Genomic DNA, 144179 nt, shown 5'->3' with positions numbered 1-144179 from the left:
GTATTATAGGAAGTCTACCTTTGAATTTTCCTTTGCCTCTAGGAAGTCTTTTAGTTATTAATGCTTTGATCTTACCAAAATCATCATCAAGGATATCACTGTCAATATTCACACATTTTTCTTTTCATTTCTTACTAAGAACCAATTAAGATTTGAAAGCCAATTAAATAGTAATAGTAATAAAATTATCAAAGTTTGATAATTCAAAAGAAGTAAACCTACCAACTAATTCTTCCAAAGTCAAATTGTTACCAGGGGTACATCTCAATTCTTGTATTGCAAAAACTCTAATAGCATAAATAGGAAGTAGGGTTCTCAGTATCTTACTGATCATAGTTTCTTCATCAATATTTCCATTAGATCATATTATAACATTCACCACTTCTTTGACTCATCCACAATATTGAACAATGTTTTTACCTTCTATCATTCTCATTTAATCAAACTTGCCTCTCAAGATTTCTAATTCTTCTCTCGAAACATTTGTGTCTCCTCTATAGATTGTCTACAGTTTATCCCACATTTTCTTAGCAATAGTGCACTCCTTTATGTCATCAAATTTAGTATAGCCTAGGGATGAAGCAATCTCCATCATTGTCTAATTGTGTTATTGCTTCTCTTCCATCTATTGACTTGTCAGAGATCTTGGTATCTTTGCATATGCATGTTCCACATAGTGTATTCACCTTATCCAATTCCTACAAGATGCAACTTCATCAGACTCTACCATGTAGGGAATTTCTCATTGTTTACTCTTGGTGCCTCTTTCTTGTACATCTTGACCTTTAGATTCAAGTACCTTCAAAAAAAAGTGTTCAAACATCAATGCTTTCATACCAATTGTTAGAATGATTTAGAACAACTAAGAGGGGGAGTAAATCAGTTATCCTCAAGTCCAAATGTACCAATTCAACTTTTAATTACTTCTATTACTTTAGATCTAAACATTTAGTAGTTCAGTATCTATAGAAAATATTCAGCAACATAAAAATTATAGTCCATTGTCATAATAGTAACAAACTTTTGTAGAATGTAAAACATTAACAATAAAACATTTCAAATAACATCCACACAAGTATGAAACTAGGATTTAATGTGGAAACCCAATTTGGGAAAACTACCAGTAACATGCTACCAATTTTCACTCTTCTGAAGTGAGCTCTGTGAGGAGCCAACCCTATTAAAGGTTACAAAAATACACTATTAAATGTGGCCTTGTTGAAGGATCTAATCACCCTATTAGGAGTGGCTTTGTTAGAGGGATTTAGAACATTCCATTAGAATGCTACCTTGATTAAAGGATTTACAAATGACTATTAGGTCAACCTTGATTAAAGGATTTCAATACTGATTTAATGGTTAGGAAATAACAATAGGTTGATTTGATAAATGCAACTCACTTTGCAAATATAGACCATAGTTTAGTCCAAAAACTCACTCATTGACTATCTTCTATTAATATCTCCATCACTGAGTCCCTTGGCAACCCTTCCAGCAATCACACTTCTCCTCAATGCTTCACTATTCATCCTTTAGCTCAAGTTTGCCAATCAACAGAACTAATAATTACTTCAACCTCTGTAAGGTTAGACCTTGTGCTTCCTTAAATAGGTGGTTTTGATCTTTTTCCACTTAAACATCACCATAGATCTTAATTTTTGGTTAGATTCATCGAATCCTTCCATCTTTTTGTTTCATCCTTTCTCTTCTATAGACTTCTCAAAACTTCTCTTTGAATTCATGCATAGAAATGCTTTAAAATGGTTTTTTATGTATTAAATGCTCCAGGCCATCCATCCTTATCTTCAACATGTTTCACATATTCCAAGAATTCAATTGTTTCAGTTGTAAATCAAGATTTCCTCATAATCTATCATATGTTGCCCCTCGGCCAATACGGTGTTTTGACACTCGATCATACTTTCGAATACTTAGTCGATACTGATGCTCAGTCAAAATTGTATTTTTATTGGCTTATGTAATGTTTTGAAGCCAATATCTATCTAGAGGTGTTTTTATCTGGAGGTGATTCTGTCTAGAAGTGTTTATTATTCCAAGGTGATTCTTGTCTAGAGTTGATTTTTGTCTAGAGGTAATTTATGTCTGGAGATGTCTACTATCAGGAGGTAAATTTTTTCATGCGATGTATCATGTGGTGTTTGTGTGGTGTTTTTTTGTTAGGTGTGCGATGTATGGTGTTCACGCATTATGTTTTGTGTGGTGTGCATTGTACAGCATGTGGTGAGAGACATACAGTGTGCAGTGTGGTGGTCATGTGTTGTATTATTGTTAGGTGTGCAATGTGTGGCATGGTGTTCATGTTGTGTGTGGTGTGCAGTGTGCAACGAGGGATGTAGGGTGTGTGGTGAGGGACATACAACATGCAATGTGGTGTTTGTGAGGTATGTTGTTGTCAAGTGTTTGATGTGTAGTGTGCGATGTGTGGCATGCGATGAGTTTCGAGTATAGAAGGAGATGGTACGGTGGATAGAGGGGGGTGTTGCTCAAAGGTTGGAAAAAAAATACAAACTTAAATGCAAACAAATTTTGAACATAAAATCCATCAAATAAATGCCAAACATGAATATATATTGAATATAGATAACCTCCAATTAATACTCACATACAAACATGGTGCTCTGATTTGCCATATCCAAGAAAAGTATTACAAGTGACAGAATAGGGTGAGGGTTGAATCCCAACAAAACTAAAATAGCCAAGTAGGGAAGATATTCCACTTCCAAAATGGTGAACAATCTAAAACTCCAATAGGAATTCACAAATATAAAGAAATAATCCAAATCACATACTAACAACTTCCTACATGTTGCACATAAATAAACCTTTGGAGAAAACTCTTGATGGTTTACAAAGAATACCAGCATGACAAACACCTATAGATAATTAATACATTTTGGGACCCTTTATTAATTTAATTAATTAATTAAATAATTCCTTTTGATGTTATTTAATTTTTAGAACCTTTTAATTAATTAACCTAATTAAAATATTTTATTAAAATTTGGGGATATTACAAATCCTTTCTACCCAAAGATTACTTGTCCTCAAGCAATCTATAAACTCCAGGATCCCAAACCATGTGTGTACACATATTGCTATATCTAGTAAAAAATGCATGCTTCTTCAAGATCACATGTGTATAATTGAATTCAATTGGGATGAGTAGGCCACCACTTAGCCTCCGCAGTGCCACTCTAATATAAACATTTCTATATCCAAAACCACTAGGATCCCATGGAAGCCAATGATAAAATACATAGATGCTCTGATCCAAAACCTTCATGGGATCAAACACACTAATCTCCTCATGAACCTCATGAGTCATGTAGATCCTATTATTTGTATGAGGAAGTTCTTCACATGGAAAAATTGCATTCATGCATGCCTTGTGCACAACTGAAGGAAAAAAATCATACTCAACCAACTATGGTTGCTCTTGAAAGGAATCATTGATAACATCTACGTGAAGTTGAACAACCATCGGTAGAGCTTGCTCATTTGGAGGGAAACTGATAGAACCCAAATTTCCATTGGGTGTTGGTTTGAAGATATTTGTACAGATATCTTCCTCCATAACTCATTCCTTCATCTTCAACTCATGAACCAACTAGGTTATGACTTTCTAGTAGATGATGTCATCCACTACCTTGTATCTACCATCCTGAATGTTTTCATTCATCAATTTGCATGCAAAAGTGTTATTAGAGTATTTCGACCAATAGATGTGCCTTCCAATCTATTAGAGACCATATGCCATAATTGGGTTTCATAGTGTGAACCCAAAATAAACTCTCAATTCTCCCAATAGGCTAGTAGAATCATCATCTCTGATATCACTATAATATTCTGAAGCCAGTTTCTATCTGGAGGTGATCTCTGTCTGGAGGTGATTCTATCTAGGGGTGTTTTCTCTTCGCAAGTGATTTCTATCTAGAGGTGTCTTCTATCCATAGGTGACTTTTGTCATGTAGTGTATGGTGTGGTGTTCATGCAGTGAGTTATTTTCAAGTGTATAGTGTCTGGTGTTCATGTAGTGTGCGACATGCAATGTGCAGTGTGCAACATGTGGTGAGGGACGTATGACATGCGATGTGTTATCAGCATGTGTGTGGTTTACGGTATGCAATGTGTGATGAGGGGCATACAATGTGTGGTGAGGGATGTACAAAATGTAGTCTATTGTTTCTCGGTGTGTGGTGTGTAATGTGCAGCGTGCAATGAGGGTGGAGTACAGAGGGAGGTAATATGGTGGATGGAGGGGGGTGTTGCACAAGAGTTGGAAAGAGAATACAAACTTCAATGCAAATAATATTACAACATCAAATCCATCAAATAAATTCCAAACATGAATAGATATTGAATATAGATAACCTCTAATTAATACTCACATAAAACTATTGTGCTCTAATTTTCCATATTCGGGAAAAATATTATAGGCGATGGAATTCGGTGAGGGTTGATTCCCAACAAAACTGAACTATCCAAGTAGGGAAGATCTTCCACTTCAAAAATGACAAACAATCCAAAATCCAACAACAATTCACAAATACAAAGAAATAATCCAAAACACATACTAACAACTTCCTACATGTACAAAAATACACCTTCAAAGAAAAATCTCAAGGGTTTAGAAAGAATGTTGACATTACAAACGCCTATGGATAATTAATAAATTTTGGGCCCCTTTATTAATTAAATCAATTAATTAGATAATTCCTTGTGATATTATATAATTTTTAGGACCTTTTAATTAATTAACATAATTAAAATATTTTATAAAAAATTTAGGACATTACAACTTATACCTTTGCTCTGTCAACTCTAGCATCGCTCGACATATACTTCTAGTTCCTTAATCTTCTATGCTTTTCACGGTCACACCTATACATTTGGTCTCGCTCTGATCACTTCTTCTAGGCTTTAATGAAACTATCTTCTCCACTTAAGTTATGATCAAAAAATCACATTATCTTGTCAAGGTCTAACTAATCAAGTGCCTATTGTAGTTTCTCATAACTCAACCTTTCCTATAGGTCCTTTTTTTATGTCTCCTTCTAAAATCCTCTTCATCAATTGTCTTGATATGAAATTCTACTTAGATACAAAATGTCTTACCAATAGGTTTTGACATTGATGACAATATAATAGTTTTTCCAATAGTGGTTGCTAAAACATGGCTATGAACATACATGCTTAGAAATAATGGAATTTCAACATTTAAAGACTATGAGAAGCACAAAACAATTATCATATATTCACACCTTATTATAGTAGAAAATGTAAAGTTGTTAAAGCATCAAGAAAGACCAAAAGTAAAAGAAATTTTTACTATTAGTAATGTTGATCACGAAACCCTATTGGAGAGCCTCAAGCAAAGAGATGACCCTATAGGAACACTCCACTAGGTATATTTATTTCTTATGTTCTTTTGTTCATAATGATTTGGTGAATCAATTAATATCTTGTTTGAATACAATTAACTTATGATAGATTCTTGGTTATTCCTAGATAATATTGATATTTTGTATGATATTGTAGGTACATCATCAAGAGTAGCAGTACATGAAGATAGAAACCCAATAAGGAGTAGAACAAAGAAAAATCCTATTTTATTTTTGTCATTGATATTTTTGGTAGTTTTTTTATTGATGTAATGACAATGAAACACTTGAGATATTGTAAAAATGAATTCGTTAATTTAACATATTTTGTCATAACATTATCTATTGGTCATCTATGTAACCATTTTGCCTGTTAATCCCTATTGTGGGTCAAAGTGGTCTAAGAAATCAAAGTCAAAAAATAACATGGAGGGAACTAAAAAAATGATGTTTTACTTCATCTAATTAATATTGGTAATGTTTACAAATTTGAAAGTGTGATTGATGCAATACTAACACAATTTGTAATTATTGTAAAAAATTATCAATTGAGGAGTATCGTCAAATCATTGATCATGGCATCGATTTGTTAGTTTTGTTAGCTCCAGAAGGGTGGGTGAATCCTTGTGACACCCCTATTTTGATCATGAAGCCCCTAGAACATTCTCAACAACCACGTATCAAAGCATCCCCAAGATGCACTAAGTGTGATTAGACATCAATCTTTTGAGGGTCATAACTCAGAGCTTGTGAGGGATATAACTGAATTGTCAAATGCTATAGGATGGTTATTGATGTCTAAAATAATCTGTCTTGATTTGGAGAGATCCAATTCCATTTTTATTTGGCACAACAATCTTGCCTGATGCCAAAACTTGTAGTATACCTCAGTTCATTGGTGCATCACTCTTTCAAATCATTGACTATGACATTAGTTTGTCAATGTTGTTAGCTTTATATGGGTGGGTGTACCCTAGTGACACCCCTATTTTGATCATAGAGGCCCTATAATATTTGTGGCAACCATGTACTAAAGTGTCCCCAAGGTTCACTAAGTGCAATTGGATATATATCTTTTGAGGATCGTAACTCATACCTTGTGAGGGGTATAATAAGAATGTCAAATTCCATAGGATGGTGATATCATTATCTACAATAATATATACTGGTTTGGAGAGATCAAATTATGCTTGAATTTGGCATAGTAATCTTGTCTAATACAAAAACTTGCAGTGTACGTCAATTCATTGGTGTGTCATTATGTAACTTACAAACCATTGATCATGGCATCAATTTATTAATGTTGTTAGCTCTAGATGGGTGGTTGAACCATAGTGACACTCATGTTTTCATTACGGAACCCCTAGAATGTTTGTGACCACCACATACCAAAGCATCCCCAAGGTGTAGTAGGTACAATTAGACATCGATCTTATGAGGATTGTAATTTAGAGCTTATGAGTGGTATAAGAAAATTGTAAAATTATATAGGATGGTGATAATGATGTCTACAATAACCTCTTGATTTGGCACAAAGATCTTTCCCAATTCTAGAACTTACAGTGTACCTTAGTTCATTGGTGCATCACTATGTAACTTTTAAATTGTTGATTGTGACATCGATTTGTTAGCATCATTAGCTCTAGATGGGTGGGTGAACCCTAGTAACACCCTTATTTTGATCACAGATCCCCTAGAACATTCATTACCACTACATACTGAAGCATCCCCAAGGTACACTAAGTGCAATTAGACATCAATCTTCTAAGGGTTATAACTCAAAGCTTGTGAGGGGTATAAGAAAAATATTGAATATTGTAGGATGGTGATATCAATTTCTAAAATAATCTCTCTCAATTTGGATAGATCAATTTCATTTGAATTTTTCACATTGATCTCGTCTAATGTCAAAACTTGTAGTGTACCTCAATTCATTGGTGCATCACTACATAACTTTGAAACCATTCATGGTGTCATCAATTTTTCAATTATGTTAGCTCAAAATGGGAAGGTGAACCCTAGTAGTAGTCCTATCTTGGTCACAAATCCCCCAAAATTTGTGACCACCACATACCAAAGTGTCCCCAAGGTGCACTAAGTGTGATTGGACATTGATCTTCCAAGGGTTGTAACCTAGAGCTCATGATGGGTATTAGAAAACCATTTATTTCTATAAGACAATGATATCAATGTCTACAATAGCATCTCTCAGTTTGGATAGATCCAATTCCCTTTAAATTTGGCACAATGGTCTCGCTTGATTCCAAAACGTGCAGTATACCTTGGTTAATTATCGTATCATTGCATAACTTTTAAACCATTGGTTGTGACATCAATTCATTAATGTCATTATCTCTAGATGGGTGGGTTAACCCTAGTGACACCTCTATTTTGACCACAGAGACCCTATAACATTCATGACCACCACATATCAAAGCATCTCCCAAGGTGTACTAAGCATAATCAGAGGGGTATGTTATAGTAGCAGGAGATCTCCTTGGAAGACCTATTTAATATTTGGAAAATTTAATTCATTCCTAATAGATTTTATTTGATTTTTTTAGAGTTCTAGAAATGTTTGTAATGAGTAGATTGAAGAGACCCTAGTTTTGCTATAGTTTAGTGGGGGTTGTAAGCAAAATTTGGGTCTTTCACAATATATGAGTGCCTAGGACCGAATTGGATGTAAACTTGGATAATTGGAGACATCTTAAGAAATTTTTTAATGTTTCAAGATTTGGGAGTCAATATTTTTTATGCTTCCTTTGAAAAATAGCTCATTTTCCTTGGCCTACAACAAGGGTCGTAGTGTGGACAACAAGTATTTTACAAAACACTCGCATCTGAATTTTTGATATGTTTTAGGGGATCCAAAAGGATACTAGACTATGTAATTTATTTTTCTAGTTTTTTTGGAAAATTGTGGAGCAAAATGGTTGCAAACAACATTAGAGGTCTAATTAAGTTTTTAGGCCTAGTAGGCAGGGTTGATAGGTTTAGCTTGATAGATGAATAATTGGGATATGGAGTACTAATCATTTGGATTTATTTGAGGCTATTAAGACCTTTTTCATAACCCTTGGATATCATAGTAGACAATTTATTCAAAACTTGGCTATTTGAACCTAGTGAAAGCATTAAGAAGGTCATTGGGAATAGGCTCAAGTTCATGTAGTTTCCTAAGTTTGTTACCATCAACCTTTAGATATAATTCCACCACCCTATCCTCTACATCATTTCAAATTAAACATAAGATAAAATTTTGATACTAAATTTTGATAAAATGTTCTTCACAAATTAGTACATTTGAATCAAATATACTAAACATGATCAAAATAAATGATATTCCAAAAACATGAAAAATACACATGCACAATAAACTGAACAATACTATAATATATTAAAATGTATATCCATGTGCAGAGAAATGGTACAGATATATATCAAAATTCATACATCCATAGATAAAGGACGTGAATGTATATCAAAATACATATATCCATATACAAAATGTGGTTGAGTGTGTCATCAAAATATGTCTATAATATGAAAGTTTATATGTACAATGTGCAATATGCCATCTCAAAATATCGCATGATGAATCTTTAAACAAATATATTATCCTATGTTATCGATGGATCATCAAAATGTGACCTCTTTGATGTACTATGTGGATTTGATGCCTCCTACATGAACAAAAAAGGAAAACCCAAAGCTAGACTACTAAGTTTATATGATTGTACATATCTAACATTAATTTGATCACATGCATAATGATCAATTTTTTATATGAATATTTATAGTTTCAAACTCTCATCATGTACCTCACTCGTCAAGCTCCTACATTAGTTAGCAATCCTCTCATATGTCCTCGACAATGCACGAACCTTGTTAGCTCTGGTCTATATATGTTTGTATGGTTGTGAGATGAATCTATGACTTAAACTGTAAAATATAATTGATAGCATACTAAATTTATAACATAATCAAGAATTAAAACTAAAATTTACGTGTGTTGATCCCTCCCTTGAAATCATCGACAGAGATACATAACTATGATGTCTAACCTCTTGGGCACTAGGTATTTCCTACAACATTCAAAACCATAGTTGTTACTATCATGGAAATTAGTTTTGTAAAAAATTATTTTAAAAAAGGAAAATAAAAAATAAATGATAAATATACATACAATGGGGCTCTTACTACAAATGGATATGTCAGAGGGTCTAGGATGTCGAATCTACCTAGAGTCATCACCAGTGGCCACGCCCTGTACAATAAATAATGTTATAAAATTTTGTTGGTACACATAAGCTACATGTTTCCATCTATATATAATCACTTTTTAAAAAAAACATGATTTCCTTTTCCTTTTCAATTTGTGTTGACTCACCCCCCACACTTTGCCCCCCCCCCCCCCCCCCCCTGCCAACTAACGGTCTAAAATAGAAAAGAAAGATGAGAAACCATGTATGTTCTAGTATCAAATAAAAAAGAAATGAGAACACAACACAATGTATTGTAGATGTCTGAAGGACAAATGAAATAGCCCACAAGAGCATGGCATCATTGACCTATTTGAGCTCCTCCTCAATCATCAATTGAACATGAATGAAGATCACATACATGTATAAGTGCGTAGTTGTTAAAAAATTTCTACTATAAAGATTTATTTCAAATCAACTGTATCATAAAAAAAAAATTGTATACACTTACCAACATGTAAGGAGTCCATGGCTCTGCATGCCCCTCCTCCTCTCTTATGTCAGGGTCTACAATCATTTTAGCCACATGTGATGCATCCTCCTCCCTAAATATAAATTGATATTTACAATCACCAATGGGACCTAGACATAAATGCTTGCACATAATGCAAGTCTGGGGTACAAAAAGATGTGATGTACTTGCCAACAATGAACTTTCACTAGCATCATCAACATGGGGAAGCAGCATTGACCTGGTTTAGGAGATCAATATTCTACTTAATTTATGGATGACTATAATAGTCTAAGAGATAGCCTTTGTAATGATATATGGATTCTTCACTAGAGGAGGAGGGAGACATTGGTAGGAGGGACATAAGTGCTAGCTTTCTTCCTTTAGGAAAATGGTCTATGTTGGGGAGCTCCTCCTCCTACACCCATGTCAAGCCTCATGCTCCAGTAGTTCACTTCAAGTCCTGACACAAATTCAGCATACAATTTTTTAATGAAATAAAATAGAACCTCCAAATTGTTGTGCAGTGGTTTGTCAAAAACCATCCACTAGTGATCCCCAAAATTTCACATGCATAGCCTCATTTGTAAACCATTTAATTGATAATTTGGGTTTTTTGTGATTGACTTTTTTAGTAGTCTCTAAATTCACAAAATAGGTCAACTATATCATCTTTGGTTCTGTTAAGGGAAGCAACCTCATCATAGTCCAACCAATCATCAAATAGGGAATGCATCTCCTCATGCCAGTGAAGAGTAACATTTTTCTATTAGCAAAATGTCTAAATATTATCCACAATGATATTTAACGTGGATAGTATGGGAGCCAATGTCGGTATATTGTTATATGTTCTTTTTAAACCCCTCAGCTTGGTAACATTATTTTGAATCAAATCTTCAATTCAAGGAGGGTTTTTGTTAGAATCTGAAAAGATTAATAACTCAAAAAACTAGTGTAAAGAATAAATGTCTAAACTATGAATGCAAATGATACAAAATCAAAATAGCAACACAAAGTTAGTCTTCAAGAGAGTAATGCAAATTCTAGAAGAAAAATAGCATTAAGAGGATGCAAAAAAAAGAGATACAAATACAATCCAAGTAGCATGCTTATATAGGCTAGGAAGAGGGAGGAGGTGGCAACATTGACCAATGAGGAGCAACCATCTATCGGACTAAAGATAGCAAAGTATCTTCCCAAGATAGCTAATGAATGCTCACTTGTAGGAAGGTGACATCTCGCAACAATTCACCTAATAAGACATGCTTTATTAACCTAAGAAAGATTATTAAAAGTGTAGGAAAAACCTAGCAATATAGGGAAAAATAAATAACCTACTAGGAAATAAAAAACTACACTAACACCCCCTTCCCCCATAAGCAAAGCTTAGGTAGATGTAGAAATGGGTCTTGGCAAGTCAAGCCCGATGAGGTACCCATATACATAAGATTCCCTCAAAAGAGAGAGAAAAAAGACCCCACAAAAAAGGTCAAGACTCTGAGTGAGACGAAGAGGCCCCCCCCAAAAGATGAAGCATCCCGCACCCCCAACAAAGCTCGCAAATGAAGGAACTTGCTCTTAGTGAAGGGTTTGGTGAAGATATCAGCAACCTGCTCAAAAGTTGGAAAATGGTGAAGGTCAATGATGTGACCATGGATGAGCTCCCAGATGTAGTGCATGTGGACCTCTATGTGTTTGGTCCACTAATGATGAATTGAATTCCGTCAGATCTAAATGGCACTCTAGTTGTCACAAAATATGACTGATGGTCATCTAATCTAGATACCAAACTCAATGAGAAGATGCTGAAGCCAAACGGCCTTAGTGGTGGCATTTACAGCCCCCTGATACTCAGCCTCAATAGAAGATAGAGCAATAGAAAATTGCTTTTTGTTCGACCAACAAACAGGACCTGAACCAAGTGAGAAGTTGTACCCTGAAGTAGACTTGCGATCCTGAGAATCACCTGCCCAATCTAAATCTATGTAGCCCACCAAATCAAGCTCAATACCTATTGCATAATGAATCCCACAACTATGAGAACCCTAAATGTAGTGAAGGATCCACTTGGTTGCTTTCCAATGCAGCTCATGGGGCTCCTGCATGAATCGAGAGACCATGCCTACAGCATATGAGATTTTAGGTCTTGTATGAGTCAAATAAATGAGACTCCCAACAATTTGGTGATACAAAGTGCCATCAACAAGTGGAGAAGAACACTGAGCCTCAAGTTTGACTCCAGAAAGGAAGGGAGTCAGAGCATGCTTATAGTCAACCGTATGAAACCTCAAGAGTAAATCTAGAGCATACTTGGACTGTGTAATGGTGATCTCAGAAGGAGACTGAAAGATCTCAATCTCGAGAAAGTAATGCAACAAGCCCAAGTCAGTCATCAAAAAATTTTCTTGAGGGCCACTTTGATAGCCTTAATGGTGGATGAAGAACTTCCCATGATTAGCAAGTCATCAACATACAAAACCAAAAATAGAATTGAATCACCTTGTTGCAAAATGTAGACATTAGGATTAGAATGGCACTGAGTGAACTGAACTAATAGAAGGAAGGAGTCCATCTTGGCATACCAGGCCTAAGGAGCCTATTTGAGGCCATAGAGAGACTTTCGAATATGGCACACAAGTGAAGAATCTTGAGGAAGCCCTGTGGTTACTCCATGTAGATCTCCTCATGAAGGTCACCATGAAGAAAAACACTCTTCACATCCATCTGATGTACTTCCCAACGATTAGCTGCAGCAATGGCAAGAACAATTCGAATGGAATTCATTCAGGAAACTAGTGCAAAAGTCTCAAAGTAGTCAATCCCAGGAACTTGGGAGAATCATTTGGCAACCAAGTGAGCCTTGTGTTTGTCTACTGACCCATCTGTTGCAAATTTTGTCTGATAGATCCACTTACATCGAACAAGTTTTCTTCCCTTAGGAAGAGGGACAAGATCCCATGTGTGGTTCCTTATCAAGGAACTATACTCTTCCTACATAGTTGTATCCCACTCAGGAATACTAGAAGCCTCATGAAAGGACTATGGATCTGAGGCAGTAGCATTGAAGACATGTGGAGCATCCTAGAATTGTGAATGAGTCTGCCTAGTGTCTAATGGATCCCCAACCCAATCACCTACGAACTACAAGGTTTGTCTAGCCCAAAGTGGACCAAAAGATGGAGAATTTGGAGGGGAATCATTAACCTTTGAATGATAACTAGGAGAGGAAGGAGGTGAGTTCTTTGAATCACTCTCTACATTGGAAGTGGAGGTAGAAGACTATTCAGGTGAATCTCACTCATTAGAGGATCCATCATGTATTCCAAGTGATTCCAGTGTCAAAGTAGAAGGAGTTGGAGAAGTGATAGAAATTGAGCTTGAAGATCCCTCCTCAAACTAAACACTCCTCTCAATGAATAACTCATGTGTAGTAGGGTGGAGCAATCGATAACCCTTCACACCATTAGGATAACCTACAAATATTCAAGGTCTGATTTGTGGATCTAAGGCCTTACATTTCTCTGCAGGAATGTGGGCCCATGCAAGAGAGCCAAAAACTCAAAAGTGCTTAACTAATGGTTTTTTACCACTCCAAGCTTCAAAAGGAGTAACTCCCTTCAAGGCTCGATGAGGAAAATGGTTCTGGATATAACAAGCACAGCTAATGGCCTCTGCCCAATACTGTGGTGCAAGAGATCTAGAGTGAATCATACAGTATGTCATTTCTTTTAAGGATCTATTCTTCCATTCTGCAACATTGTTCTATTGAGGATTGTATGGAACTGAATGCTGCAAATCAATCCCCTCTGAAGTACAAAATCTTTCAAACCGATGGTTGACATACTCACCACCATTGTCTATGCACAAAACTTTGATGGCTTTCCCAGATTGCTTTTCTACAAAAAAATTGAAGTCTTGAAAATGATCAAATACCTTTGACTTCTATTTGAGAAAGTACACCCAAGTATATCGAGAAAGTTCATCAATGAATGTGAGGACATATCAGGCCCTATTAAAAGAAGGATGTTGAAATGGACCAGCCAAATCATTGTGAACTAACTCTAGTATCTGTAAAGCTCTCCATGTCTTACTTTTGTCAAAATTTTCCTTAGGATGCTTACCAAGAATGCAACCTTGGCAAACCCCGCCTGAGAACTGAACCAAAGGCAACCCTATGACCATGCTCTACTGTTTGAGCTAATGCAAATAGCACAAGTTAACATGGCCAAAATTCCCATGCCATAATTTACTCACATTATTAGAGTGAGTGATAAAAACAAACAAAGGAGGATTAGGAACAAAGTGAGAAAATAAATAGAGTTATGACTGATGATCTGCTCTCCCAACTGCAACTATAGAATCATTGTGCAACTCATGTATCTCAACTAAATCAGGAGTGAACTCAATCCACTTGCTTGAACCTGTGTGAGTGATCTGGTATACTAATAGGAGATTAGTTGATAATGAGGGTACACAAAGAACATCATAGAATGTGCCATCCCCCACATCAATAGACCCTCTCCCACATACCTCAATAGGAGTGTCACACCCATCAAAATAGAAGGCATAGTAAACAGCTCCAAGGATGCAAGTTCTTCCTTAGATGAAGCCATGTGGTGCAAAGCACTCGAATCAAGAACTCAAGTGGATGGTGAGGAAGCAACTGTAACAAGAGCCTTTCCCTTTCCTTTCCCCTTGTTGTTTTCTTTTTCCTTGTTAGACCCTTCATTAGAACTTTGTTTGATAGACTCAAGAACACTAATATTATTCTTCTCAAGAATGTATGTCAAGTGATCAATTTTTTTCTTCAAAAATTTATGTTCATCATGACCGGGTATTTTACAATAGGCACATTTGACCTTTTCTTTCTTAGGCTTATTTCCTTTGGAAGATGGGGTATCAATAGTTTCTTTTGAAGCAACCGGTATTTGATCCTTCTTTTCCTTGTTATTATTTTGTTTCTCATCCTTACTATTGTTGTTACTACTTTGTCCTTTTTGTTCTTTTGTGCCTTGGTTGGTAGCCAAGGCATGTGACTTAGAGGACTTAAGAGTGCCCATCTGGATTAGCTTGTCCTGTTCTCGAGTGAGATTGATAGATAAATCATCTAAAGATGGCATGGTGAATTGAGTACCAAGTGCACCCTTAGTAGCATAGAAGGTAGAGACAAACACATAATATTCTGAACTTAGATTAGAGAGAATACCAAGAATCAGTTGTTCATCTTTCTTTTTCAATTTCACATTGTTTTAACTATAGCCTTAGTGATTTCAATTTGGTGAAGAAATCTTGGATTGTGTTGAAATTTCCTAGACTAAAACTAATTAGTTCATTTTCCAACATATGACCCCTCATTGAATCTTGTGTGCCAAATAGTGTTTCTAGCTTTGTCCATATTTTATTTGGTGTATCCAAAGACTCAATGTGAAATAGCAAGTCAGGAGAAATAGACAAACACAATGTTCCATATGCCTCATCACATTTGTTAAACCACTTAGGCTTATCTTCATCTTTATTAGGTTCAATGTCAAGTCCCGTAATTATCCTATTTAATCTAGCTTTCCTTAAGTGAATTATCATGCATGATTTCCATTCAAAGTAATTGTATGGAGTTAGGATGGGCATATTTGTTTGATCCATGATGAAGAAATGCAAAGAAGAAATGCTAAAAAGAAGAGAACCCAACCAAGACAATGCCCTCCCCCATTTTTACTCAATTAAAGAAACCCCCCAAAAGAAATATGATTTGGAACTTTATTTTAGTTCATTTACAACTACCACTAGCAAGAAATACTAAGTGGTCTTGATTTTAATGCATTAAAAAAACTCTCATGAAGAGCATATGTTGAAAGTGAAACTTGGGCATAATACTCAAAGAATAAAATAGTACCATTGCAATTTGCTCAAAAAATCATGCACTTTCAAAAAAAGAATCGCCTCGACACAAGGTCATATGAGAAAATTATGATCCTCCGAAGTTTCCAAAATGAGAACTGTGCAAAGTCACTGCCGAGAATCTACAATTTATGAAAAAATTATGCATGAAAATCAAAAAATGATTGCACTAGTGGATAGAGCACCAAAAAATAGCCAAGATCATAACAAGAATTGTTAAAATCAAAGTATGTATGAGCAAGAATGAGGCATCTGAAAACTGCATTCAAAACTGCGACTACCAATGAAGAGGGGTACGGTTGTAGCTTTCCCCACTTGATTCTTCAAAATATATAGATTGCATACAAAAACTAAAAGATACCCAGATGGTTTTTTGGGGCTACGAACAAAACCAAGAAAGAATTTTTCTTGTTGATGTATAGCAGATGTAGCTGTAGTGTAAATCAGATGCCTTTAACAATAAAAAATGGCCCCAACAATCAAAAAATGACCCCAGCAACCAAAAGACATCATGAAAATATTGAATCAGCTACCTAAGTCAATAAATGGCATGCTAGAACTTGCAATATTGATTGAAAACGCAAATATGCAAGTTGGTTGTCAGATTTGAGATTGAAACCCCAGTTTTGTAACTTGTATGATGATCTCTGATCTCAGTGAAATGAAAGCCAAATTTGACTTTCTCGAGCCTATTGGATGCATTGGAACAATAAAAAATGTTGCCAGTATAACTAGAAATGATGTAACCACTCAGAGATTAAAAAAAAAAATTTTTGTCAAACTTTTATGATTCTCAAGATCTTCAAAAGATGTGAGAGAAGAGCATACTAAGTTTTTTAAAAACTTACAATAAGATTTATTAGCCTCCCCTGAATCTCTCAAATAAGGAAACTAAAATCTACTCTTGCACGTAGAAAAGCTTTGATACCATGTTAGAATCTGAAAAGATTAATAACCCATAAAACTAGTGCAAAGAATAAATATCTAAACTATGAATGCAAATGATACAAAATCAAAATAGCAACACAGAGTTAGTCTCCAAGAGAGTAATGCAAATGCTAGAAACAAAATAGAATTAAGAGGATGCAAAAACAAGAGATACAAATACAAGCTAGGTAGCATGCTTATATAGGCTAGGAAGAGGAAGGAGGTGGCAACACCAACCAATGAGGAGCAACCATCTATCGGACTAAAGATAGCAAATGGATGCTCACATGTAGGAAGGTGACACCTCGTAACCATTCACCTAATAAGACATGCTTTATTAACCTAAGTGAGATTATTAAAAGTGTAGGAAAAACCTAGCAATATAGGGAAAAATAAATAACCTACTAGGAAATAAAAAACTACACTAACAGTTTTGAGGGGGTAGTGGGTCATTTGGCAGAGGTTGAGGATTTTGATGAGGTTGTGGAACATTTGGAGGAGGGTTTTGAGGAACATTATTTCATAGATTAGTGTTATCAACTTTGTTAGTGTTAGTCATGTCTATTAAATTGCAAAGAACTCAAGAATTCCTAATTTTATTCATATTTTATGATTAAAATGAAAAAAAAAAAAAAAAAAAATCTATTAAAAATCTTGATTTTAAATTAAAATCAATGAAAACAATCAAAAACCCCAAAAAATGAACTTTCCTTTGATGTAAATGATGGATTGAAGGTAAATATGGATTTGATGCCCGGAATCATATTTTATTCATGAAAGGGGACTTTTTCACATGCAAATAAACAATGAAAAATGGTGTTCGAGTTTTTGGGTTTTTATTTTCTACACATATTTCGGGTACCTAATATCATATTGGGTACCCAATATGGCATTGAGTACCCAATAAGGTAAGGTATTACTTTTTTTATTTGTTATTAGGATGGGTGGGAAAAAAATTAGAATGAATTTTCAAACACTTTTAGATGTTTTAAAACTACAAACTTTCCTTTTTGGCACACCATGATCCTACACATACCCATTTAATCATATTTAATAGGATCAAATTTTGCAAAGCTTTATTTTTACCCCTGTGATAACTTGTATGGGAAATGGTTCACAACATAAAATTTTAAGAGCTTTATATATTCGACACCCAATATTTTCTCAAGATATTGGATTCCAAATCAACGTTCAAATGTATCCAATGTTGTTATATATTTAGAACTTTTGATCACATACAATACTACTACGATGGATTAGAGATGCAAATTTTGGCATTAGGTAAGCATAATCCCAACATCTACCAGTATCATTAGGATGGCATTTCATATATGTGCATCATTTGATTAAAAACTAGTATCGATCTCCAATATATTAACTTTTATATTTTAGTACAAGCACTAAGGGCACACAAATTGTCCATGGTTTTTGATAATAAGTAGGTAACTTCTAGTGTACTCAAAGCAGTTTCAGTATGTTTAAATATTGGTTGACTTGGAAAAAATAATTAACAATATTGGGCATAGTTTAGGTTTAGAAAATGCAACCATATTAATCTCCAATTTCTTCTTACTTATGGAGCTTAACGATGAGTTATCTTAGGGTCTCTACATAATTTCAATGGAACGTTGTAATGTCCCCTTTTTGCAATAGATTTTGAGAATAAATAATAAATAAATAAAATAGATAAATAAGTATGATATAATTATAAGTTAGTTAAGGTTAATGAAAAGTTAAGATGTATGCATGAAGAGTTGTGATTCTCTAGAAATATAAAATATAAAAAGGAGATTTCATTTAAAAGTGAATATAATAGAAGGAAGAATGGACCATAGGAATTAATGAAATATTAATTGAAGAAGAAATGAATAGGAAGAAAATAAATGACTTTAAAGAGAAGAAATTGATTTTCAAGTGTAGAATTGATGGAGGGTTGCACCCTTTCAAATGGTAATTATTGTAAAAGCTTGTGTCTCTTTTGAATGACACAAGTTATAAAGGGTTGGGCTTTTTCAAGGGTGGTAATTGTGAATTTTGTGACCCTTGCAATGGTAGACATTGGAAGATAAACAGAAAATGAAGGGTACTCCCCTTCTCAACACAAACACACACAACAAAATAGAGAAATGATAGTAAATTGCTAGAACTAAATAATTGCAAGTAGGGGAAACTTTCTTTCTGTTATCTCCAATGAAATCAAATTGCAATATTTATAAATATAATATGTATAACCACATGATAATTTTCATTATAATCTTCTGCAAACCAGATCCACCATATACATCCTCCAAACTACCCTAGATAATCCTATGAGCCTTCATTTTATACTAGAAATTTAACCTCCTAGAAGGCTCTACAAATGTTTACCCTAAAATTTAAGCTCAGTCATTCTTAAAATATTTGTATTTATCTTTTTTTACATTGGAATAAAGCCCTAAGACCATAACTCTTTGCATGTTAACCTTGTGGGCTATTGTAACCCTATTTTATAAATGACTCAAAGTACTCTATAGAATTTATTTGTGAAGCACTAGTTAGATGAGTTTTGGTCCTCTTTCAGAGTCTCTAGACCCCTCAAAACTAAGTTCAAAGTTTTTTTTACTCATCTGTCAAAATAAAAAAATAATAATATATTCAAATCTAGACTTGATTTTGTAATTAAAATTTACTAGTAGACAATATAACCAAAGTGAACCTCCAAGAAATAAATTAGAACATTATAAACTCTAATAAATTACTTACTAAAAATAGTAACTCTACAATGAGATATCCCTTACTCATGACAATCTAGACAATATTCTTGGGTGATGCAAGATTTCCCTTAGACCTAGGAGCATACCTAAGATGCTCATACATCAAATGCTCAATGTAATTTTATAAGTGACCTCGTCACATCTTAGATACTTAGATGAAAACCAAGACAACTAACCTCCTTCTTTGACAACCACAATTATTCTTTAATATTCCTTTATTTCCATTTGACTAGATATTATTCATATGCCATTTTTTTTTTTTACTTCTGCCAACGTGACTATCCAAGAGGTCTTCAATCTTATTTATAACTAGTAGTTAGTAGAATATTCCAATGTGCTTCTGTTACCCCATCTTCACTAATTTCATAATGATACTCTATCAATTCTAAAATAGTATACACTAATGAAATATTGAGTTCACTGGGAAACTCTACTTCATAAGCATTTCCTGAATTATGCTTTTGTACTATACTTTGTGTTGTCCAAAGTTCTCCATCTTCAATTTATTATATGATCCTATTAGAAATATCTCCTTCCTCAAATGAACCATAACTTCAAGTCTAATATAAAATTTCATTGGCCTCTTGATAAAGGGCCACACCACCCTTACCCACTCACAATCAAGAAAGCAACAATATGGAGACCAAGAGAAATAAAAAAAATACTCCACAAGCAATTTTATTATACTTGAAAATCCTTACAACACCCACAAGATGATATGATAGATATGACTTCTTCAAAAAGAAGTTTACAAATTCTTCAACATAAGAGAAATCCCAAATAAGAGTCTTCACACCAAGAGCTTCACCAAGAATTTCTACTTTAAGAGCTACACCTTTAGAGCTTTCACACCTTGAAGTTTTCACGCCTTCTAGCTTCTACTTCTCAAGCTTCCACTTCTCAAGCTTCTCCTTGAGCTTGATTAGAAATGCTCATATGCCTTGCTTAAATAGGCACTTACCACCCCATGCATGACTTATCCACAACCTTCTAGAATTCCTCCACAACCTTCTACAACTTCCACAACCTTCTACAACTTCCACAACTTTCTACAATATTCATAACTTTCGAGAATTCTACCCACACACCTCAATAAATGGAATGACAACCATTTATTTTTTTATTTTTTCTATTATGCCACCTATGTACCTCGAAAATAGAAATCCTCTTTTTCTTTCTTTTCTCCTTTTTCCCCTTTTTTTTATTTTTTAATTATTTCTCCTCTAATTTTCGTCACTTTCTCTCTCCTCCACAAATTTTTTTTTTTTTTTTCAATTTTTTTCAATTTTACATTCAACATGTCTCTCCTTTATTTTGGATGCAAGATGCTCCTGCATCACCTCTTTTTCTCATTTTCCTTAGCCTTACTATTCATTCATTTTGTTAATGTGCTTCCTTATCTCCTGTGTAAGTCCTTTTAGTGTTATGCAAAGTCTTCAACTTTGGGACTACTTGTCTATTATTGTCTTCCTTCCTTAATAATAAAGAATTTCTTAGAATACTTCCATATACAAACTAGAATGGTGATTTACAAGTAACATTATCATTGTATGCAAATTCTACCTATGGTAAAATCAAATCACATCACTTTGTCTTATCTCCATCGAAGCAGCAAAATATAATCCCCAAACTCTTATTCATCAATTATGTATGTTCATTAGTTTATGGATGACGTGTTGAGCTGAACTTCAAATATGTATTTAACTTCTTCCATCATGTTATCTAAAAGTACCCAACAAATTTGGCATCTCGATATGAAACTATGCTCTTTGGTAGACCTTGTAGTCTCACCACCTCCCTAAATAATAATTCTATCATATGAACAACATCATTAATCTTCTTGAAAGGAATAAAATGTGTCATATTTGAAGACTTTTCTACCACCACAATAATGGTATCATGCCCTCTCCAAGTCCTTTTAAAACCAAAAAAAAATAGTTCATACTAATATGCTCCCATGGTTTCTCTAGTACAAGTAACAACTTATATAACCCTTTATTGTGCTTGGCACCTTTTTTCATCTAACATATTCTACAACTCTATACAAACAAATTTAACATTTTGATACAACTATGGCCAATATTAGTTCTCACTAACCAAAGAGGTTTTATTTTGACCAAATTGTATAGCCAACCCTCTACTATGCTTCTCTAAATAATGATCTCCATCATGGGACTCCTTAGAATGCACAACTATCTTCTTTTAAATAACATAACATCCTATATTATAAAGTCCAACCATCTCATCTCGTATGAAGTACAATTTCTAGACAAGTTTTCAAAGCTTCGCCAAAATTAGGATCCTTAGGGTAGAGAATTTTCAGCTCCTTGACTAAAATAACTTTGATTTGGATTTATGTTAATAAATTGTGTCTTTTTTGGAGAAGATCTACAACCCTATTAGACTTCCCACTCCTGAGTTTCAAATTAAATGAGTAACTCTGCAAAAACTTAACCCATTTTAAACACCTTTGATTCAACTTTCCCTGATTATTTAAATATTGTAAATTTGATGCTCGATAAATAAAATGAACTCTTTAATTTAGAAAAATCATGTCTTCACTTCCTCAATGCTTGAACTCTAGCAACAAAATGTTGATCATAAATAAATAAATAAAATTTGGCATCATTCAACTTCTTAATGAAATAAGCAATGGGTTTATCTTCTTGACTCAAAATAGCTTCAATGGTATTACTACTGGTGTCATGGTTTATTTGAAAATCCTTATAAAAAATTAGAAGTGCCAAAATAGGTTGTTTTGTAATTTTTCTTTTCAACAAATCAAACTCTTTGCTACTCATGCAATCCACTTAAACTCTTTCCTCTCCCTTTTCATTGTTTCAATCAAGGGACTAGAGATACTATTAAAACTTATGATAGACTTTATGTAAAAGCTATTCAAACCATGAAAAGATCTTAACTCAATAAAAATCCTTGGAGCAGGTCATTCGACAATAGCCTTCACCTTCTATGGGTCCATTTTAAGGTTATTTATTGAATCTAGAAATCCCAAATGCATTATCTCCTTCACAAAACTGCACTTCTTCAAATTAATCAATTCACTTCGTCAAATTAATCAATGCATTATATTCTCTTCCAATATCTTACTAAAAATCAAAATATCATCCAAATAAACAATGACAATTTTACCAAGAAATCATTTTCAATACCTCATTTATGAGTCTCATGAATGCTCTCATTGCATTGATTAACCTTGAAGACAGGAGTATCCACTCATACAAGCCCTCCTTTGTCTTGAAGGTTGTCTTCCAATCGTCTCCTTCTCTAATCCCGATTTGTTGATATTTACTCTTGAAATCTATCTTTGTCACATACACAACTCTATTTAAACAATTGATAACATCATCCATCCACAGAAGGAAAACCTATACTTGATAGTAATCTTGTTGATAGCCCAAGAATTCATGTATATCCTCCATTATCCATTTTTCATTGGTTCTAGTACCACTGGTGCAACACATGGGCTCAAAATTTCTTGGATAGATCCTTTCAATAATAACTCTTGCACTTGTTTGTTCAATTCATCACTCTCTGCTAGAGTCATTTTATGGGCTATCTAATTTTGGTAACTGGCTACTAGAATCAAGTTCATCTAGTAATTGATATTTCTCACTAGTGGAAATCCATCATGTACATTATCAGATACAATATCTTGAAACTCATCCAAAAAATCTACAAATTTTGTAGGTACATGTACTTACTCTTTACTAAATTTTGAAATTAAATTAAAACACATATTCATGCCTCATACCTTCTAGCAACTTCCTCCCATTAACTAAACATACTGTGGTGCTACCTACATACATTTTATTTTATTTCCTTCAATAGATTCATCTTGTGTCAGACTCCATCCTTTTTACAGAAAGGGTATTTCCATACCCATCATGAAAAGAATGACAATCAAATTGTCAAGGTTTCCCTAGAAACAAATGACAAACATTCATAGGCATAATATCACACAACACCTCATCATGATAGTCCCCAATATTAAACTTTATCGAACATTTTGTATTGCCCAAAGACTTATGATATCTTTGCAACAAAGCAATTCAGTGAGGATTCAAATGCTTATTTCTCTCTAACTTTAATTTATTAACCATTTCTTTTAAACAAGATTAGTAGAGCTACCGCTACCAAAAATGGCATTGCATACTTTACCATTACACCTATGCCTTGTGCAGAACAAATTCTTTTGTTTCCTAGATTCATTCTCATCATTTATAAAGAGTCCCCTAGTGACAAGGACCTCATATCTTTTAACATCTTTAGAATGTGAGGGCTTGACATCTTTGTCTACATGTCCAACACATGCATTATCATGCGGTCCTCTATTTTTTCTCCCTTTATGTTGAGGACACTCATAAGTGCTATGTCGTTGTCCACAATGGAAACACGTCCCATGAAAACCTCTATCACCTGGTCCTTGCCCTCTTCCTCTTCCTCTTCCTCTCTAATCTTTATTATTTTGATCACAAGAACAAGTGAAATCCTCATTCCTTGAATTTTCCCACATCTTTCATTTTCCTCTGGCCCTCATTTCAATTCCCAAAGGATATTCCACAACCCCTCCCTCATTGACTTTTTGATCTTTGTTTTCCTTTAAATCTCTTTCTCGTCTTCTTTTCTACTCTTGAATCAAACCGATATGCCTCTTCAATACTAATTATTCTAATTGACTCGGCTCCTTCTAAATACTTGGCCTTAACCCCCTTAAGATAATGATTTTTCATTATCATTTTTTACAGACTTGATTTGATGAGGACTCGATAAAACTCTTTTGTATATTCCTATATAGACCTTCCCACTTGCTTCAACACTTGCATTTTCTTGAGTAGGTCAAGCTCAAAGTCAATAGGAATGAATTTGTTTTCAATTTCTCCACCATCTTGTCCCATCTTTTGATTTTCTCCTTTCACCTTTTATTCCTATCCAACTAAATCTCTTGCCACCAAATTTTTGCATGACCTTTCAATCTAGCCTTTGTAAACTTGACCCTCTCAAGAGCTTCCATGTCTTTATACTCAAAATATTCTTCCCGAATATTTTTATGTTTATTTAGGCAAAAATGGTGAACCACTAATATTTAGTTATTATCATTGGTTCAAGGGCTCATCAAGGAAAGTACCAAGAAGGAAACCTTGAATCATATCCAAACAAGTTCCTCTAGGTTAAGATTTCCCACAAATGTAGAGACTTCAATCTTGGTTTCTTTCTAATCTTGAAAGTAACTCTAAAAACCCTATCCTCCTCAGGATCTCTAACTACTTCAGGTGCTTCTTGTTCAACTTTACCTTCTTCAAATTCCTCATCACTTTTATCTCTTACCTCAATATTCACTCCCTTACATCTACTCTTTGTTTAAAATTATCTTTGGAGGGCTCTAAAACCCTCTTTTATCACACTTGCAACTCTTTCATCATGGTTCCTTCCTAGAGGCATTTTTTGTTCTTGCCACTCAAACCCACAACCACATTCCTAGTGCAAACTACCTCATGTTCAACGATTTGTTTACTCAAAAAAATTTCTCTAATGCCACTTAATGAAGGGTACTATGCTTATCAACACAAACACAAACAAAAAAAATAGAGAAATAATAGTAAATTGAAAGACCCAAACAATTACAAGAACAAGAAGTGTGTTTTCTATTATCTCCATTCAAAGGAAATTACAATATTCATAAATTTAACATGCAGAACCACATGGGCATTTTCATTACAATAATTTGCAAGTCAGGGCCTCCATATACATCCACCTTACCTTAGATACCCCTACAAACCTTCATTATATAGGGGTAAATTTAACCGTCCTAGAAGGTTCTAGAAATTTTAACCCTAAAATTTGAGGTCAACCATCCTTAAAATATTATTATTTATCTTTTCTTACATTAGAGTTAGTTGCAAACAACTCTGAAAACTCAAGTGAGTTTTTGAGTTTTTTTTTTCTATTTTTAGTACAACTTTCGAAGATCATAACTCTTCACACATTGGTTTGATGGGATATTATAACTTCATTTTGAAAATGGTGCAAAATTTTCTACAACAATATTTTGCAAAGTATTGATTAGTTGAGGTTTGACCCCCTTCCATAGCATCTAAAACATTCAAAACTGAGTTCAAGATTATTTTTACTATTCTACCAAGACCAAAAAGAAATCATTATCTTCAAAACTATACTTTATCTTGCAATGAAACTTTAATTACATGATGACATAACCAAAGTGGACCACAAACAACCTTCAAAACTCAAGTGAGTTTTTGAGGAAATTTTATTTTTCTATTTTTAGTACAACTTTTGGAGACCATAACTTTTTACACATTGACCTGGTGGGATATTATAACTTCATTTTTAAAATGGTGCAAAATTCTCTACAACAATTTTTTGTGAAGCGTCGATTAGCCAAAGTTTGACCCCCTTCCAAAGCCTTTAAACATTCAAAACTGAGATCAACATTTTTTACCGTTCTACCAAAACCAAAAAGAAATCAGTATCTTCAAACTAGACTTTATCTTGCAATGAAATTTCAATTACATGATGATATAACCAAAGTGGACCACAAGGGAATAAAGTATAATATTCTAACTCCAACAAACAACTTTCTAAAAATAGTAAGTTTCCAAAAATATGAACTATGCATTGAGATAGCCCTGATTAACAAGTTAGATAATATTTTTGGGTGATGCAAGATTTCCCTTACTCCCAGGATGTTCTTACATCAAAAGGGGAGAAGATTTTATTTGAGAATGACATCCAAGAAAAATCAATTTGGAAACTTTTTATTCTCGAAAGTTAGCAATGGAGAGACTCGATTCTTATGAAAGGTAGTGATCTTTTCACTAATGAAGTCTAAAGGATAAATCATTCTAAGCATCAAGGATCATGGTTTCACAAACAATCATCAATTATCTTATAGAGAAAATAGTCAATTAGAAAATCATGCTATCAAAGCATCATTCCTTTAATCATCATTCACCAATATATCAAACTAACATTCACTACGTCATTGCTCACCAATCATTTGATCAACAATCATCACTCACCAATATCTCGAATCATACAAGCAAAGAAATTTGTTCAATCTATTGATCATTAATATAAATATCAATCATTGAACAATGATCCATGAAAGACCAAAATCGAAAGTTCTATAAAAATAAGCAAAAACAAATTTAACTCGAAACTAAACTAATACTAGTAGCAATACTAATTGAGATTAAAACTAATAAACAAGGAGAAATATAGATCTATGCATATGCTCCTATGCAAATAGAAATACTTCACAAAAATTATTGAGTAATCTTAATGCTCTTTCTACTATGAACATGGAATGAAATAAATTAAAAATAGAAAGTTGTTTTAAGCCTTTTGAGTAACAAGCCATGAGAGATTTGTCCCACTCTATAGCAATCATGCCACCCCAAGTCATATGCTTGTGGGCCAAGAGGCAAATGAGAGCTCTTGAGAGTTATCAAGTATAGTGTAATATCTCAAGGAAACTTGAGGGATGGAGTCATATGATGATGCTACCATACACTATGGGCCAAAGAACAAATGAGTGCCCCAAAGCTTGGGTAATTCCCCATGTACTCTAATTTGTAGTGGATATGAACAATCAAGGGGTGAATGAGGATCCTTGGGCTTCAAGGTTCCCCTCAAGAATGCTAACCCACAATGGATGGACTATTTACCCTACCCATTCTCTTGAGGTACAAGGGAATCTCCCCTTGAGACACAGGTTTGCATACAAGAGTATCTCTTCTTGAGACGATGGTTGCATACATTCCCCATGAATTCCTAAGATGGCCATCAAAGGAAAATTGTTTAATATATGCATTTATGTTAAACAATAATGAATAAGTTTGCAACTAAATAATGTTCTTGAGACTTGAATTGGAATCATACTTTTTATTTGGAAACATTGTAGGTCCTCCTCTATGAGAAACATGACAAACTTAAAAGAATTATCCTTTTCAAATCTTACATTGTCCTTGGACTTGAGGGTTTCCCTCAAGTATGCCAAACCATAATGGATGGACTAAACTGTACTTCCCTTGAGACAAGGTATTGTCCCCTTGAAACTAATTTGTATGCATTCCCTATGAATTTCTAAAATTACTACAAAGGAAAATTACTTGATAAATAGATTCATGACTAACAAACAATATTGTATATATAAAGTTTACAATTAATTAAGTCGATAGGCTTATTTATTGTGGCACACAATGGCCGAAAAATTGTCATAAGTCGGAATAGTGTCTGATGTTGGATGCCACCAAATTGAGAATTTCTGGAAAAAGTTTGGATGCCACCAATATTTTAAGTACAATTATGTCTATTTGATCATTGGTTGATATGGATTCAATTCCATTATGTTGAACACAAAATTGGGTTAGTTACATTCTTGAAGGTTGTCTATAATTTTAAAGAAGTCATTATGAAAGAGGGTTGGGGAAGAACGGTCAGGAAGGAATTCAGTCAATATTGATTGCACCAAGGGTGCGCAATTTGGGAAGTTGAAAACTTGGAGTTGCCTCCATGGAAACATAAAAGAAAATTCTTTGGGGGTTGGGGTTGAATATACAATCCAAAACACATGGGAAAAGCATGAAAACCTAGAGGCAACAGATGGATTATAGAAGGGTTTTGGAGAAGTGAGTTCAACAGGAGTTTGGATAACAACGATTCTTTTCCAGGTTCCTCTTTTAATGCATTGGTAGGTTATCCCATGAACTACTAAGCTTTGTGAATGTTGTTGCAAAATTTTGCATAATGAAGGCTCTTGTTTTCCGTTGAAACATTGTTGTGTTGCATTGAAACTAGACTAATACATATAGATTCTTGTTTAGAAAGAAGCTGATAGATATGTTAGACAATTTATTCTTCTTGTGAGAAGTCTTTGTATCCATTAAGTTGTTTTTTTTCTATTATTACTATTGCTTCCAGAATAGGAAGTTGACTTTCAGCTTAAGAGCGACATTGAATCATTTTTCCTTTACCAACTTAATGAGTTTGTCAGAAGTCTTGCATCAAATTTCTTTAAAAAATAACTTCCTTCAAGATATGGTTATGTTGTATAACTTGGATTCGTGCATAGAATCATTTCATTGGTTCTGAAAATATGTTGAAATAGAATACGACTATAACATCCAATTGACAATGAATATGAGACATCGATGGTGAATGACAAGTCAAGTCTATACACCCCCATATGTTTGAACAATAAGTCTTGTGCACAATGGAAAACTTGTAACTATCATTTGGTAAATTGCAATGTATTGGATAATGAGTTGAAGGATCAAAAAAATTCCTTACATCTTAGTAAAGTACAACCCAACTAAACCCTAGAACGTGTAGCAATTCGCAAATCTAAATAAATAAATAATAAAATAAAACATTCTACTCAAGCCACCACTATATCAGACAAATGATAATGTGTTTGTACTAATAAAACATTGATGCGAAAGATCCCTTTAACAACTCCTTTATGATTGTAGTAGTTGAACTTTCAAACTCGAGCATTGGGAGTTATTGCTTGTATATATTACCTGGCTTGAAGTCGCATGTGGCATCGATAACTAAAACACAAAACCCTATCAATAAAACATAGATGTATGTCAATAATTGTGGATAAGTCTTTGCTATATGTGGTGTTCAATCCGATTGGGGTGCTCAGATGGTCTATAATCGAGTAGTTATCTAATGGACTTGACCATGTTTTAAAGGAACCTTTGGACTCATTAGAACCATATGCACAAAACTTGCATTAGGAAATCGTGTGTTCTTTAATTGAGCAATGCGAACAGTTTAGTAGGAGTGAATATCATTAGAGCTTGAGTCGACTAAATCCTTCACAAGTCGAAAAATCATTCTTTCACCTCAAATTCAATGAGCTATATATATTAAATCTTGTGTGAACTTTAGAGATGCCTCCTTGTTCTTAGGAGAAGTGAGCCCTGGCGGTTTTGTTGCATTCTTTTTGAAGTGACAATTTTGTAATATAGAAGTAAATTTTACAATCCAAGTGGAGATTTTTTTTTCCCAAGATCGATGTTCATTTTCAAATGCCTACAGGGCTTCAAATGCATTAAGTTCTTAATTATAACTATTGTGTTCTATTTGAATTGATCACTTCTCAACTATTTCCAAAATTATATTTGATGGATTGATACAGTAGAGAATCAACTATATTTCATTGAGGAGAATGAATACTCTACCACGGCTTAGATATGAATATAGACTTCTCAAAGCTAGGCGTTCAAATCTAAATCTAGCTATGTTTGTGTTGGCTTCCAAGAAGCGTGTGTTCTTTGAAAAGCAACAATTTCTTATATCATAGTTGCTGATAAGTATTCACATGAGCTGCAACAATATTCTCATTTAGTTTATATAGATGCAATGAATGTACCATCTATTTTTACAATACATATGATTGGATGGTGCATAATGAGGCTTCGTTTATTCTAAAGTCATTACTCAACATGGAATTCTTCTTCCTTGAATGAGTGCTTTCTTTTAATTACATTGATCTGTTGAATGTAGATAAGTACATTCTCTAAATTTTATTGTAATCTTTGAGTAGAGGTTTTGTTGTCATGAGTGCATTTTAGACTCCTTAATGGGATGAGTGTAATATGACCTATCAATGAGGAGTAGAAATGGATACAATGTGCTTTGTTTATTTTTGCGTAGCTCATATGCACTTACAAACTTGCAACATTGTGTGGACTTCGACCATCGTTTGTCAACAAGTCAAACTATAGCTAATTTGTTTTGAATTCAACATTTAAAAAATAATATTACAACTTGAAACCTAATAGCTACATAATAAATTTTAATATTTTAAAAGTGAAAACCTTAAACCTAAATATGTAACCTAAAAATATATGACAAATACCAATACATCAAGCCCCACGTACAACCAATTTATTGAAAAACTTTGTTGGAAAACTTTAAGGAAGGACATGCTTATATGAAAATTCATGGTACCAAAGAATCCAAAAGTAAGTTGCTGCACACAAATGTCTCGTATTTTTATAGATTTATGATGAACAACATTCATACAATCATCACAACAATTAATAATGACCAAAAATGATTTTCCTCCTCCTATCACATTGAAGAAATTGTACAGAATATGCTACTATCAGCATACACATTGTAACTTCTGGTGCGAGTGCCAGTTATGTTCTTAAGACTTGGTTGAAATTGTAACTTCTATTTTATAATATTACAAGTTGAACAAAATTTACATTACATTATTAGTCCCGCCTTTAAAGGCGGAGACTATTGTTTTCACGTGAACTTTTGCACATTAGTTTGCATCGAAATGTGTGTCTAAGAAATATTAACCAAAGTATCTGAAGTGTATGGTGTATTTATTTATTTTTTCAAATTTTGAAAATATTATCTTTTTTCTAATTGGTCCTTCATAATGTTACTGGGGTTTTATTTATTTTTTCATTTCAGAAATTAATAATTTTTTTAGAACCTCTCCATCTAGTTTTGAATATGGCTCCTACACTTATCGCATCTTCAAGATATTTCTACGACTGACATGGTCCTGGCAATGTCCACTGCCATAACCCTTGTACTGTCAGTCACCACAGCCATAGCTTTTACCTCTGCCATGTAGCTATCGCCTCCGCCACCATCACTACTTTCTGTTCCATACAGCAAACCCTTTGCAAAGATTAGAAACTAACAAATTAACAACATACAAATAAAATAAAATAGAGAGCCTAAATTTGAAACCCTTCCTACCAGTATCTTCTGAAACATGTTAAGAAAGAGGCCTTATCCAGCATTTTGAAGTTTGAACCATGCTTTGTTTGTGCCTCTTTGAGGTGCTTTTGAAAATCAGTTTTAGTGGATCACTCACACTATGCTCAGGCCAATGTCGCAGTATCCAGAAAAGCAATTGTAGGGAAGACCTTAGATTCTAATTGCTCCAAATTTCCAATACCTTGTGTATATCTTCAAGGTTAATCTCAAGCTTAACTTTCTTCGAATTCAACCACTTTGCTCGCCGAAACAGATTTCATACCTACAATCATATTAGCATTCCATTATTTATCTCACTTCTAATTAAGATTTTTTTTTAAATCTCAGAATTAGAAAATCTCAGGTTACTTTTAACCATAATTTTAACAAGAAAAAAGCTAGTATTAAGTATTAATTATAAACAATGCAGAGATTGTTATATCAATTTGCTTAGCTACATATCTAATATTTTCCCAACAAGGATTTGTCAACACATTTGTCAACACCTTTGTCGATATCCTTGAATATACCTGTAATAGCAATGCTAATTGTTGCGTGCAATTAAACATTTTCATATCCCCTGCACTCAGCAAAGAGGGGCCTCAGACTTTGAAATATTGCCTTTTAGTGTGGTTTTATTTCATGTTTTTAGCTTTGAGCCTTTGAGCGAATGTGGTTGTTCTGCAGAGCACTATATTTTGATGAGAATTCTTTTGATCCTATGCTTACCTCTAGATTAGGTTCATAAAGTGTAAGCTAGTGCTTCACTTTGCCCTCAAATAAGTTGAAACAAACCTCTGCATAATTTACAAAATCATGATTGTTGAGTGATTTGCTAGCCTCCATATTCATCCTGTAGTGCTAGTGAAATGCTAAAAGTGGCTAATAGTGGATGCCAGTAACAAATTTCAACAAAGAAATTGAAAATAGTATTAGTATCAAAATCCAATCATGATAGTTGGCTAGCAGTTGCAAGACCATTGATTCTCACTGGGCTTAAAATAAATTATATCACCTTAAGAAAACATGGTAGATTGAAAAATTAAAAAGCAATGCCCAAAAAAATTAATGCCACTTATGCAAAACTACCCATCAATCCTTTTAATAAACCATGCCATAACCCCAATACAAGGATATAAGGTCCATATGTCCATCCCTAAACAAAGTGCATGCATGTCTCCTACGTTTTTTTACTTGCTCAATATAATCACCTTTCCACTACAAAGCCACGCGGTCAATTAAAAATTGATCATTTTCATACTGTGTGATGCGTTCTGCAATAATGCCTCTCAATTTTTATAAATCCCACTTGCATATGTTGGAACCACCTTCTGCAAGTCGCCACACGAAGGATGGAAAAAGAAAAGAAAAACATGTTCCCCCAAAAATGCCATGTATATAAAGAGAACATGGAGTATATATTTATGAAACCATTCATAAATTTGCCATAACATACCTGATTCATGATTTTTCCATAACATACTTGACTGGGGAATGAAGGAGGAAGCAATGTGAGTGAGTAGTGTAGTTCTAACTATGGACTCTTACAAATTATATCACAGAATCCACCCCTACAACTGCCTTGAAGACCCTTCTTTTGCTTTTCTCGTCCACAAGTTTAACATAAATTTCTGCACAACTGGCATTTAACATTTGCAATTCACTGATGTTGCCAAATGTCAAATGGGTTGGTGCAATAAAAAAACGTGGAAGACATGCATGCACTCTATTTGGGGATGGGCATATGGACCTTATATCTTTGCATTATTTAATTTTATTATAATTATAATATCTGAGATAGATAGTCCTGGCTCAGGTGCATTCTCCGTTGGGATGAAGCGGGTGTGAATCATCATGAACCCATCTCTCCTCTAAAACCTTGTGTGCTTTGATCGTAATGGATGTTGAGGGTATTTAATCTGGAAAAATTAGATCTTGGGCCTCTAAAATGGCCAATCATGGCCTTATTTTCTCTAGTGAAGCACATAAAAGAGTAAAATAATCTAATATAATAAACTAATTCTCTTGTACATTTGGATTAAATATTTATTTACTTTATATTATAAATTCTATTTAATTAATATTATATATATATATATATATATATCATAATTATAAAGTTATGTTATATTTTATTTGATATTTAGATTTATATATTTTAAATTAAATTAACTAATAAATAATATTTTTTATTTTTTAATTTAAATTTAAGTTATAACTTATTAGTATTTGTCATGATCTATACTACTTTATTTTTTACATAATAGTTTCATTAGATATTATCTTTACATTTTAACTAGTTATTAAAAAAATTTATTGTAGATAAACATTTTCATATTTTAATTTCTTTCTTTCTTCGTATGGTGATATTTTTTTTTTCGAAAGTGTAGTATATAATTAATATTATGGAATGTACAACAATCTTATACATAATAATTATGATAATTTATTTTAAAACATAAAAATAAGGAGTATCAAAAATAAAAATAACTCCTCCATTATTACAAAGATTAAAAAAGAATCATTAAAATTTGAAATGTATTTTATGCTCATTGATTAGGGATAACATAAGCAATTTGTTCACTATTTCAATCTTTTATTCCAATCAATTTAGTATAATTTGAAAAAGGAAAATAAATTTATGTATATTTTTGTTAATTTAAAAATTAGTTTTTTTTAAAAAAATAGTGAAGTAATTACGTATATTTACATTATCTAAAAAATAATTCTTAATTGACTTTCTCCATTGCTAGTTTTATAATATTGTGCGAATCAAGCATTGGCTCTTATTATTGACACTCACACTTTTTTTAAAGTAAATATGATATATAAAATTGTCACTAAACAATTTAAAGATAATATATTTACACTAAAAAATTTATTGAATATTTATATTATATTAAATATTCAAAGAAAAGTATTATTGTGATACACATTATACATAATTTATTTTTTTCCTTCACAATTAATAGTTTTTTTTAATGGCGAAATATTATATTTATATTAATAATAACTGGTTACCATTTATGTAATAATTTATTTTTTTGTTACATTATCACCCTTGCAAGTGATTGCATAAAAAAATTATTTAAGATTTGAAATATTAATTATGTTATGAATTCTAATTTAATTATTAAATGTACTAAAATATCATGTCATGCACCATTTTGATGCCTCCATAAACATTCCCCTCCATAGTCAAATTATAACATTGACAATTAGCACTCATTTTGCATATATATGACTCTAGGAGAGGTGTAGCATTGGGCCTTCTTCAAAGGTCACAATTGTAGTGCTACTCCAACTCAAGAAAATTTCTCAATGGTAAGCCCACTTGGCTTGTTATCCCATTCACAAAAAAATTAACTATATTATACTTCATCAAACATGGTTTAATGAGTTTGAGTCAAAAACTAAACTTTGATAGTAATATTCATTATTTATGAACATGATTAACATTTTTACCACTATTTTAGTTGAGAAGTGAGACCCACCATACTTCCAATATTTGTAAATTATAGTTTTTGCATAAGGTGGGACTCATGCTATAACATAGCTCTTGTTTGAGTATTTGATTCTCTCTCTCAAATCTTTATATACAATAGATTAAATAGTACGCGGCTCGCCATTATGATTTATATGTTCTTATATCCTCCCGCTTCCAGCAAAACATTCACTTCACAATATGCAAACTTTCGGGTTCACGCCCAAGATATATAATATACATGTTATTTCCCAGCGAAAGGTGATTTAAAATAGAGGATTAAAATTCCAAACAGAGCATTAGACACGAAGTATAGAGTGTCGCTGTTAAGCAAGAAGGATCAAGAATCAAGACCATCAAGGCCAGAAACCAATAGTTTAGAGGGAGTGCTTACACGCATTCTGCGACCCCACGACCACTGTGTATTTCCAAATGAAGTAATTTCATTGTCGGTGTCAACACCATCTTTACATCTCTAGCAACATATTACCCACAGGCTCTTTTAGCAATGCATTTCAATGGTTACATTCACTACAACTAAGTGACAAATCCTAGGTTTCCATAAAGATGTAAAGCTGCACCAGAAAAATCGGATTTTGGTCCTGCACTACTTCAATATTTTGCGTACCCCGAATTTGAAAATGGAAGACAGTATAAAGCACGTTCCACATATAATTTTTGAACTGCCAAAGTAAGAAGTTAAAACTTTCAATGTACTCAACTATTTGGAGAAAACAAAAAACAAGCAAATCAATGACTTGTAAAGCTACCATATGTCAAACTTATAATGGAGGGAAAGAAGGCAACACGTAAACAGATTTTGATTCAAAGAAACCCAGCTACTGGATTCTCACTTAGTATCTGGCTGATTTGGGAATTCTTCTGACTTGATGAAAAATGCTGTAATAGGATGCCCTTCTGAGGATGGATATGATAGCCTTGACATATTTTGTCAGTAACACAACTTGTAGCATTATGACAAATTTCTAGTCAGCTTATTGTAAAATTAGGTGGCATTAAGAGCCATTCTGAGTATCTTAAAAATCAACTTTCATTCATTTCATTCCCAAAAAGCATTTGTTTGCATCCTTAATTGGATGCAACCAAGAAGAACCAGGACATCAAAGAAAAAATATAGTCATTCCCTGCCAATGCAATTAAAAGGCAAGAGTTTGAACCATGGGACGAGAATTAAAAGAGCACCAAATAACCTGTAAATGTAGAAAAGAAAATAATAAAGTATTCAAGTAAAAATAGTAATCATTGGTCCATTATAGATCTAGATATTTTAAATATTACAGAAACTCTTAACACAATGATAATTAATCAGGAATTAAGAAAATGTATCAACACCTGAAATGGTATATGCCATAATCCTATTCGTGTAGACAACCACCCAAGCTTGAAAGTAAAGAGTAAATTTGCAGAATGTATTTGATTGGCCAACTGAAAAGTACAAACTTAACAGGCACATCTGATGCTTGATAGAATGACCATGTTCACATGTGAGATAGCCATTCCAAAAAAAGCTAGGGATAAATAATTCGTTCACTAGCAAAAAGATGAAATTTAGAACTTCTCTATGTGTGTGGATGATTCTCCTTAACATTCATTTGCAATCCAACAGGTTCTGGAGGATCAGCAATTGGCTGATGTGGCTGAGACGTAGTTTCAGCAGGAGGGAGGATTGGCTTCGGCGGATGAGAGGACAAGTCGGCAGGAAGAGATGTTGCCTTTGTCTGGTGAGAGACGGGAGCAACAGGGGTCTGGAATGAATGCTGTGGGTGAGAAGCAGGTTCGGAACGGCAGGAGACTGGCTGCTGTAAGTAAGTTACAGATTTAGTCGGACAGGAGATATACTGCTGCGGTTGAGAGACGGGCTCGGATAATTTTGGAGCGGAATCCTTGTTGGGATGGCTCTGAAGTAGAGAATCTGGCGGGCTTCCATTTGGTTGAAGTGAAAAAACACCTAGCTGCTCTGAGCCAACTACTACAGGAGTTCTAGTTGGCTCTGGTATGGGAACTGATGTTGTTCCTGGCGAATTCAGGAGAGGTGCGAGGGCCTTCAAGAAAGGAGCGGAAATGGATGAAATCGCCAAAGTAGTCTCATCTCTCCTTGTCATCCTAACATTTGGGGCAATGTCATTTGCTTGAGATACAGGAACTGACAATCCTGGCTCAAACACAACACCTCGCAAGAAAGTATCCGTCTCTCCCACTCGAACTGTAAGTAAGTAGCCAGCATCAAATGAACCATCCAACATGCCATGAACTTCTTGGCCCACAAAAGTATTGTCAGAAAAAGATGACATTGAAGCATCTAATTTCTTTCGTTTTGCCTTTTTCTTCATCTCCAGCTGTTGCTGTACAGAAGTCTCCCCTCCGTGACCCAGAAGGTGTGTTTTACGAGGCCGGCCACGCTTTCGTTTGGCTGGTATAAGAACTGTTGAACCAATATGAGCTTCCTGACTTGGCTCGTTCATGATCTGCAATGGAAACATCTCCCAGTTGATTCAATACCGTGATAATGAAAACTTGACTGGGATAACAAACAATTCTGTATATTTATATAAGAGCATATAAAACACTGCAATTTCTCTCTGAACATACAAATTTCTTCAAGTTCCCAACAGGATCAAAAGATGACACTAAAAGCATGCCTACGTGTCAAAACAATTAATAAGATATCATTGCAAAAAATTAGAAATCCACCGTATAGCTCAAACGAGCAATTACTGCAGCCATTAGCAAACAATTATTGTTACTGTGACCTACATCATGAAAACTGGGAGCGTTTTTTAATCAGTGATGCACTTTCTAAGGTTGCCAAATTAAATTACACCATAAACAGAAATGAAAACCCTGGTACATATATGATGCCAAGCGGATTTATAATAAACTCTCTGAATATTTTAACAAATGCAAAAATAGTAATCATTTAAGCCACTGTCACTTATGTCCAGGGCAAGCATCTCCACTGCAGGGAGGAACGGATCACTCCACGTTGGTCAACCGTTCCTGGCAGAACCACATTGCTAACTTCATAAAAGAGAATAGCTACACATTGACTTAATCATACCTGCCGTTAGACCGTTGGGTCGAGAAGTGAGCAATATTAGACTCTATTACTTAATTGAATCGCACACTCTGTTAAGTGCCGTTGTCAGCCAAAGAGCAAATGGAGAATATAACCCATGCTGGATCACATCCACCTTAAATACACAATAACGACGAGAGTAACAACGGAAGAAACTCGCGTCCTTTCTGCTAGGTTATAGCTGTCTTTGGTTCTGATCTTTTTCTTTTCTATGCTAAGTTTCGAATTTCACCTAAAATTGCCTTCTATTTTCCAGAAAATGTATTTTACTTTTTCATAGTTTTAAGCAGGACCGCGCCTTTGACAAGGTGATTGTAATCTGCCCTTAAAAGCACTTGCTTGGAAAGAGTCTTTGTACTTCATTAAAATTTGTATGTAAATATATTTCTCTTTCTCAAAATATAAAAGAGAACTTTAGACCACGCAAAACAAGCCCCAACTCCACATACTAAATCAACCAACCTACAGAATGCAATAGGCCAATTAACTATAGCTGATTAAAATGCATACCCATTGGACCCCTATATTTTTCTTAAAGTAGCATGCAGCAAAAGACGAAACTGATTTTTATATACATCTCCCTTATTGGAACATGATCTCATATCATTACAATGCGTAGCAATAAGTTCAAGCAGATAAAATTATCGTCCATAAATCCATTCGACTGCTTCATTGTAGGCATAAAAGAGCTTTTTTTCTTTTCAAATCACTACGAACATAATTGATCCTTCACATGATTCTCAAAAGGGCTTTATTTGGATGATTTGCAGCAAAAGTGGCCAGCACTACCATATACACAAACTCTCGTAAGTGCCATCTGGATCTTGAGTACCACACCAAAGATACTTCAATGTAATAACAAGAACAGATCCCAACATAAATACTCAACACATTAGCATAATGAAGGTAAAATAACCAATAATTGCCAAACTGTGCGGATAACAAGTAAACAGGAGATCTTTGGACAAAGCACTGTGGACAAGTCTAGTCTATTTGTAGGAGACCCAGGGCTAGGCAATCAACCAACCACATTTTAAGATGTGAATTGTATGAGACTATAAGTATTATTGCCCTAATATTGTTTGCTGCTATACAGAAGACGACCAGATTTAAATAATGAAGTGACTAAAGACATCGGAATTGACAGCCTAGAACATTATTTTGTTTTCCAAGAATTTGCAGTTGCCGGAAAACCGTGCATGCAAAATCAGCTAGCAGTCAATCGTTCATTTCATTCAACTAAGGGCTTATCATGTTTGCAATGGAGAATTGGATTCCTTCACACGAAGTGAGAATATTGTTAAGTCCAAATGTGTATACCCGAGGCTACAATACTACTTCAGATTCTTCCAAACCTATGAAAAATCAGGCTAACGAATAACAATATCTGATTTGGTGTAGCTTGTTGGCTTTTGTTTATATTGATAGATCAAATAATTTTAACACTGGGAAGTTGTTCAACTTGACATAAATTCAAATATTGGTTTGGTTGGAAATTAGTGCCCCTTTAAGTGTTATTCCAAATATGTACTGTATTTTAGTGGGAGACTTTAATGTTATGTTGAACAGCTATGAGACAAGAGGGGGCTCTTTTGTGCAATCCCAAGCCCAAAAAGGCATCAAAGATTGGGTTCACAGTTCTGACCTTATGAAAATCGTAGCCAATAATGGATATTATACATGGAATAATAGTAGATCTGGTTTTAGCAATATAGCAGAGAAGCTCGATAGATTCTTCTTCAAAGGTAATTTAGGATCATTCCAAAGAAACCTTAAAGCATTAAAACTACCTAATGGCGGTTCTGATCATTTCCCTATTGTTTTGGAAATTGAGGAAACAAAACCAAGGAAGCAACCTTTTAAGTTTGAAAGAAAGTAGTTGCAAGATCCAGGTTTCTTAGACTTAGTGGAAAAATGGTGGAAGGAAGAGCAGATTGTTGGCTCTAAGATGTGTTGCTTCAATACAAAACTGAAGAGAGTCGGGCAAAAAATTCTTCAATGGAATTAGAATCAATTAAAAGAAATCTTCAAGGAAAAAGAATTTGTGGAAGAAGAGACCAATGTCTTAAATCAAGAAGTAATGAGACATGGTATGGATCAGGGAGAATATATCAGGGAGAAAGAATTGTTAAACAAATATAATGACCTACTCTCAAAAGAGGAGAGACATATTGGAAGCAAAAATCCAAATATAATAACCTACTCTCAAAAGAGGAGAGACATATTGGAAGCAAAAATCCACAGAATTATGGCTGATTGATGGGGATATGAACACAAAATTCTTCCACAACAGCACCCAACACAGAAGAATGATCAACAATATTAGTAGCATCAAAATATCCGTAGGTGATGTGCCGATGGATGCACAAATAATCTCCTCGGAAATAGTTGATTATTTTGAAAATTTGTTCAATGACTTTGGAGGTTCAGATTTATTATCCCAACAAAACTGACAGGTAGTATACCCAAGGTCATAACTAAAGAGCATAACAAGATTTTGAACAAGAAATTCACACTTTCAGAAGTTCAGACAGCATTAACCAACTAACTACACCTGGACCAACCAGACAAAGCACTTGCTCCAGATGGTTCTCTGCCTATTTTTACCTAAAGTGTTGGCATACCATTGGCCCAGAGATGACAGATGCATTAGAAAGTATAAGGAATTCAGACAATATATTGAGTGAACAATAATACCTTCATCACTATGATTCCCAAGAAAGAGAACTATAGACCCATGTCACTTTCTAACACTATACATAAAGTTCTAACCAAAATATTAGCTAATAGCATTAAATCACTTTACCCTTGCTTATATCTGAATAACTAGCAGGGTTTGTTCCTGGTAGATCAATTTTTGATGGTATGATAATCTTTCAAGAAGCTATTCATTCCATTCAAAACAACTTGGAACGGAGTATGTTGATGAAACTAGACATCAAAAAGCCCTATGACAAGGTTATATAGATATTTTTGTGCAAATGTTTGGAGACATTTGACATTTCCAAGCAATGAATAAATTTGAGATTTAGTTGCACTTCCAGTCCAAATTTTCAGTTTTGATCAATGGGACTCCTGAAGGTTGTCTTAGTTCATCCATGGGTCTCAGACAAGGGGAACCCTTATCCACTTTTCTTTACATAACTATGGCAGAACTGTTATGAAGCGCTATTACAAATGCCCTAAATTAGTGGGGTTAAGATCATGGAGGGCATTCCTAATACTACCTATCAATAATTTGTTGATGATACCATATTGGTAGGTAAAGGCACAAAGCAAGAAACTAGAAAATTCAATGATTAGGATGTTAAAATTAAACCACGGACAGAAATAACAATTACATGCAAATATAACCAATATCAGAAAATGATATATCACACACAAAAAGGAACACAAGACACCAAGATGTAATGTGGTTCACCCAATCCCTGAGCTACGTCCACCAAACAACAAGTTCGATATTATTACGATCCAGTGATTACAACCTGATTACAATCCGTAATCCTTTACAGCTCAATACCGCCACAAGAACCAATTTTCACATCACTACACTGAAACAATCCTTAACCCTAAGCTCTTTTATACAAGTATTTTTACCGCTTTAGGGTTATAATTAATAATTACATGCCGGCCCAAAATCCCAATAAAATAGGGCCAAAAAAAAAATTTGGGGGCTCTGCCCCCAAACCCGGGCAAGGAATTATAGAGTATGTACAGTACTTCCCTGATCAGTAACCACAATCTAACAAAGGACTGATGCATTGCCTTGGCAAACTTAAGTGATCAAATTTATGCCAACTGATGACATGTTGCAAGTTGTCACTGGTGACCTGATCCCAAGCGAGACTATTGACAAGAACATTTATCTTGCCTGCAGAATTATATACAAAATCTAAAGTTGGATAACAAGAATCTGTACATTCCTCTTTAGCAATAAATATCTTTCGTATCTATTTACAAAATTCCTGGCAGTCTTCTGCTGGTAGGTTTGAAAATCACATAGCTCTGGCTGGGACCGCCTGGGATGATCTTTGGTAAATGCTGCTAGCTCATGAGTCAAAGCCTCCAGTGGTGAGTTATCTTTTCCTGGAATGTATTCAACTGTAAAACTATACTGCATCAAAAGTGTTTGCTTCCATGCATATCCGCCTCTGCATAATTGAGCTAAGATGTGTTTACTCATACACCACTTAAATTTTTTACTATTTGTTCTAATAGTAAATTCTTTTGGGAGTAAATAGGCTCTAAATTTTTCTACTCCCTTTATAATAGAGAGGATTTCTTTTTAAGTTGGCCAATAATTTAATTCATGATTTTGAAATTGTCCACTAGCATATTGGGAGGTTTCAACATGGTTATCCCTTTTCACTAACAAAACTGATACGCAAGTATCCTTTGAAGCATCCATTTTGCAAAATGTAAGTTCCTCTGAAAGCAGGAAGGTATTCACATTTGGATTTCAATTTTTTCACTTCCACTGTAGCTTGTGGTGCCCAGGAGAAAGGTTTCTTCCACAAAACTTGCCTGAGAGCTTTAGTTTGAGTAGATACTTGTAGAACAAACTTGTGTATGTTAAGTTTGACGATCAGATGTAATATATATTATTTTCTATATAAGGTTGACATACTTTTGTGAATCTAATGTAATGCTCTTGATTATGAATTTGATTGCAGACTATATTCTCAACATATATCACACAGTGGTAAGGTACACTGAGACTAAATATATTAAATATCAATGCAAATGAGGTACCGTTGAAGACATATTTATTGTTGTGTTCACCATTTTTATCTCTTACTGCATGTCTTTGTATTTATATTGCAGGGTGGAGTCACGTCCACGAAGGATCGTGACTCCATCATGGGGTCACAATCCATCATGGGTATGACTCCACCATATGCTAATACATATCTATGCCAAAAACAAAATAGTCAATCAGTCAACCTGTTTTATATGAGAACGGAATTATTATATGATTAAAATTTAAAATAATAACCATTATATATATATATTTTTTTTTTTTTATTTTTTTTTTTTTTTCTTTTTTTTTTGTTGAATCACCATTATTAATTTTTCCAAAATTACATAATAATAATATATTTTTATTTTTATATACATCTTATATGGAACTATCTGTGTGTGTGTCTGTGTTTCTCTGTGTGTGTGTATAGAACTTCTTTTTTTTATAGCTATATATATATATATATATATATATATATATATATATATATATATATATATATATATATATATATATATTTTTATAGTTTTGTCTCAAGGTTTTATCCGACCAAAGCTACAAAATATCAACACTCCCTCTTAGCTAGGGAGGATAAACACATGATCTGATATTACCTCAATATAATGTCAAGATGGCATGATTAAGAATATCTTTAATCAGAAGATACTCACAATTTAGATATCATCTCATGATATCAAGAGTAATGGCCTCAGAATATCAAGTCACATGATATTCACTAAGTACTCAAAATTATGTCTTCTCATGATATTAGGAGTCATGAACTTAGAATATCAAGTCGCGTGATATTCACCAAATACTCAAAATGTCTATAAAGTATGTGCACACGTATCTTGAATGATACTTACCATAGGAACATTATATTCATGGTTTGTTTAAGGATGCTAATCCACCATGACACATTTATACAATATAACTTAAATAGCCTCAGAATATCAAGTCGCATGATATTCACCAAGTACTCAAAATTATATTTTCTTATGATATTAGGAGTCATGACCTTAGAATATGAAGTCGCATGATATTCATCAAGTACTCAAAATGTCCATAAGGTATATGCACATGTATCCTCAATGATACTTACCATAGGAACATTATATTCATGATATTTTGAAGGATGTTAATGCACCATGACACATTTATACAACTTATAGAAATCTCTATAGCGATATCTATCTCCTGTTGATTGATTTACAAGATAAAATCTATCATGATTTGCTTATACATCATAAGATGCCCATCATAATAGAAGATTAAGTTATTGTAAGATCGTCACCTTCCAAAAACTTTTAAATACAAGTGATAATCATTTGGAAGTCATCAATTCCTCATGTTGTACGTAGGGCCCAAATAGTCACAAAATAACATAAATAGTTTCATTAGTACAATAATCAAATATATTGAGACTCTTTCTCAGTAACTACAATCATACCAAGTTTACCTCGGATGTGTACCACCTTTATTTTGCAAGAGGTTTGGTGAGGATGGTAAAGAATAGTTAACTCCCTCTCAATCCAATATTTCACAAAAATTTGAGATATTTTGAAGTTCTTTAGAATACAAGTTTCTTTGAATCCAAGTTTGAATTATTGACTTCAACGAAGGAGGCTTGATGTTTGAGTCTGTCAAGACATCTTGCTGTAGTGTGCTCATAGTTGTCACATCTATAACATTGTATTTTAGAATAGTCTCTCTATTTCTTGAACGACTTTTTACCATTTGAGTCCTTGCCCTTTTTCCTTTCCAAATTAGTGATGAGAATCTGAATGTCTTCATTTGTGGGTTCCACACCAATTCCTCTAGATATTAGATTACACTCTTCTTGGATGCAGTAAGTTTTTAGTTGATCAAATTTGGGGAGTTTAGAACAAGCACTTATTCTTTATCTAAAGTTTTCCTATGAGATAGGGAGTCCATTTAAAGTAATCATAGTTAACTCCAGTTATCGGATTCGTGCATTTACCCTCGGATCTGGATTTGGGTCCGATTTGGATCCGGATCCACGTATGGATCCTTGAGGATCTGGGCAGGATACATAATCCTGCTTGTGGATCCGTAAGGATCCGCGTATGGATCCTTGAGGATCCGGGCAGGATCCGTAATCCTGCTTGTGGATCCGTAAGGATCTGCGGCACGCGGATCTTTACGGATCCATAGGCAGGATTACGGATCCTCGAGGATCCACACGCGGATCTGCGTGAATCCACGGCAGGGTCCAAAAAAAATTGCAAAAAAATGGGCCCAGCCTCATTTTTTATTTTTTTTTGTTTTTTCTGAAGGCCCTAAACCTTAAAAATGACCCTCTAAATCACAATGCAAGTTCATTTACTATCTATAATCATGAATGTGTTGATTTTCTTTATAATCATGAAAATAGATTAATTATCAATGGCATTGATCAAGTATACTAGATTCATAGATGCATACTATGAAATGATTTAGTTTTATAATTATGTATATTTCTCTTATTTTTTAGTATATGTATATATATATATATATATATATATATATGCACGAATCCATCACTAATCATAATTGAGAAAATAAAAAATCCCTGAATCCACGGATCCGATTCCGTACCCGAATCGGATTCTTGTCACGAATCGGCAACTAAGTAGTTAACTCTTTACTATCATAGACCAATTGTTGAGAGTTGGTTTCTTTATTCTGTTATCCTCATGAAATATGAGGTGATGGTCTCTCCTTTATTCATTTTAATATTGGAGAGTTGATTTTTAAGAGTAAGAATCTTGCTAGCATTGTTGATCTCAAATATGTTTTCCAGGGCTTTGAACATATCATATGCAGAGTCTAACTTTGTGATAATAGGTAGTAGATGATCTTTTACTCCGTCTATTAATAATTCCATTGCTCTGGTATTTGTCTTTTTCCCATTGATTCTTCTCGTCATTCTCATTAGATTTAGCAGTATTTTCTATGATTGTTTTTAACTCATGCTTTTTTAGTAGTAGCATCATTCGTAGTTTCCAAGCTTCAAAATTTGAAGCACCTTCAAGTCTGATTCCATTTTCCATTTGTAGGTACAAGATTTCCAACGGAACATATAGATTTAAAATCTGATCTTGTTCATTTCTCAAACCTGCTCTGATACGATGTTTAATATATATTATTTTCTATATAAGGTTGATATACTTTTGTGAATCTTAAACGTAATGCTCTTGATTATGAGTCCTGATTGCAGACTATAATTTCAACATATATCACAGTGGTAAGGTACATTGATAGACTAAATATATTGAATATCAATGCAGATCAGGTACCATTGAAGACAGATGTGTTTTGCTGTGTTCGTCATTTTTATTTCTTACTGTATGTCTTTGTATTTATATCGCACTGTGGAGTCACGTCCACGAAGGATCGTGACTGCATCATGGGGTCACGACCCATCGTGGACATGACTCAACGATATGCAAATACACATCTCTGCTGAAAATGTTGGTCAACTCTGCCGAAAACAAAATAATCAGTCAGTCAACCTGTTTTATATGAGAACGGAATTATTATGTGATTAAAATAATAACCATTGTTTATATATATATATATATATATATATATGTGTGTGTGCGCGCGCGCGCACGCGTGCGCTTGTGTGTATATATAGATAGATAGATAGATAGAATATCTTTGAATCATTATTATTTTAATTTCTCCACAATTACATTATGTATGTGTGTGTGTCTCTCAAGGTTTTATCCGAATGAAGCTACAAAATATCAACAGATTATATAATTAAGACATCCCAGAAACCTTAGCAATTGCTCAACCAAAGAAAATTTATCTGAAAATTGTCAAAAAAAAAAATTGAAAACATGGGTTTGTACGATAATTTTACCTTTCTTAAGAATAACTCCCAAAAATTCTACTTTTGTTACTGTTATTTGAAATTACTATAATTATGGAACCTTTAGCTGATTTTGAGAAAAAATAAAAATATTCCTTCCAAGCAGTAAAAAAAGAGATAAAAAAGGTGGATCTATACGGCTTTAGAGCCTCTCATATTCTAAAAAAAAATACTTAGCTAAGATTAACAAAGAAGTTTGCAAATACAAACAGTTGAAATGGAGAGATGCAAAAGGATCGAAATGTATACCAGATAAACCTACTTAATGTACCAAGAAACAGATTTGGTTACAAAATTGAAGGGTTGGAATTCAGTTTGCTTGCTACCAAGGTTTCACTAGAATGATCTTATGGACTTATTTAGAAATGTTGGATCGTACGAGGATGGATTTCCTCAATTCCTGGTAATGCAAATCGAGATCACTGTAAAATGATCACTATTCACTATAACTCTTTTTCTAACTTTTTTGCTGACAAGACCGGAGTTCTCTCCATTCAGCTCTTTCCTAGTAGTGCCCCTAATAACTAGTGCCCCTAATAAGCTGAGTTGTAAATCAGTTTATAATTAATAAAATAATTTGGCTATTTCCGTTTACCTATCAAAAAAATTAAGAAATCATTTTAATGAAGTTAAAGAAGGCAATGACCTTACTAGGAGCCACCTTATTACCCTACATTGAATTAGAAAAATGAAAAAGGGGGAACTTACATTGTCACGACCCACCTTATGCGACTCCTACTTTGTAGGTTTGATGGTCACACTTTTGACTTAGTCGACTTGGTTGGTTGACCTCGACTGGAGACTTATTTATTATTGATCTATGTGCACTGTGAACTATACATTAAATCGATAAGTGTTCGACTTGGACCTCTAGTTGATATGTATTTAGTTGATACGTGTTTCGACTATATGACTTTTGATTTTGATTTCACGATTATATGATGTTTTCATTTTAAGTATTAACCATGATATTATGTTATATTAGATGGATATGTTTTTGGCATGATTGTGATGATGTGCATGTATCCTTTGGTATAATTATGGTATTTGGCCTATGTGGCATTTGATAAGGAATTGTAATCTTTACATACACTTCCATGGCTAACGTGTTAATATAACCTTGGGTAAGGATGTCAAATTGATTTGTTTTTAGCTCTTCTTCATTAGAAAGGAACTACTGGGCAATTTGAATTAAAGGTTCAAGAAGAAAGATAGAGGAAGAGAGAAGGCCACTGAATCTTTCAAGAAAATTAAACTCACTAAAAATATTGTCTTCTTTTCATGTCTGAATCACTAAAAATATTCTCTTATTTTTATGCACATGTTCACATTATGTGTTTACGCCATTGGAAAGTTGTGATTTTTTTTTAGCAATAAGTTTTCTCATCTTGTTTTGCAACATGTGTACGGTATTATATTTAAATCTTAAACTACTAATCAGATATATCCGTCATAAAAAATCGTGCATGTTAACAGTTTCTTGAATTGACTGCGAATGTCTGTTCCCATATGCACCTTGTATGCCTTCTTCCCTGTTTAGACAAGCTACAGAATATTGGTACCCAGCAAAAACCGAAAAAACAATAGCAATTAAAAACAAATACAAAGTATTACTTTCTACCATATAATATTGATTAAAAAATAAGAAGAAGTTCAGGACATGAAAGTGAATGATACAAGAAGAAGTTCAGGACATGAAAGTGAATGATAATGTGTTCAAGTCTAAATTAATTATTATTTTTAATTGTTAAGATTAATTATTATTGTGTTAATTTTCAGTCGACACACAGTGGTGTTATAGACTCTTGTTTCAGATTGAGTGCTCATTTGTTGTTTTATTTTCATTATAAATAAAATATTTATGTTTAAATATAACAATTAATTATATTGTTCATAAATCTTCTTTAAATAAATTTATTGTTACTAAAAGGTGTTACCAAATCTATTCATGAGATTGCGTAAGTGCATTTAGGGATTGAAATTAGCAACAGCTCAATATTGAAAACATAATATTGGCTCTACAAATTTCTTCCCCTATTAATGTGGAGCACCTATAGTTTAGTAATTGATATTAAGGGCATGTTCTAACTTATTTTTGCGTAAGCTTAATTTATTTTGACTAATTAATATTAAATTTTGAAGGGTTAATAAAAGAGAGGGAAACAATTAGTGGAATCGGTGTCATTTCTTTCAATAAAAAGTTGCTGTTTATTTTCAGTTCCTTTATTTTAGCCCCCCTTTTTTCCCTCAATTTTTTTTTTTTTTATTGTTTTTTCTACCTTTAAATATTATATTTTATATCTATTTTTATTGTCTTTTCTTCCTTGAAAATTTATATGTAATAATAAATGCTAGAAGACAATATAGTGGCAAAATTAAATATTCAAAAGCCATTGGCTTCACAAATTAGTCTTTTTAAAAATTAAGATTGGCTGTCTGCCAAAATAAGTCAAACAGCTGTAGAGAAACCTGTCCTAAGTGAAAGTATTAATATCAAGATTTTAGCTATATGCATATAAATATTTAAGAAATATGTAATAAACTGTCTTTTAGAATTTATAAGCATTATTGTTTTTTAATTTTAAATATATAATAATCTCCATTATTGATATTAGAATTTATAAACATGATTGCTTGTTTTACTCATCTTACGATTGCCTAAGGTAGAAATTATATATATATATATATATAAGACCCGCAGGTCAATCAGACGCAATTTTTCTTTTTGTTCAATTACCAATAAAACAATCTTCCTGAAATTTCTTATTTATTGTTAAGTATAGCCTGAAGTCATTATTGTTTAAAATCTTATTATTGTTGTTATTCTAATAATTTTAAGTCCATAATTGATAACTTATTACGTACAACCTGGGGCTACTATTAATGCTGAATTTTATAAGTGAATGTTATTATTATTAGCTAAAATCTAAGCACCGTTATGTTAAGACTATTCATTACGTACAACCTGGGGCTACTATTAATCCTGAATTTTATAAGTGAAAGTTATTATTATTAGCTAAAATCTAAGCACAGTTATGTTAAGACTATTCATTATGTACAACCTGGGGCTACCATTAATGCTGAATTTTAAAAGTGAATGTTATTATTATTAGCTAAAATCTAAGCACCCTTATGTTAAGACTATTCCAGATGTGAGTTTTATTTGTAATAGTTTTGCATGGGAAAGATTGAAAGTGCAGACGTTACGATATCATGGCAGTATAGAATTAAAATTAGTTTGGATCATATGATGAATGTGGAAAATTTAGAGATATATCTTATAAATAAAATTCATTTTAGAGTTCAGAAAAATATTTTATAGATGAAATTCATTTGAGAGTTGATAAAAAAATCCTTATAGACGAGATTTATTTGGTAGTTAAAAAAAATTCTTATGTGTGTAAATTTCTAATAACTGTCATTCCATATTTTAGTTCAAAGTTTAGAAAACATCTTATACATGTCAAGTTCTAGTAAGCTGTTGTTCTAGTTCAGTTGGTAATTGACAAAATTCAAAATTCTAGTTCTAGTAAGCTGTTGTTCTAGTTCAATTGGTAATTGACAAAATCCAAAATTCTAGCAAATGCAATTTAGTATAAATAGCAGTTCAAAATGTCTTTTAGGATTTAACTGTTAACGTTAAGTTTGTTATTAAGTCAAGAGCCTTTCTACAGTGGCATCATGCATCATTCTTCAATGTAAACTTTTGTTAATTTTAAACTAATTTGACAGTTGTTTGAAAGTCAGTACATGTTAAATTTTAATTTAAAAATATTTTGAACACTGTTAATGAAAGATTATAATGTTTGAGACGGCTGCCAGTTAAGGTATGATGTTTGAAACGGCTTCCAGTTAAGGTTTGTAGAGTTTGAGATGGCTGCCAGATTGATTGATGAAGATTCCAGAAAATGTTGGCAGTTTGTATTGAATTGAAAGGTATTTTGTAAATATCTGCTGTAGAATAAACCATGGACCTGCTCTGGTCCCGTTCGTACAATTATAGTCGTAGAGTTTCATTAAGTATTTTAAAGATTTCTAAACTTTTGAAAGTGTATTTTTTCGAAGATAATTCAAAATGGCTACCGTTAAGATCTCAATATTGGTGTACATTCTTTATACAGGAGGTGAGTAATCTGTTCATTTTTTATGTCATAACATATTCTAATACTCGGAAACTGTAGAAATATTCAGTAATTAAGAGGAAATCATATGACATGTTGAAAATATTTTGTAACATTTTGTTCGTCTAGCTATTATGATGCTTGCAACTCATGTTCAGGTTCTATACTTTATCATTCACGCAGTCCTCAAGTTCTATTTTCATGGTAAATGGCATTAAAAGTTATATTTTTTCTATTGGTCGGCTCATTTTAGCCATAATTTGTAAGTGGCAAAAAGCTTGTATAAAATGGCTTAGGGTTGAGGAATGTATGATGGGATTGTAACTTCTTGCGGTGGTATTGAGTTGTAAGGGATTAGAGATTGTAATCACTAGATAATAAAAATATTGGACTCACTGTTGGTGGACATAGTCCAGGGATTGGGTGAATCACATTTAATCTTTGTGTCTTGTGTTCTCTTCTGGACAATTTATTATTTTTTGATATTGGTTATATTTGCATGTAATTGTTATTTCTGTCTTGTTAATCCTAACAAAGGGCAAAGAAGTCAGAGGTTTTACTATCATTCAAGTAGCCTGTGAAGCTGATAATCTTCTTTGGATACTTGACTTTCTATTGAGAGACCGATGGGAGATGATTTTGTTCGAATACAGGCTAATCAAGCTGATCTTGCAGCACTACATTCCAAAATACTTATTATGTATCAGTCTGTAGTCAGTTACAAGATGAATCTGCACAGCATAAGGAAATGATCGCATTTTATTTCCCAAGTATAGTCATTTCACGCTATTGTACAGGCCTGGAGACAGCCACTGTGATTTTGGTTGGATGTCGTGGGCATGTAAATCATCGGATAGGAAAGTGGAAATGCATATAAATCATTCGCAGCATTTACACTAGGGTCATAATACAGTACCTTCTTCGAGCAACTCATCATTTAATGCAGTAATTTTGGGACTTTGGCTGGTCCTTTGGTTTTTATGGATGTATTTTGTTTGACATCATGCACATTATATCAGTTGGTGCTGAGAATTGAGCATCAGGGTCTTGATTGATTCTAACGAAATCAGCAGAAGGAAATGATTGTATTTTATTTCCCAAGGATAGTCGTTTCACGCTACTGTACAGGCCTGGAAATTGAGCATAAGGAAATGATCGTATTTTATTTCTCAAGGATAGTTGATTCACACTACTGTACAGGCCTGGAAACAGCCACTGTGATTTTGGTTGGTTGTCGTGGGCATGTAAATCATTGGATAGGAACGTGGCACCACATGTAAATCATTTGCAGCATTTACACTAGGGTCATAATACAGTACCTTCTTCGAGCAACTCATCATTTAGTACAGTAATTTTGGGACTTTAGCTGGTAATTTGGTTTTTATCGATGTATTTTGTTTGACATCATGCACATTATAACAGTTGGGGCTGAGAATAGAGCATCGGGGTCTTGATTGATTCTATTTGTAAATAACTATTTCTATATAAGATATGATTTAAGGTTTTCTTAAAATATATATATATTTTAAGAAAACCTTAAATCATATATATATATATTTTAAGAAAACCTTAAATCATATATATATATATATTTTAAGAAAACCTTAAATCATATCTTATATATATATATATATATATATATTTTTTTTTAAGAAAACCTTAAATCATATCTTATACAGAAATAGTTATTTACAAATAGAATCTATATATTTAAATGTCACTACTTACAATAATAAACACAAGGTTCAGTCTACTGTCATAAAAGTAGAAAAAAATGACTGTGTATCAGAAATCAAAGTCATAGGTTTTATTATGTTTGAAATCAAAGTCATAGGTTTTATTATGTTTATTTACTTCTATGTATTTGCTTTTAGTTAAAAATATTTCTATATATTTCAAATAAAATAATTGAATATGGGTTGAGCAATGGAGCTTTCATATCATTGAAAAATTAGATCCAATGCATTTGATAAATATAGATTTGTGAAAGTGATAATTTTAGTAAGCTTTTTTTTAATTTGATAAATGATTTTTATTTATGAATTATTTATCTCAAATTGGATATCTCTCCGCTTATTTTACAAAAAACAATTAATTAAAAATTTAGGTATGCTAGTTGATAACTTATGTACAAACTGGGACCAACTATTAATGCTGAATTTTATAAATTAGTCTATTGTTGTTACCCAAAATGCTAGGGAAAAATATTTTATTTAAATTAATCTTCAGTTTGGATGTGTTAATTGGAATTGGAATATGAGTTTCGTGTTCTCATTTTGGTCTTAAAAATGAGGACTTGTTAATTCCACCTCAAGAGGTGGGATTGGAATTAGAATTGAAATTAAATCAAATTTTCATTTCCATTTTCCCCAAATTAATAAATCTAACATCTGACAAATTCCGGATATAAGACAAGTGGGCATTTGCTAATGCCAGCAGGACCCTTATAGCAATGTAGATTTAAAAATTAACATTAATATAGAACTTATGACGTAAGTTGGCAAGAAATGTATGTTATACATGACATTTATTCCAGTTAACAAAAAAAGTTTCTCGTGGATACTTGTGAATTTCTAGCAACTGTCATTTAGTATTTTATGAGTATAAATATTTATTGTGAATTTCTAGTAACTGTCATTTAGAATTTCATCAACAGAAATCTTTATTAATCAGTTTAATTAGTAATTGTTGATTTATAATAACTGTTAAAACTTATCAGTCCAATTCATATTTTATCAGTTTGATTCGTACTCATAATTGGTAGATACTGAGTCTAATTTTTACCATGAAAAAATAAACTATATATTTCTCAAGCTTTTCTAAATATTATCTAGCGGTCAATATGACATTCCTTTCCCATATTGGATTGAGGTATGGTTTACTGACCCCTAATAAACCGTATGTTGTGAACTCAAATCTTGTTTCCGTTTGAAATAAGGTCCATATGAGCATTCAAATGCTCAAGGACAGAAGAGCCCAGATTGACTAAGTTATATTATGACCTCTATTGGATACTCAGCCTCAATTGGCTAGTTATCTATGTAAATACTCTGATTAGTATGAAGATAACCTAATGGCAAGACTCTAATTTTTTATTAGTGATTAAGAAACAAGGTACAATATATCAAACTTAAAATTAGATAAGCTTTTATAAAAATATTTTTTGTAAAAGTCGGAAAAAACACTTATCCATGTCTCTATTATACGGAGGAAGGAAAACAGAATGAAGCCCATGAATCAAAGAAGGATTGAAGGAAAAATAAAGGAATAGGAAGCATATAAGTTGTGCCTCTTTCAAAGGGAAGAAATGATGAAGGGATGTGACCCTTTTAGAAGGAAAAAATTATAAAGGTTTGTACTCTTTCAAAGGGTGGTCATTGTTAAGGGTAGCAACTCCTAAGGATAAGCATGATGAAGAGGTGTGACTCCCTCACATTTGAGGATATAAAGGGGAGAAGGATTAGTTTGAGGATAGGGAAGAAAGCTCAATTTGGAAAATAAATAATATTTTCAAATGGTAGCAATGGAGGGTAGTGGTTCAATTCTTATGGAAGATAATGATCCTTTCACCAAAAAAATTATAAATAAAAAAATCATTCTAAGCATTGAAGGATTACTTATCAATCATCACTCACCAATACATCAAATCAGCACTTGTTCAATCATTGCTCATCACTCTATGAATTTAACATTTACTCTATCACCACTTACCAATATATCAAATTAAAAAAATCACTCAAAACATCCATCATTCAAGCATCAACTACTCAAAAATCAACCATTCTATCATGAAACATTCAACTCTCGATCATTATAGCATCAATATATTTAAGTATCATTTAAGCATACACTCATCAATCCTTCAAGAGATGATGATGATAAACAGAAATTGCAATCAAGGATATTCTCGAAAATTCCTTGAGTTATCAGTTCTAAAATTAAGGAAGTGTCTTGCATGCAGAAATGACAACCAGCCTTCTAAGTTCACAAGAGCCTGAGAACCGGGCAAGATAGAAGGCCTAAGACTCAAAACAAGGACCTGAAGCATGCTACAAGAAATTTGTCACTTCCTGGATTGAATTGCCGCAGTAACATAACTATACAAGCTTAGATACATAAGTCAGACGCCTTCCTAACACTTAAATCCATGAAGGAAACACAGGCTATTAAATTTGCTATTATACACTTAGAAGAAGCAGCATATCATTGGTGGGATCATGGACTCATAACCCATGATCATGATTGATTAATTCATATGAGGAGTTTAGTAGTAAGTTGATTGCTCATTTTGACAGGATGAAAATTAAAATCTTCTCCAAACAGTTGGCACTGTTGAAACAAAGCAGGTCACTGGAATCTTTTATTAATGAGTTTCAGAGAATTCAGTAATGGTTCCAGATATTCTCAGAAAAAAGGAAAGTCCTACTACTTGCTGAAGGTTTGAGCTGATAGGTCCAAGGGAACTGTGAAAGTTCTTAAATCCAATTCACTACAGGATGTTATTAAGATGGCACTTGATCTAGACACCGCAACTTCTATCAGATGGTCACCCAAAAAGAAATTAAGTCTGAAATTATATAATCAGATTAAAAATACACCTCCTAGAATGGATACAAAGACTAGAAATAAGTTAAGGAAGAAACTTTATTTTTACATGCAAGGAATCTTGGACCCCCAACTATAGGTGCCTTGGAAAAGGCAAGATTCACTACATTGATGATGTTTCAGAGGGTAAAGAAAAGAAAATTGAGGACAGTGGGCCTGAGGGAAACAACAATGAGGAAGGTGATAAGCAACCCATGGTGAAAAAAGAGTGAAGAACAAGCAGCTGATCAGCCCACCTTTACTAACACCGCACTTTTAGGAGTACCTACATTTCATCCTTTTTGCCTGAAAAGAGTTTTTAGGGGGCAGAAAGATATTTGTCTACTAGTTACAGATGCCACACACAACTTTATTGATGTGAGTACAATCACAAAATGAGGATTACAGGTTGGGGAGATTCTTGGTTTTGATGTGAAGGTTGCAGGTGGTGATCTTCTAAATTGCTCAGGGACAACTTAGAATACAGTTGGCTGAGTATACTTTGGTCGATGATTTTTTTGTCATCGAGTTAGAGGGATTGAATGTGATTTTTGGTATGCAGTGGTTACATACTGTTAGCAGATACAAAATTGATCATCATAAGAAACAGTTGGAATTTATGAGTCGTAATCAAAAGGTAATGTTGAAAGCTATGCCAGATGGCGGACCTAGGATTGTGTCAACTAATTGGATGGAGGCTATACTTAGACATACTATCAGTGAGTGGTGGGCAGCCCAATGTTTTGTGTCCACCAAATCCACACCAGGTGGGAAGCAGCAGCATCATGTAGACATACATGTGGTGCTTGATAAGCGCATGGGAGTCTTTGAAGATATTTCTCTAGGTAGATCACCTGATTGTGGGTTTGAGCATGTGATAGAGTTGGAGGAGGGTGCTAAGCCCGTCATTACCACACTATACTACCAAACAGAAAATAGTTAAGGAGTTACTGTGGGACATATTAGACCCAACTCTAGTCCATTTGCTTCTTCACTAGTTTTAGTGAAGAATGGTACTCTACGGATGCGTATTTATTACTATGCTTTGAATAAAAGGACCAAGAAAAATAGGTATCCCACTCCTCGTGTAGGTGAGTTGAATCAGTTGCACGCAGCTAATTGCTCTTCAAAGATAGATATTTGATTTGGATACCATCAGATAACTGTGCGTGAGGAGGATGTTCATAAAACAGCATTCACATGTGTTGGTTAACAGTTTGTCTTCCTTATCTTTTTGGTTTATACCTTGACTCTTGACTTGCCCAATGGCTTGTGGAAAACAAGGAAGTTAACAACAGAATGGGTCAATGTAATAATTTATCAAGGACCCCTGAATTGAAAGGTACAGCTCCCTTATGAATGCAAGATATGCAATGAATTTTATTTCGGATTTTGGGGGTATGTTCTTAACCAGAGAGCAGAAGAGGCAAAAACCAAGTTGCTCAACACTTCAAACAACTTAGGCAATTAAAAAAAGGACTAACTCACAGCATGCAATCTATTCTAACCTAGATGCAAGGAATGGAAACATGCATAACTAAATAAGACAGCAGGAAGAAAGGAAGAGATGGCACAATAGGTAATTCCCGGATTACACATTTAGCTGATTATTTGACAATACCCGGATTGTCTATCCCTCGGCTACTCCACACACTAGTTTCCGGTTTCCTTATGCAACAAACTATACTAAACACACAGACCACAATGTACAGCACGGAGAACAAATGAGATGCTTATGCTGAAGAAAGTAAGACATACAATCTATTAAACGAAAGAAACAAAACCAAGTTCATTCTCATTCATTCAACTTTCAACATTAACACATTCATTCCATATACTCTACTTTAAACTAAATGAACAGCAAAGGTTAAAATGAACTCAAAGTCGCACACAATAGTCCCAGCTACAAGGGTTTGCCCAACATAAATTTTGTCGATCTTGTTAACATCATAAAAGGTTACATTTATAGGCCTTCTCAAAATGGCCGGTTACATTGGATGATTGCTTCGCAAAGCATCTCTGAACAGAATCAACTAAAAATAGGACAAGTTTGAATCATTGTCCATTACAGAGACTGAAAAAACGCCATGAATGGCTACAAAAAAGAAAGAGAAGGGGAAGAATGGCAGATGTCTAAAAAAGCTTCAGAACATCATTTCTTCTTAGGAGTAACTAATTTAGCTCTATAAGCTTTCATGGCTTCCATTACTTTGTCCAGCTCTTCAACATCTGGAATGATGATATTGTTGGCTCGAACCATCTAGTAGTCATGCATTTCTGTCAATTCATCAATTTTGGCAACCCTTGACTGGAATTTCTCCGTTTCTCTCCTTATGATTGCATCTGTTGCTAAGAGTTCCTAAATCTTGGACAATTGGAAGTTGAGTGGGTCAACGGCTTCATCGACAAATGCCAAGAACTTTGATTTCATTCTCTCAATGTCCACGAGCTTGCCATTAGTGGACACAAATGACTTTGTGTGCAAGGTCTTCAAATATTGAAACAACTTTTCAATGACCTTTTGCACGAAGTCGTGCACATCCTTGAGCTCATTTATAGATCTCATGGAGCTTTCTATAACAAACTCCAAGGATTGTTTCTAGTGAAACAGTGACTCCTTGCCTGTCTTAAGGATCCCATGAGCAATGGCCACATTTGTCTTCATGTCTATTACTTCTTGTAAAAGGGCCAATCGCTCTGTCAACTTGTCTGTTGCTTTTTGTATGGTTATCTGATGATTTGAAGTTGCTTCCCTGAGCTTGTGAGCATCCAACACTTGGCTTCCCAAGTTTTCAACTAGTGGGGGACCTTGAGTCTTCACCTAATCTACTCATGCTAGTCCAACCTGCCCGCATTGTCTTTCTTGTTGCAGCTTTAGGAGTAAATTCTCCTTCTCCTCTACATTCGAGTCAAATTGACTCGACGAAGTGCTCCCAAGTGCAGACCTTATGTATTCCACTAATTCTCTACTCAAGGCCTTCAATATTTCTTTCTCTGCTCTAAGCTCTTCCAGCTTGTCCTCGATTTTCTCATTGGTAGATTTCCACATGTTCACCATGGAATCGTGAACCAGGATGCCAAGATCCACTATCCTAATCTGGAAGTCGTCCTTTGAGAGCTCATGAAATCTACCTTCTTTCTATGGCTCAGCAATCTCAACTAGCATGCGGCCAGTTGTTGAATCCATAGCCAGTGCATCAATTGTCTTCTACTTCTTCGTCTTCTTGGATGGTTGACAGGAAGTGACTTTTGTAATCAAGTCCTTCGATGAGGTTGCTTCCTCATTACTCCTCTTCTTCCTATCAATTGTCTCTCTGAGCCATAACTCTGTAGAGAGCATTGATAGCAGACTACAATGCAATAGGATCAAATAGCTTCCTTGGGATAAATGGATTTGGCTTGCTATGAGAAGCAACAGCAAAGGCAGCAGCCTTAGGCTAAGCTATCCCCTTGCTGAGATGCATCTTGTTCCTGGCCACCCATGGGGGTTGGTGTTGCCATCCAAATTAATCACTTGGACAAGGGAAAATGGCTTGGCCATTGATTGTTCAAGTTCTTTCCCCGTATCCTTGTCATCCTGCTTCTCCCTAGCCTTCTCGATGTTCGAAAGAGGGCTAGCTCCACAAGTAGGAGTGAGTGGAACATTCTTTTCTCGAGGTTGGTCTCCACCTTAGCGAATGGACTGTAATGGCCCTGCAGATGTCGATGTAGTAGTTGTGGTGGTTGTTGTTGCAGTTGACTGGGTGGCTCCAACTGATACTCCACTCATAGAACCAGTGCTTTTGGTCCTCTTCTTTCTCGCTCAGGTCCACTCCACCCATTTGTCTTTTCTTTTGATTATCCCCTACATAAGAACCTCCATAGTGTCAATGACTGGATTTGTAAGTGGGGTAGACAAAATTGGGGTGCCTTTGATCTTCTCGGAAGATGTGGGATCAAAAACATCAATAGAGCTGTTATATAATTTAATTTCATCAATAGTTAAATGCCACCAAAATCTCTCCTGAGTTTGGTACTCGTTGAGACACTCGGACCAAATGTCTTCAATATTCGGAACATGCCTGTAGGCATATCCCAACTTCAAATGATCCCCTACAAAATTAACTGGATCATATTGAGGCCTGAGCACCTCACAGTCTAACAGCTTAATTTTGCTATCAAAGCTCTTTACCAAATTCTGAGCATCTGACCTAGAGAAACATGAATACGAGCCAACCACTATAGGGAATGGAATCTTGGCTATCTTCTTCACATTAGAACACAGGGTGTTCACTTCAAGGATCTATCGACACAGTTCGACTAGAACCACCTTGTCTTCCGAATATCTTGGCAACCTCTTAGGAAATCCGTCGTAAGCTCCTATTCGCAAATAGGAGAAACTCAGAAACTAGATGAATGAGCATCCGAATTGGCTTATGGCCGAAATTGCCTCTAGTGAGAATCTCCTTTTAGGGCATCCTTGCAATTCTCGGCATAGCCTCATTGTGAAGGCATCATTGACAGCTACGTACTCCTCATAGCTTCTTTGCAACTACAGATGCGAATAGAATTCATATACTTTGGTATGCTCATCATAGTTCAGGATGCTAGGGAGGCCGACCCACAAGTGGTGAGTTGCCAATGCATAGATCATATATGATGACATGTAAAACTACTTGAATCCTCTAGCCAAATTCAACCACATGGCGAGCTCATCACAGAGGATTTGTGCCTAGTCGATCTACATATCCTCAGCACATATTGCTTGTACTAGGAAGAAATGGTGCTCGATGATATCCAAAATCTCCTCTTTTCCTTTGAGTCTAAGGAGGAGCGCGAGGATATCCACAATCTCTCTTTTTAAATTGGTGTCGAACAAGGTCTTTGGCATTTTGCTCTTCTTTGAGCAGGCAGTCTAGAACCAGGTCCTCAACATGTCTTCCCGTTTGAGGGTCTTTTTCTCATTAAACATTGATGCGAAAGAGCCAAAATCAACATCACAATACTGCTCCTTCATGGGAATGTCAAATGCGGACTGCATCAGTGCCTTGTTGATTGAAATGAGAATAGATTGATCAAGAAACAGAATCTACTTTGTTTTTGGGTTGTATCTCTCTATGCATTCCTTCACTAACTCAAGTGCATGAACTGCCATAGGAAAACCAGCTGCTTCTACCAGTCCACTCTCTTTAAGTTTCTAAGTAATTGGGTGAATGGGTTGAGAATTAAGTCTTCTATGAAGATAACCCAAATCGTAGAATTTGAATGATGTGTCTGTAAGCTCTTTTAACTCACTCTCCAGGCCAATTAACTTATCGTAACCAACAACTCTGATTGCCATTCACTATGATTGGACAGGATGCAGTTCTCAATAAATAGCCGTTTTAATATACTTGAAGAAACCAATTACATGTAATTCTGATGAAATAGCTTTAGGAATTAGAACGTTAGCGCCACATGAACGAAATTAAGTTCGGCCAAAGATTATAACGGCAAGATTTGCATTTAATTCCATGAGTAACGGCTATTTAAACTTTTTGTTCATTTGCATGTAAAATACCAAATTCCCGAAAGCTTTATTACTTTACTTAAAGTCTAACTTACCATATTCACTCACCTATAGGCAAATTCGGAAGTTGATTCGCTGTAAATTCGAAGTCGTGTCAAATTCGCTGTTTGACTGCTAAAGTTGTTGCACATTCGGCAAAAGGGACCCTGGTCAAATTCAGGAGAATTTTAAACGAATTTTCTTTTATGCAATCAAACCCAGGGAGACTTTTGGTGACATTGACCAACTGTAAGAAGAATTTGGGTGAAATTGCTTAATTTTATTGTCCTTTTTGTTTGCACGCCAAGTTTTTAACATTTCAGCTACTGTCCTTGTGTGAAATGTGATGCAAGTTGGAATGCACAATGAGTGTGACACAAGCTAAAGTTTTTAACGCTGCTACAAGTCATATATATGGTAATGAATTCTAGGCCATCTCTCTCCTTGTCGAAGTCCTCACAGTGAGTGTGACACAGGCTAGCAACTACGTAGCATCACAAATACCAAAAATCACATATGGAAAATATGTGTTTTGAGGCATGATTCATTTTTCAGATGTTTCTTTATGATAAGGTTTTGTTTCCTTCGGTGTTGTCCAATATGAATTCTTAATTCCATATTTAGCATCAACGTGTGAGATCAGTTGTCATTGGACCAACAAGTTCCAGATTTTCAATTTGCATTTATAGTCTTGAAAGGATAATATCTTGGTTGAGTTTTTAAATGTCTTCTTGAATATGTTCATGATATTTTGCAAGTAGCTGTTTTGAATATGTTTTGTTTATAATATTGATCATTAGTTGATAAATCAAACAGAGAAGCAATCTCAAGTTATTCATGGTACTATGATACTATCAGCTCCTACAAGTTGAGCCTTGAGATGAGTGTTTCGAACTAAATCATTAATATATATAGCTGGTGTATTTTGCTAAATTACTTCAAAATTAGCATAGTGTTGTATGAACGTATTTGCTACAACACACACACACACACATATTATACGGACAAATCTGAACCCAGCCCAAAAAAAATATGATCGAATTTCGAACTCGAATGTCAAACCCGCATCCGAACCAGAATCCGAACTGGCAACTTAGCTTAAAGTGATATGACTAAGAATCACTTAACAACACAAAGGCTTTAACTTTTTGGGAAGTGCTTGTCTTCGCCTCAAAATCCATAATGCAGATATACTTAATAATATTAACACATGTGAGAGAGAGAGAAACACTTAGCTTTTCTGCAAACCCATTTTCTTTCTATTCGCAATCGCAGCACAGGGAGTAATCCTTTTGCTAGCTTGCACATTTCATCATTTCACTTTCCGCCTAAAGCTTTTAACACTACATCTCCTTTATCTCAAGGTCGAATTTCCATCACTAACTTTTCTGGAAATATCTTTTGAGCATCTCTAAGGAATATTCGTACTTAAGAGTAACTTGACATTCTATTCTCAAAGCCCCCAGAGAAGTAGCCATTTCTCATTGCCTTGGGACTGAAAACTCCTTTCTCAACAACATTTTTCGGACTGGAGTAGATAAGATAAGATAATGATATTAATGTCCAACAAAAGACCAAAAGAGGTCTATGGGACTGAAAAGATTACAATAGTGAAGCAAACACCAGCAGGAGCATACAAAGATGTCCGAACAAAACGAAAACAGCCAAAGAAATAATAATAATAAAGAACAAAGACCAAGAAAGCGCTAGGAGTCTTTCTTGGGCAAGAAGAAATCTATCACTGAATGTAACAAATGTCGATGGGCAATAGCACTTCATTCTTTCACCTCAATCTGATGGCCTTGAAGCTAGATCTCAAGCATGCCTTATTGATTATAAGCCCATAAATGGTTCATTCAACATCGTGCTCACACTATTTGATCATTGGGACTGAGATTTGGCTCCATCTTATGCAGCATCGGAAGCAGAACAAAACAACTTCGCTTCCATGAGTACGCAGCAGAAAAGGCATATACCCGTGTTCCTTCGAAGCACTTACCTTATCTCCACAAATTTGAATGAGATTCATTTTGGCTTCGATCCACAGCTTAGTAGGCCTTTCCAACACGACATAATCATATTCTCAGCTTGTTAATCACTGTCACGGCTTCATCCTTCAGATTCGCACTCGACGTAGTTCACACAAGGGGAAAATCAGCTCGAAAGCTCGAAATCCATGGGACATGGAATGTTGGCGCAAGATAGCAGAGAATGAAATGCGGCAACACTTCTCATGGGAGGACGCCAGAACACACCACAACCATGCCTAGATCACCTCAACCATGTGCGCGCCAAAAAAACAAGAAACCCGCTTAGATGGTAGGTAAAGGTAATGCAAAGGGAGATCCGGAAAACAAAGAAAATAAAGCACTTTAGGGAAGACGTGAAGTAAGTTACCTAAAAGAGACTTAGACATCACACTTGGGCATACACTCACTTTCATACCAATGACTTCAAGCTTTAAAGGGGTAAGACTAAAACTTGGCAACAACATGTCAGTACAAACATTTTGAGTTCTTAGTGAGGTTGAAGTCTTTAATAATGCATCTACCACATTCCAAGCATGTATGAACCACATCTTTAACAAGTAGATGCATAAGTTTATTTTGATGTTCTTCGTGATATTTTGATATTCAATAAGTCTTGGAAGAAGCAGGTACAATATTTGGATGAGCAGTCTTTGTTCGCTAAAGAATCCAAAACAGAGTTTGGATTAATAGAGATTTTACATCTCAGACATGTGATAGGGGCTAATGGTGTCAAGGTCTATCAGGAAAAGATATAGGCAATTTTGGATTGGCCACCACCAAAAAATGTTTCAAACTTGAGAGGATTCTTTGGGCTTTGTTCTTATTACAAGAGATTTGTTAAGGGAATTTCTCAGTTTGTAGCACCACTCACAGATCTTACACAAAAGGGAGCTTTCAAGTTGTCAGATGATTCACGAGAGAGATTTGACAAGCTTGAGAAGATTATGAGTACTTGTCTAGTGTTAGCTCTTATAGATTCTCTTAGCTATGTGTTAGAATGTGATGCTTCAAGGGAGGGCATAGATGTAATGCTTATGCAGAATAGACACCCTACCGCACATGAGAGTAGGAAGTTGAGGGATAATGAAAAGTTGCAATCCATCTACAACAAGAAGATGCTTCTGATCGTGCATGTGTTAGCAAAGTTTAGAATATACCTAGTGGGTGGGAAGTTTGTGGTGAGAAATAATTGTAACAACATTCAATATTTCTTGGAGCAAGAGTTGAAAGAGCGGTAGCAAAAGTGGGTCAATAAGGTACAGGCATATGATTTTGACATTGAATATGTGAGAGCAGAGAAAAACATTGCGGCTGATGCACATTCTAGAAGACTACCTACTACTACATTATGTTCCATATCTAAGATTTCAGCTGTTTGGAAGTCTCAACTTTTAGTTGAGTATCCCAAAAACACTTTTGCTTGTAAGCTTATAGAGCAAGATTTGTGATGACAAGTATAGAGTGGTTGAGGATGTGATTTACTAAAAGAACAGGATATTTTTGGTTCCTGAATCTAAACTTAAGACTAAGATTATGAGGGTCCATGATATGCCCTTAGTGGGTCATCCATGTAATTTTAAGAACTATGTTGTCGGCAAAAGTGTGTTATGTCATCAAGATTAGTAAAACGTGTGTTAAGGGTGTTAGTAACCAAAGGGCATTCTGTTATGACAAAACAATTGGGTCACACCCCTTCAGGATCTTTATGTACACTCTCTGTTGGGAGAGAGGAATCATTCAGTATTAGTCATTGCTATCTACCTCATGTGCGTATGATGTAATTGAAGCATTGAAGCATTAATGAAATACATATTGGTCCCTGAAGCATTACATCTATTCCCATGTTGTCTTATATCTTGTTACGGTAGCATGTATTAATCCAATTTACCCTAAGCGGTAAACATGTGGTGTCGTTGCCAGCTTAGAATGCAGAATGAGCAATGCAGCGCATACACAAAATAAATGGGAATACTTGTACTAGAGGATATCGAAACTAATAAAGATAGAGTGAACAAGTTGTTTGAATGTGAGCAGACGCTTACGGAAAACTTCCAAAAATTGTTTCGAGCAACAATTGAAACATCAGTATGGAGAGAAGTTGTACACACAAAAGTTCCCAAGGAACTATTTGGGACGCCTTGAACTAGAGTCCCACAGCAAACCGACTTCTGCACTAGTTTCCCCGACTATTCGTGCAAGCATTCCTTGCACAGGCGAGGCAAAGGGAGGAAACTGAGAGGGAGCAACGTCAACAACAAACCCAGAGAAATTTTGCCAAACATAACTGTGAGGAAGAAGAGGAATGTGATGAGACCCGATGGAAGTCCAACCCATGAGCCTTAGGCCTTGGGAATGTTGAAGGAAAAGAGCAGTTGTAACTCTATAACGGTCGCATAGACGACCGACCCATGATATACGAAGATTATAAATAAGTAAAAGGTGTCCTTTTTTATTTATGAGGTTTTGAATTGATGTCAAACCAATTAAATAAGGATAGAAATAGAAAGGCGCAAGATGATGTTGTACCCACCGCACATCAAGCTTCAATCCTTGCGCAACAAGCCAAACGGAGGCAAAGGCTCAGACAATTCTCCGAAGGGGACCATGGTGGTGTCACAAAGGGTGACCACGGTACTACAGGAGGTGCATTAATCGACGGAGAACATGGTTTGCCTGATCGTCGACAAGTGAGAAGTAGTGAGGACATAATATAAGAGACACGGCAAAGATTAAGTTGGATCAAGGAAACGAGGGAGGAATTCATCAACTTGTCTCGCACACAATGGGTGGAGAATCGGTACAAGGGTGAAGCAGGAACCAACGCGGCTAGAGGTGTCGAAGCAACATGAGCACAAGGTAACCAAGACTCTCCGTTCGTTCCCCACACACCGAACAACTGAGTATAGTTTGGTAACCAAACCCTATTTTCAGAACCTAATTATTACACAATGCAACACAGGTGCGCAAGCACAGGCATAGACACAAACCCTGCATGGGGTACAACAAAAACAATTGCTATAGCCAATTGAAACAACACAACAGACAACAGCTATGGTAGGATAGAAGCAGAAATTGCCTAAATTCACAGGTGATGGTACAAAAGACCCTGTGCAACACTGTAAAACATGTGAGATTATATGGACGGCCAACAGCATAACGGATCAAGATGATTGGGTGCAACAATTCTCGGCCACACTAAGGGAAATAACGATCAATGCTCTCTAATATCGATCGAGCAAAGGTAGCCACATGGTCAAACCCGAAGGACTTTGGGATAGAATTCCAACTATTAAGAGATGATAATGAAATCTTAGCGGAAATCTACAATACCAAACAGGCGAAGAATGAGACTGTCCGCAGATATGGGCAAAGACTAAAGGAGTTGGTGGGGAAGATGGAGAGCCCACCAGTCGACGGCTTAAAGAAACATTGGTTCATCGAAGGATTAAAACCCACACTTCAAAATAAAATGAAAATAGTACCAATGACGTCAAATGTCGATGCATATAACAAAGCGATGGACCTCAAACGCGAAAGCAAGATGAGGAAGAAGAAGAAGAACATATCATCCGATGAGGAAGATGATTCTTCCGAAGAGAGTAGCAATCAAGAATCAAACAAGACATAGGAACTACAAAAATACATGTTGCACATGATGAAAGAGTTTAAGAACATGAAGACTAATCCTAGCTAAAGCACCGAAGGGGACTTATGGTGTACGGATTGTAAAGAGGAGGGCCACACGAAGGGGTCTTGCCCTAAAATCAGTTCTACGACATTTGCCAAATAGCCGAGCATTCCACTAAAGAATGTTCATTCAACATGAAAACTAGAGGCTACCACCAAGTTCTAATGACACAAGAAGTATCTGCCTCAGGAGTTGCAGGAACGGCGAATGCAAACAATAATGCAACATTGTCGGGGGGATATAGGAACAACCGATGAGGAAGAGGTGGAAACAACAACAATAATAACAATGGAGGTCGTAGTTATATACAATGCGACCCAAGTGGGCGGGCGACAATACAATGTTGCACCTGTAATCAATGGGGCCACTTTGCCAAAGACTGTATGAAGAGTGAAGCATTGTAGTTTTTGTGTAGATGGTGTGGTCCTAGAGACCATGACGAGTCAAAATGGCCAAAGCTATGGATGAACCTGCTAAACAACAAAGGGAACAATGAAGAAGTGTTAGCAGTCACTCGAGCACAAGGGAAGAAAGCCGCATACCCAAATCTCGAAGAGGAAAAAAGAAGGATGCAAGAAGCAATAGTGAAAATAGAGAAAGAAATGATGGTAGAAAGAAAGGAAACGAATGATACTACGAGTACTTTAATGAGGACTCAGGTGGAGCAAAACATCATAAGGCAGGTGATGCAAGCTGAAATCCCCATAAAACTAAATGACCTCCTTGCAATGCCACAATTGAAAACAGCAATATTAGGCATGACACCATCCCTGAAGACATCGGATGGGCTAGTGAAGAGTACTTATGGTGAAAGAGAATACTCCATCGGAAAGAAGATTCCTCTTAGAATAGAGAAGGACCTGATGTTACTTGCAGTGAATACAAGAAGACACCCTACAGTGACATGTGGAGTTAGTGATTCGGCTGTTCATACCTAGCCAATTTCATCCTTGTATGGGCAACTTGTCCTATTTAGTTAAGTAATTAAATAATTAAACCCTCCAGTAATTTGGTAAATACAAACTCATTATGCATTTGTGACTAGAATAGTGAAGTGTTTGTGCATTTAGGTGTCTGCAGTGGTCGTGGAAATTAATAAGTTATTGTGTTTTCATGTTTAAGGGAATTTTATATTTGATTTGAATTATTTTATATTACCAACAAATTTGTTGTAGTTGAAATCCACTTAAAACAGGAATTACTTGATTTATCTAGGGTTGAAAGGGGATTTAGTTTTATTATGTTTTTCCTTTTTCCTTTTATGTTACTTCATTTAAAAGTGCATATATGGCCCAAAAAGTGAAATAGACTTCACTTCTCACATTTGAATTGAGGATAATTCTCCAAAACCCCTTGTGAGCACTTTAGAGAATTGTTCGTTGTGGGAGCTGCACTCGTGGGATCGATGCAAGAGTAGGCTCGTTGGATTCAAAGCAGAAAACTCCTCCTTTGCCAAGCGTTTCAGCGCTATTGGCATCTCTGTTATTTTGTGCTGCCTGTTCCTATTTTAGCCCGTTTGGTTGTGAGGTGGGGCCTTCCTATTTTAATAGTTTTGGCTCATTTTTGTTTCTGTTTTCGATTGCTTTATAGTTGGAGGATGAGAACTACTGTCCCCCTCTGTTTTCATAAGTTAATTTTGCTTGGTTGGGCAAGAATGAATAATTAGGGATTTTTGTGTGTTTTAATTTAGAAGTTCGTACTATTATGTTGGTCGTTTGTGCCTACAAACTTGGAATTTAGTTTTTATTGGATTTTTTGAAGCTTTACACCCATTTGAGAAAAGGATATCAGACTTAATCAAATTTTAGGGCTTCAGGATTTCAAACTTAGTCAAATTTCAAGGCTTCAAGATTTTAGACTTAGCCAAATTTTCAGGGTTCAGCATTTGTCTTTCAGCATGGTATCCAATAGATAAGAGGATGTAACCTCGAGCCTTTGTCTTGTGCATGACCATTTCAGGGTCTCTACTTACTATTCTTGATTATGTTATGGTTAGTTGGTATTGGACATGTATGTTTAACCATATGACATTTTGCTTCTAGATTCGATTGTGTTTGTGTTTTTTAGCATCAACGTTTTGGATCACACTTTGTGATCCATCATCAGGATGAGAGATCACAGATCACATTCTCTCATCGTGATGATGGATCACAGATCATATTCTTACATTCTCTCATCCTGATGATGGATTAGAGTGTGATTCGAAATGTTGATGCTAAAAAGCACACACAAAATTGAATCCAGAAGCAAAATTTCATGACAAATGGATTGTGGAAATCTAATAATACTAATGTTTAACCATGCTAGGAACTTATACTTTGTGTTTAAAAAGAACATCTCCTTTCGGTATTCTCATGATTCGTGTCATCTTTGATTCTAAGTTGGTAAGTAGTGATGCTTGGGGGTCTTTGGTGCTGGTTTATGTTAGACTTTCATCGCTTCTTGGTGTAAGTTGTTGATGTCTAGGCAGAGCACTACACCTTCTTCCTGGACTTCAAAGTGATCCCATAGAAGAGGAAACGACATGATGCGATTCTGGGAAGGGGTTGGTTGGTGCAAGAAAAAGTGAATCACGATTGGAAGAGGAATACTCTTTCGATGGAGAGAAGGGCTCGCAAGTTCACAATTGACCTACGAACACAGATGGCGAGTGAAGATCTGGCATCCTCGTCCGATTCTGAGGTCAAAGAAGAAGATAATGAAGAGAAGAGAAGCGTGAAACCTAATAAAGAGGGACTCCCAGAACTGGGGGGATGTTCCGATGATGACCTGGATTCATTAAATGGACTCTTCCATTGGCAAATGGAAGACTATGAGTTGTTTCGGAGTTACAACATGCTAGGGGTGGATGAAGGATATGAAGGAGATGAACTCGTTCCCAATAGAATATGGGGAATATAAAGAAGGGGAGGCATAGATGGACGAAACACCAACACATGCATTCGAAAAGGAAAAACCCATCAAATATGAAGAATCTTCGGTGAAGGCAATGAACCTAGGGGACGAAGCCAATCTGAAGAACATTTTTGTCGACAATGACTAGAACCCCATGTTGAAAGCATCGGCATTCAAGATATTTATCGAATACAAGGACGTATTCACCTAGACTTATAAGGATCCAAATAGGCTCACGCCTGAACCATGCGTCCATAGGATTCCACTGATGCAAGGGGTTGCACCTATGCGGAAGCGACCGTACCAAATTTAAAAAAAATTATGTGGCATAGGTCAATGACAAGATTGCAAAAATGCTTGCTGCAAACATCATATTTCATGTACAGACAAGTGGATAGTAATTGAATGGCACACACTTATACTGAGAAGTGGGGGGTGAATCGATATAATAAAACTTTTGCCAATTAAAACTTTTATCCAAACAATAACTTCACATGCTGAAATAAACAGTTATGCACATGAACATAATACACGATTGCAGAAGGAAACCACGACAAATAATTGTTTTTATATAAACTTGTTCTTTTACAATGATTTGTAGGCTCCAACATACTAGAGGCCACAACCTCTATGTATATGAGCATTGACTCACTGGAAGCTCGAACTCCCACACTTCAAAGGCTTCAACCTACTGGAAGCTCCAACTCCCTCTGCTATCTTCGTGAGCACCAACCCATTGCGGTCAAACTGCTTTTCTACCTACACAATGTTGCTATCTTCAACTAGTGATGGATTCTTTAATTTTCTTCCTCTGTAAATCTGATCACAGGCCTTTAATAAACAATTCTTAAATCTGTTTGACTCTTTCTTAATATATACTTGTATTCAAATTTGCTTATACTCTCTTCTTACTATTTCTTATCTTCACACACTCTTTTGTTCAACATTTATCTGTCCACATACTCCACACTCATATTCTTATATATAAATCAGATTAGAAATCTGATTTTTATATATATGTTTTACTCTTCCTTGTTTTAGTTCAACGCTCACTTCACCCACATCTAATTCTGCATTTCACTTACAATTCTTGTTACACACTCTGCTCACACCTCTTTGTCTACCACATACCCTTTTTGCTCTCTACATCTTCAGCTTTTTTTTAATATATCTCTAATTTTTCAAACTCAATATTAATATTATCCAAATATGATGAACCGGTATGTCTTTTAGAAAAAGGAAAGACTTTTCAACAGGTCATATCTTTTCATTAAAAGGCTCCTACCTTTGTTAACGATAACCATTTATAATATTACATCAGCTTTCAAATGTGTGGGATGCATATATTCAACTCGTTCTTCATTTCCACTGGTCAATAGAGAAATCAATGCATGATTTAAATTGTTATTTATGTGTGCTGTAGATTCATTCGCAACTCATCCCTTATATGGTTTTGGAATGTGTTAAAATTTTATTATTTCACTTGCAGAATTATTGAATTCTTCTACCGGTACTCTTCCATGGCTTCCTTCATATCGCTAGATCCTTATATGGAGACTCACTTCCTTGTTAACACAGACCTGTGCTTTGTCTTCTTCATTACATGCCTCCTTTTGTCAGGTCTTCAAAAACATATCGAGTGGCTGGAAAACTTCACCATAGTCACCTTTATGGAATTGCACCAATAAATTTCTTTCCAAACGCTCGCTATCATCGCTGCAGCCTGGAACATTCTTTTGATGTTGGCTTTATACTTTCTATTGCAGAACAGTGAGATTGGCGGTCATGAATTCAACGCTGTAAATCATTCATTGGGCTCCTTGACCAAGTGCATCTAGTATTTCTGTTTCGTATCTGCTCTGTATAACTCCAACACACTCACCAGCTCTCCATGGTTTGGCATCAAATCTTTCATAAAACTATCGAGCCAAGTGCTGTTCATATTTTATTGGGCTTTCATGATATTGAATGCTTCAACTGCATGCTGCTCTGTATTTTATGAGGTCTGAAATGCTATTATCAGGACTTCAACTTTATATCATGATTGCCAAATACATCTTCTCATTCTTGCACTATTTGCAGTTCAATATATATGTTGTTTCTTTTTCATATTGAAGTTGCACCCTTCAAATGAATATGTGTAGTTATTTATTTCCTAGATTGAAGTCTTTTGCTCATAGATTGTTGCAGATACCTATACTTTGTTTGGCTTCTGAAGTTCTCATTTTCATATGATGCTTCTCAAAGAAATATTATATATGATTGCTGCTTTTATTCTCCCATGCCTTAAGTCACTTTGAAAAGTAACTTAATATATTGCTCAGGTTCAATACTCACGAAGTTAGTCATTATCACTAGCTTCCATATAGATCCCTATCTCCTCAAAATAGATTTCATTCTTTGAACTGTCACTGCCTTGTGCCTTATAACAAACCTATTGTTGATCACGTCTACAGGATTTGCTGATCAATATTTCAATCTATCGCCTGTTGTATCTTTCCATCATCGAAATATGCTTATGATAGGATGAGATTTGTTTTCCAAAATCAATGATATTGCTTTATCACCAATCGCTCTTTTAGACACGCTATTTTTTGAGATTCATATATCACTGTTTGTTGCCCTTATAATACATATTGCTTCCTTATATGCAATCCTTCTTCTTTCCTTGCATATATGAAACTTATTGAAGTGTCTTCTTGTATTTTATGTTTATACACATATCTTCCTTATTCAATGCTCCTTATGATATGGACTCTTTCTTTGTTTTATTCTTTGTTAGATTTCTTCTTATATAGACTTAGTTATTTTGGCATTTCTTATAAGATCAAATCTAACTTCATATGTAATCGACTCCTGGCATGACTTTAGCTCTTTATTCTTTGACATCAATGGCAATACTTCAATCAATCTCCCCCTTTGTCATTGATGGCAATATATTCTTTCTGGCTCCTCTCAATCTCTTTCCCCCTTTGACATCAATGGCAAAGGGATAACCATCTAATTCTCCCCGTGTGAAAGTTCTCTCGTACTCCCCCTGAAAAGAATTCCTCAATGCTCTAGTATGTTCAAGTGTTACCATCACTGCATCTTCCTCTTTCAAGACTCCTCTTTCGAACTTTGACATTAGTGCGATTAGCTAAGAATTAACTCTCTTTCTTTTCAACAATCTCACTTTTCTTCACCAAGGGACTAATGGATATCTCATATTTATCTCCCCTTGAGTTCATCCTTATCTTCTCAACAAGGAGGTATATGAATTGCAAGTTGCACTTACAATGATTGCTTCTTCTACTTAAGTTATCTTCTTTCTCCATGCTTTTGTAGTACTTCTCTTATGATTGCTTTTCTTTGAAGTCCTAAGGATTCATTCTTTTGTTTGTCATTGTCAAGTTTCTTTCTCCATACAAAGATAGGTCCTTTTTGATTGTTCTTTGAATAATTTCTCTTATATTCTTTATGTGATTATATGAATCCATATCTGCAATTTGTGCTAAGTGCCCCTAATGATTTCTGTTTCTCCATCCATGAAAGCTTTCATTTTGTTTTCTACATTCTCTCGCTCTATGACCAAAGTAGTTACATGAGTAAAAATATCTATAGAAATCATGTCAAAGTTCAGATTTATTCTCTTGGCAAGGAGGAAAAGATTTTTCAATTATGTCCTTCTCTTTTGAAGTCATGCTTGGCTTTTGATCCTTCTTTCCATAGATGGACTACTGGCCGAGTACTCTCCGAGTTTTTTGGCCTGGCAAAATTTTACGACTTTTACTGGTGCCAAACACTTGCCAAATTTTCGGCAAAAACTCAGCAAATTTTTGTTAAGAACTCGGTCATAGTTTTATAATAGCAGTTAAAGGGAAAAAAGACCCAAGTTAATTTTATTTCTTATTTCCTAACTTGTATTTTGTTGAGGGGAAAAATAGTCTTCCAAACACTTGCAAACTGATTCATATCAATTTGAAGTGGATTTCAAGATTGAATATGAGTTTTTGAAGAGGATGACATCCATGATTTGGTAAGGCGGGCTAAAGAGCAGAAGGGTCAATTTAGTTTCACATTAGATGACATTGAGTTGAATGAGTAGTCATTGCTAGTGCCAGTAGAAGCTAGAGGTAGAGCTACATGCAAGAAGGACAAGCCATAGACTAAGTCAGACATACTATGTGACAAGGCACAGTCTTGCCTAGTACAAACTTCTAGGATCAGAACCTCTAGTTCTACCTCTTCCTTTGCATTTGCTAGAGCTGAGAAGAGAAAGATGTAATTGAAAGAATGTATTTACTTTTAGTTTTACATAATTTATTTACTATTTTTCCTCCAGCCATCAACATTCCTCATGAGAAACACCTCAATATAATTATCTCCTGCTGGTTAATTTGTTCACCAGTTACTGTAGGTACTTGTCCTTCGTCGTTATTAGGAAACACCTCAATGTAATGAATCTTTCCCTTCCCAAGATAGCGATGACCTGGTCCCCACCGTTCCTTGCACATGAAACAAAGCTTTTTCCTCCGAAGCTCTTGCTGAGTGTCTTCATCCAATGAGGGTTTTTTCTGAAGTGGCTCCTTGTCTTTGTCTTCATGTGGGGATGGTGTTGGCGTAGTTACGCGAGTTTTCGAGGAAGATGTGCCCATGTAACACACCTTAATAGCTTCGTTGAGTGCGCACAGGTTGAACCCTTTGATCCAACCTCTCAAAGGCTCTCTCAGCCCATCCATGAATAACATGATTCGACATCTTCCAGAGATGTTTGTGACTAGTACTGATATCCTTTGGAACTCAATGATGTAATTGTCTACCATACCTATTTGCTTTAGCTGAGCTAGATCTTTGAATTTTAGTTCAGGATCCTTCCCATCGAAACAGTCAATGAGTCTCTTAGTGAACTCAACATAAGAGGTTACTTGGTCGTGGCCGAGAGTGACCAATCCATAGTGTCACCATTCTTGTGCCAATCCTTCCAAATGGAGTGCTGCGAACTTGATTGCTTCCTCTTAGAGCATTAGGTTGAGTTGGAAATAGGTGTTTGCCTTCAAAACCCATGCCTGTGCAGTGATGGCTCCAGATCCATCAAATGGTGATAAGTTTACTTTCCCTATCTTTCTCTTGAGATCATCATTAAAATAACCATGATTTCCCCCACCTGAATATCTCATTCTTAGATCAACATAGTCTCTGTAAGATATATCACCTTCCATATTCACGTTCCTCCAATCTTCCCGAAGTTTTTCTTGCATTTCCTGAAAAGTGGGCTCTCTTTCTTTGCATGGTGCTTCCATCCTTGGAAGGAACATAGGTATCGAGGGTCGAGGGCAAGAGGGTTGAGAATTTGTCCTTCTCGTAACAGAGTCCTCGCTATGCCCATTTTTTCCTCCTGTTGTCTTTCCCTCGGCCAATTTTTGTAGTGTTTCCTGCATAAGCCTTTGTGTTTCATTGATTTGTATTTGATTTCTACAGAGCTCTCTTAAAAGATTCATGAGTTCTATCATAGGATCTTGAGGATCTGCCATTCTACCAACAAGGTTATTTCACCCTCTCTTTCGAGTATAAACTTGCATTCACTTCCACAGGCTGGCAGAAAACCTGACTTTGATACCACTGTAATGTTCCCGTTCACGATGGACAAATTGTAAAGACCATACATTATGAGCGAGGGGTCGTACGGTGTGTGTATGGGGGGCATATGGTCAGATGTTGGAATGTCATACGGTAGACACAAACGACCGTACAGTAGGGTGGGATTTGTCACCGTAAAGTGACAGGGAGATGTAGTGCGGTGGCCATGGAGGCAGTCATATGGTGTACGTGGGGAGAGGTGAGGGTTGTACGATATGCAAGGAGGGGAGGGAAAGGAATGACGGCCTAGGTTGACCATACGGTAGAGCTAGAGAGTGCACATAGGGTGAAGGGAGTAAGGGGATGGAGGGTGACGGAAGATGGAAGATGGAAGATGGCAGATGGAAAATGGAGGAAGGAGTACATAGGGATGGAGGAATTAGCCAAGTGGATGGAGGGAGGATTATGGAGAGATGGAAGAAGAAGTATGAAGAGGTGGAGGGAAGAGTACGGAAAGAGGTGGATGGAGAGAGAAGTACGCAGGGAGGAGTACACAGGGTATTGTACATAAATTGAAAAGTGAATACAAACTCATATGCAAATAATATTAGAGCACAACTCCATCAAATAAATGCCATGCATGAATAGATATTGAATACTGATATTCTCCAATTAATATTCACAGGCAAAGATGGTGCTCTGATTTGCCAAATCCGAGCAAAGTAGTACCATAGTCATGAGAATCGAGGCGATTCATGTGATTTGATTCAAGCCAAATGATTTTTTGTCAATCAGTGAATCGAATCAGGGATAAAGGGTTTATGAGATAAGTTACTCACCAAATTTCAAGGGTTTTTTTAATTGGTCGATTCATGGCCGATTCACAATTTGATTCGGCCTTGCCAATTTCGATCTGATTCTGATTCTCGTTACTTTGAGTAGTACATAGACAGAATAGAGTGAGGGTTAAATCCCACCAAAACTGAAATAGCCAATTAGGAAAGATCCTTCCGAAATGGTGAACAATCAAGAACTCCAACAGGAATTCGCAGTACAAAGAAATAATCCAAATCGTATACCTACTACTACCTACATGTCGTGCTTAAATATCCTTCGGAGAAACTTCCTAACGGTTTACAAAGATAGCCGATGGCCATACCTATGACAATTAAATAAAAATGGTTTCAAGATATACCCAATCAACCGACCCATTAACAAAGGTTTGATTAAATATTTATTTTATGACGGGAACATTACAAAATACAAAGTTAATGGTACTTTAGATAAGTACAAGGCTTTTCCTGTTACAAAAGGTTTCTCTTAGTGAGAAGGAATTGACTACAAAGAGACACTTGCTCCCACTACAAAGACAAGCACCATTAGATTAGTTCTTGCCATGTTGTCTCAATGTGATTGAAATGTCCATCAAATGGACATCAAGAGTGTCTGCTTGGATGGTGAGTTTCAAGAAGTGTACATGACACAACCTCTTGGATTCAAGGTTGCCCGTAAAGAACACCAGGTACTCAAGCTAGTGAAATCACTCTATGGTCTCAAATAGGTTCCTCGGGCATGGTACATAAAAATTGTTAACTCACGGATCAAGGTTTTTAGAGGAGTCCTAACTCAAATTTGTATGTTAAGACTACTGGTAAAAATATCATCATTCTACTTATTTATGTTGATGATTTCCCTATTACTGGTGGTTCCGAATCACTAATTCAGGGAATCAAACAAAATCTTTGTCAGTCTTTTGATATGACCAACCTTTGACATCATTATTGCCTAGGTGTCAAAGATTGGCACGAATCCCATGAAATCTTCCTCTCTCTAAGTATGTACAAGCTCTACTAGACAAATATAGAATACAAAATTGAAAAACCTACATCTAAACCTATGGAGTTCAGTCTCAAGTTATTAGCCATATCTGGTTTTCCTATTAGGAATTGTTGCCTTGCTTCCTCGGCCTCCAAAAATTTTCAAAATTTTCATAATGCCAGGTGAAGTTTCTGATGGAGTTGTCTATATAAATTTTTCCTAATGTCTCATCTACCCAAACTGCAAAAAATCCATTTTTTAAGTCTAGACGAGTTTAGGAGCATCCCAACTTTGAGCTTTAAAAGAGTCCAAAATTCATTAAATTTTTAGGGATTTTATGATTTTAATGTTTCCGGTTCATCTCCAACTCCATCCAACATTTTGAATTTTCGAGATTCAAAACTTGAGTCATTAGTTGTGCCAAGTTAAAGAAAGCTTCAAAAATACGTTTTGGCAATCAAAACATTAACCTCTTAAATACAAAAAGGTTAAGAAATATGCCCAAAACATGTAATTCTATTTCAAATCTTAACCTCTCTATCCAGAAAGAGGTTAGGCGAGAAACCTCAAAAATATATTTCTGGGCAAAATATTAACCTCCTAAAAAGAAGGAAGTTAAGTAGGAAAGTTCAAAAACGTATTTTACAACCTGAATCTTAACATCATTTGTGAAATGGTAAAAAGGAGGCTAATAAACCCAAATAAAAGTTAGTTAATCTTCATGTGTCCCGAATGCAGAAAATTACAGAGTCCCATTATTGAAGGGGAAATCAAGAATTCATGAGTACAGGCAACGACTTATGAACTATTTTACAAGTTTTAGGAAATGAAATATCCCAAAAGGATGATGGGTTGGATACTATAATCAAAGCAAGGCATGAGATTTTAAGCGGACCTCCATTGTTGCAGAATACTCACAAAATCAATTCAGGTGAATGGCTACAATACCTCCAATCAAATCACCAACCCCAACAATGTACTCTAAGCTAACCTCATGAGATACAAGCTTACTTCCTAGTGTCAGGCAAACCGTGTGGTATTTCTTGCCAAGAATCTCACAACTCACCCTTCTTTGTTCAATTATAGCTTGACCTCCTGTGCAGTTTGTTGATGATGGCAAACATATGTATAATGGGAAAGCATAGACAAGACAAGGATATTGTTTGATAAAATGCATTAGAAACAAAATGCCACCTTACTTTGGTAGTACCATATATTAATTTAAAGTCAAAGACCTTCTAATTATCCAAAGATAATGCAACCAGCAGGCATTGATTTGGATGCTTTTGCCTTATATAGTATCCCCTCAACGTGCAGTGAATCTACATTTGAGTCTTGATATCAATGAAAGCATAAAGAATGATAAATTTTGTTAGAAGTTGTTGGTGCAACCGCCTATAAGACATCTATGCCAAATGTGGAATATTAGAAATACGTGTCAACTATCTAATAGTGTGCCTCAATGAGATGTCATTTCATGTATGTGGTACATGTTTGGCACGATATGTTTGACTAAATGCTCATGTTTTCCCAACACTGTGATTCTTGTTCAATAATAGATATGACAAGTCACAAATCATTGGTCTGACAAAATACCCACAAAGAAAAAGTCCCTCATCATTTTTAGAAGTATGGATTTGGAGATATGCACAAATGAGACATATTGGCTTGTGTATATGGCCCTTGTAAAAGATTGAAATTTCATAATGACTTTAAAAACTTTCAAGCAAACACTGATCAGTTGATGAAAAGTCAGAACCAAACACATTAGTGACCTTCACCTAGCCCGAGCTAGCACACTATATGGAAGCCTCCCTAAGAACAATAAATGTTGCTGAGGATAACAACTAAAATGGTTGCAATGAAAATGCAAGGAAAACTTTGTACATGAACTATTTGACGAAGTGTCAGGACATCAATATGGAGCTAGCATGACAACTCTATGAAGGAATGCCCACAGACTATTCCACTGTTGATTTGAAACTCTTAGCATTTCCTGTATGCTTGTCAGAGAGTCGACCGCCTTTATGAACCACATATCATTGTAAAGATTGGAGATATAGGCATTGCTTAAATGTATGAGTTATCTGACATGTTGCCTATAAGATATGTTGTTGAAAGAAGCTGTGCACCATAGTCATGCATGAAAGATATGCAACCATCCAACATAAATATGTATCAATGGCAACAACTCAATTTGCATGATGTCTATGGCAGGAGTGTCTCTATAATATAAAGCCACGAATTTGTTTAATAGAATCCCTTAGACATGGAAGTGATCCCGTGGATTATTTTAAAAGAAAATGCCTTGTTATGTTGATTGGCGATATACTATCAAGCGTGCCACCTTTTTATATGAGTGAGTCTCTCCTCAGCAAGTTGTAACAGATCCCTCACTACCCATTCCTTCAATGTATGCAGACCCACAGAGTGCACAATTATGCACAAATTATGTGTTGAGAATCATTACAAATTGTGGATTAAATATAATAGGTAGAGCATAAGATGAGTTTCGCCACCTTTTTAATTACCCTCTCAGCCTGTGCCAACATGGGAATAATGAAATGGGGCATGTATATCCATTTACACCTTGCAAATGGGTCACCCAAAGAAAGAAGTCAAATAGTTCATGCGTCCACGAGGAATGGAGCATCACCCACTCTATGAGCACTCAGGAGGCATTCTCTTGAACATCGAGATGGAATAAAACAATAAGTGAAGAAATATCAAATATCATCACAAATGCGTAGAGGTAATGGAAAAACAAACTGTTGGAGCTATCTCAAAGGTTTACATGAAACCTCTGATAAGAGTTGATTGTTCTTAAAGAACATGTTCTCTTCACGATCATGATGGATAAACAGGTGTTCTTATAGGATCATCTCAATAAAATCAATGACATTCAAGATCAGTTAGAAGTAATTGGATGCAAAATGGAAGGCATGGTGGTGATCACCCTAAAATGTCTACATCTTCCTATGAGCACTTTGTTGAGACTCTCAACGTTGCTTCAACAAATGTTGACTTACCATTTTTCGAATTTTGCACACTACATTTACAAGATCATTGGAAACAACAATTCGGCAAAGGTACACCAATTTGTCTTCCAAAGAACGGTCCTTCATAGCCATCAATCTTCTCAGTCTTCTCCGAAAAAATGCTCTGCTCCGAAATCATAAGGCTCGAAGAAGAATATTCAATGCAACTATTGCCTTAAGTACAGTCATATGAAGTTGAGTGTCATAAACACTTAGCAACACATGCCAAGCAAAGCGGTTCACAGCCTAAAGAAAATGTAGTGGAGCACATTATAGAGCAAATCTACCTTTTACAACTTCATGGCTAAAAGACCTACAAACAATGTGAAATATTTTGCCTGGTATATTGATTCAAGTGCTTCACGTCACTTCACTCATCGTTGGGATTGATTCACAAATTTTCAGGCATTCTCAGATTCAATTTTTCTAGCAGAGGGGAAGAGTACATCATTGTTGAAAAGGGTAATATATTGATTTAGTCTAGAGGGAGCAACTTGATTTTTCTCGATGTGTACTATGTTCCAAGAATAGAGCTCAACCTTCTCTAAGTCTATCAAAACCTGAGACATTCTCCTCGGCTAGACGTGACCTTTTGTTCACATCAAGGCAATTTTATTAATCGAGACACAGTCTATTTTTGTCATGTCTCTTAAGGATCATGATCTATTCAAACTTGTTGACTCTAGTGATTCTTAGAAACTTTCCATGGAAGCCAAGCACTCCTTGGTAGTACACTCTAGCATCAACGGTATGGGCACTTAAATAAGCCCTTGTATGGGAAAAAATTTCACTCGACTGTTGGAGATTTAGACCTAGAACCTAAGAGTTTGCAAAGCATGTTAGGCTAGGAAGCAACATCAAACTCCATGTTCAAATAGTGAGTCCTGGAGACCTTCTACCGTACTATAACTGGTCCATGCTAATATTCATGTTCCTATGGCTACTCCTATTACTAGGTCCAGGCATTTCTTACGTTTTGTTGATGATTTCAGTTGTAAAATGTGGATGTGTTTCCTTCATAAAAAATCAAAAGTGTTTGTTTTGTTTCAAAAGTTCAAAGCATTTGTAGAAAAAGAATTTGGTCAACATATTGTTAGTCTTAGAACGAACAATGGAAGAGAATTATATTCTTCTATCTTCTCCTATTTATGTGAACAACATGGCATAAAGCACCAATTAACACCATACACCCCTCAACAAAATGGTGTCATTAAGCGGAGAAGTCGTACGATCATTCAAAATGGCCCGCTCTATGCTTGAACAAAAGAGTATTCCAGAGAAATTTTAGGCTGAAGTAGTCTATGACTATCGTCTATCTTCTCAATTGCTCTCTATAGTAGTTGTCAAGAAGACTCTAAAAGAGGCTTGGTTAGGCTATAAATCCAAAATTAAACATCTCAAAGTTTTTGGTTCCATTGTTTTTGTTTTGATCCCTGGTGCAAAGCATACCATGTTGGATGCCAAGAACTAGAAACTCATGCTAACCTGCAACAGTGATAATCGTAAAGCCTGACCTCTCGTTGACATCGAGACATGTTTTCTCATCTTTAGCAGTGATGTGGTCTCCGATAAGGAACGAGGGCCATTTCAACTCTCTCCTCTAGTTATGGATTCTAAGGATCAATCTCTCCAGGCTCAAGAGTTGGGTGTCTATCTTCCATTAGGTCCACCTAACGGGAGGGATTCAGTTTTTCTAGTTCTTACACCTTTCCTGACTCCCCTCTTCTGGGATCACCTAGACATGCAGCTACACCACCTAATTTTCCTTAGGATTCAATTGATCTTCTGTTTGATGAATATGATCTTGTTGCAACTCATGTGTCTAATGTAGGAACTTCTACTCTCCAGTCTAAATGGTGGGCTAAGATGATTGGCGATCTTCAAGATGATGAGCTCATCAAGGGTATCTCTGCTCAAAAGAAGAGCAAGCCTTTTTTATGTAAATTTTGCTCTCATGGAAAACATTCACACTGTGTAAGAGTCTTAAACATACACTAAGGTAAAAGCAATACCTGAGTGGGAACAAGCTATGGACACTGAGTACCATGGCATGTTGAAGAATAACGCTTGGGCTCTGTCAAATCTTCCTCCACGGAAGAAACGAATTGGATGCAAATGGATCTATAAGGTTGAACGTAAGGTTGATGGTACTTTAGTTAAGTACAAGGCTTGTCTCATTCCCAAAGGCCTCTCCCAGCATAAAGAAATCGATTAAAAGGAGACCTTTGCTCCAGTAGCAAAGATGAGCACCATCAAATTAATCCTAAACATGGTAGTTCAGTATGGCTAGAAGGTCCATCAAATGGACATCAAGGAAGCTTTCCTAAATGGTGAATTACAAGAAGAGGTATGCATGATGCAACCTCTTGGATTCAAGGTTGTCGGTAAATAACACTAGGTACTCAAACTAGTGAAAGCATTCTACGTCATAAATAGGATCCTCAAGCATGGTACATGACAAGCACCTCAAAGATCAAAGTTTCCAAAGGAGTCCCTCCTACTCAAATTTACATGTCAAGACTATCGGCGGTGATATCATCCCTACATGATGCAACCTCTTGGATTTAAGGTTGTCAATAAAGGACACTAGGTACTCAAACGGGTGAAAGCACTCTATGGCCTAAACAGGCTCCTTGAGCATGGTACATGAAAAATTGACAAGCACCTCACAGATCAAAGTTTCCAAAGGTTTCCCTCATACTCAAATCTATATGTCAAGACTATCGGCGGTGAGATCATCCTTCTAGTTATATATGTTGATGATCAAATAATCATTAGCAGTTATGCATCTTTAATTCAGGGAATAAACAAAATTTATGTCAACCTTTTGACATGACTAACCTTGGGCTTCTGCACTACAACATAGGTATCGAGGTTTGGCAACAATCTCAAGGCAATCTTCATCTCTCATTCTAAGTATGTATAGGCTCTATTAGACAAATTCAGAATGCAGGATTACAGACTTGTGTCTACACCTATGCAGTTTGGTCTGAAGTTATAAGCCAAATCTACTTCTCCGGTTGAGAATGAATCTGCATTCAAGTAACTAGTGAGCAATTTAATTTATCTCACCACCACTAAACATGATACAAGCTTTTTAGTGAGTCACATATGCCACTTCGTGACAGCTCGTACTTCAGATCATTGGGCTGCAATGAAGTGCATCCTGCACTATGTCAAGGGCACATCAGACTTTGGTATCCTTTGTGGAAGATCCATAGATCCCAAACTCATCGGCTATACAAATTCAGAATGGTGAGGCTTTGTCTATGACAGAAATTCCATTTCTGGACATGTCTTTAGTTTGGGTACAGGTGCTATCACTTGGCATAATAAGAAGCAATAGGTCATATCTCTTTCCTCAACAAAAGTTGAAAATCGGGGAACAGTCAACATAACTTGTGAGGCAGCTTGGCTTTGAAAGATGCTTTTGGACATTCACATGTCTCAAGCAGGACCTTCACCCCTCTTCTAAAACAATCAAGGGGTACTCAAACTCGCCAAAAATTTAGTCTTTCATGAACAGACCAAGCATATTGACCTTCACTGTCACTTCATCCACCATTTAGTGAATATGTATTCGTGGATTTGAAGTACGTACTAGCGGACCAAACTACAAATATTCTCACCAAGTCCCTACTTCCAGAGAAGTTTGTTAAGTTCAAGGCGCTCCTTAGTGTAGTAGACAGATAGGCCATTAAGGGAGGGTGTTAGAATAACATCCATGTAATATCTTTATTATTTTTTAATGATCAATATTGCATATCTTGTAAATATTAGATTCTTTATAATTCTAACAATTCTTTCGTTATTAGAATGTTTCTAATTCTAATGATTGTTTTGTAATAGAAACATCACCTTTGTAAACTATAAATGAATGTCTTGTTCATTCATTAATTTATCCTCTTTTTACCAATTACTCTCGTAATAGTAATAAGGCTTACCTCAAAATAAGCCAATAAGCAAGTTGCAGTTCACAGTGCCTAAAGCCTTTAAGATAGGCAGACTATCAAGCATCGACAAACTCCAACAATAACTTGGGCTATTGATCCTGAAAATGTTAGCTAGATTGATGAGGTAGAGAATGATCAGGCTTCCTTTGGATATTCCACTTCAAGCAAAGAGTGAGAGTGATTCAAATAGTTCTTTTGATAATGATAGCCCAAATGAGGCATACTTTGAATAGGTTGTTATTTTAAAGTTTTAAAGTTTGATTTATTTTAACTTTAACTAAAATTCAACAGAAAAATGCTTTAATTTTGTTTTCATGAATCTAATGATTAATTTTATTGTCATTTATACGACTGTTCCACTATTATTATTATACTACTGCTGTTATGATTTATTTACATATTGATATTGTTATTGTAAGTTATATATCTGTCTCTCTATTTGTGCCTATATTTTGAAAAATACTCAGCTCTATATGGCTTGAGTGATGTGTATTTTTTGGCAGAGCTTGTCATTTTGTTTGGTCTATGGTGTTGTTAGGTATGCCAAGAGGTAATTGTGGACGTGACTCCATGAACAGGTATCAATATCAAGGATTATGAATCACTTGCCTCCTCCATTTACCTCCTTCCTCTATAGTGCATATTGATGATGAGATCTTGGATAATGATGTAAAGCCATATGTTCATGGGTTGACGCATTTGATATCTGAGGGTGGTTGCAAGGACACATGTAAGATCCTTTTGCAAACCTTCAGGAGGATATTGAAATTGCAACGTCCCCTTTCTGAAATAGGATTTGAACATAAATAAATGATAATAATAAAATTAAAATCTAAAACTAAATAAATCAACAAATAATTTACAAGAGGATACTGAAACTATGATTATGATAGGTCAAAAACTCCTATACAACAATCTCTAGCATCAGCTATTTAAAGAAGAGATGAGGAAGATGCTAAGCAGCATATCCCATCAAGACAACATGAAGGCAGCTGATTGCACGGGCATACTCCAACATCAGTACTACATCAATCCTGCATGGACACACTTCTAATCTGTCATAAGTCACAATATATGCAGTAAAATTATAAAAGTCAACTAAGCAACAAGATCATTGTAGATCATCCACATACAATTAAGAAGTGATGTGTATGGCTGGCAGTTACAATAACCATGTTTTATGGAATCAGTGAGAAGGAACCAGTGGATTATAGGAAAACTATTTATAATAGTCAGTAATTGTAATATCAACTATAATAAACACTAGTCAAGAAGGTACCAATGAGACCATGGATAGCCATTGGCATGGATGGAGTAGGAAAAACAATGAATATTAGTTCCAAACCTCACAAAAGAGGAGGACGATACAATGAAATGTCATGTCCATTATTCTCCTAGTTGAAAAAGAATAACTGATGTAGACAATAATTATGAGCATCTGATTGTTATGGGATCAAACAAATATTGATTATAATGACAAATAAATAAAGATTACTCTCAAGATAACTAATGATCATACAATCATACGCATAATATACTAATCTGTGAGTACAAAAAATAATTAATGGCAAAAATTAAATATCATTAAGGGAGAAAGTTTGTGAAGCCTCAATTGCAGCAATTACATTAATAGCTGTGAAAGATGTAAGCGACTGTCAAAACTAATGATAGTAAATGGTCAGCACTTAAAGAAGGGAAAATGCTAAGAGAGATGATTTATTTACAAGACCGCCTTGTGTGTTATAGAGCTATGATTTGAACAGTCAAAGATAACTAATCACCATCAACCATGAAAAGGTCTGATGTCAAGGAGAGAAACGATTAAGTGAAAGATGCAACTATTCAGTTAGCAACATATAAAATGTGAATTAATCTCAGTCTATGGGGAATCAGAGATTATGAAATATATGAGGTACTGATCAGATGGAAACGGATCAGAAAGGAATTATATGAATTATTGTTTATAATTGGTGTTTCTTAAAAGGAGATGGACATATTATATTGGTGGCAAGCATCTATGAGTTAAATATAGATTTACAGAATATTTTATCTGAATTCTTATAGGGATAAGGAATCCTTATAGAGGCTATTCCTTAAGCACTCGCTATAGCCCATTAAGAGGCTCGGTTGGTTTTGTCAGGGAGAGGCAAAGTAATTCCTCACAAGGTAAGTGTCCCAAGATGGGTAAGAACGATGCCTTAGGGAAAGGTCCCCATATGGGTATGAACTAAATCACAGGATAAGTTGAATTTCATCCATGAAATTCTAATTGTAGCAAAAAAATTTACCCTTTCCGAACTTTATCCATATTTTACAACATTTAAAATATAATATTATTTTATTTTAAAATAATATTGAGTTGTTTCATTTAATTATTTAGCAATGTCAAACTATTTTGACAATTTTGTGGATATATTACTTACAGTTAAAACTAAATAAATTTCTCTAAGGTAAATATAATGGCAAAAAAAAAATTGAATTTTTACCCTTCTTGAATTTCATCCAAATTTTATGATTGACAAACTCGAATTCGAATTCGAACCTTGTGACTTAGGGTATGAATATGCATTCTCAATCCCTTGAGGGAGCCTGCTCATAGATTGGTTTCCAGGTGCCCTGATGACAAAGTAATCCCCCATCCTTCTTGGGGTTCAATGTTTAGGAGAAAAGTAAGGAATTGGGGCTTATGTATGCTAAATGTCAGATGTATTACGAATCGTTCATTGTATCTTAATTCAATTCGATTTAAACGCATATGGATGTATGTTAATCATTAGAAATGGGCAGCTTTCTAGTAGGGCACATTAAATAGACAAGTAAATAGCCAATCCCAAGTACAATCCAAATCCTAGCTAGGAAATTTAGGGTAAATCAAGGAAGTCTCAGTTGGGTACCTTACAGAAACATTCTGCCTTGATTTGGCTCTCTAATTTACAACCGAAGCATAATGCTTACAGTGAATATCTAGAGATTTCTAACCTGATTTTTCTCCCCTCAATTTCCAAAGATGCTGCTGTAAGAGCAGTTCAATGGGATTTTATAGAACAATGTTTGATTATAGTGGATACAAGTAATGGTGCTGCAGCAGTCCCTACTCCATTCTAATTAACAGCCCTTCCTTTTGGCTGGTTATTGTGTGTCCAAATTCTATGTCCCATTCAATTAATAATGGATCATTTGTATCTAGTAATTTTGGTTTATAAATCTTTTGTAATTGCCTTTTGCTTCATATGTGTGCTCCTATAGATTCCTCCAACTATAATAACTGCATAAAAACTTTCAAACATTTCCCACGACCCAACATCTATTGCAACAAAGGGGCACCCAATTGGTCATGAAATGTTATTTTAGCACTTAGAGCCATCTTATGGGTTGCAATGTGGCAATGTTGTACAAAGATGTTGCTAAATTATAGTTATTCTTAATAAGATTTCACGATACTCTTGGTACATAGTACCTATAAAGAATTCTTCTCTATACTATAATTTTGCTTGCAGTCCTTTTGATGGGTACTCCTGCAAGTGCTTAGACAATTTGGTGATTCCTGCAGTTAGGGTTTTCTATTTTGACATATTGGAACCATGTCTAGAAACCTAATTTTTTGATGTGGTATGAGTCGGCTAATGGTTACCCACCAATAGTGTGCTTAAATACATGGATTAAGATTTGTAACAAATACATTAACCCAATATGATTAAAAAAAAACTCTCCTAACAAAACAGAACTTAATAATCTCTCATTGAACAATCAGTTCTAGTAGATAGCAAAATCCCCACCAGTTCAATCTTCCACAAAAAAATTTGGCCTTGTCAAATAATTGAAAGTGGCTATAATAAGAATGTAAACCATTTCACAAGTGCTTCTAGAGTATGATAAGTTCAAACCTATTAACGAATTTGCAATATTAAGCACCATACACCCTGTAAGCCATATGTCCTAGCCTCTAGGTGATGCTATTGACTGCCTTTAACATAGTGTGAAGTGGATCTTAAGTAACCTAGAAGCACATTCTTAATACATATAAACCTAGGTCAAGCTCAAATCTATCACAGAGTTGACACGTGTCAGTTATCATCCTTCTTTTATCCAAATAGTGGATCAGTTTATATCGACTTGTAGGACCAAGCAGGAAGTTACCTGCAGCAATTTGCAAGACACCAACGGTGATATTGCAAGTTACCGCAGCAGGTTGCAAGACACTATTGTGAGGTTTTCACACCATTGCCCTAAAAATTTTAGGGACCCCCCTTTTTCCAAGCAAGCATTGGCAATTTTTTTGAGCATTGGGAATTTTTCAATTGCCTTAGCAAAATTTGGAGTTGTCCAGAGGTTTTTGAATTGGCAATTTTACACCTTGGATGCCTTCGGGCCAAGAGGGTATTCGGTTTATTTTCACCCAATGCGAAACTAGATTTTCCAAAACATGTAATTTTGTCCTTAGGCCTAGCAGAATTCAAAAACAATAATTTTTTTCGATGGTTAAAATAATATCCAACAAGACAAATTTGCAAATTTCGAACTTAGATGGATTTTTAAAAAATTTGATATTATTGTATAAAGCATTTTCAAAATGAATTTTAGATTTAGTCGTTTTGGAAAATCTTGAATTTTTCTAGTGAAAAGAAACTTTGATAATGAAATTGGATTTAGAGTTTGAATTTCGAGTGCCAGGGAAAGGATTTATTTTGTTAAAAAATTGAAAGTGTATCGCAGAATTGAAATTGGATTAAATTGCAAAATCTCATTAATTTGGTTGACATTTTGCCTAGAGGATTTTAGAAATGTAAAAGAAAATTGGTAATTTGGAATTAAAAATTGATTTTGGCTTGCTAGATTCTATTTTAATGATATTTTAATTGTCAAAATGTTGTTAAATGAAAACTTTGACATCTCCTAGGCTTACCTTATTTCTATTTTGCAATTCTAGATCAAACTGGCAATTAAATGGGCCAATTTCACTATAGGGCTTCGCTATTTTAATGTTTCATTTAAAATTGGGCCATTTTTGGGGGTTTAACTTAAATTTTGTTTCCCTCCAAGCAGGTCGGCCCACTCTGGAGGTCAACAGGAGGATATAAGAAGGGGCTTCCCCCCTCTTATTTCCTCATTCATTTCCACTCCTTTTGCTTGAGGCAGTGATTTTTCCTCCAGCTAAGTGATTTTCTCCTTAGCAACGATTTTTGGGGTCTGATTTTCCTCCTAGGGCAGCGATTTTTTCCTCCAGCTATGGCAATTTTATTTGATGGAGAGGCAAGGTGATTTGAGGTCTGATTTTTTGCAATTGTGGGAGAATTTAGAAGGTCGAAATTCTGATTTGGAGCAAACAATTCTGCCCTAGGGCAGCGATTTTTCTTCAAGTTGGACAATTTTGGCAACGAGGTCGAGATTTGGTAAAAGGAGCAGATTTTTGCAAGCAATTCATTTGCTAGGGCATCACATTTTGGAGGAGGATTGAAATTTCTGAGATCAGATCTAAATTTGAAGGGGCCTGATTGTTGGTAGAAGGCAGATTTAAGGTAAGATTCTCATTCATTTTTAAAGATGAAGATTGGTTTTAAAGGCGGATTTTATTCCTTGTTCTTGCTTGGTTTGTTTCCCTTATCTTCTTCTTGCACTACTCATCCACCACTTCATCATTTCCATTGATAGGCTGAACTTGGGAGATATAAGTGTAGAGACAAGATTTGGAGAGGCAGAAATAAGCAAGATTCTATCGAAAGAAAGAAGTTTGGAGATTGATAAGTGTAGTCCATATCATTTAGAATGAAGAGGCAAAAATAAGTGTTTAGGATGGTGGATGTTAGTACAAACAAGAACTCAAAGGGAATAAATACCAAAAAAGACAACGAAGACATGATACCTAAGACCACCTTCTTCTCGAAAGTGAGGCGAATAAGTGATACCAATATCGGTACGGTGAACATGGTATAGTTGAAGGATAGATTGAAATCCCCCATGGCGAAGAAGATCCACAAGAGCGGAATTGTACATGCAGCAGCTTTCCCTCCTACCTTGCCTTGTCCAGAATTGGTAAATGGACTGTGCATCCTGGTTTAATATTGTGACCAAGTCCATCATTTTTTATGAAAGGAAGAGAGTGTTGGGTAACATCAGCGGACAAGTGGTCGAAGAAGAATTCAATAATCTCCAGCATAAAGGCATGACAGTGGTAACGATGGATCAAACAACCAAGTTATTTCAGGATAATCAAGATGCCTACTTCATTTATCTAAAGCAGAATTGATTACACGAAGGCAAGAAGGGAGTTACTAAGTCTTCAAAGCTCACCAAGTTAGATTTCAAATCAGAGTATGGCGACCTTATTGTGCTTCTCAGCTGAATCATGGGTGTGGCTCAAGGTATGCAATTTGAGAACTGGATGTACTATTTTATTGATGAAATTGAAAATGGAAAGAGAAAATTTGATTGGGCTAGAATTATAAGTGAAAATTTAGAGTTGCAACTAAGGACAGTACAAATTCAAAAGCACTTCTACATGGGGTCCTACCTTTTCTATCTAAAGCGAGACTATATGAAAATCCTGGACTTAGGACCTTAGGAGTGATTGGCAATGGGCCAGGGCAATGTTTGGTGCTTGAGTGTTATCTGCAGCTTCATTTGCACAACACCAAAGATTATAAAATGTTTTATGACGCCTTTGCCATGAAGACGGTAAGAATATTACAAGGGACACCTACTAGGAGGCTCTCATCGGAAGCGGAAGCAAAAGTTAAGAAGTATGGGAGTTGGTTCATCCAATTTTCACAATTTACATATATTAGAGTAGCAGGAAGTACAGTTTGTCCCAAGAGACTTCCAAGGTACCCACCCGACAAGATAGTTTTGATGGAGTTGGCTAGGCAACTTGAGCATTATGACAAGATGATGAAACTTAAAAGTGAGACAAGGATTACCTTCTCATTTGGAATAGGCAATAATACCTGCCCCAATCCTATCGCCTTTGCAGCTACAGGGAAAGAGTTAGAATGGTATCATTTAGGATGGTATAGAGCAAGACAAGGATTCGATCCTAATGGTCTTATCAAGGCATCTCACGAAGACACATTCAAACATATTTCTACTATAGAAGATTCTTGGGCCAATGCACAGGATGACTTTCATGTGAGAAAACTAGCTTTCTCAAGATTGTCAGTGGGTATGATGAGGGCAATCAGATGGAGAGGCCTTAATATTCCCAATCCGCTAGAAGATGATGAAAATGTGCTAAGAAAAGATTATGATATAGTGGATGGAACACAATTGGATCCAGTGGATTAGGATGATCATCAAGATCCTTCCTTGGAGGAAGTTACAAGGACAATTGATCTACACACTGAGTTGTGGTACAAAGGGAAGTTAAGGCAACTACAAAGTCAGGAGGTACACCTTACTTATGAGAAGATGAAACCGGAGAAAGAAGGTCCAGCGGAATCAGTCGAACAGAAAGGTGGGGGCAGTAGCCGAAAACAAAGAGCAGTTAAGAGCAAGAAGAGAAATTTGAAGGTTGAGAAAAGTAAAGAACATCAGGAGCCTCCAGCAAAGAGACAGAATGCAACACCATCAAGGGAGAGCATAATTGAAGCCAGGAGCCAAAAGGATAATACAAGTGGACAAAGGGTTTCGGTGGAGGTGAGCTCTGACTCGGAATCAAGTGGTTACAATGATTGTACCAAATACTCTCCTCTCTCGGAGAACCAACATGGAGATGATATGACAGTCACTAGTGAAGAAGAGGATAGGCCAATTGATATTGAGGAAGTAAGCCAAGCGCCTAAGGCCGTCAATGATGCTTTGCTAGTCAAACCGAATCCAAATTTGGGGAGATGTACTGCACCACTATGGTTAAGGCAAATGCTTATGCCAAGAGGCGAGGTGGTGACTGTCCGCACAGTTGAAGATATTCAAGGGTTAGTGGAAAAGGAAGATAGTGAGAAACAAAAAAAAATTGCAAAAACGGTGGCAAAGGTAATCAGGAGCGATGATGATGGTCACCGAAAAGTTCAGATTGCTAAACCAAAGGTTAGCAAGGTAGTGGATGAAATTGTAGCCCAAGAGTATGAGATAGTACAGCATAACTTGGGAAGAATCACGGATGACATTGAGTGTGAGGAGATCCAAGAAAGCATAGTTTCACTTAGAGAAAGGTTGACAAAGGCGAACGAGAGGATTGTAAAGTTGGAGGCCGAAAACAAGTATTAGAGAGATTGCAAGCCTATCCAAAAGTTGCATCAGGCAGCCCTTCCACAAGACAGTGGGAGCAATATAGAAGAGATATCGACTCAGCTGCACGAAATCAAAGATTGGATCAGTAATATAATTCAAGATGGGCGAAATTTCTTGCCTTCCTTTATCTCGACATTCAAGTCATTGGTGGCTATTAAAGACAAATTAAGAACATCTGAAGGGGAGTGGAAGGATTTCCTTCCAATCAAGGACTTAGCCATTCCTAGGCTACGAGCATTTATTGGGCTAACAGAGAGATATTTGGAAAGAACCAAGTTGATGGACGAAGGAGGAATGAGTACGGTGGAGTCTTGGTATGTTTCCTTGACCATCAGATTGAGGATATTTGAAGAGATACGGAATGAGATTGCACATTACAGCCTAGGCATTGACACTTCCATTTCAACCATGATGGGCGATGTTGGGGTTGCACTTGATTTTGAAGATATCAAAGAGGAAAGCGTCAGTGAGACAGAGTTTGGGTCGAGATTGGATGAGTTGGGGAAGGTTGCCATCAAGAAGAAACATTTGGGCACCCTTGCCTCCCTCAGTGCTTTTATCGGATATGCAAAGGAATATGAGAAGGATCATGAGCTGACACTACAAGCAGCAAGCAACATGATGAATTCAGTTGAGCTCAAGATGAAGCACATGCCTTGCCCTCCCATGAAAGAAGAACAACAGGCTAGCCAAGTTCATTGCCCTGGCTAAGAAGATGAAAGAAAAGGATAGAATCATAGTTTAAAAAAACGGCGAAATACCGCCGATATCGCGGGTTACAGGTGACACCGAATATATCGGCCCATATATCGGCACCGATTTAATGGAAAAAATCGCGGCGATTTCTACTAAATAAACCGCGCGAAAACGTAAATAACGCAGCCCAAAAAACGTTGAAGAAGTCGTCGCCAGTGGAGGATGGAAAGTCGTCAGAAATTTTTAGGGTTTTTACTTTGTTTAAGTCGGATTTCCACTCGCGAAATAGGGTAAAAGTTACCATTCGGCGGGAAAGTCGTTCTTCATGCGATTTTTCCATTCGCTTTTGCCTGCGATTTTCATTTGGCCACTGAGGGCTCTCTGCAAAACCGCCATTTTCAGTCTGTAGTTGTAAGTTAATACATTAAACTTCTTTGACTTTAGGATAGGCAAAGATCACGCATTAAAATTGACGCTGAGGTTTCCTTTTTGAAGTGCTACTCTTTGAACTCCAACTTCTCTAAAATGTAAAATCGTTGTTTGACTTTGAGCAATCTTTAATTCTGATATATGAGAAAAGCATTCTACTGCTAAGAACACATAATACTATTCATTTCCTTTCTTGTGTTCTTTGTTCATGCTGACTTCTATATCATCCATTCCTTCACTACTTATTTGTTCATGATCATGTGTTAGCTATTGCTTAACATGACTGCTACAATCTTTTGGCACTTGTAGGCGTGATTTATTAATTTCCACATCTGAGTTATCTCATTTCAATTAGCACATTGTTGGACTTGATCATAGTGATTAAACGATTGCATTAAGGGATTCATTGGCCAACCAAATGACAGATCTTTAAATAAATTAAATTTGTTTGCAACTCTATTCTTAACTTTTAGTTGTTTTGCACAATTCATAATTTATCTAAAAAATCATAAGATGCTCAAAATAGGAACCACCACAGCATTAATTCAGCAGAGATAACCTTTTACAACCTGGCCACCTCATTTGATCATTCCTACCATTGTGCTTTGCACACATTTCCTTTAACTCTGAGAAACCTATTTTAATGAATAATTCTTAGCTTATCCAATCACTTACTTGAAAGATTCTCATAAGAACCACAGTGACATCAATTTAGAAGAGGCCATCCTCAAACCATCTAACCCACCTTTCACTTGATTATTCCAATTTCCAACCATTGTTCTTTGCACACATTTCCTTTCAACCTTGAGAAACTTCTGAATTTTTCCAAAAAAGTGCTCAACATTTAGAAAAAGCTCAATGAAAGAGAATGCCAATCTGTGGGTTAATATAGAGTCCTTATAATTTTATAGTCTGACAATGAGAGTTTCTCCTCACGCATTTGAATTTTCCATTATATTTACTGTCTTAGCTTAACCGCAGTTATGCCTAATAAGGATCTTTAATAGTAATTGGCATTCAGTAACATAATATAATTTTTAAAGTTTTAATTTGTAATAAATTGATTTAGATGTGTTATAACTTGTTATCTTGTATAAGGTAATGTAACTCTGCATGATGATTTTTACTTTGGAATGTAATCTGATTTTTCGTTCTTGTACAGTGGACTTGTGTGTGTCACTGAAACAAGATGACTGGTGGTGGCAGAGCAAAGGACCCTTTATGGAAACATGGTATCCCAGGAGCAAACAAAGGAGATATCCAGTGTATCCATTGCTCTAAATGCATGACTTCTGGAATCAGCCGATTGAAATATCATCTTGCAAAGATTCCATGCAATGATATTACACCGTGTCTAGTGTGTCCAGAAGAGGCTACAAGAGAGGCTATGGCAAGCCTTCAACAATATGCACAAAGTAAGGCAGCAAAAAAGAGGATATTCGAGGCCATGGCAGCCCCAATGGGGACTTTTAGTTCTACAGGATCACAAACAGGTGGAGAAAGTTCTTCTTCTATTGGGCCTCGGATACGGGGATCGGGAAGTGTGAGTGGGTCTTTAGCAGATTATTGGGTTCCACGTAACACTCCTGGTGCTCAACCCAGCTTACTAGGTACTGCATGGAACAAAGAGATGCACGAAAAGACAAAAGTGGCAATTATGAGATTTTGGGTGCGGAATGATCTTTCCTTCAATGCTTTATGCAGTCCATATTGGGATCAAGTGGTAACTTCTATTTCTTTGTCTGGTAAGGGGTTCAAGTCCCCAACTCCCTATGAGGTGAGTGGGCCGTTGTTAGATGACGAAGTAAGAAACATTCATCAGCTTGTGGAAGAGCAAAGAAGAGTTTGGGAACAGAAAGGTTGCACTATGATCTCTGATGGGTGGACTGATGGCAAGAATAGGACACTCATCAACTTTCTAGTTGCTTCAGGGGGGCAGTTGGTATTTCTAAAATCAGTTGATGCCTCTGATCAAGTGAAAAATGCAGAAAATTTGTGTAACATGTTGGATGAGGTGGTAATAGAAGTGGGAGTGGCTAATGTCATCCAGATTGTGACTGATAATGCAGCTGCGTATGTGGCAGCCGGTAGACTTCTGATGGAGAGACATCCCACATTGTTTTGGAGCCCTTGTGCTGCCCATTGTCTCGACTTGCTTCTTGAGGATCTAGGGAAATTGAGCTGGGTGGAGAAGGTGGTTGAAGATGGAAGGAATATTGCGAAGTACATCTACAATCATACATGGGTCTTGAGTCTTATGAGAAAGCACACTAGTGGTAAGGATCTTGTACGAGCAGGGGTCACACGCTTTGCTACTAATTTTCTAAATTTGCAAAGCATATCAGAGACATTGTTAGACCTTAGGCGCATGTTTCTTGATAAGAAATGGTTAGAGAGTCCTTATGCCAAGAAGCCTGAAGCAGAGAAGATTGTGAGGATTGTGTTTGATAGTAGCTTTGAAAAGCTAATGGAGGAGACCCTCAAAGTAAGTTTTCAAATCTTAATTGATGATTTAGAATTTAATTTTGAAATATTTTTGTTGGCTGATTTTGTATGTTTTATTATGTCCAGGTATCAGAGCCGTTGGTGAAGGTTCTACGAATTGTGGATGGGGATAAAAACCCCATGGGGTTTCTATATGAGGCTATGGATAGCGCAAAAGAGGCCATTCAGCACTTGTATAGGTCAAATGAGACCAAGTATAGACCCGTATGGAACATCATTGATCGTAGGTGGAACCGACAACTCCACCAACACATTCATGCTGCTGCCTACTACTTGAACCCCAAGTACTATTTTTCCAACACTTTTAAAGCAGATGCAGAGGTTCAAATTGGCTTGGACACATGTATTCGAAGATTGGTTGCTGATACGAACCTCCGAGACATCATACTTGATGAGTTGCAGAGCTACAAGAGGGAAGAGGGGCCATTATTTTCTTCTCCTGATTGCAAGCGTAGGAGATACACTTTGCAGCCAGGTAAAAAAGAACTTGCGTTTACTTTTATCATACCATTTATTTCACTTGTGAAGTTTATTGGAAGTTTTACTGCATCATAAATATTTTTTTAAACCTTGCAGATCTGTGGTGGGAAGATTATGGTGCCACAACGCCTAATCTTCGACAAGTTGCCATCCGAATTTTATCGCAGCCTTGTAGTGCTTCTGGCTGTGAGAGAAATTGGAGTACTTTTCAAAACATACACACAAAGAAACGTAATAGGTTGACTCAAAAACGCCTAAATGACTTGGTCTATGTGAAGTACAACCTTCTCTTGCACGAGAAGAAGGTGAAAGGGCAAGCTTCATATGCAGCACTAGACTTGGATGACATTGATCCATATTCAGCAGATTGGATTGCTCCTCCTGATGGTGAGGGTGCAGATGAGGATGTGGGTGAACCTTTATTGACAGATGAGCAGTTAGCTGAGTTTGAGATGGAGGCAGATGACTGGGATGCAAATGTGGCAGCACATGAGGTGGAACCTGAGCTTGGTCATCCATCAGAGGCTTCTGTGGAGTGTGAGGCACCTGTTGAGGATGTTGCTACAGCAACTACTTCAACACCACTCACCCAGCAGCAGCGATCTTTTTTGAGTTTTACTCGTAGACGCAATTTATGATTGCTACTTTTAGTTTTCATTGATACTAAAACTTGAACTTAATATGTATTCAGAAGTTGTTATTTCGAACTTTCATGGAGTTTGATTGCTATATGTATTGAACTTATTTATATTTTGATGTTATACAATTATACTTGTTTTTTGGTTTATGATTCTATTACTATGTTAATCTACTAAATTTTTATTGCTATGAAATTATGAATTATTGTTTAACTTAGAACTTTGCTTCATATATGGTAGATATCTCAAATCATTATATGTTCACAGTTCTACAAATGTAGTGTGTATGTATGCATTTTTAAAAATATTTTAAGAAATTTTATATTTTCAAATGTTCGATAAAAGTGCCGATTTATTGCCGAATACTTTGCCGAGTTTTTGCCGATTCCGATATTTTCACAATTTTTGGGTCAGCCGAGATATTGCCGATACCGAGTTTTTAAACTATGGGTAGAATTATATTAGAGGATCATTCGATGTAAGCCCAAGTGGCGAATTCTCCTTTCTTCTTGCGTAGGATAGCTGTTTGATTCTGATTGGCTACCATTTTGGTGCCTTCTCATTGTTGCCACTTTTCCTTTTTTTCATTGGTCCATGGATGAGGTGGCATCTTATCATTGGCTGCCATGGATGAGGTGGCATCTTCTCATTGGTTGATGGGGTGGCAACCCTAGTTAGGGTTTTTGGGATTTGATTTGGATCGTTGATTTTGCCTCTTAATCTCTACCGTTGGTTGTAATTTTGGCCCCTATATAAGGCCATTGCTCTCATTTGTAAAAGGTTGAAGAAAATTGTTGCTTAAGATAATACCAAAATTGCCTCTATCATTGTTGTGTCTTGCATGGTGATTAAGAACACTTGGTGTTATTGCATGGTTTCTACTTCCAATAGTTAGAGTTCAATTGCATTAAAGTTGTTAAAGTAGATTTTATTTCAAGAAAGTTGTTAAGCAAGAGTAAGAATAGATGGATAGTTGCATGGTGATATTAGTGGATGTTTGATAGGGATTCATAAACTAGGCCACTAGCATCCTAGCGGCTTGTTAGGAAGCCTTGCGTGGTAATCTAGTCTTTTTCCCTTGAATCATTGCATCTATGGAGGTAGAGCTGCTGGTAAGCTTTCATCAAATTTGATCCCCATCCATTTGCTAATCTTTCCATTCATAGGAGTAGAAGTAAAGAAACAAGTAGTTCAATAGTTGGTGTTCATTCAAGAAGAAAGAAAGTTCAGGGCGTTACTGGTACACGTACCCTCCATCATCACCATCAACATCATTTGGCACTAGTATACATTATAAAGCTAGATCGCATCATCATCATAGCAAAAGTCCAACATCCTTGAAAGAACAACATAAGCCCGCCTACGTGATTAACCAGCAAATCACATTAATATAACTGAGTTAGTATCCACAAGTGTAAGGAACCTAGGAGTTTTTCTCATTTCTTCGTGAGTATTTACTTTTCAAGAGAGGGATTGAGTGTTTGATATTCCATATCAAGTGTTCAATTGCTATATGTTATGTAGTGGTACAAAACTGACATCAACAGATACCAGCAGCAATATCGCAAGTAAACCTGCAGCAACATGCAAGCCACCAGCAGCAATACTGCAAGTTAACCTGCAGAAAAAGCCACAAGCAAAGCTATCTGCTTTGGGAAGCCACTGCTTTGGGACCTTAGGCTATCTGGCTATTTCAGCTGAACCACACTTGTTAGGTGATATTGCAAGCTTGGCTGCTGAACCAAGCAGGCTGACTGGTTAACTAAAGCTAGTTAACAGAGGGTGCCAGAATTAGGGAGAAAGTATGCTGCTTTCAGTGTGGCAAAGCAATCCATCAAGCAACAGGTTGCATGGCCATTATTATCCCATTTGGGCAATGGTAAAACTCTCCAAACAGGTTGTACATTGAACCAGTGGGGTTAAAGCAACTAGCTGCTTGGACTGCTGCAACTGTGGTGATGCCAGAGCACTTGAGTTCATAGGCAACATCATCACAAAAACATTAAATCTAGTTTTTGTTTGTGGCAACTTATTAAGTTTGATTTCAGTTTAGTTTATTTTCACCTCTCTAGTCTGGAAGACAAATTAGACCGGCTGCATAGTAAATGAACAGTTTGCTGATTTAGCAAAGGGGACACCCAGCCTATAGCTACGTGGTAATTAAGATGAAAACAAAATAAATAATAAACAATACAGTGAAATCATTACACAGGAGGTTACCCAGAGAGGAAGACCAAAGGTCAGCATTTGGAAGGTGAGCGCGAATGGCTGTAAAGGGAAGTAAGTGGCAGCAGTTAGTGGAAGGAAAGGGAAGACCAAGGTTCACATAGGAGTCAGAGGGGCAGTTCTGTTCTTTAGTGTGTAGGAAAGAATATTAAAAGACAGCACTGAGAAGCATGTGGAGAAGGAAAGAAAAGAAGACATTTTGGCAGCAGAAAGGAGGGAAGTTTTTTTTTCTGTTTGGCTGGAATTGGGCTGTATAAGAAGGAAAAGAAAAAAGAGAGATGCACAGGCAAGAGTATGAAAAACAGAGCTCAAATTGGAGTGCATATAAGCCAAGAAAAGAAGATTTGATTACTTGAGCAAGCTGGGAAGTGGACAACAGCAACGAAAGAGGCTGAAGGGGTTGTATAGGGATTGGAGCAGCAGATTGAAGCTCTGACAAAAATAAAGCTTAGTGTGTGATGCAGCAGTTAGAGCCAGCATGAAATAAAGCATAAACCAGTAAAAAAGAGGAAGTTGTTGGAATGTGTAATTTCCCCCTCAAATGAAATGTAAAAGCATAATAGAGGATTCTAGAAATTCCTACATAGAGGAATAGGGTTAGGTAAAGTTCTGGAAGTCATAGATAATTCTAAAAAAGTCTATTTGATCTATGTCGGTTAATTTAGATGTTTCCAGAAATGATCTAAGACCTCTATAAATAGAGGCATCATGTGATATAATTGATATGGACAAAATGGTTAATGAAATATATTAGTGCAGCAGCACATTGAGTATTTTTCCATTTTAGTTTAGTTTGTCCATCCACCTTTCACAAGGTGTATTAGAGCTGTCATGGGTTTTTACAAGTGGTATCAGAGCCTAGTTTAAGAAAATCCTGTCACCATTTGTGACAAATGAATTAGAGTCAAGTTAATTGGGAGAATCCTGTCACCATGCTTGACAGAAGCAGCTAATCAATGGATAGCTAAAAGAAGGAATTTGTTTGTCAACATTTGTGACAGCAAAGAGATTTTTATTTTGCAGAGCAAGGTTATTTGGAGAACCTTGTCACCATTTGTGACCTATCACCATTTGTGATAGATGAAGCTATCAAGGGGTAGCTGAAAGAAGACATGAATTTCCTGTCACCGGCATTTGGTACAAATGAGGCAAGATTATCAATGGATCCTAAGAAAAGAGGAAATCGTTGGCAGCCAATTGCTAACAAAATATTTGTCAAAATTAAAGGCCCCAACCTTGGAAAATACTATTCATGAAGAAATTAACAGATACGAAGATTATCAGAAAATGGCATTTTGGCATCAGGCAAAAGAAAGGATTTGGATTTGTATGCAACAAAATTTGAGGTTGAAATTAGGGGCAAGTGTTGGAATGTGTAATTTCCCCCTCAAATGAAATGTAAAAGCATAATAAAGGATTCTAAAAATTCTTGGATAGACAAATAGGGTTTGGTAAAGTTTTGGAAGTCATAGATAATTCTAGAAAAGTCTATTTGTTCTATGTCGGTTAATTTAGATGTTTCCATAAATGATCTAAGACCTCTAAAAATAGAGGTATCATGTAACGTAATTGATATGGACAAAATGGTTAATGAAATATATTAGTGCCGCAGCACATTGAGTATTTTTCCATTTTAGTTTAGTTTGTCCATCCACCTTTGACAAAGTGTATTAGAGCTGTCCTGGGTTTCTACAGAAGTCATCTGCAAATGAATTGATGTAATTGTTACATTTGTATTTGACAAGTTATGTTAAATTAAATTGTCTGTAGCTTTCATTATAGCATTGGAATTTGGTTGTTCAGAGAGTATTGTAGCTGCAACAACTACTGAGTCTGGTAAGACTTGGTAGCCTGTTCTGCATGATATGGTGTAGCCAATCCTTTCTTGGAGTTAGTAACTTAGTAGTATAGGTTCTTGCATTTTCACAGAGGCTCTAGTCCTTCATATTCACTGCTGAAGGCCTGTGAATTTCCAGGACAGGATGTAGATGTGTGTAAAAGCTTTTAGAGGAAATATTTAACTCTTGTACGATTTTAGATTAATGAATTTCCAGGACAGGATGTATATGTATGTGAAAACCCTTAAAGAAAATAATAAACTCTTTACAATTTTAAATTAATGACATGAGTGTTTGCTTACTTTTCCTAGAGTTTAATATCCATTTGAGGGTTTCCCCAGAATTAACCTTGTTATTGCAAATATGTGATTGCAAAGTCGCTTTTTTCCACATGTTCTCTATTTTTCCTTGATTTGCATGTGTAACAGTGATTGGCATCCATTGTAGATGGTACTGGAGCATTTTGAAGTAGTTTGGGGAGTTTCTCAATCCAAATTGCCAATGTCTCTGAGAATTGCATGGTCACCTCAGTTTGCAAATTATCCTTATTGCAATTAGTGGAGATTGATTTTGGTTGACACTGAAAAGAATTTTTTGGTATTAGTAGCCATGACCAAAATTACTTGAGTGCTTATATCCAAGGGTTGGAATGCATCAACTATGTACCCAGTACAATTAAATTTTAAGGGCATTATGAGGCATCATAATACCATAGGAGCATTACGAACATTGCCATATATATATGTATATATATATCCTCCAATTCACTACACCCGAATCACTTCTTAAACTTGAAGGAGCTTTCCACTCATCCCCCGTATCAGCTTCCAATCTCCTATCCTTGCGTAGCCAACACTATGTCGCCGCATTATTAATTTTTCAGGAATACTTTTGAAATGAAACAAATAAGATGAGTTAAGTTGGTTCCAGCTAATTCTGCAGCAATTTTGCTACGGTAAACCAACAGTATAATTGCACCCACATAGCTAATACTTATAATCTTTCAATTACTTTTTGAAACAAACAACAAAATGGCAGACGAAAAAAGGGAACAGCTGGAAGCATTCCCCAAATCATTAAGAAAAGGGAACAGAGAAGGAGACGAGAAAAAAAGCCTAAAAACTTATATAAATTACAAATCAGAACACCTTAAACAAAGTCGACGTTTAAAGCAATCTTAGCGTTTCTCGTTACTAGTGGTAGACCCAATGTTATATAAAAACCACAGGCTACAATTACAGCACCGAAATGCATCACATTCATCGCATTAAAAAGATATAGATTCATCACACATACATTTCAGATTGTCTTGTACAAAATGTATCTTGATTCTTGGATTTATGTTTTAAGAAAATATCTATAGCTAGTTTTAGTCAAACTAACTTTTAAGAAATTTTCTTTTTTCCTATTTTGTTTTTATGTGGCTCACCAGATGTCCCAGACTCCAAGGTATGATACGGCATCCTTTAACAGCAACAATGTGCAAATGGTGGATGGTGCAAAAGAGTTGCCTACCCATCACCCATTGATGGGAACAAATTGAGGAGGTCCCAGTTGAATCCACATTCTACTCCCTATAGGAAAGGTGCTTAGGTTTACTGTAATGCAGTGGAACACAAATCATTACACTTTTCGGCGACAATGAACTTAGAAACCCTAAGCACCGCCGAAATATACATAACAAAGCCGTGGGATCTAAGCTCTAGAGGATTCGTTGATAATAGACTGAGTTGATGAAGCAGCTATTTACGGACCAGACATCCTTCTCAAACAAAAAGGCAATATTAATATACTCTTCCAAATGTAAATCTGAGTTATAAATTACTATCATTAGAATGGTTTATTAACAGAAACTAAAAGCTGCTTCTATGTCTCCGGAATATTGAACAAAGGAAAATAAAAATTATAACGTGGAGGTAATAAATCGTACCTCCATAACCCCACAGACAATCGCAAATCTTATATTTCCAGCTTTTAACTGCACTAAACGAGATAGTATTTTACAGACCTTCTTTGAAAAACTATAGAAAAAAGATTTCAGAAAATACTAAAAATGAAGGATACTGACCCAAATAAAATGAAGCCCAGCAAAAATAAAACTGATAGATACTCAGCCAAAAATTAAAATAGAACATTAAATAAACAATTTCCAAAATATAAATAATAAAAAAGAAAATAAAACTTGTCAAGTCAAGCCATCTGAATATCCTAACATATTCCATTTCTTTCGCCTGTGCATTTTTCAAGAAACTGCACTATAACACTAAATGTTGCTCCCAGGCAAATTTCAATCCTATTTACTTCTTATATCCGCATATTTAGATCCTTATTTTACAAATGTGCAGACTCCGTATATTAAAATATGAAGAGAAACGAATGAATGAATATACGTAATGCGTATATACTTACGGATACTGCGTGAGGTTAAAATGTCAAAAAAGTCCGCTTCGAATATTTCTCCTGCATGTTTCGGATCGCAAATCACAAATATTCACCTGTTAACAACATTAAAACGAGATATCCTGCAGAAAATAAAATTAAAAACCCAGTCGTTTTAAAACCCACCGTTATATGCCTATGTTTAGATATGTCATGAAATTTGATAAAACCAGCTGTTTATGTGTCGCCCAATTTATGATAATGGCAAATACAAATGTCAGATAGGTATTTAACTCATGGGGTTTCTAAACATAATTGGGAAGGGATTTTTTTGTTTTTTTTTTTTTTTTTTTTAATTGTCATCATTAACTGTAAAGACAACTAATAAGATTTTTTTTTTAATATTTATTATTATAATTGACTAATACAAATCGAATGAGTAAACTGTGCACCTAATAAGCTTTCGGGCACAATTTATATCATATTTTTTACGGCTTCGCATTTAATAAATGTTGTGTTTCAATTCCCAAAGTCTTTCTTTACCCTTTGGGATTTTGGGTGGGTATGAGTTATGCTAATGATTTATTTTTATTTATAACTTTTTTAGAAGATTAAAGTAAAGGTAAAAACAATTAAGATATTAAATTTTAAGATTTGGGTCTATAATAATTGTTTTTTATAATCTTCTCACTTTTTCTTATGTACCTTTTTTTTTATTAATGTGAGGATCAATTTTTTAAAAATTTAATATATTTTTTTAATTATATTTATATCATAATTAATTTTGTAATATATTTTTCTAATGATATCTATGTGAGGATCAATTTTCAAAAGTGTTCAATATATTTCCCAACCATATGTATTTCGATCAATTCTTTCAACCATATTAATATTGTTGTCAAGTTTTGAGTATTTCTAACACAATCAATCATTTCTATTTTCTATGTTGGGAAATTCTTCTAACTTTATTTTTTATGTGGCCATCAATTTATGAGTTTGCATGCATCAATTTTTCCAACCACATCAATGTCAGATAAGTTAACATTCCTTCCAACTATATATATGTGGCATCATTTTTTTAACGTTCCTTCCAACCATATATATGTGGCATCAATTTTATGATTTTGTAGTTATCAATTCTCTCAACCATATTTATGTCGGGATAAGTTAACATTTTTAAAGTATTTCTAAGCAGTATCTATGTCAAGATCAACAACATATCTCACAACCATATTTATGTGAGTACTATGTAGAGATCATTTCTCTCAACCCTATCTATGTTCAAATAAGTTTACATGTTTATAATATTTCTATACAATATTTATATGAGAGTCAATCAAATATTTTGTCGATCATATTGATGTCCCAATAATTAACATAATCATATCAATGTCAACATTATATAAGAATATGTCGTTAACATATAAAATTATTAGATATTATAGTGAATTAGAAAATTGACATATAAAATTGTTAAAAACTATTATGAATTAGAAAACTAAGCCTTACATTTAATCTAAAATCTATTTAAGTTTAATCATCATAATTATAATCAAAAATATGTAAATTATTTATTGTTTATTATAAGTTGAGATAATAATAATTTATTCAATGCATATTGTTTTTCAACTACATCTATGGTGGAATCAAATCTTTCAAACATATCATATATATTTTCTTTATGTCCATTTAATTATTTTCACTTTATTTTTTTATTTTATTTTTAAGAAACTTAGATAATTTATATTTTCAAAAATTATAATTTTAACAAATATTTTATGTGGTATTTTTTAAATTATTTTTAAAATATTTTTTTATAGTAAAATTTAAAATTTTGACATATAAATGGTTGTCAAATTTAATCTAGACTGCCTATTAATAAGTATTTATTGTAATAATACTTTTTGTTAGAACTGACTTATGCAAATTAATTAGTTATTATTAATTCAATTGGTGATTGATTTTATTTTTTCATATTTATGTAACAATTATTTTATCAAATTAATTTTTACTATTATGAATTAGAAAAATAAGACTTAATTTAATCTAAAATCTATTTGACTTTAATTCTTATTATTATCTCATAAATATGTGATTTAATTATTCATTGAATGTAACATAATTATAAAATAAGAATATTTAATATAACATTAAATATCTAATAATATAATATGAAAATATTAGATACTCTTATTAATATTAAAAATAAAATAATAATATGCTTTAACATTATATTAGAATTGAAATTTTATACAATAAAAGAAAATATATTAAATTGTCTTTTAAGAAACATGTTTCATCAAACACATTAGAAAATGTTATGTTTGTAAATATAAATATTATTTGCTTCTTCTTAATCATTTGATGTGAATTTGTAGAAGAGAAAAAGTTGTAATAGGTACGCAAAAGCTATATTCTAGCCCTGCAATACACATTACAAACAGTCTTATGAATGTGTTTTTGTTGGAAATTAAAATATGTGTCTATAGTGAAATATATATAATGTATATCAAAACACCATGTTAGGGCTTGGTATATATATTCCAGAGCTAGATATATACACATGCACAAGAATAATTTGTGGGTACATATAACCACAGCATAAATATACAGATCTCTACATAGTTGTTTGAATATACAACGCATATGTATAGCTATGGATTAAACTTTTTAATGAAAATTTGGGAAAAGTCTTGTTTGAACAAATTTAATATAACTCTAAATGAAAATATAAGTATTTGATACAAATTAAAAATCTTAGAACTAGATGTTGATTAACCATCAATGAATCAACATGATCAATCTAAACTCTTTCTAAATGAACCAAAAAATGTTACCAAGAGAAATGATATGTATGATTGATGAAACAAAAGATCTATCATGTCTACAAATCCACTATTCAAAATTTTAATAGAGGCCCAAGTTCCTTGTCCCTAATATATCCACATAGGTCAATGTGACTCTAAAAGTATAAATAATTTAGAGTCGACAAGATGAGATTTCAACATGTCTTGAGAGAAAAATAGGAAATAGAGATGTAGAACTATAACTCAATAATCAACAGTCGCCATCAAAACCAAAAGTACCACTCCAAATTTTTTTGAAAGAGTCAAAAAAATTATTTCAAAAGATTTGTGTGCATGTTTGGTGAATAAAAAATACATCCATTCTATCTTCAAATTTATAGACAAGAATATTGAGGAGGAGATAGACCTTCTAACCATAATATATTTTCTTATGATCAAGAAGGCCAATATGGTTGTAAAAGCATATCTAGAAAAGAAGTATTCAACATTTATTCAAATAAAAATAAATAAATGTGGCTAAATGGGAGAGTGGACTATTTACAAGATTATTAATTGAAAGTTGACCCATCCATAGTAGCATCAATTGCATCACAATACAGTCTTCAAGAAAGAATGATTTCATATTGCATCAAGTCTAAAGAAAAATAGATCCTTGGAATGAATCTTCCCTAAAAAAATTGAGATCATTCCTAATATAGTAGTGGCTTCGTATTGTGAAATGGTGGAAGTCTTGAAGAGAATGGGAATAATTTAATAGCTTTGTACTCAGTAGATGAACTATTATGATTTCCCATCAATGGAAGTTTTGGGAGTGTTGAGTTAAGGAAATGGAATTCTACAAAACAAAAATAGAAACCAAATATTTGAATTAAAATTGCATTGCCTGAAAATAGTAGCATCCACATGAAAGTTTACAAGTTTGCAAGAATCAAATATAGAGCTTTGTGGTTTTGTCATATATACTAGAGGCTTCATAAGCAAAGTCAATGTTATAGACACCTAAAATTGTCTTGTGCACTCTAATATTAATTTTTATTAATACTTGTCCTTAGTTTGATATAGTTGATTTTATTAATTAGCTATTTTTTTTATTCTTCTATTTATTCAATTAAATAAATTCACTCTTTTTGGTATTTAAACTTTATTTAAATACTATCCTCTTAATATATTAAATCTATTTTAATATATGAAGTCTGAGATTAAAATATGTGTCTATAGTGAAATATATATAATGTATATCAAAACACCATGTTAGGGCTTGGTATATATATTCCAGAGTTGAATATATACACATGCACAAGAATAATTTGTGGGTGCATATAACCATGGCATAAATATATAGATCTCTACATAGTTGTTTGAATATACAATGCATGTGTATAGCTATGGATAGAACTTTTTAATGAAAACTTGGGAAAAGTCTTATTTGAACAAATTTAATATAACTCTAAATGAAAATATAAGTATTTGATACATATTAAAAATCTTAGAACTAGATGTTGATTAACCATCAATGAATCAACATGATCAATCTAAACTCTTTCCAAATGAACCAAAAAATGTTTCCAAGAGAAATGATTTGTATGATTGATGAAACAAAAGATCTATCATGTCTACAAATCTACTATTCAAAATTTTAATAGAGGCCCAAGTTCCTTGTCCCTAATATATCCACATAGGTCAATATGACTAAAATTATAAATAATTTAGAGTCGACAAGACGAGATTTCAACATGTCTCAACAGAAAAATAGGAAATAAAGATGTAGAACTAAACTCAATAATTAGCAGTCACCATCAAAACCAAAAGTATCACTACACATTTTTTTGAAAGAGTCAAAAAAATTATTTCATGATATTTGTGTGCATGTTTGTTGAATAAAGAATACATCCATTCTATCTTCAAATTTATATACAAGAATATTGAGGAGGAGATAGACCTTCTAACCATAATATATTTTCTTATGATCAAGAAGGCCAATATGGTTGTAGAAGCATATCTAGAAAATAAATATTCAACATCTATTCAAATAAAAATAAATAAATGTGGCTAAATGTGAGAGTAGACTATTTCCAAGATTATTAAATTGAGAGTTGACCCATCGGCAGTAGTATCAATTGCATCACAATGCAGTCTTCAGGAAAGAATGATTTCATCTTACATCAAGTTTAAAGAAAAATAGATACTTGGAATGAATCTTCCCTTAAAAAATTGAGATCATTCCTAATATAGTAGTGGTTTCGTACTGTGAAATGGTGGAAGTCTTGAAGAGAATGGGAACAATTTAATAGCTTTGTACTCAGTAGATGAGCTATTATGATTTCACATCAATGGAAGTTTTGGGAGTGTTGAGTTAAGGAAATGGAATTCTAAAAAAAAAAAATAGAAACCAACTATCTGAATTAAAATTGCATTGCCTAAAAATAGTAGCATCCACATGAAAGTTTGCAAGTTTGCAAGAATCAAATATAGAGCTTTGTGGTTTCGTCATATATATTAGAGGCTTCAGAAGCAAAGTCCATGTTATAGACACCTAAAATTGTCTTGTGCACTCTAATATTAATTTTTATTAATATTTGTCCTTAGTTCGATATAGTTGATTTTATTAATTAGCTATATTTTTATATTCTTCTATTTATTCAATTAAATAAATTCACTCTTTTTGGTATTTAAACTTTATTTAAACACTATCCTCTCAATATATTAAATCTATTTAATATATGTCTAATCTATCTTATTTGCTTAAATAATTTTGTATTTATTTACATCCCCCCACTTGGCTAATATTCTTCTAGACCCATTTAGATTTAATTTAATTTAATTGAAATATTTGTCTTATTCACTAATCCTTCTTTGCACCTTATTCCTCTTCTTAATCTTGATTAAAGTGCATTTAATCTTGTCGTATTTCTAATCATGTGCATAATCATCTTTTTCAAGGTGGCCAGCTCTCCATTTTTCCCTGCTATAGTCATTTGAAATTCTTCTCTTTTCTCCATGAAAGTGGAATCTTTGACATTTGCATGGTTTTGCCTCTTAATCATAGTCACTCATTATTTGCCATCTTAATCTTAACTTCTTCACTTTTTCCTCTTCATCCTAGCCACTCCTTTTTGCCCCTTAATCTTAGCTTCTCCCCCTTTTCCTCTTTATCTTAGCCCTCCATTTCTTTTTCTTCTTAATCTTAACCACTCATTTCTTTTCATTTCCTATAAAAGAAGGCATATCCTTCATTTGTACACTAATAGGCAATTGGCACTTGCATACTAGAGCACTTGAAAACTTGAACACTTAAGCACTTAGCATACTATCATTCAAGCATTAGCATTTTAGTGTTTTGATTTCATAGCATAGTTGTTGCATTTCCTTTTTAGCTTATATTCTAGTTCTTGTATGGTAGTGTAGCTTTGATGCCATATTTTAGTTCAAGTCTTGCATTTTCATTCTTAGTTAGCTTGCATTGCATTGCTTATTCAAAAATCAAAAAAAAAAAACTTGTGTTCATCATCTTGCTTGTGCATTATCTTTCTCATAAATCTTGCACTTGCACATCATTATGAGATTTTGGGAAAATTCTTCATACTTGTTATTAAAACCCTCCCATTTTCATCTCTTTAGTGTGAACAATATATTGTATTTCATTGTATTGGGAGAGCATTCCCACAATAATATTGAAGAGAAAATAAAGCAAGGTTATTGGGTGCCCTTGTTTTAACTCATTTGGGGTTGAAGAAGAAATTGCTTATTTTGTTGCATCTAAAATTTCCAACATCTAATGTGATTTTGTTTGATGTTTTGGTGTTTGTACTTGCAATGAATAAGTGGATATTTTTACTACATACATGCGAAAGTGGTTATTGTTTTACTAGAGGCATGATGACTGAGATTCAATGATGGAAGGGATGTCAATCCCAAAATTTCAGCAGCAAATCAAACTTAACATTAATTTAGAATCAAACACTAGTACATTTTGACTCATTTTTCAATGAAAATTGGTCAAATTTTTGACCCGTGTTGGTTGAACGTTCGACCAATTACCATGTTGCTATTTTTGTTGTCAAAATTTTGACCAACACTTGTATGTATCGAAATTTTGACCAAGTATTTTGTCGAAAATGACTTTTGTTGTTGTGAGGACTATTGGTCAAAATATCCACCAAACATTGGTAGAAAGTTTGACCAATATTGGCCCTTGATCGACTAGCATGCCAAACCCATGACCAATGAATTGGTCAAAATTTAGACCTAGATGATTTGTTTAAAAAAAATTAGTGGAAGATAAATATTTAAAGTAATCACCAACTATAGCATGGTTAGTGATTAGTTTGGATATTTATCTTTAGGTCTTTGGTGGGTCTACTACCACCTTGAGAAGAGATTTCATAGACCTAGATTGATGGCACTAAAAGTGGCTATAGATGGATGAGGTTCTCTGATATTGTCTGATATCAATGATTGCTAACTTAAGGTGGCTCTTCAGTAGTGCAACAACCATACATCAAAAATAAGTTATGCAGAATATATATATATATATATATATATATATATATATATATATATATATATATATATATATATATATATATATATATTCAAATGAATTTTTTTACAAAGAACAAAAAAAGACAACCCATTGCACCACATACCTTTTCTCAATAACTTCCAGTCGCTCCTCCCTTTGGCTCCCACCTCTTAGCTCCCCTACCTATGAAGTAGTGCACATGAGCTTAACTTCTAACCAAAACATGTTGACTGCAATCATAAGCTTAGATATATGTAGTCTAAAAGACAAAAGAAATAAAAATTCCTAATTAATGGAAATGGTTAACAAGCACTAGAAGTAGAGGTTTTTTCTCTCTTATCAGTCAACTTCATGTAGCCTGCTGATGTAATTACCTTATTCATGAGTTCTTGAATTGAAAACGTGCATTCTAGATGTTTATGATATCTAAATTAAGGATACACATCCTATATGTTTGTGACACCTAAATAGGAGGGACAGATCCAAATTTAAACCCAAAAATAGGTGGAAAGAATTGCTACAAACACCTAGCTTGTCATTCATCATTGCCTAACTCTTGGTTCTTTTCTCATTTCACCCAATCCCCATTGTTCTTACTCTACACATACAAAGTACTTTTTCAAACCACAAGGTACAAGTTACAACCCTAGTACTTTGTGAGAAAGACAACAGATAATTTCACTTGAATTAAGAAACATAAATGGCTTGCAAAAATACCTTTATTTTTTATTTTGTATTTATTGCATTCTATAATTCACGTTTGAGTTATGGCTGGGACTTCTCTAACAACTTTAATTATTTTACTTAAAAATTAATATATGCTTTTGTTTTGGCTTCTTTATTGTCACAGTCTTTCTGAAGATTTTGAAACCTTTCACTCATTTCACCAACCTCAAGTTGTAATCTTTCTCTATTTGACTCTACTTCTTGTATTCTTGCCTCAACTTGAATCTTGACAACTTGAAATATTATAACTTTTGAATAAGATTAACAAGCCATGGAAATCAACATTTATGAAAAAAGAACCTAGAGTCCTTAATGCAAATTATTCCAATCAAACGTTATAAGCATGAAAGATACACAATGCCTATGTGACCTTTGAAAATTCAAGCACATGCTAAACACAAGGAAAGATTCTTTTGATTTTAAAACTTGTCCCAATTTTATCATTTAATTAAAGAGATATCAATTACTACCAATATCCACTAGTATACAAAATAGGTCATTGGAACTCAAAAAATACAACCAGTAACAATTGTTTGATGGGACTAATTAAACCTCAAACTAGCAATTAAAGTTGAAAAAAGAAAGTTCCAAATAATTCCTATACCTGATCTAGTTTTTACTTCTCTTCTATCTCCAAGACTTTTGCACAAAGCTCCTTTAAGTCCCATTGCAGTTGGGTAACTCTTTCCCACTCCAGCAAGACTGCTTGGTTCAGGGTCTCTGTGCTTTTATGCCTGTAATTTTCAAGCTCACCATCTAGGTCTTTAACCATAGAAAGGAAAAAATTGACAACATTATTTTTTCTAAAGCCCAACTTAGAATGAAGTACTAAAAGAATAATATGAAAATTGACCATCCAAAATCCTTTTGGAAAAAGAGACAAAGAAACCAGTACCATTTCTAGATTTATTGAAATAGGATTTCACCTTTTACATTTTAATCAACTACAATATTTATAAACATTAATGTCACAATATGAGAAAGACTCATTTCAAATCATAAGGGTTATCATGGAACCATTGCCAATCCCTGAGTTATATGGACATTGAGGTGGCAATGTGTTAACGAAGCTCTTGCCCATGCAAAATGAAAATATTCAAAGTTCCAAACATTATGAAATGTTGATTACATTAATAAAATTAAAATCTAGGCTAAATTCTTCAGTTCATATTAAAATGAAAGAAATGGCATTAGTATTCACAAAAGATAAAAAGTAGAACAAGGAAATTGCACAAGTATTATACTTTAGTAGAGAAGATTTGATAAAAAGAAAGTGTTGAAATAGTTAAAATGGGTATAACTAGTAGTATTTGAAATATTATAAGCAAAGGAATTGACTATAAACATTTAACACTTTTTTTCTAGAAGTCAGTCAATCATTAGTGTATAATGCTTAAATCATCTGAGTATTAGATATAGCAGAAACATCATGAATTGTAAGAAAACTTTCTGCTGGCAATCTTAGAAAGTTTTAGTTGTTTATAAGGGTATAACAAAGTATTCAATCCTAAGAACATGCAGAATTGGTGTAGGAGCACCAAGGTCACAAGTAGGAGTTACGAAGAGCACCAGGATCACTGATGGATCCCTAGGTGGAATTGAAGACAAATAGCCTTCTAAGGTCATTAAAACTTGTAATGAGAATGTTCATGGTCATTAATACTATTTTAATCATAAATTGATCTTATTGTAATCACAATCCTAAATGTAAGCCTAATGGCAATGCTAAGGTACCTAGGGGTCACTAGGAAGGGATAAAGGTTTGCTCCTAGGTAAGGGCATTGGAAATGATCAATAATGGTTTTAAATGATGTAATAAGGCTATTAAAGCCTCTAAGTGGTGTCAAAAGTACTAAGAGTGCAATAAGTTATAAAATGCCTATATTGGCCATGTGAGTCTAAAAAGGCTTAATTAGAGTTAGTATGGGTTAGTAGTAGGGGTTTATGAGTTATTTTGGTTTTAAAGGTTTTCCTTAAACCTTTTAGAAGTTATTTTTAGATGGCTTGTAATGGTGTGTTGTCAACTTGACAAAAAATTACTTGTTTCAGTTGGTAACAGTCAATTCAGTCTAGTACAAAGATAGTTAGGAAGTAGTTAGTCAGTCTTTAGAAGAGTTAGGGTCTATTTCATAGACATCCATGTGAGTGGAGAAGAAAGATCAATATTGATATGTAATGGCACGAATTTGAAACAATTTTAAACAATAAAAGTTTAATTCTCTACAAATTTGGAAGCCACTGCCTGTGGGTGCAGTCCATATAACAACTAATAGTTTGAGTGTGATCTTTGATTTGGGTGGATGTATAAATGTTTATTAGTTTAAGATTGTACTTGTTCATTTTTCTATTACTCTATTTTTATTTTTTACAATAAAGAGGATTAGATTGGTGTAGAACCAATGATTAGTTTAGGCTTTTAGAATCCCGTGTGTTAGATCAGCTAACGAAACTCTCCATTGTTGAAAAATGCATGGACTATTTGAGGCAAGGGTAGGGGAAAAAAATGCTTGAGTAAAAATTAGAAAGGTCAAGAAGGAAAAGCATAAGAAATCTATCAAATTTTCCTTTTATTGCTAAAGACAACAATGATGGTGACTCTAGTTGCATACAGTCATGGATTGTGTCACTGTTTGCATAGCTAAATCGTATTAATATAGAATTAGGGAGTTTTGGTGTTTTGTCTATTGAGGAAGGTAGAGCCTTCTTAAGAATAATTTCTCACAATAAATGAGTTGAATCTTCAATAATTTGAATTGTGAAAAAACCAAACTCTGTCCATGAAATTATGGTTGCTTAGCAAGCTAAAAACACAATTTATAGAATTCTTATCACTATTACTAAGGTGGGAGAGTTCCATAAAAATACTCGATGAGATCAAGTATGCAACAACTATAATCATAACCACTCTACAAGAACCACAGATAGTAACAATGAGTACAGGAAAGACTAATATAGGAGGCCATATCCTGCATGATAATGTCAATAATTTTCTTGAATTCCTCATACTGCAATAAGGAATAGAAAAAGATATAAGGTCAAGGAAGATGATATATATTTAACAAGCATTATGTTTATGAGAACTACAAATATAATTAGCAACACAAAATCTTGGAAGAATATTTCTTTTGCTACATCACTATTGTCCATCCATGTGATGTATAGATCCAATACTATCTCTACAACACCTTCCTAGTGAATGTGTACTTCAAATGGATACTATTAATTCATATATTTAATATTTATAAATATATATCAAAACTTATTATATGCTCACCAGTAATTAAAGATCAACATCTTTTGAACTCTTGGAAGAATCTACAGATCCATAGCCTCAAATCCCTAGCTACTACTTCCCCTAAAATAAATGGAAAATCCCAAATGTGATTATAAGAATGATTAAATCAACATAAAAGAGAGAATGTAAACTACAATATTGATATTCATAAATTTGTATTTTCATAAATTTGTATTGATACTCAATTTATGATTCTGCAACTTAAGTTGATGTATTATATTCATAGATACCTAGAGCCACGTATACCTATCACCAAAAATGGTGAGCATTAAAGAAAGTTGGTATACATATGAATTAAAGTATAGAAATGTAGTTAAGAAACAATTACAAAAAGTACTTGATCAAGGTTTATTGTTGTTGCAGTTCTTGATAGGGGAGAAGTAACATGATCTCGATAACCAACAAGACTAAGCATTGCAACTTTATTTACAATGCTTGCAAGAATGATGTTTGCGAATCCAATAAATCCTATCATGGCTCCTTACATTATTCAAATACCAAATTTAGCTAGTTATATGAGAATCATTCAAGACGTGGAATAATGGGAATGTACCGAAGAACCTTGTGAGGCGCCTTTTTCATTATTTGATCTGATTGATATCTACTAATATGACAATCAAGGCATTTTGTTACAAATTCATGGTGTTTATGATATAGAATGTGATCATTGGGACATGCATGTTGTTAGAGAAAAAGGTTAATTTAATTTTATTAATTAAATTATCTTTTCTCCCTTCTTAAGAATTCACTTTATGCACTTTTTAATTCACATTTAATAATTAAATAGTAATTATTAAATGGCTTTTACCTTTTAGGTTACCCTTTTCGGGTTTTGATCTCCTACTATAAGGATAGATTGTTTGTAAGTATATTGTACCTTTTCTTTTTTTGAGAATACATTTGCATATTTTTCAAAGCAAACCCTTGCTTCTTCTTGTCTTTTTCTTCTCCGTGATAGGTTTTCTACATATAGGTATTCGAGGGCTTTGTGGATTTGCTTTGCGTATTGCTCAAATCCTGTTTGGGAAGTCAAAGCTGAGTGTTTTTCACTCTGGAGGGCATATTTTGAGCATCCCAACTTTATTTTTTGAAAATATTATATTTTTGGAAAGCTTGTTTAGCACTCTTTCCAAAAATGTTGTTTTGTCTTCAGATTCTGCTCCAAGCTCTTTCTATTATGGTTTTTGCATAATTGTACAATGGTGGATATCTTGGATGTTTCAGGTCTGGGGATCATTTTTGTGGCATGGGATTTCTTCTTTTGGGTTGTACTATCTATTGTAATAGCTCTATTTTCTTTCTAATCATTATTGATATCATTTGTAAGCATGTTTATATAAATACGCTAAGATAAAGTGCCACTCCTTGCATTTTTGGGATCTTTTTCACCATTGTGACTTATTGTACTCACACTACATTATAAAGTGCCATGGGGGGGCAGTTGTTTGCCTTTTACTGCCCTCTTCCTTTGTCAAGTGAGTGTATCTTCCATGAAATTAACCCCATGATGTGTTGATGGCATGTGCCTTTATAGGTGTTTGTACCTCTTCCTCACTCTCGATGTTCTTGGTTCTTTCTATTTTGTAGGAATTATTGGCCCACTTTCTCAGTTACCTGTCACCTCACCCTTGTCTGCATTAGGGGGGGTTCTTCTGTTGTTTTGTTGGAATAATCAAATGGGAATAATACTTCTGAGGGAGGGGGGGGGTATCATAAGTAATACATTTTATCCATTGAAAGTTTTAACTAAAAATAAACATCATCCATGTAACATATCAAATAACCATAAAGTAAAGACATGACACCAAAATTTGGTAACCCATAAATCCTCCAGGAATAAGAAGGTAAAATTGGGGTGGGGATGATACTCACAAAATCACTACAGCAATAATTGTTTGACCACTTCTGATGGTCTGCCCTATTAAAGGCCTGCCCAGTTAAAGGCTTTACACTGTGTCAATAGTGACCTGATTAAAGGATTTAAAACACTTTACATGAAGTGTCACCCTGTTAAAGGATTTAATCACCTCTTCAAAGGATCTACAAAATAGTTGTTAAGCTAACCTATCATCATAGGATTTTCACTATCTAATACAATTGCTAGAGAGTATTAGAAATATTTGATCTGATTGCTTACAATCTTCAATTGTTGATTTTAGGCACTTGATCTACTCATTCTAATGTGATCCTTGCTTGATCTGATATATGTTCATAGCCATTGTTCTGTTATGATCAACTGGATATGCAATTGTTGCTCTATTCCTCTAAGTCTTTCGCACTTCCGACTAAATTTCGCTATAGTTTACCCATACTCTACTCTCATCCACACATGCAAATGGGGTTTTCATCCTCCTTTTAAAGATTACAAAGACTTAGGGTTAGGTATGGATCTATGATCCATATTGAATCTTTAATTCCCACTCATTCCTTGCACTTTTCTCATTGGCTGCATGCCTTCTCCATTTTTCTTATTGGTTGCATGCTGATCGCATAGGAAATATAAAAGATTCATTCTTATCCTTATTACCCTTCGAGATCCTTCTATGTTGGCTTAAAAAATGGTTTACATCTAAGTTTGTGAAGGCATAAACTCATATGTTGATTCTATGTTACTTGACACATACTAGATTACTGATGCTCGACACATGTATAATTCTGCTTTGCTCAACACCTATAGCATTCTAGCTTGCTCGACATCAACTGTGACTTGGCACCTATACATCACTCGGCTCATAAGGTTCACTCAGCACCTGAAGTCACTCGACACTTGATCTTCACTCGGCACATGAAGATCACTCGACACTTGTTGGAATTCTGGCTTAGCATATATTGTAGCTCAACATACATAGTGTACTCGGCTTCTATATGAAAAGTGGTCAATTGTGTTGAAACTTAATTGTCAAAACCAATCTGAGACCAACAATCTCCCCCTTTGACATGAGTGTCAAAAATGCTTAACTAGACATTATTCATCTGACCTTATGAGTACCTATCCAATCTGCTCTACATATGTACACAACTTGTTCAAAATTTTGTAAGGAACAATATAACTTATAACTCCCCTTGAGCTGATTGTGCCATTTCATTCTTGCAACCAAAATTCTTGTGTTGATGTATCTGATACTCTTTGCCTGTGCCTTGTTTCTGCACTCTATACCTGTGTTACCTTCCATATAATTCCCAAAACATTGTATCTCCCCCACACTATGTCTTATCTCTTATCTTCCCTTTTTGGCTATCTACAATCTTTCCCCCTTTTTTTCAAAAGAATGAATGAAAGAATGTAATCACTAAAATACTTAGTATTCTCCCTCTTTGTTTTATTTCCCTCTTTATTTTCTTTCTCCCCCTAAACATTAGATCTATCTCACCCTTTTTGATACTTATGTCAAAGGGTACTAAGGAGTAATACCATATTTCACCAAAAATGTGTTGTTTACCTCCATTATCATCTTGAGAGCTACATTCCAATTCTCTAAAGCAATTTCTAGTGACTTATGTTGGATGGCAGTCTCTGCAGCAAGATGTACAAACCCATCAAGTGTAGAAAGATTAGGATCTTTCTTCAGAACATTCTTTGCATAGGCTTGCTCTTTCTGGAGGACCTCCAAAATTTGGGGTAATGGAGGACTATATCTGCAGTTAAATAAACTACAATTGAAGATCTTGTGCCTGATCTTGACCTAATTGCTTACAATCTTCAATTGCTGATTTCAAGCACTTGATTCTCAGAAAATTAAATAAAGTACAATTGAAATCAACATTCTACATACATCCATAAGTAAAATAAACAAGCCTATCTAAAAATATTAGATTTTCTAAAGTAGTAAAAATAATTTAATTACGATATTTATTTTAAATGCAAATATTATTTTTGTTTTCATGAATTTGAATTTTTTTTATAAATAAAATGTACAAAGGCAAGTGACTTATCTCAAGATTTTACACAAATTTTGTATTGCTACCAATGGTGCCGTAAAAAATATGTGGACATTGGATAGTGTTTGTATGATTTTTTTCTTTTCAACAACTACTTCAATCAATTTTCCAGGAACAAAAATATAATTTGATTTAGATAAATTTGTTTTAAATAGAAATATTTCTTATTTTCTTTCACAAGCTTGAAATTTCAAAAAAAAAAAAAAACACACACGCAAGTTACTTGCCTCAAGATTTTGCACAAATTGTGTCCCATTATGAGAGATGTGGATGAAAACATCTGTGTTTTTTGCATATTTACTCTGAAACCCTTCAACCAAAAAATTCTTTCAAAATAAAATGACACAAGTTTCAAACTACTTACCTCAAGATTTTGTACAAAGTGTGCTTCGTTACCAAAGATACCCATAAAAACACATGGAATTTTTGTTTTTTTTTTTTTTTTTTGAAATGAGACCACAACAAAATTCTTTTAAAATGAAATGACACAAAATTAATTGGCATTCAACAGTTTTTAATCTATTCACAATAAGTGTGAATAATATTTGGTCCCAATATTTGAAATAAAATGGCAACTGAAGAAATTGTGCACCACTACCTAAAAAACACATAGACAACATAAGCACAATTTTGTCCAAAAAACCTACCATAATGGAATTCTTTTAAAATAAGACCATCTCTACAAAACTATTTCAATCATTCCATGATAAATGTATTCCCTCTATATTTTATTTAATCGCCAATGCACACATACGAGAAGACGATCCATGGTATTATTCAAAGAGAAAATATAAGCATAAGAGAAACATAAAGAAGCTTCAGACATTAAGAGTTTAGAAATCATGAGCTTATTGAGAACCTCATTCCTTTTTACACTTTCAAGTGCTTGGAATATGAAATTAGTAGGCTATCAAACTTTAACTTTAACTTCAAAATAGAAGAAAAACCAAAACTCATCTATCGTATTCCTATAGGGAGAGCTAGAGGAGGTTGAATAGACTATCTAAAGTGGTAGTTAGAAGACTTGTTACTCTAAAATAATAAATTCACTGCATATTTCTTGCCACTTATTTTTTGGTTGGTAAGAGCATAGACATTCTAATCAAACAAAATTATAGCATGTACATGCATTAGAATTTAAAATAAAGTCATTAACATTAATCCAAATTTGAGCCAAATTAACATTTTGACTAAATTTGAGGGCTCAAACTTTACACAACTTTGAAATCCAAAGGTTAATTTAGGGCTTGAGAACCTAAAACCCTTATTTTCAATATAAATAACAAAGAATCACATTTAAATGTATTCTTCATTAAAAATGAGCACCTAATTTATGCAAGTGGTTCATTTATAGTGCAAAAGTGGGTAAGATGATTGTCTTAGGGCACAAACTTGGTGTCCCAAATATAAGGGGAGGTGGGGTTATTGAGAAACTTCTCTATTTTTCTAAATTTCAAACATCAAACTTTATAACAAAGACCCGACCCCAACCACTATTTATAGCTAATGTAGGCCTATACAAGCCATTAAATATGATCCCAAGTGGGTACAAACCAATAAATCCTAAAAATATAACCTAATTGTAATCAAACATTAAAAAACAAAAATTAACCTAACCTTCAATGGATATATAAATTTGATAAATTTTTGACCCAAATTCTTTATAACACATTAGAAACTCATCATCTAATCTCTAAATTTTAAACATATTTAATGATGAGGGAAAATCTACATATGCTTCATTTACTCTTCTGCCATGATTTTCACTCTTTTGCAAGACAACCATAGGTAATATTGACCGACTTGTTTACCTTCAATTATAATATTTCTACTACTCCACATCAAAAACCCAATTGAAAAACTAGATGTGATTAATACTAATTTTTCTTCCAAAACCATTATTTTTCAAACCTTTCTCCATACACCAAATCAAGTACATGAACATATAAAGTGTGTGTATAAAAAGTGGACACAATTTTATAGACCATTATACTCAAGAATACCCATGATGAAGAGCATCTCAAGAGGCAACCTATAACTTCCTATCTATGAAGTGGAAGAGCCATGAGATTGTGGCCTTTAAATGAACCTATCTAAGAAACCCTTGCAAGGTGCACCATAGAATGGAAGATTCAAAGAGTAAAGACAAGAATGCCAATATCCAAGAATCAAGGGAATGCAATGCAAGTGCAAGCTAGATCAGAGATGCAAGATCTAAGCTAAGATATGCAAATACAAGCTTAAGATAACAAGAATGAAAGGATTGCAAAACCTACTAGTTAAGCTATGTGATTTAAAATATTACATAAAGGAAATCTAAGCTAAAAAGTATGCCATGATGTAAGTAAAATAAAGACTAAGCTAAGAATGCAAGAGTGACCTAATTCAAGTAAGAATACTCCAAATTCTCCAAGTACTCCAAAGCTCTAAGAAAACTTGTAGCATAATGTTATCATGAACTAGAATTATGAGAGAGTGAAAAGAGAGCCTCCCTTCTAAAGAAAATGGATGGTAGAGATTAGGAGGCAAAATCAAGGGTGGAGAATGAGTCTCATGTTGACTTTGTGCACAATAATATCACATAAGCAAGATCAATGGATATGTTTAAGAGGAAAAATATGTGTGGAGGAGAATTAAAGTTATTTTTAAAATAAAATTATCTCTCACCTAGAAAAGTGTGTCTTCACATGTGTACTGAAAAATGCTTTTCTTTTTATTGTAAAAATAGGAAAATGCCTTTTCATGTGCACACATAGGAATAAAGGGACTGGGTATTTTATTTAATTCAAAGGGAGAAATTTCTTCTAATTAAATAAAGATTTAGGATAAAGTGGCAAAAACATTGGTTATAATCAAATAAATAACAAAGTGATGATTTGATCAAAGATAAGTGATTGATAAATTATGCAAAATTGCTAGAAAGGGGACTCATAGTCTAGAGGACCATTTTTAAGTGATTATATTTCCCCATCGTTGACTAATGTGTGATCGGTCCAGGAACAAATTAAGTTAAAGAATGAACATATCAAATTGAGAGATAGATGATCCCGAATGTACAATTGATAAGTAGTGTAATTGAGCATTATGATAGAAATAGATAAGACAATATCAACACCAAAGATGAGCATTAACATGTCAAGATAAGTAGCCAAAAGAAAGTAGATGGATCAAGTTAAGACAAATCAATACTTGAGATGAGGACTGACAAGTCCAAAATAGATAGACAAATGCATAATTATAGATATAGTATTCTTTCCCCCTAAGGATCGAGATCAAAATGAGGTAGAGAAGATGCACAAATAAGATAGATTTGATCAAATCAAGATAAATAAGGTCCAAGAAGACAAATAAGAGATTAATAACAAGGTTGACCATCAAGTAGTGAAGATATGCTCCAATGCGACTAGATTTAACTAGAAAATTAAAGCATTAGAATTAGGTCAAAAAATGAAGAAAGGTGAAATGAAATGAATGAGAAAATAGTTGAAGAGAGTAGAAATGTTGAAGAAATGTTGAATATCTCAGAAAGATTCAAATATTATGCCTCAAAAGTAAACCAATTGCATAGAAGAAAGTAGAATTTTAAATCACAAATTTTGATAATCAAGATGAATCAAGATTTTGATTTCAATCCCAAAAATGGATCTAGGACATAATTAGGTAAGGGTGCATTTTTTGTGAAAATCTGACGAGTTCAAAAATTAGGTCAAAAGGATATATAAGGGGCCCATGGGGTCATTTTTAAATCATTTATCTCATTCGGTTTTTAGAGTTTAGAGCATAGAGAGAGAGCATCTAGTAGAGATGAGGGTTCCCATCAAGAGACATTGATTGGAGCTCAGTTGACTGCACAACTAGTCCCAATGGTATGCTGCCCCTGTCAGTAACTAACATCCAAGCTTCATTTTGAGATATTTTGAGCATTTTTTTCACATTTTTCTCATGTTTTAGTAGTTTAGGTCAAAATGTGATACGATACAGCTAAAATATCATACCATAGTTCTAAAAAGGGTCGTATGATAGTTCTAGTTTGTATAAAGTGTCATTTGAGATTTATGAGGTTTACCATATCACACATGCTCATCAATCATATGAACCTAGATGAAGTATCATATTATGATAAAGTATCATACCAATAGTATGGAAAGTATCGTACAATACTAGTTTAGCCAGTAATGAAGTTACACTTAGAAAATGGGTCAGTTTGCATCATTAGGACTTAGTTGATTGCTCTTGTAGTGGAGTAGTGATATCCTTAGTTTCATTCTAATTGTCATTTGACTAGTACTGATATGTTTGTGTGTGTTTTTGATGCAGGAGACATTTCTAGACTTATTTATTAGATCATCTAAGGTGGTGGAGTTGAGACTTGTTCCCTAGTTAGATCCTTCATATAGTGTTATGCTTAGAGACATGGGATTTGGTGAGTTGGCGCAGATGCCCCATATCCAAGAAAACTATGGTCTACTTATAACACTAGACAAGATATGTCATAGCAAGCATAATGCATTCCATCTATCGACGGGCAAGGCCACCATCACCCTTGAGAATGTGTACAAGTTTTTGTGGATTCCATGCATCAGGGAGCCAATCAGTCTCATTAACAATTTTAGCTATCATTGTACTTATTCTTGTTGATATCAATTCTAATGTGAAAAATATGCATTTTAGGTATACCTTAATCAATCCCCCAAGCTTGGGAGCCACACTACATACACTACTCCTAGATGACATGATACTAGATAGATATGTCTCCTGGGAGTAGATAATAGAGTACTACAGGGCCCAACATCTAATAACATGCATAGTGCACTCTTTGATAGGGTAGGATTTGATTATTAACATGAGCCAGAGGGGATTCCCATGTGGATGGGGGAGGTTGGTTATGGACTTGATTGGTAGACCATGACGAATGGCATGGGATCCTACCCTACTAACAGACATGTATCATGAATTACATGATATATTTCTATAGGAGGGTGAAGAGTTGGGAACATGGGGCTATACTCATACAAGTGTGGGTATGGGATCACATCGTTGTGGTGTGCTAGAGTATAACCAAGAGTGAGGAGGAGACCCTTCATATATAGATATTTAGGGTTCATAGAACAACCACGTAGTGGAGACACACCCTAATACAAGTGGCTATTGGATGACTTAGCATCATTTGAGTGGAGGTCATATATCACCTACAAGGATTGGGCACAGGTGAGAGGCTAGCTAGAATATATGTTGTACAGTAGGCCATTGCTAGGGAGAGATAATGAGATAGTGGAGAGGTTCACCATTATAGGAGTATTGCAATAGTTTGGGAGGAGACATCAGGTTTCTACAAAGATGACCAAAAATTCCAAATTTTGAGATGAGGAGGATCAAGGGTGGTTGCCTATGCTGAATTATGCATCGTGCCTACATGAGACTAGAAAATGACAATAGATAGAATTGGATCTTCTGGCGATAGTAATATATGTGAGGGCCTTAGTAGACTAGATGAGGAAGATGAGAGCACATCCTTTCCTAAGGTTCACTACCCCAAACATAATGATGGTGGAAAATAGGGACAAGGGAGATGATGAATATCATATGGAGGGGATGGAGGGAGAGGAGGCAGGTGACAGATAGGCCTAGTGGGTCTAGGAGTCGAGCTCCTTCTAGTAGTCATTCATCTACCTAATCTTAGAGTAGAGGTTTATCCATGGCAATGGAAGAGAATGAACCAAAGGATGGAGAGTGATGGAGGAGCATCTTGGGTCTTTGAGCAATCTTGCATCAAACAAAAATATTTCTTGTTCTTTGTACTAGTCTATTGTTTGTGAAATAGTTGTTGTTGCTTTAGATTCAAGTTGTGAGCAGTTGGTATCATGTTGAGGACGTATCCTTGATCCTTTTCCTAAGTGTACATACTCTGAGGTTTCATATTCTTTGAGTTCAATTTCATTCTTTACGATATCTATTTTGTACATTTTTTATTCAATGAGGCATGTTATTTCTGTTAGCTCAATTTCCTAAGGTGACATGGTGTCTTGCGTAGTTGAGAGCTGACTCATAACTCTTGTGTGGACCTATCCTTAAGAGCACATGGTTTTTTTTCCCCCTTGCTTGGGTTTTGGTTTAGTCTTCCAAGACTAGACCTATATTGTAATTAAATTCTTGACTAGCCAACTTATGGCTTAGCTAGCTACATAAGAAGCTTGGTTAGATATAGGAAGATGACCATCTTAGAGAGTAGAATATATAAGATGTGAACTTGGACTTTGATTTCATAATTTTATATGTATATGGATGCAACTCGAAGGGTCTCACAACCAGGCATGTTTCTTTCTTATACGTGTAGTGAAATAATTATACCTATTGAATGTTGCATATGGCCTCTTGTTCCTTGTTGTGTATTTGATAAATCTTTCATGTGTAACTTAGAAAAAGGAGGTTGTTTTTAGGTTTAAGTTGTGTTTACTCCACCTTACTCTTCCTTATATCCTCCCTTTCATCACGTGGTATCAGAGCCTAGTTTTTTCTTGGGGCCTGGATCATGGAGAACCTTATTGGATTGGTTGTAAGGTGGTAAATTTAAGATCTAACCTATAACTTGCAAAAGTTCATGATCTTGCAGGAACTATTGTCAAGATGGTTCATGGAAGAGGAAATACAAATAATGTTACTATGGACATGTTGAGGTAGATTGCAATGAGACTTGAAGTTGTTAAGACATCCCAAAGAAGAGGTACATCTTGAAGATGTTAGTGATGATGAAGAAGAAACACCTAATCCTAATCCTAAACTTGAAATTGAACAAGATGAAGAAAGGATTTGAGAGTTTTGTCTAGGGATAATAATAGAACCTCTATTGAAGTTCCTTGTTATGATGGAAGACTTGAGAATAATCCAATATTCAATTGAATCTATGAGATGGATAAATACTTTAAGTATGAAGGTATTGCTAATAATAAGGTGGTTAAGATAACAATCACAAAGTTGAAGGGTCATGGTTCACTTTGTTGGGATCATTTATAAACTGAAAGACAATAGAGAGGAAAGCAAAAGATCAAGACATGGGAGAAAATGATTGGAAAGATGAAGAAGAAGTTTCTCCCTACAAATTACCAAGTTAATTTGTTGAGAAAAATGTAGAATTTGAGACAAAAAGATATGAGTGTGAAAGGATATATTGAGGAATTCTACAAGTTGGATATTAGATCTGGAAATGTTGATGATGAAGTTGAGAAAGTGGCTAGATACCTCAATGGTTTGAGGACATCAATTCAAGATGAGATTAGCTAGGTTAAGATAGACAGTGTGGAAGAAGCATATCAACATGCTCTGAAGGCTAAAGAAAGATTGGCAAAGAAACATTATTAGAGATAAAGAGGTAGAGGTGATAGATCTTAAAGAAGTAGATGCAAAGCCTATGGAGAAGGTAATAGATATGATAGTACAGTGCAAGATAAAGGAAAGACAAAATGGAAAGAAGAACCTATTGGAAAAATAGGTAACTAAAATAGAGGTAGCTATACTGGTTACTTTAGGAATAATAATGGTAGAAAAAGAGAGGAAAGGTCTTGTTTTAAGGGCACTTGTTTTAAATGTGGAGAAGAAGGACATAGAACTTTTGAATGTTCTAAATATGGAAAGATGATTGGAGGTAGTAGCATAAACACTTTTCTTATGAAGAAGTTCCTAAAACACCTAATGAACCTAAAAATGGTGAGGACCTAATGTTGAGGAGGATCTCGTGGAATGAAAAAATTATTGAAGAATTTATTTTGAGATGAATTTTATTCAAGACCAAATGTAAGATCACTGAAAATGTTGTAAGGTAATCATTGATAGTGAAAAATCTAATAATTTGGCATCTGATGAGATGGTTAATAAATTACAGTTATAGAGATTGAGACATCCTAAACCTTACAATGTTGCTTGCATCCAAAAGGAGCATAATTTACTTGTAAGTGAACAATGTATTACTAAATTCAAAATTTGGAATTATCATAATGAAGTCTTGTGTTTTCATATTTATTGGGGTAGACCTTGGCAGTATGATAGACAAGCTTTTCATGATGGTAGATTGAATCAATATACTATTTGGGTTGATGGAAAGAAACAAGGGTTATTGCCTTTGGTTGAGAAGATTGAGGAGAATCATTGTATTATAGTCAAAGTATCTTTGGTTGATGGAAAATAGTTTGGTAAGGATATGAAGAAACAAAATATTTGTTTTGCCTTGATTCCTAGAAAGATTGAGAAATAAGATGAACTAGAACATGCACCTAAGATTGAATCTTTGTTGGCAATTTTTTTATACATCATTTTTTATAATATACCTGATGGTTTACCTCTTATGATAAGTATTAGTCACTATATGGATTTGATAGCTGGAGCTAGTTTTCCTAATAAAGCACTACATAAGCTTACACTTGCTAAACATTTTGAGTTGAATAGGTAAGTACAAGAGTTGTTTGAGGAATATATGACTAGGGAAAGTTTAATTCCTTTTGCAGTATGCATTGTATTAGCACCTAAGAAGAATGGATAATGGAGAATGTATACTAATTCTAGAGATATAAACAAGATATCAATGAAGTATATATTTCCTTTGCCTAGGATGGATGACATAATGGATTGTTTGAGCGGAGCAAAATATTTCACAAAGATTTATTTAAAGAGTGGCTATCATCATATCAAAATTAGAGAAGGAGATGAATAGAAAACTTCTTTTAAGACTAATGTGGGTTCATTTGAGTGGTTGGTTCTGCCTTTTGGTTTAACTAATGCACCTTTTACTTTTATGAGGCTGATGAATGAAGTTCTGAATAAACTCTTGGGTAAGTTTATGATTGACATTTGGATATTTAGTAGAACTAAAGAAGAGCACCTTGAGCATACTAGGAAAGTATCACATAGATTGAAGGAGGAGAAATTGATGATTAACTTGAATAAATATCCATTCACCAAGGAAGAGATTGTGTACCTTGGTTTTTTTATTTCAGCTGTTGGTTTGGAGATAGATCCTAAGAAGGCAAAAACCATTCTTGATTGGCCCGCACTTTAGAATGTTGGAGAAGTTATATTATTTCATGGATTTGTTTGTTAGAAATTTTAGTTCTATTTGTAATGCTATGAATGAGACTATGAGAGGGAATAAAAAGAATTTCAAGTGGAGGCATGGAGAACAAATGAGTTTTAAAACATAAAAACAGAAGATTGTAGAATTACCTACACTTTCTTTGTTTGCTTTCAGTAATGTTTTCCAAGTTGAATGTGATGTTAGTGGAAGTTTCATTGGATTTTTTTTGAGTGAAGAAGCAAGACATGTAGCTTTCTTTACTGAGAAGTTGAATGACACTAAGACAAAATATTTAGTTTATGATAAGGAATTCTATGTTATTGTTCAAGATTTGAAGACATAGAGACATTATTTGATCCCTAAAGATTTTATGTTGTACAATGACCATAAAACTTTTCATTATTTGGGAAGTCAAAATAATTTGAATGAAAAACATATGAAATGGGTTGAGTATTTGCAGAGTTTTTCTTTTTCATTGAATCATAAGAGTGGACATTCAAATAAAGTTTTTGATGCTTTAAGTCAAAGAAGGAGTTTTCTAATAGAGATGCAAGTTGAGGTACTTAATTTTTATGATTTGAACTACTTGTATCAAATTGATCATGATTTTGTAAAACCTTAGAAAGCTTGTAAAGATCAGATGGTAAGAGATAAGTGGGCTAACTATTTCATTCAGGAAGACATGTTGTTTAAGGGAATTCAATTTTCCATACCTAGAGGATCTATGAGAGACAACATCATGAAGGAGAAGCATAGTGGTGGACTTAAAGGACATTTTGGGATTTATAAGATAGTAAAGTTGATTTTTGACAGGTACTTTTTACCCTAGATTTATAAGGATGTGAACAAAGTGGCGAGAAGTTGTAGAATTTGTCAAACAACAAAAGGAACTAGTCAAAATTTGGGAATGTATTCACCATTTCCTGTACCTAGTAAACCTTGGGAAGATATCAGGTTTGGACTTTTTTCTTGGTTTATCTAGAACTTAAAGAGGCAATGATTCTATTTTTGTAGTGTTTGATAGATTTTCAAAGATGGCATACTTCATACCTTATAAGAAGACATCTAATGTAATACATGTGGTTGAATTATTTTTTAAAGGAGTGGTAATATTGTATGGTTTTCCTAAGACTATTATTGTAGGGCCCATTTGCCGTTGCACCAAAAGCCATGACTGTTAGTGAACATGGAACACTGCATAATTAACCACATGTGGGCAGGGGAGCGTGTCGCATCACCCAACAATCTCCCCCTCGACGTGCATACTAGGTGCTTACGCAGGTCAGGAAGGCACTGGGGAGATTTGAACCCATGACCAGGCCAAAACCAGGCTCTGATACCAATTGTGGGGCCCATTTGCCATTGCACCAAAAGCCATGACTGTTAGTGAACATGGAACACCACATAATTAACCACCTGTGGGTAGGGGAGCATGTCGCATCACCCAACAATTATTTCAGACAAAGATCCTAAGTTTATTGGTTATTTCTAGAAGACACTTTTGAAGAAGATGAATACAGAGTTGAAGTTTAGTTCTACATTTCATCTACAAATAGATAGACAAACTGAGGTTTTGAAAATAACTTTGGGTAACTTGTTGAGATATTTGGTTGGAGATAACCCTACTAATTGGGATCTAGTTTTGACACAAGAAGAGTTCGCAAATAACAACTCTCTAAACAAGAACACTAAGAAGACACCTTTTGGGATGAATTCTAAGGGAACTAAAGAACTAAGGGATTTGACTACTGGTATTGAAAGAAGTGTTGAAGGTTAGGAATTTGCAGATTTCAAGAAGACTTTGCATGAGGAAGTGAAAGAGAATTTTGAAAACAATAATTTGAAATAAAAATAAAAAGAAGATAAGAGAAAGACACATAAATATTTTGAAGTTGGAGATGAGGTTAATATTCGTTTGAAGAAGAAAATATTTCTGGTTGGTACCTACAACAAGCTAAAAATGAAGAAATTTGGTTCTTGTAAAATTCTAAGAAAGTTTGATAGTGGAAATGTTTTTGAAGTTGAGGTACCAAAAGATATGGATATTTCACTAATATTCAATATTGCAAATATCTTTGAGTATTTTGAATTAGATGATGAATTGACAAAAAATCTTCATTATCCTAGGAAGAAGACATACAACATTGAAATAATCTTGAATAGAAAAAGAAGCAAGAGCACTAGAGGAAAAGACTACATGGAATACCTAGTTCAGCAGACAAACAAACTAGTGGAAGACAATTCATGGATCGCACAAGCTGAGTTGGATCTTAATGATTCAAGGAAGAATATAAGTAATGCTTGATGTGGACATTAGTTCTTATTTACCTTAGGTGTTTGATATAGGAGCATCTTGGGTCTTTGAGAAATCTTGCATCAACCAAGAATATTTCTTGTTTTCTATACCAGTTGTTGTTCATGAAGTAGCCATTGCTTCTTTTGGATTTAGGTTGTGCATAGTCGGTATCATGTTGAGGACCTATCCTTGATCCTTGTCTTAAGTGCACATACTTTATATTCTTCAAGTTCTATGTCATTCTCTGTGATCTTTATTTCTTACAATTTTCATCTAGTAAGGCATGTTGTTTTTGTTAGCACAATTTTCTATGGTGACGTAGTGCCTTGTGTAATTGGGAGATGACTCCCAACTCCCATGTAGACCTATCATTAAGAGGACATGATCTTTTGTTGTCCTTTTCTTGGGTTTTGGTTTACTATTCCAAGACTAGACCTATAATGTAACTAAATGCTTAACTAACTGACTTGTGACTTAGGTAGATATATAAGAAGCTTGGTTAGATATAGGAAGAAGATCATCTTCGAGAGTAGAAGATAGAAGATGCAAGCTTGGACTCTGGTTTCATAATTTCTTTGTATATGGCTGCAAAACGGAAGGCCTCACCGCTAGGTATGATGCTTTCTTACATGTGAATTGGAATAATTACACCTATTGAATGTTGCATATTCCATATTGTTCCTTGTTGTGTATTTGATAAAGCTTTTGTGTGTAACTCTAATGCAAGGACGAAGGGAATAACTAGGGCCAAAGGCACTCCTAGCTATCTAGACCACCCTACAAGAGTTTACATAGTGAAAATACAACACAAAGAATAACCACCAAAGGAGGAAGAAGAACAAACACTTTATTCATTCACCAAATAATCAACATACATACCCAGTTGTAAGGCCTTTTGGGTTATGGCCAGATACAAAATAGAATCCTTAGATCCATGATCATACATAAATTCACATTCCTAGGAACATATCCTTTTCTTTCAATAACCTTCTCAGTTTGGCTCTCTTAGAATCTAACTAAAACTCAATCATAGACCTCCTTAAATACTTGTGTGGCCACAGGTCAACCTATCACAAAACTAAACCTTACATTAAATGGATGCACAACCAAAAGTAAGTTTACATCAAATATTAACTACCCATACCAAAATTAAATGCAAGCAAGATCGACCCAAACTAGAACTAGAGAGACTACTCAACAAATAAAGAATTTGCAAAAATACTGGCATTTGGCATTCAAAAAAGCACTCGACAACCACACGAGGTCGACATCCAAAGAGTTGCTCGGCAGCAATTACAAAGTCAACATCCTCCAACACTCGACAACCATAGAGAACTTGACAATCAAAGGATCACTTGGCAACCAAAGGAATCACTCGGTAGCAACTAAGAGCTTGACATCAACTAAACACTCAACATCCACTGAAAGCTTGGCAATGTAAGACATTACAACTTGACAAAACTAGGAAAACTAAAAACATGTAGGATAGTAGTGCAACCTAGGATGCTCCTGCATCAGACAACTAGGGTTGAAAGAAATGATTCTCCTAAACCATTGAGACATCACATCCCAAGCTGAATCCAACTTAGATTGAGAAATCCATGAAGCATCTTCAATAGGTCTATTTTTCTACTTCACCAAATACTCATCGTAATCTTTTCCTTTTGTGTTCTTACCAACTCTCTGATCCAATATTTGTTCAACTTCTTTAGTCTACTTCTTAGGATAATCTTCTGATACAACAACTCCATCATCTGACTCATGATACTTACATAAATTAGCAACATTAAATATAGGAGATATATCTATGTCATCAGGTAACTCAACTTCATAAGCATTTCCACTGTCAAACTTCTTCAAGATTTTACAAGGCCCAAACTTCTTTGTCTTCAGCTTACTATATGTTCCCATAGGAAATCTTCCTTTCTTCAAACAAACCATCACATCATCACCAACTTGAAAATCATGATGTCTTCTAGACTTATCAACATTCTCTTTATACTTTTGATTGCTTTGTTCCATCCCCAACTTCACTTCCTTATGCAAAGACCTTGTAAAATCAACAAATTCTTCCCCTACAACACTTCTCTTTTCTTCACTAGTAACATTTCTCAAATCTGATATACCTCTAGCCTACATTCCAATAACAATCTCAAAAGGTGTCTTCCCTGTACTACTATGCATAGAATTGTTATACGCAAACTCAGCTTTTGCTAACACTACTTCGCAATTACTTGGCTTATCTTCAACTAGGCATCTTAGTAAAATACCCAACTTCTATTCACAACATCTATCTATCCATCTGTCTATGGATGGAATGTAGAAATAAAATTCATCTCAGTACCCATCTTCTTCCATAAAGTCTTCCAAAAAAACCAACAAATTTACTATCTCTGTCATAAATAATAATTCTTGGTAATCCATGCAATCTCACAATCTCTTTAAGGAAAAGTTTAGCAACATGCTCAGCATCTGATGTCTTCTTGCAAGGTATGAAATGAGCCATCTTAGAAAATCTATTCACAACAAAAAATATGAATCATACCCCTTCACTATTTTAGGCAATTCAAGAACAAAATCCATACCGATGTCACTCCAAGGTTTCTCGGGAACAACAATAGGTGTATGCAAACCAATATTTTGACTTACTCCTTTTGCAACTTGATAAAATCCACAACTTTTCACAAATTTTTGAACATCCTTATACATTTTTGGCCAATAATACTTCTCCTTCAACAAACTCAATGTCTTATCAATTCCAAATTTTCCAGCTAATCCACAACTATGCTTTTCCTTGGTCAAATTCAACCTCATAGAACTTCTCAGAATACATCACTAAATACCTTTAAATAACATACCTTCTTGAATGAAATACTCATCATACTTACTTATGTAATCTATTAAATTTGGTGCTCTGCACTCTCTCCATGCCTCAAAAAAATCAGGGTCAGTATCATACAACTCTTTCATTTCATTAAAACCAAGAACTTCAACCTTCATCTCCATCAATAAAGAATGTCTTCTACTCAATGCATCAAAAACTCTGTTAGTAACTCCACTCTTATGCTTGATAACAAATGTGAAACTCTGCAAGTACTCAACCCACTTCATATGTCTCTAATTCAATTTATGTTGACTTCCCAAGTATTGTAAAGCTTTATGATCAATATACAATACACACTCCTTAGGAATCAAATAATGTCCCCACTTCTTCAAATCTTGAACAATAGCATAAAAATTTTGATCATACAAAAAATTCTTCCTTTTAGCATCATTCAACTTTTCAATAAAGAAAGCAACAAGTTTACCTTCTTGACTCAATACAATTCCTATTGCACTACCACTAGCATCACATTCAACTTGAAATACCTTATTGAAATCAGGCAAAGCCAATACATGTAACTCAACAACCTTTTGTTTCAAAGTCTCAAAACTATTATCAGCTCCATGTGTCCACTTGAATCCCTTTTTATCTCCTCTCATTGTCTCAGTCATAGCATTACAAACAAAACTAAAATTTCTTATGAACTTCTTGTAAAAACTAGCCAAACCATGAAATGATCTTACCTCACCCACATTCTTAGGTGTAGGCCATTCCAAAATTGCTTTAACTTTCTCAGGATCCATCTTCAATACATTAGATGTAATCACCAATCCCAAATACACAATCTCTTCTTGCATAAAAGAACACTTGTTTAAATTAATCATCAACTTCTCCTCTTTCAATCTCTACAATACTTGTCTAACATGCTCAAGATGTTCTTCCTTAGTCTTACTAAATATTAGAATTTCATCCAAATAAACAATCACAATTTCAAAGCTTCATTCATTAATCTCATGAAAGTACTAGGTGCATTATTCAAACCAAAAGGCATAACCAACCATTCATACAAACCATCTTTTGTCTTGAACATAGTCTTCCATTTATCACCTTCTCCAATTCTGATATGATGATAACCACTCTTTAAATTAATCTTTGTAAAATACCTTGCTCCACTCAAACAATCCATTATGTCATCCATCCTTGGCATAGGAAACCTATATTTTACTGTGATGTTGTTAATAGCTTTGGAATTAGTACACATTCTCCATTCTCCATTTTTTTAGGTGCTAATACAACAGGTATACCACATGGACTCAAACTTTCTCTGATCCAACCTTTCTCCAATAACTCGTGCACTTTTTTGTTAAGTTCCTCATTCTCTGTAGGTGTCAATCTATATGGTGATTTGTTCGAAAAACTAGCTCTAGGAATCAGATCCATATAGTGATTTATACATCTCATTGGAGGTAAACCATCAGGTATATCCTCTACAACAATCTCTTTATACTCATTCAACAATCCTGCAATTTCTTCTGGTACTCAGTCAATACTATCAGTTGTTACTCGACCATTACTACCAAAGCTCGGTCCTCTAGGGATTATAGAAAAACAAACTTGGTTCTCTTTCATTTCTTTCTCAAATTATTTCCCATTGACCATGCAAACTTTTATTGTAGTACAATTAACCTCATCTAGACTTTCAATCAAAGGCAACAATATTTGCTTCTTCCCATTCACCCAAAGAGTATATTGATTCAATATTCCATCATGTATGTCATATATATCATATTGCCAAGGTCTACCCAACAAAATAATGACAACAATCCATAAGCATAATATCACACAAAACTTCATCAAAGTAATGCCCAATCTTGAACTTCACAACACATTGCTCACTTACCGATATCTTATGCTCATCTTTGATTCATGAAACATGATAGGGTTTAGGATGCTTTAGCCTCTATAATTGTAACTTTGTAACCAACTCTTCTGATGCCACATTTGTAGAACTTCCACTATCAATGATCACCTTGCAACATTTTCCATCCATCTTACATCTTGTCTTGAAAACTTCTCCTTAAAACAGGTTCCTCATCACTTCCCTTGTTACATAAGGTTCTTCTCACCATCATATTTTCACCAGCCTCAAGTCCACTTTGTGAACCCTCATCATCTCCTTGAATCACAACATTTCTATTAGCTTGCCTACTTTTAGAGGATCTACATTCAAAATATCTATGCCCTTCTTTACCACATTTGAAACAATTACCATGAAAACCACTTCTAAAATAAGAATTACCTCTTCCTCGGTAAGAATTAGTACCTTGATAAGAATTACCATCTTTCCATTTAGTCTTGTTTCTGTCATCACTCCTCCATTCATATTTGCCCTTATCTTGCATAGAATTGTCAGATCTACCACCTTCACTATAAGATCTACCTCTTCCTCTCTAGAAACTACCACCTCTACCTCTTTGTCTTTGTTCCTACTTCTTTGTCAAGATCTCCTCAGCTTTCAAGGCATATTGGTATGCTTCTTCCATACTTTCCAATTTCACAAAACTTATTTCATCTTGAATTCTAGATCTCAATCCATTTAGATACCTTGCAATTTTCTCAACATCATCATCCACATGTCTAGATTTGATGTCTAATCTATAGAATTTCTCAGTATATTCTTTCATAATCATGTCTCTTTGCCTCAAATTTTGCATCTTTCTCAAGAAGCTAACTTGTTAATCAACAAGAAGGAATTTGTTCTTCACTTTATTCACCATCTTCACCCAAGTTCTAATCTTCTCGTTTCCTTGCCTTTGTCTATCATTTTATAAATGCTCCCACCTCAGTAAGGCATGTCCCTTTAACCTTGTAACAACAATTTTCACCATCCTATTATCATGAGTATTTTCATAGAACTTCTCCATATCAGAGATCCAATCCAACATAACATTAGGATCCAATTTTCCATCATAAGGAACAAATTCTGCAGTAGGCTTTGAATTTTCCCTAGACAACACTCTCAACAACCTTGCCTCATCTTGATCTTCCTCAAGTTTTGGATTAGGGTTTGGTGCTACTGCTTCATCATCAGTTACATCATCAATATGTTCTCCTCTCCTCTGGGCTATCTCCACAACATCTAATCTAGCTGCAATTTGTCTCAATGTATCTAATATTGCATTATCAACCTTTCCTCTACCTCAAACCATCTTTACAAATTAGGTTCCTGCAAAATCGTAACCCTTTGCAAGTTATAGGTCAAATCTGCAGATCTATAACCCTATAACCTAATTCACTCAGGGTTCTACATGATCCAATCATCACAAGGTGTTGGATACAATTGGTTAATTGTGTTTTGTCTTTGATGTCACACAAATGTCATAATCATTATCAATCAGTATATGCCGAGCTCACTTGGATAGTGAAGATAGTTCTTAGTGTCTACCGAGTATTCCTATGTTTGTCCAGTTTAAAAGGTAGTGTCTACTGAGTTCACTTGGGCATCGAAGGAAAAGTTGTAGAAAGAGAGTGTTAACTGAGCTCACTTGAGTAATGAAGGAAAGTTGGATCAAACCAGTGATAATCGAGCTCACTCGGTTGCCAAAGGATTTTTGTAAGTTTGTAGTGTTAATCGAGCTTCTGTTGGTTAATGAAGGAAATTATTTTAGAGTTAATTTCTACCAAGCAGGGTTGGCTAGCTAAGGATTTTCTTATTTTATTATATTGATTTTAATTGATTTATCTATTGATTCTAGCTAACTAAGGTGATAAATATTAATTATTGTAAGTTGTATTTGAGCCGACTTGACAAAGTGGAAGGTATAAGTATAAGGTCAAATTGTGATTTCAAAGTGTGCAGGCAAGTGTGAAAGTGGAAGTGCAAGAGAATGTGTGAATTATGATAATATGATTGAAGATCTATTGATAAGCAAAGGAAACATATTTGAAGGATAAGTTGAATATCCTTGTGGTGCAAAAAAGCCAAATTTGATTAGGAAGGATCAAGTACAAGCCTAAACAAAGATCTAAAATCAGCAAATTAGTTGCAGTCAAATCAAGTCATCTCATTGTTACTCTCTAACCATTGTAGCAGTGATCTAAATCTCTTAACAGAGTTGGCTTAATAGTTATTTGTAAATCCTCTAACTAGGTGGAAATTTCATTGAATTGTTCTCAAGACCTCTAACTAGGCCACTCCTAACAGGGTGATTAAATCCTTTAATAGGGTCACACCTAACAGTGCGTTTTGTAACCTTTAATAGGGTTGGCTCCTAACAGGGCTCACTTCAGAAGAGTGAAAATTAGTAACTAGTTGCTATTGGTGGTTTTTCCCAAATTGGGTTTCCACGTTAAATCCTTGTGTCAAATGTGTTCATGCTATTTTCTTTATTTGTTTGCAACTAAGTTAAGGTAATGGTAATCACATATAACATCTAATGGTTTGTATGTTAATCTCTTACCTAGCTAATCCAGTTGCTACCAAGTTACAACATTCTGTGTGTTTACCGAGCTTCAGTAGTATTCAATTATTTGTTTGCATTTTGTACTGACATCAAAAGGGATCTAAGATTTATTTTTGTAGTAATTGATTCATGTCTCCCCTCTCAGTTGCTCCTCTTATATTTCCCACAATTGGTATTAGAGCTTTTGGTGCTTGTAGAGAAGGTTTCAAGGACCTAAGCTAAAGATTAGGATGTCTTACAAAAGAGAGACTCCCAAGCTAAATAGAGATAATTTCGCAACGTGGCAAGTACTTATGAGATTAAATCTAGCTACCATCAATGATTCAGGTTGTAGGTATCTTGATTCTGAATATAAGACTCCCACTAGAACATTATCAGTTGAAGACATTGCTGAAAAGAAGAATCATAAAATCATGATGATTGAGATTGCATTTGCTCTCAGTTATGCTGAATTTGATGAGGTAAAAGATTGCAAAACTACTTTTGAAATGTGGAACAATATGAAAGAAATCTATGGAGGAGATGACAATGTAAGAAGAGCCAAAACAGAAAGCCTTAGAGGACAATTTGATCAAATGAAAATGAGAGAAGATGAAAATGTTGAAAAATATGTGGAAAGAATCAAGGCTAGTGTAAGTGCAATCAAAGCATCTAGAGGAGACATCAAGGAGGAAACTATTGTAAGTAAAGTGATTAGAACTCTTCTTCCCATTTATGCAATTAGAGTATCTACTATTCAAGAAATGAGATGTGCTTTGACTAATAAGATAGGGTTGGATGCTCTAGTTGGAAGATTAACAACTTTTGAGTTAGACAATTATGATTACTATGTTCCTACTTCAAAGAGTATTGAATATGCATTTAAAGCTAAGCTTTCACTCAAAGAAAAGGGTAAAAATTCAAAATCCTATTAATCATGAAGCAAAGAAGATGGATCATCAGAAGAAAGTTCAGACATTGATCTTGAAGTTGTTAAAGCCCTACTTGCAAGGAAGTATTCTAAAGGAAGATGAAAGTAAAAAGGTGAAGTTCCTCTGATCTACTGTTCATGTGAAGAAATTGGTCACATTACTGCTAGGTGTCCAAACAAGGAAATCAAGGATGAAAAGAAAAGTAACAAGCATAAAGGCAAGAAGGACTCCAAGAACTACAAGAGCTTCAAGGAAAAAGGTAGAAATCTTGTTTTATAGCTAAAGATTCTTATAACAGTAAAGATGAAATGGTATATATAGCTATGAAAGATGAATCTGATGATGAAGAAGATAAGATGACACTTATTTCTCATGTTAGCAAAAATGATATATGGATTATTGACATTGGTTGCTCACATCATATGACTGGTGACAAAACAAAATTTGAGCATATGGAATATTATGATGGAGGTAGTGTAAGATTTGGAAACAATGAACCTTGTAACATAAAAGGAAAATGATGTATCTTGTTGACTAAAGAACTTGTGTTTGATAATGCTTATTGGATTGAAGGATTAAAGAATAATCTACTGAGTGTGGCACAACTGAATAACATTGGATTCAAGGTAGAATTCATGAATGGATAGTCCAAACTGCTAGATGGGAAAGGAAATTTGGTTGGTTCTGGGAAGCAAACAAAAAGTAATCTATTTTATCTTGATCTTAGTGATTGTTCATGTTTTATTGCTCAAGTAGAAGAAAGCTAGTTATGGCACAAAAGACTATGTCATGTGAATTTTGATAATTTGGTTAAGATAAGAAAACATAAAAGAGTAAGAGGTATCCCTAGTTTGAAGAAGCTTGACATGGGTCTGTGCAAGAATTGTCAAATTGGTAAGATGGAAAAGACAAGCTTCAAAAGCAAAGAGTATCAGTCAAAAGAAGTCTTGGAAATTGTTCATATAGACTTATGTGGACCTATTGGAATAGAGAGTTATAGTGGAGAAAATTTTTTCATTCTCTTTATGGATGACTACTCTAGAATGATGATAGTAATGTACCTAAAAGAAAAATTAGAAGCCTTGCAGAATTCAAGTGGTATCTTGCAGGAATAGAAAAAGAAACTGGAAAGAAGTTGAAATGCCTAAAATCAGAAGAGGTGGTGAATTCATCTCCCATGAATTCAATAATTTCTACATTGAAAAATGAATCAAAAGACAAGCATCTGCCCTGGTACACCACATTAGAATGGTATAACAAAAAAAAGAAATAGATCTATCATGGATTATGCAAGAACCTTGATGATTGAAAAGAATGTTGCTCTCAAATACTAGAAAGAAGCTATTAGCACTATGATTCATACCTTGAATAGAGTTCAGTTGAAGAAAGATTCAAACAAGACACCTTATCAGCTATGGTATGGCTGCAAACCTAATGTAAGTTACTTGAAAATATTTGGCAACAAATGTTACATATTGAAAGAATCTACAAAAGGAAAATTTGATGTAAAAGGTGATGAAGGCATGTTTCTAGCACACTCCTATAGAAGCAAAGCATATAGATGTTTGAATTTATCTACTCACAAAATCAAAGAAAGTGCACATGTTAGAATTGATGAATATGCAGAAAAGAGTGAAGAAGAAAGCAGCAAGGAACCTGAAGACTACAAAAGATTTGTTTACTATGAACCTAGTACCCTTCCTAATCTATCTGAAAAAAAAGATGCTTCAACTCTTGAGTCCCCAAAAACTCAAATAGCTACTGAGTTGCAGATAGTGCAACTTGAGCTACAAGGATTCGAGTCACAATCAAAGGCTATTGAGCTAGTTCAAACTGAGCCTGATGGACCCGAGTCATGGATAGAAGGAACCAAGCTTGAAATTGAAATTCAAGAAGAAGATGGTGAAACTCATTCAAAAACAAAAGAGCCTGTGTTAGCAAGATATGTTAGAAGATATCATGCACCCGATCAGATCATTGGAGACAAATTTGATGGAACAATGACAAGAAGAAAATTAAAAGGTACATGTTTACTTGTTGATTTTGAACCTAGCAATGTTAAAGATGCTCTAGAAAATGAAAGTTGGATTGAGGCAATGAATGAAGAGATAGAACAAATAGAAAATAACAAAACTAGGACTCTTCTTCCTAGACCCAAAGATAAAAATGTAATTGGTACAAAATGAGTATTTAGAAATAAGTTGAATGAAGATGGAAAGGTACCAAGAAACAAAGCAAGACCAGTATGCAAAGGTTACTCTCAAGAAGAAGGTGGACTACGGTGAGAATTTTGCTCCTATAGCAAGACTTGAAGGTGTTAGAGCTTTACTAGCATATGCAACACATAGAGGATTTAAAGTATATCAAATGGATGTTAAATCTGCATTCTTGATGAGGAAGTCTACATTGAACAACTAGAAGATTTTGTAGATCCTAGCAAAGGAGACATGGTTTGTAAACTTCACAAAGCTTTATATGATCTCAAACAAGCTCTAAGAGCATGGTATGAAAGACTCCATAATTACTTGGTACAGATTGGTTTTCAAAGAACTAATGATAATAATAGTCTATATATCAAGGAAGGACTAGATAAGAAGATTGTGTTAGCAGAAATATTTGTTGATGATACTCTATTTATAGGAAATGATGATTTGTGCAAAGAATTCTTAGAAGAAATGACTAAAGAATTTGAGATGTCCATGTTTGGTGAAATAAAATTCTCTGTTGGATTGCAAATACAACAGAACAAGAATGGTATCTACATCACTCAATCTAAGTATATCAAGGAGATACTGAAGAAATTTGGAATGGAAAATTCAAGACCAGTTGGAACACCTATGTCTATTGAACATAAGCTTTCCAAAAATGATGATTCCAAAGAAGTAGATAAGACTACTTATAGACCAATGATTGGAAAATTGCAATATGTAGTTCACACAAGGCCTAATATTGCTCTAGTAGTTGGAATAGTGGCAAGATTCACAACAAATCACATGATGGCAATCAAGAGAATCATGAGGTATCTGAAAGGTACTAAAGACTATGGTTTATGGTAGAAACTTGGAGGCAATTTGGACTTAAAATTATTTACTAATGTTTATTGGGTAGGAAGTCTTGATGACAAAAAAAGCACTAGTGGTGGAGCATTCTTTCTTGGTAAAAGACTAGTATCTTAGACAAGCAAGAAACAAAATTGTACTTCTCAATCCATAGCAGAGGTAGGATATGTAGTAGCACCAGTCAATTGTTCTAACATTGTTTGGTTCAAACAACTGTTGGAAGGAATGAAGGTTAAAATCAAAGATCTAGTTGTCATATATTATTATAACACCAGTGCAATCAATATATCAAAGAATCCAGTGATGCATTCCAAAACAAATCATATTGCTATAAAATATCACTTCTTAAGAGAATTGGTGCAAGATAAAGAAGTTAGATGGAATATGTGAATACAAAGGAACAAATTGTAGACATATTCACCAAGCCATTACCTAAGGATGCATTTTTGTATCTAAGAGGTAAGCTAGGGATCATTTCCCTATCTGAAATTCACTAAATGAAGTTTAGTGAATGCATCAACCAGAACATGTTGAAGATCAATTAGTTGGTATAGAATTGGCAAGGGTATATTACAAATGAATTAGTACTTAAGATACATTAGAATTTATAGAGTTATTGTCTTTAACATGTGTTGTCAAAGAGGGAGAAGTTTATTGTCATATCTCTGAGAAATTTTTGGATCCAGAATAAAGTTAGGAACCAGAGAGGGAGAAGTTTTCTAAAGATGAAAAAAAGGGAGGATGTTCTAAGGTATTAGCCACTCATACTGATAGAGGGAGTTTTCAAATCCAAAATTTCATTGTCATATGACATGTTGTGTTACCATCAATTCCAAAGAGGGAGATTGTTGGATACAATTGGTTAATTGTGTGTTGTCTTTAATGTTACACAAATGTCATAATCATTATCAATTAGTATATGTCAAGCTCACTCGAATAGTGAAGACAGTTCTTAGTATCTATCAAGCATTCTTGTGTTTGTCCAGTTCAGAAGGCAATGTTTATCGAGTTCACTTGGGTGTCAAAGGAAAAGTTGCAGAAAGCGAGTGTTAACCAAGCTCACTCAGGTAATGAAGGAAAGTTGGATGGAACCAATGATAACCGAGGTCACTCAGTTGCCAAAGGATTTTTGTAAGTTTACAGTGTTAACCGAGCTTCTATTGGTCAACGAAGGAAATCATTTCAGAGTTAGTTTCTACCAAGCAGGGTCGGCTAGCTAAGGATTTTCTTATTTTATTATATTGAGTTTAATTGATTTATCTATTGATTCCAACTGACTAAGGTGATAAATATTGATTATTGTAAGTTGTATTTGAGCCAACTTGATAAAGTGGAAGGTATAGGTATAAGTTCAAGTTTTGATTTCAAAGTGTGCAAGCAAGTGTGAAAGTGGAAGTGCAAATTATGATGATATGATTGAAGATCTATTGATAAGCAAAAGAAATGTATTTGAAGGATAAGTTGAATATCTTTATGGTGCAACAAAGCCATATTCGATCAGGAAGGATCAAGTACAAGCCTAAATAAAGATATGAAATCAGCAAATTAGTTGCAATCAAATTAGGTCATCTCATTGTTACTCTCCAACCATTGTAGCAGTGATCTAAATCTCTTAAAGAGTTGGCTTAACAACTATTTGTAAATCCTCTAACAAGGTGGTGATTCCATTGAATTGTTCTCAAGACCTCTAACCAAGCCACTCTCCTAACACAGTGATTAAATCCTTTAACAGGGTCACACCTAATAGTGCATTTTGTAACCTTTAACATGGTTGGCTCCTAATAGGGCTCACTTCAAAAGAGTGAAAATTAGTAACTAGTTGCTATTGGTGGTTTTTCCCAAATTGGGTTTCCACGTTAAATCTTAGTGTCAAATATGTTCATGCTATTTTCTTTATGTGTTTGCAACTAAGTTAAGGTAATGGTAATCATAGATAACATCTAATGGTTTATATGTTAATCTCTTATCGAGCTAATCTAGTTGCTATCGAGTTACAACATTCTATGTGTTTACCAAGCTTCAGTAGTATTCAATTATTTGTTTATATTTTGTATTGACATCAAAAGGGATCTAGGATTTATTTTTTTAGTAACTGATTCACCCCTTCCCTCTCAGTTACTCCTCTTATATTTTTAACACAAGGATGAACCTAGCTCTGATACCACCTGACACAAGGACGAAGGGAATAACTAGGGCCAAAGACACTCCCATCTATCTAAACCACCCTACAAGAGTTAACACAATGAAAACACAACACAAAGAACAACCACCAAAGGAGGAAGAAGTGAAAACACTTTATTGATTCACCAAATAATCAACATACATGCCCAACTGTAAGGCCTTCTGGGTTACAGCCAAATACAAAATACAACCCTCAAATCTATGATCATACATAAATTTGTATTCCTAGGCACATATCCTTTTCTTTCAATAACCTTTTTAGTTTTGCTCTCTCAAAATCTACCTAAAACTTAATCCTAGACCTCCTTAAATACTTGTGTGGCCATAGGTTGGCCTATCACAAAAATAAACTTTATATTAAATTCATACACAACCAAAAGTTAGCTTGCATCAAATATTAACTACCCATACCAAAATTAAATGCGAGAAAGGTTAGACCAAACTAGAACTAGACACATACTACTTGACAAATGAAGACTTCACAAAAATATTGGCACTTGGCATCCGAAAAACACTAGTCAACCACACAAGCTCGACATCCAAAGAGTTGCTCAGCAACAACTATGAACTTGACATCCTCCAACGCTTGGCAACCATGGAGAACTCGACAACCAGAGGATCACTTAGAAACCAAAGAAATCACTTGGCAACAACTAAGAACTCAACATGAACTAAATCCTCGACAACCACTGAAAGCTCAGGAATGCAAGACATTGCAACTTGACAAAACTAGGAAAATTGAAAACATGTAGGATAGTAGTGCAACCTAGGATGCTCCTACATCAAACTCAGAGC

The 144179-nt window shown here is 34.7% G+C and overlaps 2 protein-coding genes across 8 annotated transcripts; one reads left to right on the top strand and one right to left on the bottom strand.

Moving 5' to 3' along the window:
* Positions 1 to 36197: 36197 nt before the first annotated feature.
* Positions 36198 to 103563, bottom strand: LOC149553192 (uncharacterized). Of its 7 annotated transcripts, none has more exons than XM_089788679.1 (4): positions 103487 to 103563; positions 103331 to 103381; positions 102852 to 102904; positions 36198 to 37441 (listed from the first exon to the last, which is right to left on the bottom strand). In XM_089788679.1, the coding sequence occupies exons 3-4, from the start codon at positions 102855 to 102857 to the stop codon at positions 36536 to 36538; spliced, it is 912 nt and encodes a 303-aa protein (XP_089644805.1). In that variant the 5' UTR covers positions 102858 to 102904; positions 103331 to 103381; positions 103487 to 103563; the 3' UTR covers positions 36198 to 36535. The 7 variants fall into 7 exon arrangements, with proteins under 7 accessions (XP_089644805.1, XP_089644803.1, XP_089644806.1 ...); XM_089788677.1 differs by having other exon boundaries at positions 102852 to 102899; XM_089788680.1 differs by having other exon boundaries at positions 103331 to 103563.
* On the top strand, positions 94355 to 97004 carry LOC149553193 (uncharacterized). The gene is made up of 3 exons (XM_089789858.1): positions 94355 to 95719; positions 95806 to 96214; positions 96316 to 97004. Exons 1-3 carry the CDS (start codon positions 94424 to 94426, stop codon positions 96855 to 96857), a joined length of 2247 nt encoding a protein of 748 aa, XP_089645984.1. The 5' UTR covers positions 94355 to 94423; the 3' UTR covers positions 96858 to 97004.
* Positions 103564 to 144179: the final 40616 nt, after the last annotated feature.

Source organism: Cupressus sempervirens, chromosome 6 (genome assembly GCF_028749045.1).
Source record: "Cupressus sempervirens isolate cs-2001-9-10 chromosome 6, ASM2874904v1, whole genome shotgun sequence".
Classification (NCBI taxonomy): Eukaryota; Viridiplantae; Streptophyta; class Pinopsida; order Cupressales; family Cupressaceae; genus Cupressus; species Cupressus sempervirens.
This window is presented reverse-complemented; position numbering and strand designations above follow the sequence as displayed.

Excerpts from the sequence above, each read along its gene's own strand:
- LOC149553193 (XM_089789858.1), top strand. The coding sequence starts at position 94,424 with ATGACTGGTGGTGGCAGAGCAAAGGACCCTTTATGGAAACATGGTATC. Across the intron at positions 95,720-95,805 it reads TAATGGAGGAGACCCTCAAA|GTATCAGAGCCGTTGGTGAA; the intron begins GTAAGTTTTCAA and ends TATTATGTCCAG. Across the intron at positions 96,215-96,315 it reads GAGATACACTTTGCAGCCAG|ATCTGTGGTGGGAAGATTAT; the intron begins GTAAAAAAGAAC and ends TAAACCTTGCAG.
- LOC149553192 (XM_089788675.1), bottom strand. The coding sequence starts at position 102,440 with ATGGGTAGGCAACTCTTTTGCACCATCCACCATTTGCACATTGTTGCT. Across the intron at positions 37,442-102,350 it reads CTTGGAGTCTGGGACATCTG|ATCATGAACGAGCCAAGTCA; the intron begins GTGAGCCACATA and ends TTTCCATTGCAG.